This window comes from Nannobrachium achirus, assembly GCF_963921795.1.
Source record: "Nannobrachium achirus genome assembly, chromosome: 2".
Taxonomy (NCBI): Eukaryota; Metazoa; Chordata; class Actinopteri; order Myctophiformes; family Myctophidae; genus Nannobrachium; species Nannobrachium achirus.
This window is the reverse complement of record NC_137811.1, coordinates 60,272,884-60,417,062: the sequence shown is the minus strand read 5'-3', so window position 1 is coordinate 60,417,062 and position 144,179 is coordinate 60,272,884. Positions and strand designations below refer to the sequence as shown.

Below are 144,179 nucleotides of genomic sequence, written 5' to 3'. Positions count from 1 at the left end.
TCTTAATGTGTGTGTGTCATCATTAACACACTCAGAAGCATGTGCCAGGGGGGGGGGGGGGGGGGGGGGGGCGTCCAGTGATCAAGTGGTCCATGCATGGTTTCATCTTGACCAAAGGCTGAGCAACACACAGCTCTGCATGATTCACTGTGGTGTGGCACAGGCATGTGCACACAAAGACATCAAAGGGGGCTTGAGCCCCTGCCCTTTTATCTGCCTGTAAAAAGTGCCCTCTCCAGACAATGAATGCAGTTTTTACTGTGGTGAAAGAAATGCAGATGCCCTCTTTCCATGCCATACCTGAAGGCAGCATTCAAGAGAATTGCCTTGTCCAAACTCTCCTGAACTTGAATGCAGCATCTTATGTTGAAAGAATTGCCCTCTCTGTATATAAATCCATGCCGTTACGCCACATCTCCAGTATTCACTTGCTTATGCTTAGTTTAGTGTGGTATCAAGCACAGAAAATAGCCGACCTCCAAGCTCACAACGCATCGCGCTGCGACAAGTTGTGAGCTTGGAGGTCTGCTATTTTCGATATTTTCACCAAAAGGCCCTTTTAGAAATATCTCTCTAACATTCTCTGCACTTCCCTGCTGTGGCAGAGTTCAGCCAGGGCACAGTCTGAGGTCGAGCCGCCTTTCCCATCGCCACTAGTGTCCAGGCCAGGCTGAATGACAAGACGATAACGACGGCCATTAATTTGCCTTGTTTGTGATACTGCGTGTCAGATGGAAGTAGTAAGGACTGTGACAGTGGCAGCTGCCATCTCAAACATGACCCGCCGGAAGAGCAGAGCAGACCTGTGTCTTGATGCCGGAGAGCGCGGGGGGGGGGGGCAGCGCTGGAATGTCCCCTGTGGTTATGGTGCGGGATTAAGGCCACTGTGTCATTATGCCACGGCAAGCTGCACTCTGTGAGCCCTGCACACTATGGCCCAGATAATATACCGCCATACCATCAAACCTTATCAACTCTAAATAATATAGGGCACATACTCACACACACAATTTACAATTTAGGCATTTAGCAGAGCGACTTACAATACGCAAGGACAGCACAAGGTAATATACATGAATACATCAACGTCAATACGTCAAATGCATAGAAAGAGTAAACTAAAAAACGTAGGTAGACCAGGAACCTATTCAATAAAATCAATAAAATCTAAAAACAGTCAAAACAGTCGATCAATGATGTGTACAATATCGGACCAATACACACTATAGCTTTGATGGATGCCAAGTCGAAAATGGACTGACATGGTCTATACTGTATCACTGTGCGTAGTGACTTCGCATGGTATCAAAGTATCAAACATGACACATGTGCACGTGCATAATATATATCTCCTTGTATGGGCCGTTCTGTCCGCGACATCAGCTGTGGTGATGTCGGTGTACTTTCTATGACGTTAGTCTGGTGTGACGTTAGTCTCATGCTCATACAGACATAGGGACATATGGACCTACACACAGTAGGAGCGGCCAGCACCAGTTAAAATAATTTGATCTAAATGACATGTATGGTCATTGAGGGTACACACACGCACGCAGTGATGTTGCTAGGTTTTCAATGCAATGGGTCCCGGGACCCACAGGTGGTCATTCAAATGGGTCCCAGAATTATTTTATGGGTCCCGCGACGACACACACATTAAGTATCAATGGTGAAAACATCAAAAAGTACTTTAATTTAAACAAATAGTGGCAAATAGCTACTTGTACCGTATGTAGTTAATAAAGTACAGAAGCATGGATTTACAAGACGATCTCAGTCATCTTATCAATAATGCCAAAACGCACAGCTGTGGAGACTCCACCATAGCAGGAAGGATGGCGTTGTATACTCGCTGGGGATGCTGTGATGCTTAGTTTAATGCGTCCTTTATTAAAAATATGCGTAAGGGACACAGGATGCAGGGCTAGTAGCATCACTGCGCACACACGCATACACACACACACGCTATCACATGACAGCATGCACTCAGATACAGAGACTACACATCAGTCATGACCTTGACTACACATTTCAGCTCCTTCATTATATGTCTATTTATTTATTGATTGAAATCAAAAGGTCCTCTGTCATTTCACTCTACTTTTCAGGAGTCAGTTCTTAACAGGGTTATGGTTACAGGGGAAGAGTAAGGGTGAGAGACAGAGATGATTTGGGGATAATGGTGATTTTGATAGTGAAACTAATCATAGGGCTTTGAAACATAAATCCTAATGAAACTCAATATTATTGCCCCACACACTATCTGAGACTTGTATCTTCCATTACTTTTTAACACATCACTTAGACCACCAGATTAGAAACAGCTGCCAAAAGCAATATATCTGGTGTCATCGGAAATCATAGTTTAGCAGCACGAAAAAAAAAGAGAAGAAAAAAAAAATTACACACACATCACAATAAAAAGCACATGAATCTAAACTGCTTAACAGTTGCATTATGTCTTTCTCTGCGCTTGCCAAGGCAAAGAGGTACAGAAGCAAACTGTGTCAAATGCATTACCCTGGTTTAGGGGACTCTAGTTTATGATAACATAATCCTGCATTTTCAGCTAAGCCAGTGGTTCTCAAAGTGGGGTTCGGGGACTGCCAGGGGTCCTTGTGGTGGTTCGAGGGGGTTGCCAGCCAAAGTAGTAAATAACATCAGTTCGTGCCGCGGTGCAAGTGTTTACATTCGCTATTTTTGGAAAGATTCTTCTGGGGGTCCCTGTCACAAAGGCTTCCCCAGGGCTGTCACGATAATGACATTTTACATGACGATAAATTGTCACTCAATAATTGCGATTAACGATTTAATTACGTTTTTTGTCGTTGACAATTACATTTCTGTTTGGCTTGTAGGCTTTGAAGTTGCACAATGGTAGATATATGGCTCATAACCTAAATATACAAAGAAATTACTCACCTATTTGACAACTTTATAAAAGAACATTGATAAACATTGATAGTGGAAATAGCCGATCTACAAGCTCACAACGCGTCGGGATGCAACGCGTTGTGAGCTTGTAGATCTGCTATCTCCACTACTTTTTGAAAGTGTTTGAAACTATTATGAACATTTCTCAACATGGAAACGATTATGACGATTATGCAAAATAATTGCGATTACCTAAAATAATTGCGATTAGACGATTATGTAATAATTGTGACAGGCCTAGGTTCCCCGGCCAAATACATGTCAAATTGGGGGTACTTGACATGAAAAACGTTTAGAACCACTGAACCAAGCATTCCAAATCACACACAAGAAGCTCCCCATGCCACACAAAGCTGAGAAACACATCTGGCATGCCATGGACACACAAAAACACCGACCCACAGCAGAACATCTAACCATTTAAATTGAAGTCCTATCTTGTACTTGTACAATTTGCAAACAGCAGATCTACAGGCTAACAACGTGTCACAATGCAACACGCTGTGAGCTGGTCGATGTGCTCTTATGGGAAAAAGTACATCGTTTTTTTATTTAGTTTGTTTGGAAAATGTTTGCTAATAATGAAATGCTCCAAATAGGGAAACCATGGTTAATGTGGTTAATACAGTCAAATGCGCACAAGCAGATAATAATATAAGCACACGCGCACTCACGCATGCAGGCACGCACACACGCGCGCGTACACACACACACACACACACACACACACACGATTATGCCGTCACAGCCCTGTCATGATGCAATTTTGTGATTGAAAGCGGCATGGGTAAGCAGTATGCCACAACTAGCACTGGCATACCCCCCCCCCCCTCCTCCCGACACACACACACACACACACACACACACACACACACACACACACACACACACACACACACACACACACACACACACACACACACACTAATTCCTCTCCCTGATGTGCAGCTGAAACTATGCACTCCCACCCGTTAACTCTCCCACACAACCCCAACCGCACATCTAATTCCTTCCCCTGACTTGGCTGTCAGCGTGTTTCAAAAGCAATTACAAGCCAATAAGCTTGAGGGAGCAGACCACAACAACAGCCATAGCTGTGTGTGTCTCCTTCTGCGTCTGTCTCTCTCTGCGCTAGCGTTGGATTACACAGAGCCCTGCACCCTCGCAGGCTCCAGGCTGACATTTCAGATGGTCTCTGGGTATGTTTAGAAAGGAACACTCCCACCCAGGGGCGTGCTGGGCCCCTGATTCAGCCCGGGAAAAAGAGTTGGAGAGGCCCTCATTGCGCGCTATAGAGAGAGATCTCTCTCCATAGCGCTGCTGCTACTCAAAGATTTGCCATTTCAGATCATGACAAGTGACAAGCCAGTGGGCCAACTACATGAGTTATATTTCGTCGTTGTCGGGTGGAAACCGTGTATGTCCAAAACCGTTTGTTTTGTATTTATCATTTTAAAAATGATTTAAACTAGTGAAAACAGCCAATCTACAAGCACACAACGCCTCGCACCGCGAGGCGTTGTGTGCTTGTAGATCTGCTGTTTTCACTACTTTTGTGCAAACAGTTTAATTTTTACTTTTGTGCAAACAGTACATTTTTTTCCAAATGGCTGGCCTGGACCGGCCAGGAATTAACCGGCCGTTCGGGAGTTGTCCCGCTTTTCCCAATGACCAGCACGTCCCTGCTCCCACCCACCCACCCACCCAAAGCCAGTGGTGGAGAGTAACTAAGTAAGTTTACTCAAGTACTGTACTTGCACACAGTTTTGAGGTACTTTTACTTTACCGGAGCATGTCCAATGTTCAATACATTACTTCTACTCCACTACATCTCAGAGGCAAATATAGTATGTTTTATTCCGATACCATTACTTGAAAACTTCAAACTAGTTACTTTGTAGATTTGAATTATTATTACAAAACATACATTAACCACTATTAACCCTATTTAAACTTTGGCTATTTGAAATGTGGGACTTCCACTTGACAGAGTATACATTCTACGTTCTACATTGTAGTATTGATACTTTTACTGGAGTAAAAACATTTATTGCTTTCTTCACCCCCCCGCTCAAAGCAGAGGTCACACTGTAACATGGAGCAGACAAGAAAGCAGGAGGAGAATGCCATGCTGGGGCGGCTCTCTGCCCTTGACCAATAACACACCAGTTGGGTCAAAGGAGCCCCACTACTGCTTAACCCATTAACCCATTTAGGGTTAGAATTATTTAATGCTTTAACTATTGAAAAATAGCATACAAGCACACAGCGCACCACCGAGTGCCGCGCTGCAAGCTTGTAGATCTGCTATTTTTGAAAAATCTTGAAAAATGTGTGCAAATGTTAAAATTTATATTTTTCAAAGCAAACTTTTGTATCTCAAATCTCTGCTTCTGGGTGCTCCCTGGAACAACATATTTTGAGATGGGGGGTCCGTGGCCAAATAGCCGTAATTTTGGGGGTCCTTGACATGAAAAAGTTTGAGAACCACTGATTTAGAGGAAGGGTTTAGAAGTCGGGTCAAAGATCAGGTCAAAGATATTCAAAGACTTGCACAGATTTTTCAGATTTTTGAAAAATAGCAGATCTACAAGCACGCAGTGCTGTGAGCTTGTATATCTGCTATTTTTTTAATAGATAAAGCATAAAATAATGGTTAAAGTGGTTCAAATGTAAAATAAGACAGATTTAGGTTTAGGTCTAAATGGAAAATACCTTTATCTGTGGTGCTCAAAGTTTTTAATGTCAGGGACCCCTAGAATTATATGTATTTGACCGCAGACCCCCATGCCCTATCTCAAAATATTTTCTTTCCGGGAACCCCCCAGAAGCAAAGATTTGAGTTAAAAGATCTAGAAGCTCGCAGCTTGTAGATTTGCTATTTTTGAATATCCAAAGTATACAAATGTATCGTTGAAGTGGTTACGTGACACAGATCTTAATGGGTTAAAATGAGTTTTGAGAAAGCTTGGTGCCTTTAACAACTAAAACCTATACGGTGTACTGTACTTCATTGACTGGTCTAACACAGTGGTCTGTACTTTTTCTCTATGCCAAATCTCTTCCGCAAAAATAGCCGATCTACAAGCTCACAGTCACAACGCAGCTCAACACGACACATTACGATCTTGTAAATAGGCTATTTGCAGAATGTTCACCTAATATACGACGTGCCCAGAAAAGGAATGCTAGATAGATAGATAGATAGATAGATACCTTTATTATCCCAAGGGGGAGATTCAGTTGTCCAGTTGTAGCACAGCAGTATACAGTTATTTACAAAGTTACAGAGAAGTAAGAAAAAAGATAGATAAGATGAAAAAACAAGAGCACTACAGTACCAATAAAGAGAAGGTGCATCAATAGTAGTACAGTACCAATAAAGAGAAGGTGCATCAATAGAGGGGGCGAATAATATAGCTAGCGGGGTTCATAGTGGTTAAATAGCCTACTGTAGAATAGATCATCTGAGAGTAAACATGAAAATGGGATTGAACGCAGCAAAGAGGTTGACAGAGGATGATACATGTCAACAGTCAGTTCTATTTTCAAGGCAGCTTAAGAGGAAGTAGGCTAGCTAACACTAATGATAGAAACAGGCCGGCATGCCATGGATCCATCCAAAATGCTAGTGGTGAATTCCACTGTTCAGCACAGCTGAAGGAAAGTACAATTAGAAACAGTGTATACCAGACGTTCTGGTTAAAACATGTGATTGTGGAGTCACCTTCGGTTTAGATCAGTGGTTCTCAACCTTTTCAGGCTGCGAACCCCAAAATAATAATATTTTAACTGGGGACCCCCACCCTGACGAGCACTAAGAGTTGAGGCATAATATTTTGTATAACACGGTTCTATTGTGTGAAAATAGCAGATCTACATGCTCACAACGCCTCGCAACGCGAGGCGTTGTGAGCATGTAGATCTGCTATTTCAGCGTCTAATATTTGACAATTTGGCCAATGTTTCATTTGTAATTTTAGAGGTATTAAAAAGTCCTTAAATTGTCACTTTAGAAATGTGCATATACCCTCTATACAATTTAAACTTTATGTTGGTTTGTTTACTGTTGAGTGAGATAACAATGTTGCACATTAAGTTAATCATCTGGGGACCCCTCAAAATTATTTGGGGACCACCCTGGGGGTCCTGACCCACAGGTTGAGAACCACCGGTTTAGATAAACTGTATCTTGTTATTTTGCAATGGAGCCAAATGTGCGTAAAGAACTTTGTTGTGCAGAATGAATGCTCAAATTTAGCTACTTCATCAAAGAAAATCCATAGGTTCTGCAAAATACTTTGGGGCGGGCCCTGGCATATCGCATTGCGGGTCAACACAATTCCAGAACATTTTCCGTATCTTGGCAACAGCTGTCACCAGGCAACTGTTGTAAGTAGGGAGCCAAGACAGCCTACCAGCCTCATGAGTCAAAGTTCCGATATAAAAGCCAAGCTCGAGATCCCAAAACAGCCTTAATGAATAGCAGTGCCATGAGCAGTTCACATCATGGCAACACGGGCCCATTAGACCAGTTATAGTCCAGGCAAACTAGCTCATTTTGGACCCAAAACAGAAAGTAATTGTAACAGAATTTTTTTCTTCACAGACCTTTTCTATAAGGTCTCCAGAACAACATACTAAAAGTCCTAAGAAATCCCAGTTGCGGAAATATGTTTAATTGACATTAATCCAAGACTTACTATACACTACACTATAAAGGAAGAAATGACTCCCAAATAATCTGTTTTAAGTGGGAAGTGAGGGGTCAAACTAGGGGTTATTAATTATTCTGAATCCATTGCAAGCATTTGTTTGGCATGAAAAACATTCCTTGGGCAAGAAATGACCCCACAATACGATGGTTTAGTGATGAGTCATCAATTTTCACTGCCTTTTGGGGTCCGTTTTTTGCCCAAGGAATATTTTTCATGCAAAAAAAATGCTTGCAATGAATTCAGAATAATTAAAAAACCCTAGTTTGACCCCTCACATCCCACTTAAAGCAGATTTTTTGGGAGTCATTTTTGCCTTTATAGTGTAGTGTATAGCAAGTGAATGAGACTGAAAATTACCCTAGCTGTCAAACATATTTCCGCAACTGGGATTTCTTAGGACTTTTAGTATGTTGTTCTAGACACCTCATAGAACTGATGTGTGGTGAAAAAAATTCTGTTACAATTACTTTCTCGTAAAACGCTAGTTTGCCTGGACTATTAAGTTTCCATAATAAAATGCTAAACACCACTACACAGTCATGTTAAATCCTCTCTTGTCATTTCTGACACCTATATTATAACTAGGGTCAACGGTACTATCTACTGTGTTCTACACACTGGACAACTGACCATGTCTGCAATGAGACCCTAACCACTTGAGCCCTATTACATTGTACGATGAATAGCGGTAATAGCAGAGCTATACGCTCACGCATACAGTAGATACAAATAATTAAAGAATGGCAGCAATAGTAAGACAGGATAACAAAATGTGTGAGTTGGTCCAATAGCACACTTGAGGTATTGAAGGTGCTGTGTGCAAGGTTCCAGCTCCAGTATAAATATCTTTGTATATTTTTGGAGCGGTGAAAGCGCTCCCAATAGACAGGTATGTCCGTGGGTATGTCCCTGGCTGGGTGGCTGGGTGGCTGGGTGGCTGGCTGGCTGGCTGGCTGGCCGTGTCCGTAGCCTGGCAATACCTTGAGTGGCCACACACAACACACTAGTTAAAGGAGGGGCGCTGTTTTGTGCAGGCCAGGCACACTCACCACTCACTCACAGGCACAGTTTACAGTTTAGGCATTTAGCAACACACACAGGGTATAGCTGCTCAGATTCACCGCTCCACTTCGAACCGAGGTTTGATTTTTCATTTAGTTTGCCATTTTTGTAAAGATTAGAAGGTGGAAAACAAGTGAAAGAGATGCAAAGTTCATCATTTGGTCAATAATAGGGCCCGACTCCGCTCCCCAGGGGAACTGAAGTGACACATTTACTGCTGGGACACTCCTCCTTTGACCCTGTCCACTTGGTGGCTGTCACTTAAATGAATAGAAGCTGGGGTGGACAGGGGACAATACAAACCAGGAAGTAAGTCATCAATTACAAAAAACACCCTGATGAGGCTGCGTCTGGTGGTGCAACCATCACAAAATCATCGAAAATAGCCGACCTACACACTCACAACGTGGCCTTGTTGTGAGCTTGTAGATCGGCAATTTTTTAAAGAAAGTTGGATGTGGATACCTTGCTTAGAACTTAGAACTACAGACTCCCTCCCTAGCTTCCGCCGTGGACTGAAGACTCACCTATTCAGACTCCACCTAAACCCGTAGCACAACTGTAACACTCCCCTTCCCTCAATGACCATACATGAAGCTAGATAGCATTTTTTAAGTTTTCAGAAAAGTTTTTTTACTACTGATTAGGTGCGTGGTCTACCTATGTTATTGTTTTTCTAGATTGATATTCCTATGCATTTGTTATATTGTTGTTGATGTACTGACATATTATCTTGCTTATTATATTACCTGCTTATTGTAAGTCGCTTTGGATTAAAAGCGTTGTAAATTGTAAATTGCTTGTGTACGATGAATCCTAACGACCTAATGATGGCTTCCCAGACAGAGAGACAGATTGTAAGTAATTTGTAAAAACTTGTGTTGATGTCGCCTGGCTCCACTTCACCCCTCAGCCAGGCTGAAAGTGATGTAAACGCCAGCAATAAACATCTCCTTGCCATGAAATGAAATGTGTGTAAACACAAAGGGGCTGACTTCAAAAGAAATTAGGCATTTCGAGAAAATCACATGACGAGGAAAACCAAAGTCATTATGGCCTAAAACTCTGTAACAAATACAGAACAACAAGTGGAACAGCATTCCCATCGAGGTCCTGCAGAGCTAGAGAGGGGTGGGGGGGCGCCATCTTTCCTCATTTCCACACTGAGATGCAAACACAGTCCCGCCCCGCAGACAAACAGGGGGAAGCAGGCCTCTGGGGAATTCAATCATTTTATCAGCCTCGCACAGTACTTTCCGTTAATGGGAACACGCGCCTCGGTCCACGTCTTTGAGAAAAGGTTGCAACGTTGCCGAGCACGGTCCCAACTCTTGAGAACAACATCTTACTGAATGGAAAGGTTGATTATTTGTGCTCAGGACGGGGAGAGAAAATGGAAAAGACAAAGGGAACATTCCTGAGGGCAGCTGTTGGACAGAGCTGCATTGTCATTTTGGAGAAGGGTTTGTTTTTGGGAAGTTCAACTGCACTTGGTCGTCTGTGCGTCTCTAGATGAACGAGACCACCTCCCAAACACGACCGGTGCACAGCCACTGCAATTTTCACGTCTGCTCCAGGCCCACACCACCTTTATTTTGCAGAGGAAAGTTGAGTGAGTGTCCGTCTCCAGCACCTTTAAGTATCACCAGAGCGCACGCGCAAACAGAGGGCATTAGAGTGCAGTTGTAAAGAAAGACTTTTAAACAGCACATGTTGGCCATGTCGGTTTGGGCCACAGGCAGACAAGGAAGGCAAAAAACAGAACCCTACTGTTCTGCTCAGGAGGAGTGAAAACAACTCCGAACTGACTGCTGCTGCATTGTTGTCTTTGTTTAAACGTGTTGTATTTTCTTACATTTGTACGATAATGTATTGTGTTCTATGTGTATACATGTATTGGGCTTTGGATGGGGGAAAAAAATCTGGCTGTGGGATTTTCTTAGCAAACGATGAAAGAAATATGCTATGAAACCTAGAATTATAATCAGCTCAAATATATGGAAAATCAGACAGCATAATCTTCTAGGCATTAAAACATTTAGCTTCGCTGCTCAGGCAATTCATGTGCTGACTACATAACTGCAACGTCTTGGCTGATGACCTCTGATGTCATCTCTCTTGTGTTCTCCTCTCTGCTGTAGGTCATCTCTCCAGTCCATCATTGTGTTCTTCTCTCTGTCTCCCTTTACTTAAAACAAACCCCTCAATGATCTAAAACAGGGGTTCTCAAACCTTTTTAGGCTGTGACCCCCAAAATAAACATATTTGAACTGGGGACCCCCACACTGACAAGCACTTGGAATTGTAGGTATTACATTTAATGTGACTCGGTTACACAGATAAATATTGTGATATTTGAATAGCAGATCTACATGCTCACAACGCCTCGCAACGCAAGGCGTTGTGAGGATGTAGATTGGCTATTTTCACAATGGTCGCCTCTTGCTTACTTAATATTTGACAGTTTGGCCATTGATATTAAAACGGTCTTGCAAGTCCTTAAATTGTCACTTTATAAATGTGCAGATACCCTGTATACACTTATACTGTGTGTTGGTTTGTTTACCATTGACTGAGAAAAGAAAATGACATTAAGCTAAACATCTGGGGACCCCACAAAATAATTTGAGGACCCCACTTGGGGTCCCGTCCCCAAGTTTGAGAACTACTGATCTAAAAGATAAATTTGCAGTCCTAAAGTAGAAGTGGAAATGGCGTTCCCAACCCAGTTCAGGGCATGAATTCACACAGGCCAGAGGAGATAAATGTGTAATTTTTGGGGTCACACATCGGTGATAAGGAGGAGATTAAGGTGTAAATGACAAGCTTAGTTACAGCAAATTAGATATCATCAGATGGAGAAGTTATGCCACTGGCTAGCTTGCCATGTTGGACCACAGAAGACTGCCAGCAACAACTGTCGACTCTTTAGTCTTGACAGTGGCTCCTGAACTTCAACGTCAAACAAGCCAGCTGATCCGAGTTGGAGGTCGTCTGCAAGACAGTCCAGGCCTCTGTCACTACTGCAGTATACACCCTGTCGTGCTGGACCTCAAACATCCCATGACTCAGTGAATCATTCAGGATTTCAACGCCTTTCAACGCCTGATTACATCATCCATGATTTGCTGAAGTCTGCCGGACTTGTTGGATTCGTCATGGTACGATAGGGACTCGGGAGGCCATCAAACGCTACCAGCGAGACTGCACTGAAAGAGGTGTAAGAACCCAGAGATCCCCATGATGTAATCCTATATACATCATTGTATGCCTGTGGTCGACCGATATTTGGCTTTTTTTTATATATATATAATCTTCATTAATTATTTTTATAGTTATACAATTATTTTCCTTACAGTTGACGTAATAGATAAATCGGTAATGATTTATTGATATCGCTAGTCTGCCCACAGTAACCGACTACAGCTCTGCTCAGAGCGGACACAGGTTTCTTTCGCTTGCTGGTACTTGACGGTATCCAAGTCAATGACATGTACGTCATTTGTTCATATGTTACTGTTTCTCATTATTAATGTTTATTATTAGATTCTCCAAATATCATAAGCCTATTCCAAAAGCCTTTTCTCTAAATATCTGCATCGGCCACTGAAAACCCACAATCGGTCGTTCACTATTGTACGCGTAATAGCCAAAATAGGCGATCTACAAGCTCACAACACACTGCATTGTGACACGTTCTGAGCTTGAATGATTTGCACACGCACGCACGCACGCACGCACGCGCACACACACGCACACACACACGCACACGCACACACACACACTCGTTCCATCTGAAAATAGCTGTCATAGTGTTATAGTTTTGCAGGTGTTAACTTGCTAAAGATGTCACGTTCACAGAGCCTCTAGTCTGAAAACGGTTTTGAGTGACAAACATGAGCCACTCACTACAAAAGTTAAATGATTCGGCTTCATCTTTCCATCCCTCCCTGGTGTGATTTGGCTTCACTTTTGTCCAGAAGGGCCAGACAACAGCACAAGTGCTGTTTGGAAATACACATTCGAAACAAATTACCCAAATTAACCCTAGCGTCCCCTCTATACAGGGCATGCAGGAGACAGGCAGATATTCTGCCAACATAGTAGATAATATACAAGCTCATGCAACGCATTGTGAGCTATTTGGTGTAGAGAGAAAAAAGGAGGTGACTGGGACCAAAAGACCCCTGGGGGACCTCGGTCCACAAAGTATATAGGGTTTAAGTGGTTAACAAGTAAAGGCTAACATAACAAATGGGCAACACCCTACGTTTTGCTATTTGACCCTAGGGTCCAGACGCATACCACCTGACAGCATGTTGTGGGTCGAGTCCTGATCCCGATGACCTTTGCTGCGTGTCACTCCCCATTTCCTGTTAGTCTACTGTCCTATCAATAAAAAAAGGCATAAAAGCTCCCCCCCCCCCAGAGAAACTTACACCAAATGTAATGTCCACCTTGAAATTAGAGTGTACCCACTTCCTAGGGCTGTGAAAATGTGCCAAAAATAGCATTCGAATATTCGGCCGAAAATCCACCGTTGATTCGAATAAATTCGAATATTCGAAAATATCGAATAATTCGAAGCATTCGCAATTCGAAGCTGTTTATTCTAATCTTTTTTTTTTCTTTTTTTTTTTAAGAAACCTTTTTCTTTAATTATTTATTTTATTTGCATTGTTATATTGCTGTTGGTGTACTGACATATTAACGTGTTTATTATTGTGATGTGTTATCTGCTTATTGTAAATCGCTTTGGATTAAAAGCATCTGCTAAAATGCCTAAACTGTAAACTGTAGAGACAGTCGCGGTCGTGCAGCCAAGTCCGCGTTGGTCAGGGACGTGCCGTGCAAAGAATGTTAAGAGAGGCAGGGGCTGACATTTCTAAAAGGGCATTTTGGCGGACAATTCTCTCTTAAAAGGGCAGGGGCTCAAGCCCCGTTTGATGTCTGTGTGCACGCAGCTGCCAGCATAGCATCGTCGTTGCGAAGCGTCACACTCACAGCAGCAGCCTGTGATGGAGTTGGAACAGCCACGACATGAAACGAGCAATTATAATCACACCAATGGAGTATGTTTTGGTTTGAACCAAATTAGGTAGTCTACAACTTCTACAAGAGTGTGACGGAGGGAGTTTTACCGTGGCTGCGTGCGGGGAGAATAACTCGTGAGAGAAGAAATCCATGCTTTGTGTTTTTCGGTGGAGAAGTCTCGTTGTCCGGCTTCCCGTCACTACCAAATGCGTCGCCCGTTTCAGATAGACTCGTTAATCATTCTGAATCAAGTTTAAAAGCACTGCAAGGCGAGTGCATCTCTCCACCGTCGGAATGGAGAGAGCTCCCCTCCCCTGCGCGGAGCGGACGACGGCCATGCAGTGACAGTGTGAATGGAAAGTTAAGCAGCTGGAGGTTTATTCTTCGCCGTATGACGGTGTTGCTAAATAGGCACCCTTAATGTACAAGCCCACAGCGTATTGGATCAGCGACGCATTGTGGACTTGTAGATCAGCCCACTTTTGCAGCAGCTAATGGAGACTTCTGCCTTGCGAGACCAGGGACCTTTTAACGTTCCATGCGCCCAGAATCTCGCGAGAAGTGCGGTAGATTTTTTTTAATTAAATATAAATTAATTCGAAGCTCAAGATTTTACTTTCGAATATTCTTTTATTGTTAACATTCGAACGAATATTCGAATAAAGAATATTCTTTCACACCCCTACCACTTCCCCAGACAAGGGGCGTCAATTGGGTATGGCAGGGGTATGCAGCTGCCATACCAGGGGGTCCAGGGGGGAAAATAAAAGTTACTTTTAAATATAAATCCATGAATGTCTCTTTGTCTATCTGTGCCGGTTATTATGTTGTTAAATTACAGTAAAATAACTACAAATGCAAAATTTTACAAAATGGTCACGTTTACTAACATTTTGCCGTTTAGCTGCACTTGAACAACAGTTCCAGGCTGCCATATCCAGCCCAAGAAACTGTAGAAACTGGGGGGAAAATAGAATGTACTTCTTAAAATAAATGTATCATGCCTGTTGCTGAGGTATGGCAACATGACTGGTGTCATACCTTAGCTATTTCTGACCTGACCCCACTGCCCCAGACACCAGTACAACACAGATTACAGCCATTATGTTTGGATGAGCGAAATTCACTGCATTAATTTTGTTTATAATATGGACTTGGATGTCTCTGAATTCTGCAGGGAAAAATTTCACCAGCAATGAATTCCACCTCTTAGTCTTGACAGCTACTCTATTCGTTCTATTACCGGCCTGCCTACTTGCCTTTTCTCACCCGGTGCTCCAGATATCCAAAGACGCTAAATTCTGAGCCGGGCGGCTGGCAAGACATTAGTGAGAACAAACCATCTTTTGTTACGTCTGATTACTATTCTTGTTGTAAAACAAAAGAGAGAGCAGCTGTTTATGTTTTTAAAGTTTCAGACTGAGGAAGTAACATGAAGGGATTGAAGCCATGGGGTGAATGGAACTCAAATCAAAAGTTAAAATAATATGTTTTTATAATACAATTAAAATTAAATGTAAGTGGAGTAAATTAATCAACCTTTATGCATTTGTTGGTTAAAAGTATTAAATAAATATTATGCTAAATAGTTTATGAAGACTTCATTGTTCATTCCTGGACTGTAACTCAAACTTTCATCATATTCAACTGAAACTGGCCTACAAAAAAATAAAAATAAGGGTTAGGGTTAGATTAAATAAAAAAAGTGTGCTCTTGCATTAAACAATGTTAAAATGAAAGGCAATGCACATCTTATTACATGCAATTTTATATGAACATGAACTCAAATAAATGCTTTTAAACCCTTAATGTCAACCCCTGACATTAATACATTACATTATTTCCTACAGTATTAAAACCCTGGGCATGAGGAAACGGTAGTTTCAACTCAACTAAACACGTATTTTATTAGCATTCCATCGTTGTGTATAAAGCAGTGCTCATTAGCCAGTTTGCCTCAGTAAAACAGACGATTACAGAACAATATAGTTTGTCTACATCGATGTCTAGTACAAGGCAAACGAAACACAAGCTAACTGCCGAACATCCCTCTGTCTCCTTGAAAGCTTTCAGTTGTTTTGTTGTTCCAATCATCAGCGATGCTTGTAAAAACAAATCACAGTTGCAGTGACATCTGCAACGTAGGTATAATGAAGACACACACGCACGCACGCACGCCCGCACGCACGCACGCCCGCACGCACGCACGCACGCACGCCCGCACGCACGCACGCACGCACGCACGCACGCACGCACGCACGCACGCACGCACGCACGCACGCACGCACACACACACACACTACTAGGGCATTCACCACATATTCGAATATCAAAGTCACTATTCGACGTTGCTCACCGAAGTCGACTATTTGCTTATTCTTTTTTATTTTTATTGTTTTCTCTTTAAAAAATATATAGTTTATAAAGCTTGGCGAGATAGGAAGTCATAAGAATGAGTTGTTAATGCCCCTGGTGGATGAATTTGTCAATGCTCTATACCAGGGGTTCTCAAACCTTTTTAGGCCGTGACCCCCAAAATAAACATATTTGAACTGGGGACTCCCACCCTGACAAGCACTTGGAATTGTAGTTATTACATTTAATGTGACTCGGTTCCACAGATAAATATTAAGGAAAATAGCCGATCTACATGCTCACAACGCCTCGCAACGCAAGGCATTGTGAGCATGTAGATCTGCTATTTTCACAATGTTCGCCTCTTGCTTACTTAATATTTGACAGTTGGGCCAGTCCTGTCAACTATTCGAATACTTTGAGGTCGAATAATTCGAATACTAAAAATCACTATTCGTGAATGCCCTAACACACACACACACACACACACACACACACACACACACACACACACACACACACACACACCACACCCACACCCACACACACACACACACACACACACACACACATCGAATACAGAGGACATTTTCACAGTCTTGATGGCCTTGAATTCAACCGTTGCTCATCTCATGGGGCCGACACGTCGGGACATGATAGATGTAATTCAGCCCCATTGTGTTGAAGGGGTTTTTCCCTCGTCACGCCGATGCCTCAGCCCTGATCCCCTCCTCTACAGACGGCAGCCTCAAGTATTTCGCCCTCCCCACCCGACCCGAGCCCCATTGTATCTAAACCTAGGAGGATTGAGTTGAGGCTGGCACTTGAAAAAAAATCGAACCTCTGTTCGAAGTGGAGCTGTGTGTGTGTGTGTGTGTGTGTGTGTGTGTGTGTGTGTGTGTGTGTGTGTGTGTGTGTGTGTGTGTGTGTGTGTGTGTGTGTGTGTGTGTGTATTGCAGTTGATGCTCAGGGCAGGCTAGACTCAACAGCACCTCTCTGGTCACCCAGGGTACTACATACAGGCTACATACAGACCCACCCACCCACAAACATACCTACAAACATACCTACACACACGGCCACGTATAGGGAGCTTGTGTTCCACACAGCTCCAAAAAAAACAACGCTTTCCCAGATTCACGTTTCAGAATGTGCCATTCCTGCCAGCTCGCCACACAGGTAAGAAGAGACGAGAGAAATGTGGCTGTGTGAATGAACATCACTCGAGGAGGGCTCGAGGGCGAAAGGAAACTCAAACCTGCGGTCACCCTGCAGTCACCTTCACTGGCTCACCACACACCTCCACCCCATCCATGAGATTACAGTTGAGGGGAGGGGGAGGGGGAGGGGGTGCAAGTCACCAGACAATGACACATGGTGTAAAGATCAAGGGTAATATTCCTAATCCTTCAAAGGAAAGCCCATACACTTTCTTAACATTCTTTACATTTCTCACATGTTCACACGGGACTGTGTGGTCTGTGCAAAACCTCAGAAGCAGTACGGATAGTCGGATACAAAGTCTTGAGTCAACTCAAGACTGCAGCAATGTTTTATTCTTCATGCAATCAATGATTTGATTGTTAACAGCATTTAACTAGAATTGGAGACCTATTTTTCCCACTCCTGCCCAGACTGAGCTGTTAATGAAAGTGCTGATGAAATTATCTTTCAAAGCTTAAATGTACTGTATGTATAACAGTATGTATGATTTATTAAATGCTATGTCCAAAATGAATGGTGGTGTTGATTTGTGATTTGAGTAAGATGATGTCTATAGTACAGTCTACTGTAGAAACCACTACTATAATCAGCCAAAACATATATTTCTAAAGATTTATTTTAAGGCATGCTTTATTTTGACTGAACAGCGGGAGGAGACAAGACGGAGAGGGTCCAGGTGAGGTGGATTCAAACCAATCACAGTCACAGTTTTGTGACCAGCCCATTCACCGACTTGATCCCAGAGAAGGAGTCACAACACAAAAACAGCTTTAACGGCCTTCCCCCTTCTAAGCATTCCCATGAGAAACACAGTTCTCATGACTCTAGCCCCGTGGCCATATTTGGCACGCTGTTATAAGCCACTAAACCCGACATATTTTTCAGCCACATTTGAACAGGTGTCCTCCAAACATCAGGCTTAGGCCTTAGGGATCAGGGTATCCCCCTCCTGTGGTTCCACAAACTGAAAAGAGGTCTGAGGAAAATTACATGGTTTAGAATAACTGTGGCAATTTCCACTCACAGGCTCTCGCTGGCTTCCCCAAGATCATCTCAATTTGTTTTTTTTAATAAACAATGTCTCGATTAATTTCCAGAAATGGCTAGTGACATGACAGTAATCAAACACATCAAAGCAATACTGGTGTAAAACGCTGAACGAATGAACAAAATATAAATCGTGCAATCCTGGGAGAGCAAGACGAGTTTCCAGTCATAAAGAAGATGTAAGATCATAGATGCCACTATGCATTGACTTGTGAATTGTAACAACGGAATAGGAAAGCCGCTGAAACCGTTTTAGCTATGCAAAGTTATGGCGGCACTAAAAAGACAAAGTATCCGACCTGATCTTGGATAAAGCCCAGCCAAGAGATGGGGAACCTCAGGGCCAATACAGCAGTTAAATCTTCACTGTATGAGGAGCCAATTCCTGTTGCATCCATTAAAGAGTGCATCAATGCATACAACAATAATCTCTGTACAACACAACGCTAGAAAGACAAGTTGTTACAATCTTTCATTCAAATGTGGAAACTTCCACTGCAACAAACCATGACTTGAGGAATTTGTGTTGCTGCGTATGACGCACTAGGAAGCAAGAGAGAATATAGAAATGAAAAGAGCTAAAATCAAGTTCCAAACACCAGCTTGAGACTCAACCGTTCTGTCCTTGTACACTTGGCAGTCATTGTCATTTTGTTGACCTCTCACCCACAATGGCCTTTTTGTTACATTGTTCTCTATCTTGTTCTGTGAATGTTAGCTTTAAGTGTGATTTGCTTAATTGCCTGGAACAGAGCTGGTGTGTGGCAATTCCCGCTCCGATGGTTAATGTGTGTGCCTGTCCGCTTGAGCTGCAAGCTCATTACCACTTAATGTTGCCTGCTGATTACAAGTAGCTATGCAGACGTATTGTTACAGATTAACGAAGACTGGCTTTGGGCCATGAGAAAATACCTGACATGTATCTGGTCTCTCATATGTCTTATAGGGCTGGCCGATATCAAACATCACAATATTTTTGACCAAATACCATCGACAATATTGACGATAATCATATTGTGAATTCTTTCTTATAGCCACTCTACAAGATCACAATGAGTTATGACAAGATGCGACGCAATACTTTGTGATCTTACTTACACATTGGCTAAATTCACTATTTTGAAGTGTAAAATAAGGCTTAGTAAGTAATTATCAGGAAAAGACAATACTTATGCCATATCACAATATTACAATATCCAATATCTAGGATTCATATCCTGATATCAATATAATATCGATATATTGCCCAGCCCTACTTAAAGTCACTCAGTAGGTTCTGGTCACTGCGAGGACATTCAATTGAAGCCATCAGGAGAGCATCTCAGCCATATGAAAATAATTAAATACTTAACAGCACGGGTACAACCGAGAGCACGAGGACAATGGGAACAATCCTGGATGCCTTTGCAAACTGAGCATCCTTGAAGATTGCATTTGCATCCATGGGTAATCAGGTCAGCTGTCTAATCATGGGTGACAAAATGTGACAGCAGAGGAGAGCACCAAACCATGTGCAATGCTGTCTAACACTCTGTATAGACGTTGTTGGGTGAAATATGAAAACACAATGTAGTATTAACAACTTGAACCCGGGCTGGCACCCCTATTTTGGGCATGTCGAACATTTTCCAAAACTTTGAAAACGGTTTCAAAAGTATCTAGAAACTCAAATAACAACACATTGTAAGCTCGACTTCTACATTGCCTAATTTCTAAATCTTAAAAAAATGAATAATAATAGAGCACATGGTTCAGCTGAGGTGTCATGGTAGACAGTTCATCCTTCCCTGGCTGGCTGCAGTGTGAAAGCACATAGCAGGTATAGCGCACATAGCCAGCAGAAGGGCATTTAGCTGACCTGCACACTTCCATTGTTCCCCCCACTGTGTATCTTTATGACTGTTCACTCCATAAAGGATCAGGCCCTTTTCAACACCAACAGCAGTGTGAAACATTAGATGATGCTTAGCCTCCCTCATCCAGCAAGCCACATGGTGCAGCACACGCACGTGCACGAACGCACGCACGCACCTGTCTGTCTATGCACCGCCAACATCATACTGTGACAACCAATCAAAAAAACGACTACATTTCTCCGACACTGCCTGGCATTGAAATCAAATGTAGTACAAACACTTTTATGATGCAGTAATACTAATAGTTCAGCTTGTTAAGAGGCATTCTGGTCTGACAGGGTGTGTAGTATTGCACACAACACATCTGCATGGCTGTGGTGGCCCCCAGTGCACACGCGTGCGTGCGTGCGCGCGCACACACACACACACACACACACACACACACACACACGCACACGCACACGCACACGCACACGCACACACACACACACACACACTACTTAATGTCACAAGGTCAATTAATAATCCCTTGCACTGATATTCGAGGGGGACAAAAACATACGTTTTTGATCAATGAAGACAACTGATGTGTCGAGCATACAACCATACAACTCCCTCCCTACATTCAAATGATGAGCTCAGCAAGTGGAAATCAATGCTTATTAAATCAATCAACTCCACAGCACAGGCCTAAATAATCACACTTAAGTTTAATCAACACTCACCATTATGATAATAAAAAAAAGCCCAACCAACCATGCAGACTAGTCTGCATAGCTAGAGCAGGGGTTCTCATTTAGGCCGTGACCCCCAAAATAAACATAGGCCTATATGAACTGGGGACCCCCACCCTGAAGCACTTGTAATTGTAGGTATTACATTTAATGTGACTCGGTTCCACAGATAAATATTGTGAAAATAGCAGATCTACATGCTCACAATGTTCGCCTCTTGCTTACTTAATATTTGACAGTTTGTCCAGTTTGGTATTAAAATGGTCTCGAGCCAAATCCTTAAATTGTCACTTTATAAATGTGCAGATACCCTGCACTTATCTTGGTTTATTTACCATTGAATGAAACCCTTTTTTTTTACATTAAGCTAATCATCTGGTGACCCCACACAATAATTTGGGGACCCCACTTGGGGTCCCGACCCCAAGTTTGAGAACCAATGAGCTAGAGAAACGTTCTTCATAAAAGACAAGTCCATCACAACATCTCTCTAGTCTCCACATGTCAATCAGACCCGCTGTCTAATCATCACAAAGTTGAAACGACGACGTTATGACAAAGTAACAACATTCTACCCATTCTGGTGGTTACATAGGCCTCTCTGTATAGCCCCTTTTCGACTGCAGTTTTAGCACCACACCACACCACACCACACCGCACCATATACAAATATCTACATTTTCCATTACAAAAAAGTACCCCTATCGGTAAGAAACAAATTGACCCTTTTAACTGTGATTATAATACAATATAAATTTGTATTACAACTATCCTAATTATAATGCACTGTAATGGATTATAACTGTGATTATAATACATTATAAAGTATTCATGTATTACTATGATAATTAAAATACACTATAATAGATTATAATAGTGGTTATAACACAATAGAATCTATTATCATGTATTACAACTATATCCTGGTGGTCTAAATGAAAAGTCAGTGAGTGATCAGTCATTATGAAGTGTTTGGCCCTGTTTGGCCTAGCTCAGACCTACTCTAGAGTGGATACTTTTTAGTACCCTGTTTAGTACCACTTTCACACCACTCTACCCAGGTCCTTGTAGTGGAAAACCTGGCACAAGTGGGCGGTGTGGTGTGGAGTGGTGTGGAGTTGGGCCAGTGGAAAATGGGCTTATGTAGCAAACAAATAGATGGCAAAAAAATGTGTGATGTTTTCACACTGTTTACCTGTTTTCTCCTTTTGTGTTTGAAGGTGGAGGGTGCAGCACTGTCTGGTTGTCCTCCATATCCACGACACATTTTGTATTCAATTCGATCTCTGTGGGAGACAAGTTTGTTTTAAAAGTTAAGCATTGCCGAGATCGTACGTAAAATAAATCTCCCATTAAAACGCCTGTATAAGTACAGACGTACCGCTCTAAACTTTTATCTGTGGCCCATATTTCATGTCGCGGACTGAGATGATGTCTTTGAAAACTCCCCGAACAGGCAACGACAATGCAGGATAGCCTCTTATATAGTCTAACCAAAGGCCCATCATCAATCGAAACTTGCAAGCATCATTGATGATGATCAGTCACTGTGCACTTACCTCTGCGGTTCATAGGCCGAACTCTCACTGCAACTTTTACCTTGGTATCCGACATTTTTCGTCCACTTTAATGACTCCTGTCTGTCCGTCTATGCAAGCAAGCGAGCTATCAATATATAGCTGTAGTCTGTAGTCTGCGAAAACCCCCCCGAAAGAGAAGACCCAGATTTATGCCGGATCAAAAGGCAGAACGCCCTAAACGAAACAACCCCGAACAACACGTCCGGGCCTCGAGGATAAACGGTACGAATGCGTTCATTGTCAGTATATCCATCCAAACGGGCTTCTTCTCGTGCAGCAGACCATCCAACTGTGTTTAGTTCCAGCCCCAGACAGCATCCCAACCGCCATCTTCCACTGGGAGCAGCTCCACTGTGTGTGCTAGAGTCCTCTCTCTCTCTCTCTCTCCCCCCGACTGGACGCCTGTGCCAAAGGGAGAAAAAATTCTCCCGATGCGAACCGTAGCCTACATGAGGAGGGGAAACCCGTGTGGACGAATTAAGACAGCCCAGCCTGCAACACGTTCATGTATGTAATGTTGTTGCCATAATGTTGCCTACATGCTGTTTATGCTCGATGTCGAGTGTGCCAAAGAAGAGTTGAGAAGTCAAACGATTTGTGCCAGGAGAGAGAGGTATACAGTATAAACCAGTGAGTGGAACTTTTAATTAAGACTCATGCACCAATCATCCACCATCCATTCAATCTCTCTCTCTCTCTCTCTCTCTCTCTCTCTCTCTCACACACACACACACACACACACACACACACACACACACACACACACACACACACACACACACACACACACACACACACACACACACACACACACACAAACACACACACACACACACACACACACACACTTTTACACATTTATTTACACATTCATTATACTGTGTTGAATTATACATTATTTTCATATACATGACACGAGCAGCGTTGTAGACAAATTCACTCATTTTGAAACCACAAAAGTTGGCCAGCAGACAATTGTTTACACAGCCTATGATTATGCTTAATACCACCAGTAGGCTATAAACCACAATTACTGTAGAGATAAATATAGCTCTATTTTATATGAAACATAACTTAACCATTGATACCATAGATTTCACACACTCTCCTGTGCCAAGTCATGTAGACTCGTCTTTCCTTGTCACATGATCCATAGGTCTACTCATATGTCAAATTATGTCACGTTATTATGCCATAGGTAGGCCTATAGCATTGAATTTAGCTGAGTAAGTCCGGATGTATGCCTCGTGGGCGTCGCACAAACCTGTTGTGCGCTGAAAACAGCAGAGCCAGATGACAAAGCATAAATCAATATTTTTTTTAAATACATTTTTATTTTGTCACATGCACAATCATTCACAGGGTCAACATTTTACATCATTATCATCATATTATTGTCCATAATTATCCTTTCTCTGTGGTGTCATTCTTCCGGGTCGTGTAATCAGTCAATTTCTCAAATTTTTCAAGAAACAACTCCTCTTGTCTATGTCTAACCCTAATGTCTATGTGTGAATCTCTCCATCACATACATTTCCTCCACAATGCACAGCCACTGCTCACAAGTTGGGGAGTCACTTCTCAGGCATAAGTCTTGACTGCATGATCACCACCGTCTAAAATGGTGAGTGTGCCGCCTTGTGCTGTTGCCAACGCCACCAACCCAACTGGACGGACCAATGTCTCTCTTAGGAGGGGAACGAGTACCAGGTCACTTGAGATCTTCCCCAGACTCCAAACCATCCCCTGCTGGGAGTCGATCACAATCACATCTCCCTCCCTGTCGAAAGCGACTGCCGACACACACAACCACACCTTTGACCTCAGGCTCAGGCTAAAGCTGTCAGTCTGGCAAAGCGGGCGGAAGTCTTTGTCAAACACCGTCAGCCTGGTGGGCTGTAGATGCTGCCCTGATGGAGGATGTGTGGCAGCATCCAGATGTTCCACTACCACCACGTGGCCTGTCACCCGGCAGCAGGCCACCGCTCTGGGACGCTGCAGCCCTGTGAGGACAGCTTTGCTCATCAGCGTCTCACCACGAGCGTAGTCCACTGTGACCTGCCACAGGGAGCCAGCCTGGGTGTCTGTGACCAGGATGTGCCCACAGAGATCTGTGTCCACGCCCCATGGCACCTGGAAAGAGTCATTGACCGTCAACACGTGGCTCCCCCTAGAGGTGAAGACCTTCACTGCGCTGTCCCCTGCATCGGTCACCACCACGTAACCGCTGGTGGTCACTGCCACGTCCACAGGGTAGCAGATCTCTCCAACGCCTCGTCCCCTCTGCCCAAAACTGTGCAGCTTCCTGCCCTGAGGACCAAAGACAGCCAGCCTGCGTTCTCCATCGTGCACCACCACGACCGTTCCCGATGAGCCAAACGTGGCTATACCGGTTGGGTTGATCAGCGTCCCCCAGCCGCCAAACGCAGAGCATAGACGCAGAGCCCTGGAGCCCAGGCCCCCGGCCCAGCCGCTGCCAGCCTTCGCCCTGTGGGGGACAGGAGATCTGGGGCAGCACTTGGACAGCAGCAGCTCCTGGAGGTCAGAGAGAGCCCGGCACGGGGAGGTGGCATCAACATCGCACAGCTGTCGACAGAACGGGCACTCCAGCTTCCTCAGGAGAGGGTGGGACAGGGCCCGGACGCATTCCAGACAGAGCACATGGCCGCAAGAAAGGTTCTGGGGCCTGCGCTCACTCTGCTGAGAGCTGAACTTCTCAAAGCAGACCTTACACTCCAGCAGGTTGACCTGGACTTCTCTGAGTGTCACTTCTTCTCTTGGAGGGCCATGAGTTGTGGATCCAGCAGAGACAGCCATGATAGACATATCCTTCACTTTACTATGACATGAAGTGCTGCTGTGTCAGCTGAGAAAGACAGGGGAAAAGATACGGAGAGAGAGAGAGAGAGAGAGACAGAGAGGGGAAAGCACTGCACTTGTAACAGTGTATGACAGTGCCTCCTCCAGTAGGCCCCATGACAGTCATGTGACAGGAATAGTTTGCATAAATATACTCCCAAGGATCTTTGCTGCCCTCCCTTGGAAAGAAATATGATGCACACATTGAAGCAGCAACTAACCTTTTACCCCCATGACAAAACAGTAGCCCTTTTGCCATGCAATCATGCAGAATAATTCTCAGTATGTAAACTTCATCTGCATGGAAACTACATTACATTCTCATCTATAGTTCTATGTCACACTCATGACACATGATCATATTAAATGCCCCCCCCCCCTCCCCCTCCAGAGAACATCAATTAACAGGTTCCTGAAATCAATCCTGTCTTAGGTCAGTGCCAGGCAGCTATTTTAGTCTGTCATTTCCCTGGTGTGCAGACTGAGTGAAATGTGATGCCTCTGAATCGTAAGGGCAGCTCCAGAATCAGCGAGTCCACGTGGCTTTGCTGCTGCAGCACGCTCTGCAGAGGTCAAACAAGGTGACTTGAGAGACTTTCAATTGTAATGTCTGCAAAACACAGAGAATAACAGACTATAAAGGTAATTGTGTAAATGCAATAACAGCATATACTGTACATGTAATGGTGTTTTATTCAATGTGTTTAATTGGAAACAGACCAGGCCTATATCAAGCATGTGCACCAAAATTATGTAAACAATGTTACAACTGTGTGTGATGCCACATGAGGTCTTTCCATACCAGTTGTCTAGTGTCATTAGTCAGACACATGGAAAGATTAAGGTAACAGTGTCCCATTTAAACTGAGTGGACAAACTGAGGACATACGTCAGTCATCAGATACTTGACATCTGTCCCATGTAAAATAAAAATTGGGGTCCGCTTATTGTTCCGCGTAATGTACAACTGATTGAGCAATCAAATCCACTTTAATGGCGCTAAACTGGTGACTCCCTTTCATGTGTCGCACTAAAACATAGGACACACTACCATTTGTCTGGAGCCATTCTTGTAAACCGCTGGAGCGATAAAAGTGCCAAAAATCATTACTTCCACTAGTATTTAGTTTTTCAAAAACATTTGTTATACTTAATACTGAAATATTCAACTTTAATGTCATCATGGAACTTGGAAGTCAATAGGACTGTGATCAGGCTGTAACCTTGCACACGCTTGGAGTTCATACATCATACTGAACTGTAGATAAATCATAAGACAATAGTCATGGATTATTGAGATCACAGGCTGGCTACATCTGAGATCTACATTGGAATGGATCCCCAGATGTTATTAGTGTGGTTGCCAGTTGGGAAACCAGACTATTGTTCTAGCCCATTGTTCATGGTATTCCGGATACACAATCTGATGTCATCATCAGTGATGTCATTGATTCTGAGTGCACTTGAGTTCAATGGGGGAGTGGTGCTAGTGAGGAGTCCAGTGATGTCATCAGTGATGTCACTGATTCTGACTGGTGCAGTTAGTGTAGTTGAGTTCTATGGGAGAGTGGATAGGCAACCACACTTGCAATTTCCAATTAATATTTTCTAGTTAGTGTGGTTGCCCAACAGGGCAACACATTATAGTCCTGGGGAGGCTTTATTTCTAGGGTAACTTTTCCCGCTGCCATTGGAAATTGACAGACAGACATCTGTCTGACAGGGACAGGGAATCAATAGGGAATCAATGGGAGAGGGAATCAATAGGGAATCAATGGGAATCAATAAGGAATCAATGGGTCAAGCTTCACATGACAGTTAGCTTACAGTCACGTCAGCAAGCGTCAGCAACCACACTTGCAATTTCCGATTGCATCTTTCTAGTGATTACTTGCGCCAGCAGAAAGCGCAGGTACTGTGTTCGGTGCCGTTTGTATCCGACTGACAGTACAAAGGCAGAGCCTTTAGCCAATGAGGGAGCAGTGTTCTCGATGACGTCACTACCAACCCACGGGACGTGATTATAAATAACAGGCGCAAATTGGCACCTCGATAGAGTTCCAAATTTGCCACATACAGTACATACATCAATCACCCTACTTGCTGGTCGCACTGCTCGTTTCCTTAGGAAAGTGACTGAGTGCACAAGACACAAGTTGGCACCTGAGTCTTCGACAGAGTGCAGTCTAGTTCTTGCTTTATTTAGACAGCATAGTGTAGAGAGACAGAACGTTAAGGGTAGACTGTGTGTGCTGCAGAAATTCAACCCCAGTCTCTGGCCATGTGAGTGATGCATCTAGTCATCCTCTGGTGTGTTTCAGTACAGAATATTTTATAATGTCTAATTATAATTATATGTATAATCACTAATAAATAATAAAGACATGACAAAAGATATGAAGAGAAGGTGTAAAACATTGTAATATGTTTTGTTAATTAATTTCACAGTGAATAAAAACCACAAATTCATATTTTTTTCCAACAGCATTGTTTTGGCAAATGAAATCCAGCGACAATGTACCATGACATAGTATGAAAGCACAGAGTCTTGGTCCATTCGACAGAGGAAGACACCGATCTGGATTGTCGGGGATCATGAGGGGCATTTGTGCCGAGATGATGATGACGACAACGACAAACCAGAGAAACAAGCGCTAAAATATTTCGATTAATCACTGAGATCACAAGAATGAAAACACACAACTCTAGATTTGGTTGAACACAACCAAAGAAACAAACAAAAAATTATAATTATGAATACAAAACAGGGGGAGCAGCACATGCATACAGGCACAAAGGGTGAAATTAAAACCATGCGACTGAAGAACATAAGAGTCGCAATACTGGCTTCCTGGTGTGAAGTGAGAGACATTTGATTTATGGTAACAAGTAGCCTAGCATCCTAGCAAATAAAACCACTAGTGGGTGATTTGACACAAACTGTAGGCATGCAAACTCCATGTGAGCATCAACGAGAACAGTTAAAAAAACAAGAAAAAATGAACCTGAAGCCAAGCTGTGCTGCCAGGCGATGCTTGAAGACATGCAGGCATCACTACTTACAGCAGTGGTTCTCAACCTTTTCAGGCTGTGACCCCCAAAATAATCATATTTTAACTGGGGACCCCCCACCCTGACGATCACCAAGAGTTGAGGCATTACATTTTGTATAACACGGTTCTAAAGCGAGGCGTTGTGAGCATGTAGATCGGCTATTTTCACAATTTCTGCCCCTAATATTTGACAATTTGGCCAATGTTTAATTTGTCATTTTAGAGTTACTAAAAAGTCCTTAAATTGTCACATTAGAAATGCGCATATACCCTCTTATATGCACTTAAACTTTATGTTGGTTTGTATACAGTTGAGTGAGAAAACAATTTTGCACATTAAGTTAATCATCTGGGGACCCCCCAAAATAATTTGGGGACCCCCCTGGGTCCCACAGGTTGAGAACCACTGACTTACAGTACATAGTGTCCACTTGTAATTTAGGTCCTGCAACATACTGATGGCGTGGAATGAATTACTGATACCATCATGCATAATGTAAGCGTTATAATGCAGACCTTTAATTAGTTCCCCCTCAATCATTTCTCAAACTCAAAATGGTTGCTCTTTGGGCAGAAACCCTGCATGTCCGTATGTGATCTTTTTATGTTTTTTAAATTTTTACCACCCATAAATGAATGCCCTATTTTATACTTCACCATGACAGTGTCGCGCAAAGGTAGTGAACACATTGTGATGCGATGCATTGTTAGCTTGTTCCTCTGTTAATTATTTAAGATTTTGAAAAAGTGGATAACTTGGCCAAAATAGAGACGCCAGATTAAAAGTGGTTAAGTCTACCTTAACGGCTTTAATCAATGAAAAGTATTAACAAGAGCTTGTGAGTAAATAATTACTAAATTGAAACCATTTTTCCATTATACAAAAAAGGATTTGGACCTACATAGGTTTCCGCCCAGACTACGATGATATTACAGAGGGGGACAAAGCAGATTGGACGTGTCTCGATTATCTCACCCGTGTCCCGTGTCTCGTGTCTGTGACACCCTCAACAGACCCTTTCTGTTTTTACACTCTCTAGAGTTAAATCAACACCCAGGACTTCTGCTGTGTACGAATGATTGCCCTCAGGTGTTTAGATAGTTTAAAAACAAACAAACAAAAAATGATAGCAGCCACAGGTGTACAAACAAGGAGTAAAAATCACTCAATGTCACAATGACACACAAAATAATCACAAACATTACAAATGTACAGTATCTCTGATAAAACGCAACTCGACAGCTTGTACAGTGACGAGCAGCTGTAGGAGATTTTACAAAAAAAAAAAAAAGTGCATCGACTGTGTGCTTGCTTTGATCCAGGTCAAAATTCAAACCTCTCCGGACCATCTGGCCTTCCTTACTGAAGAGGGTTTGCATTTAATCCCCGTTCACATTCCTCTTTATTCAAGTCATAAAAACAAATACGGTGAACACTAACACCTGTGATGAATGTAAATAGATGAGTGATGATAAACAATAGATTATCTATCTAGTTAGAGGGAGCATCAGCCTTCCCCTGCTTATAAAGACTTATTATACTGCGTAGGTTCCTGTGATATAAGATCTGTGATATGCTGTACATAATGTCTCTTCATATTGAAATGGAGTACATACAGTAGTTTGACGCCAGGACCTTCAGGCTAGTTTGAGCCAGATTCACGTTTTCAATAAATGATATACTGTATCGTACGATAATTGTAATTTGTAATTTACAGTTAACCAGCGACAATGAACACTGAACAGACATCCAAATCTCTGGTGAGCAATACTGCATTGCCCTTTTTGCTCTATCATTCATGTGTGCACGCACGCACGCACACGCACGCACACACACACACACACACACACACACACACACAAATAGCTGTGGGTCTCAGAAGTCAAAAGCCTCATCTATACTTAGTCGTACAACGGTGGGCCACTCTGAAAATAGCCGATCTACAAACTTAACACGTCGAAATGTAGATATGCTATTTCCGGCACGGGACACCGACGTACGATGGAGTATAAAATAGGCATGACAGTACCCCCTTGAATACTCCATGATAACACTGCATGAACCTGATTCCATCCCAAGTCCCAAGTTCAAGTCTCACCGTCCTCGTCTGTAGTCCCTCTGCTATAGGAGTGTTTTTCTCTAACAGTTAAAATCCACCAGGATTCTGCTCCCTCCTCCCTTTCTGCCAGCTCCTTGCTGGAAGCACAGGAGAGAGCCTGGTAGCCTTGGGCTCCGGCTCCTACTGGCTGTCCATGCCGTTGGATTTACTCCTCTCTGACGCAGCCCCTCGCCGTCGGACCACCAGGCCGTCATCGTCTTCATCTTCCAGGTCTCCTGAAAGAACACAACGTAAACGGTTACACATCGGCACTCCGAAACATCGCTATTCCAACCACCACCTGAACCTAACCTTAACCTCAGTAAAACTATCGCTGGTGAATGCTAACCCGGTGAGAGTAGCTAACCTGCCGACGCTGGTGAATGCTAAGCTGGTGATCGGAATGGGGATGTGTCGGAATGGAGACCCGCCCCCATGTAAACCGGTGTTTCTCAAACTTTTGCATTTCAAGGTCTTCCCTTAACTCTGACAGTATACAAATGGAACCAAATCCATTTGTTTCCATTTGTATACTGTTACAGTTACAGACTTGTAAGGGTCAATTTAGAGTCCCGCCCCAAAGGAACCTAGAGAGTCCATGGAATCCACTTTGAGAACCACTGATGTAAACTACTGTAGACATGTATATTTTGCAGTGGTGGAAAAAGTGCTCAAATGTTTTACTTAAAGGTCCGCTGTCAGCCCCAAAATTATAATAGTATGATACAGTAGTTCATGTGGTCTCTCTCCTGGATCTCTCTGTGGATCCTCAAACAGTCTGAAACTGTCTCAAGTGTAATCTGCCCAACAACAGCTGACCAGTACAGCAAGTAGTCATACAGTCAGGCTATACAGACAATTAATTTGATTGGCTTATAATTGCGCATCCCCACAATGACATCATAAAAATATTAACTTGTTAAGATGATTCTTAAAGTGACAGTAACCCTTTAGGTGACAGGCCCCCTTTAAGTAAAAGTATCAATACAGCAATGAAAAAGTCTGGAATTCAAAAGTAGGACATCAAAACGTAGGAGGCTAGTGGGCCAACTGATATGGAAACAAAACACATGTATTCATTCAAACCATTTATTCTCGAAAGACATTGAGGTTGCCCTAATTTGCAGTGTCGTCGAGATACATCAAAGTACAATCAATATTCACAAAACAAGTTTAAAAACAGTTGCAGACACTAGTGGGTAGATCTGCAATCAAAGTTAAAATGCCCATATGTTATGGGAGAACATGAATTTAAGCTGTAGGTTGGGGCATTAAAGCAAAAGGCTGTTTTCCCCAGTTCAGTGTTTGCTTTGGGGACCTTTAGTGTGACATACATAAAAGCAAAGCCAACCACTAGGGGTCAGGCAAGACAGGCATTGAAAAGATAATGGTGGTTGAATAAAGAATTGCCCACAAAAAAAAAAAAAAAAAGGATTATGGCAGATGAACGTGTTCTTTCACAAGGCTATTTTTTCCACTGTAGATGATTTGCAGCCGGGGAAGATAAAAATGTAACTGTACCTTTAAATCCTTCGGACATGTAGTCACCAGACTCTGCGTAATTACTGTCCTCACATTCTGAGAGTCTCTGTGAAAGAAGACACCACACACAACCCATTAGGATCTTACTGCATTAGAATCACGCACAATACCTCGCTTGGTCCTTATAATGCATCCATTGATACAATTATCTAAGTCAAGGGTCTTCAACAGGGGGTCCGGGACCCCTAGGGGGTCCTCAGAGTTACTACAGGGGGTCCTCCAAATCTTTGAGTGATTTTTCTCTTTTTTATATTAACCAATTGTACCCTAGTGTCCATATACTGAGAACTTTAGCCGAAAATAGCCAATCTACAAGCTCCCAACACCGCGTTGTGAGCTTGTAGATCGGCTATTTTCGGCAAAGAGGTTTGGTGTAGAGGTGAAAAAGAGCAGACTAAGTACAGAGTGAAAGGTCAAGTTTATTCTAAGTATTGATGGATCAAGTGGTTAAATATCTGAAAACACAAATTGTCATTAATCCAAAATACACTGATGATTGTGCTGTTAAACAGTGAATAGAATCTCTGAAAAGGTTTTTCCCTGCTTCATCTCTCTCTCAACTAAGGGGTCCATGGCCTGAAAACGTTGAAGACCCCTGATCTAAGTATTTGCATTGCCAATATGCCGCCACCCCCTCCAAAAAAAAAAATAGTTATAAGTATAACATGTTCTTTTTGTAGTACAGCACATGCTTGGTAGGACTAGTATCTGTTATGCATGTAGTAAGTGTGTCAGTGTATCAGTGGTTCATTCTCATTTAAGAAGTGAATGTTTTCTAAATCAAGAAAAAGACCCATAACCCGCCCACATCTGTCAGTCACTGAGATATGAGCCATTATGTCATTTTGACCTTGACCTTGATTGTGACCTTGACATAAACCATTTAAACCCAGTATACTCTGTGGACTGTGGACCCATGGGTATATCCTTCGCCCCTTACCTTTTTCCCTTTACACCAAAACTCTTGCCCGAAAATAGCCAATCTACAGGATAGTCTAGTGATCATTCCCTCAAGGTTTCCTTAAAATTCAGCCATCTGTTCTCAAGTCCATTCTCACAGACATTAGTGATCATAACTTTGGCGGAATTTAGGTTAATAAGTACCATCAACAGAGTTAATATGTACAGTATATAGATAAGTATCTCTTGCAGGAAAAGCCCCTTTGAGTGTATATTGACTGAGCCACACCCATCATGGGTGAAGTCGGTTGGGCTCTTATTTTAACTCTAAACACTGGCCCAGGTGTGTAAGCTAGCATTAACTTTCAAGCCAGTTTTTATGACCCATATATGGTGTTTTGTGTATGGGCATACACAGAACACCAATAGTTTGACGTCATGTCACCGGTTCGACCCTTGAGTCTCCCACCGTATGTGTCACAGTTTCCCTGAGCAAGACACTTAAATGTCCCCCCGTGCTCATCAGAGCAACCATCAGCTGGGTGAAATTGTAAAAGAAATATCCCCTCCCCGAGGACCAGAAAGTTATTAATTCTGTCAAAGGACACAACATCAGTCTAAAGCAGTGGTTCCCAAACAGTGGGTCAGGGGGACATTTGAAAACAAATGTTGAAGAAAATAGCCGATATACAAGCTCACAACACGTCGCATTGGAAACCACTGGTCTAAAGTCACAGTTACTCATACCTTCCCTCTTGGACCATAGTTTTCTGCACACCACACCATTCCATACAGGCATAGGAATGTGATGAATGCCTGAAATGAAGCAAAAGACAGGTTCTCAATTAGTCAAGGATCAACAAAGGGACGACACACACACACACAAAGCAGTGTTTTATGTTTGTAAAAGCATATCGTCGCTGTCTGGCAGAAACCAGCTATCTTTTTTCCCCCTTTTCATAAATCAGTGCTATTGAACACCCGTTACGTCTGTGTGTTGGTTAAAATATATTGAAACGTTATGTTTAATGTTTCAATATATATTAACAAAATGTTAAAATTTCATAATGGTGACAGCCCCTACATATTGCGCAATGATGGTACCGTGACACCCCTACTTGTGACTAAATATTAACTACAGTGGATCCATTAGAACAGTGGTTCTTGTGTCCAGTTCCTGAAAGTAACTGTTCTGGACATAGAAGGTTTCCACAGGACAGCGGTTGGTACATTACTTACCACGCACACCAGCCACAGAACCACATACAGTATCTGAGTCTTGGAGAACAGATCGTGTCCAAACTTCACACACGCCAAGGCCTCCAGGAAAGCAATGGCCCTGCACAACACAAGGAGAAAAACACACCAAGGTCACCCATGCACGCACGCACGCAATCCCTAACCACTACACGAGTAACCCTGACCCTTTCTCACGCACGCACGCACGCACGCACGCACACACACACACACACACACACACACACACACACACACACACACACACACACACACACACACACACACACACACACACACACACACACACACACACACACACACACACACACACACACACACACACACACACACACACACACACACACACACACACACACACACACACACACACACAGGGTATTCTGGGCTCTCTTAACTCACCTCCCATGGAGGTGGTGACACCAGTGAGGGAATGTGAGAAGACACATATGTGTGACCTTGAGGGTACAGTAATATCTAATGTACACACAGCGGAGGCAGCCTGGCATGGCACTATCTACAGAACATAACACTGTCGAGCCTGAATTATACTTAATGGTACAGTGGTGTCCCACGCCGAAAACAGCCGATCTATAAGCTCACAAGGTCATCAGGACGTGGCGCTTTGTGATGCTGTATATCGGCTATTTTTGCACGACTCATGGCCGTTGCAGTTGAGCACTCTACCTGACCTTCAGCGATATGCACATTGAGTCAACATTGAACTACAGATAGCTTTTGTGGATAAATAAAGTAAAACCAACAAGTGGCCCAGACTGGCACCTAAGCTCTGAAGTAGCCTGTGCGCGCAATGCGAGTTCGAGTCCCCTTTCCCATTCAATAGAATTATTGAATGCTTTAACCAGTGAAAAATAGCAGATCTACAAGCTCACGAGCTTGTAGATCTGCTATTTTTGAAAAAAAAAAAAGAATTTTGACCCGATTCTATAAGTGTCTTTTGAATCCTTCTAAGATTTATTTTTTTGTTTCTATGTCAGCAGTCTGGCTAGCCATCGTCAAAGAAAAGGTCCTTTTCACTTAACTGGATTCTTGAGAGACTACTATGTCAGTGGTTCTCAAACCTTTTTCATGTGAAGGACCCCCAAAATTATATGTATTTGGCCACGGACCCCCATCTCAAAATGCACTGTGAGCTTGTATATCTGCTATTTTTCACTGGTTAAAGCATTCAATAATTCTAGGCCCATTTAATGCCTGTCCATCTCTACTTTCCACTATAAATAAAGGTGAGAGGGAGTTAAAACGCCTGGCCTGACGTTGCAGATCGGTTGACAACCACTATACAGCAAAGCCCCTGTGCACTCTCACTTACACCATCACCAGGTTTTATGCAAATACAGCAGAGATGAGGTGCAACTGTTAATCAATTATAAAACATAATCAATAATCAGTAATATAATAAAATAATTGATTAATAAGCAGCTGATAAATTTTTTGGGCATGTAATAGGTGAAAAGTCTCAAAATAGTAAAAATAAGGGGGCTGGTGTGTGTGTGTGTGTGTGTGTGTGTGTGTGTGTGTGTGTGTGTGTGTGTGTGTGTGTGTGTGTGTGTGTGTGTGTGTGCATGCGTGCGTGCGTGCGTGCGTGAGTGTGCAGGGGTTGACACTAAGGTCTCAGAGGCACTTGCCCATCGGGCAAGTACAGATCATGTTCTACTTGCCCAAAGGTCATGCCCACTTGCCCGAAAAGTAAATCGTCCATTTAAAAATGATAGGTAAGATTTTAAAACGCTGAATTTAACACATATTTCTTTACTTTCTGGGTCTGTGCGATAAAAAAAAGTCATACTGTACCTCAATACTTCCAAATCCAAATATCTACATAGCTATAATTGAATATGTCTATGGTTTCACACTAGTTATTTATTTTACATTTTAAGTGTATCAACAGTAAAAACAGCACATTATAGGTAATTATTATTTTACATTCCACAGACCAGAAGACAGAGCGCTCTGGCCACGTTCAGGTGTTTAGACAGATATCTGGCGTTGTGTTTATAGACTGTTGTGTCCGCTCTCAAATGAGCACTTGTCCGGTCGGGCAACCTGAAAGCAAACTTCACCTGCCCGAAAGTTTTATTTACCTGCCGGGGGCAGGTGGGCAAGCCTTAGTGTCAATCCCTGGTGTGTGAGTGAGTGAGTGAGTGAGTGAGTGAGTGTGAAAATAGGCAATGATATCATTATCATTGATATAATTGATTTTAAGAAATAATAATCGCTATGACAATAATGGGCAGTCACAGCCCTACAGCAGAGTACAACTGTGGAGGTCATCAAATGACAGGATAGAAGTCAGAACTTACCCAAACACCCAGCACTGTGTGCCAACCCTCTTACACTGGGTGTCTGTAAGGTATGCATAATACTGCCTAGAGCAACAACAAAAAGACACAGAGTATGCAAATGTTAGCAGATGTCAGTTGTTTTCAATACAAAGTAAGATTATTGATTTGGCAGCATGTACACAGTAACAAGTGTGTAGGCTAAAACATAATGGTGAAAATAAAACATACAATAAATACAAAATTGTGTTAAATTAAAAAAGAAAAAAAGTTCACTAAAATTAGACCATGTTTAAAGGAAAGACTTCCAACCATTTTGAGAAGATTATTATTTTGTAAGCTTTTCCATCTGCTTTCTTCAAGAGGCATATTGAGTATCTAACACTGTTGTCATCTACAACAGGGGTCTTCAACGTTTTCAGCCCAAGGGCCCCTTAGTTTAGAGAGAGATGAAGCAGGGACCCCCACAACCTTTTCATAGATTCATCGTTTGACGGCACAATCATCAGTGTATTTTGGATTCATGTCAATTTGTGTTTTCAGATATTTAACCATTAACTTGACCCTTTACTCTGTACTTAGTCCACTCTTTTTCCCCCTCTACACCAAACCTATTTGCCTGAAAATATCCGATCTACAAGCTCAGCGCGAGGTGTTGAGAGCTTGTAGATCTGCTATTTTTGGCTACAGTTCTCAGAATATGGACACTAGGGTTCAAGTTGTCAATATAAAAAGCATTGGAAGGTGTGGAGGACCCTCTGTAGTAAATCTGAGGACCCCCTAGGGGTCCCGGACCCCCTGTTGAAGACCCCTGATCTACAACATGGAGCCATTTTACAACACGTCTGCTACACAAACGGCATGCGTCTTCTAGTTGGCGGCTCCTGTACCTGACTGTGGGAGCTGTGATGATTCCAATGAACAGGATGCGACAACAGGTGAGAGCGTGGCACGCAGGGAACACAAAGATGTGCTTCAGGAAGAACGTGTTCAACTCTGTGAGCTAGGAGAAGAGAGAGGCAGACATAAAGGTAAGAGGTGTGTGTGTGTGTGTGTGTGTGTGTGTGTGTGTGTGTGTGTGTGTGTGTGTGTGTGTGTGTGTGTGTGTGTGTGTGTGTGTGTGTGAGAGAGAGAGTGATAGTCGGGGCCTTAGGGAGATAGAATGGTAATTTCACTCTAATCAGTCTAAAAGCGCAAAATTTTGCACAGATGTAGCCAAGGGCATGCTCTAATGATTTAGCTAGGGCGCCCGAGTTTGCGACCTTCAGGGTCGCCACAGCGGCCAAATGAAGTTGGGCTACCATCGACTTTCTATACAGGAGGAAAATAGTAATACACAGAAAAACTTTTTTTTCTGGGTATTTAAATAGGATGTGAGGGGTCTAATTAGAAAACAATGGTTTAGTGATGAAAAGTGAGGAGTCATCACTTTTCACAGTTTTGTGGGTGTTTCCTGGGGCCATTTATAGCCCAAGGAATGTTTTTTGTGCAAAACAAATGCTTGCAATGGATTCAGCATCATGACAAACCCCTAGTTAGACCCCGAAGGTCGCCGACTCGGGCGCCCTAGCTTAATCATTAAAGCGTACCCTGGGCTACATCTCTGCAAAATGTGGCGTTTTTAGACTGATTAGCGCGAAAAAACCCTAAGGCCTCTGACTATGAGAGAGAGCCAATGATAGTCTACAGCAGTGATACTCAAACTCCGGCCCGCAGGCCACTTCAGGCCAATTCTAACTGGCCCACCAGCTCAATGTCCTCGAAGTCACTCATCTAACAACAAGCTTTAAACTGAGCAGATTGGACCTTCCATTCCAGAGATAATCGGCCATTGAAATCGCTGATTCTTTTTTTTTTTTTTACCAGTGGCTCTGCCCGACTAATTGGCATACCCAAAACGACATTGAGATGTACTGTAGCTCTACTTAACAACTGCATCATTAGCCATTTGGTAGCTAATCAGTCTGGGTGATCTATTTTAAGTAGATTGTTTGATTTTATTTTCCTTATGCATAACTATCTATTTTCACAAGTTTATTTTCTGTAAAAAGCCAATTGTGTTGAATGTGAGCCAAGTCATAAATAACATTGTGATACAATTGAAAGAAAGATGTGCTCAGCTATACTTTAGCGTTATCCCACTTGATAGCAGGCAGACAGATAAGACAACAACCCAGACAAATAGCAGACAAATGTACATTAGTTTTAGTGTTTGTGTGGAATGTGCTAATAGCACAGAATTATTAAAAAGAGACAAAATGGAACAAATTGCTTTGATTACGAATTGTGTCATTGACAGAATATGAAAGGAATTTTAAGGCATAAAATAATGCACACTGCACTTGTCTTACGTTATGTGGAAATAAAGCAAATAAAAGAGAGAAGTTATCAAGTAATGTCATTATATCAACTGGCCCGTGGCCCCTTCACATTTTTGGAGCTGTGTGCAGCTCCCTATACGTGGCTGTGTGGGTCTGTGTGTGTGTCTGTGTGTGTGTATGTAGCCTGACTTCGGCGCGTAACTAGTGCCGCACCATTTACGCCACTCGCGCAATATATACATCAAAGTGTGCGGCTCGGCCGGGAATGGTGTTCTATTACCTTTCGTTCCGATCCGCCTTACCATGCCGACGTAATCGGCAAAAAACGACGCTTAATTGTCCCCATTGACTTATAATGGGACAATGCAAGAAATCACTTTCAAGTATTTTTCTCTCGTAAACCATAGGAGCTACAGTTTCAAACCTCGGAGAGGAGATTGATAATGATTTTAAGAATGAATCGAAAAATAATTACATCACTCGGCCTCATGGTGGCGCTATAACGGCCCACTTTACGTTTTGCCCCGTAACTCTTGAACCGTAGATCGGAAAATTAAAATTCTTTTTTCCCTGGATTCCTTGGGTCAAGACGCATCTCCCCATATAGGCCACGCCCATTTGCGCCAGGATAGATTTTCCGCCATCTTGAATTTTCTCCAAAACACACTTTTTGCTCCTTTTCCTACATATTTTCTTCAAATGTCACAAAAATCGGTACACATGATCTACACACACACACACACACACACACACACACACACACACACACACACACACACACACACACACACACACACACACACACACACACACACACACACACACACACACACACACACACACACACACACACACACACAGCTCCACTTCACACGGGTGTGATTTTTGTAATGTGGCCCACAAGTTCCTAAGTTTGAGTATCCCTGGTCTACAGTAGATACCCCTGGAAAGATTCTCAAATAAATTAAAGGCCTGAAAAGCTTTCTTGGAGAAGTAATTAACAGAGTCTTCAGTATTAAGCAATCTCTGAACCCTTTTCGGTACAGTAACAGGAACTTGGTTTGGCTCCTCCCCTTTCTTAGTCCACTTCCTCCCAGGTGCTTCTGTGTTTATTCCTACGAACAACACTACATGTTTAATGCAGTGGAGTGGAGATTAGCATTAAGTTCGTTCCAGGTAAGTCAAAATCAACACACACAGAGAGTCCCAGTTCCTGTCATCAGCATTGGATAATGGATAGAATGGATAAGGAGGCAGAGCAGCTTGCTGCCTTCTTACTGCCTCATTTGGCCTTAAGCCTGGGAGAGGAGCTAAATGTTGCTCACACTGAGAGCTCCCCACTATTCTCCTCCTGCTCACACCCACACAGGTTTGTATTACTATAGTTGTGACGATAATAACATCATCTTAGCTGAAAATAACCAAACATTTGCAAATCTACAAGCTCACAACGTGACTCAAAACACCTCTCCCCTTCTCTTCTGAGGACTGGGAAAATTGTCCTCACATTTCTCAAATTGTACTACTTTTGGGGACATTCATATAGTAAAAGTAGACATAATAAAAGTAGACATAATAAAAGTAGACATAATAAAAGTAGACATAATACGAGTACACACATCACACACACACTCCAACTCCAATTACTCGCAAAGACTAATAATTACTATTTAGCCTCTCCAGAGTGTTGGAGCGAGGGGAGAGGATGTTTCTATTTCATCACTGCACAAAAGCGGGGCCAGGGAGGAAGAAGGTCTGCATTGATCGCCATGGCAGCCAGTATGGTGGACAGATAGGGAGGTGGGGTCTGGGAGGTTTGGCAGCCCTAGCAAGCTAGGAGAGCAGTGGGAAAGCTGACTCAAACATGTCCGTGGTTTCGCCTCGGCCAGAGAGTGGGCCAGGGGGGGCACTCACTTGGGGATTTTAAGACACCTAGAGAAGGCAGCTTTCTCATCCTCACCTGCCAGATGATCATGAACAGATAGACTCCCATCATGCGCTGCAGGGAAGACTTGGGATCGAACCATCGCACGTATGTCCAGCTGGCCGGGGTGAACTGCAGTGCCGCTCTCTTGATCTTCCCCGTCGTGGTGTGGATGTCCCTAGATGAGATCACATTCTTTATTGACCCCATATTACTATTTGTGTCATCTAACTGTGCGTATGTAGACAATAGTATGTGGTAGTGTAAAAATACATGTACGTACTGCATTGGTTCTTGTTCCAGGGATAACAAGAACTATGTTATTAGTTAATATAGCATGGCAATCATTTTAATCACTTTATCCATTTATATGCTGGCTATGAAAAAAGAGCAGATCTACAAGCTCACAGCGCGTCAAGGCGTACGGCGGTGCGACCTTGTACATCTGCTATTTTTGAAAAAAGAAAAAAAAAAGATCTTCTCTTCTGGGGGTCCCTGGCACAAAACATTTTCAGATGGGGGTCCACGGCCAAATACATAGCAATTTGGGGGTCCTTGACATGAAAAAGTTCGAGAACCACCGACACAGTACACACACACACACACACACACACACACACACACACACACACACACACACACACACACACACACACACACACACACACACACACACACACACACACACACACACACACACACACACACACACACACACACACACACACACACACACACACACACACACTAAACAGGACAGTGGCGGTAGAAGAGAGGGACATGGGAGAGGCTATTACAGACGGGAACACAATACGTGTTAGGCTGGTACAAAGGGTGAAACATGAACAGAAAATAATACCAAAACATAAATCATTAAATGCACTCCACCCTGTCCCTGAGCACCACCTTGGATTAGGTTTCAAAATGGCATTGACCTCTTTGGCTGGAGCCAAAAGAGGACTATTTTTCCATTGATAAAATAATAAATAAACTCCTATTTCAGCGACATTGTACATCTGCTATTTTTTAATTTAAAAAAAGCAACAAAAAAAAGTCAGATAGGGGTCCACAGCCAAATAACATATCAATTTGGGGGTCCTTGTCATGAAAAGGTTTAAGAACCACTTGATTCAGAGGGAGACCATCACAGGCCATATTCAATTATACTGAATCACATTCAATGACACCAAGTAGTGTCCAAGGGATCCAAAATGTTTCCATACCAAGGACTCTCAAATAGTTTGATAATGCAAATTGTACTTGAAAATACGGACACCAGGATACCCGACGACCTTTGCTGCGTGTCACTCCCCATCTCTCGCTCCCGTTTCCTGTCTACCTACTGTATGTCGAATAAAGGCAGAAAATCCCCCCAAATAAAATATATATATCTTAAAAATCTAGTGTGTTATCTATTTCGTTTTCATTCCAATTAGACATTAGAAAAACGTCATGGCAGAGGCACAGTGGCGCAGTCGGTAGCTCTGTCGCCTCATAGCTAGAAAGTCCTGGTTTCGATTCCGGCTCTCCCCAGGTTGGCAAAGAAAAAACACACAGAAAAGCTGTGTTGGTGGTTTAAAATCCTTTTGTTCAGAAGATGGGCATTTGGGGAAATGTAATACAGTACATCCCAACAACACTTTTCTTGGCTAATCCTTATGAAACATTGCCTGGTTTCTCTTGGATGTTTCCACAAATGAATCCAATTTAAGCAGGGATAACAGTTATATCTGCTAAAACACAACATCTCTAAAACATCTGTGATGCACATTGCACAGTATCTATCAAGCCTAGGCAGAATAAAACATGCACTTCTTGAAATCAACAGAGATTAGCAAGCCGGTTAAAGGACTGACATACATTGAATGAGATTTTTTATTATTATGAGGTATAGCGGCCACATAATATCCAAGCTGGATTATTCACAATAAATACAGATGTAATCCCTGTAATGTAATTCATTATTTTCCATTTAATTTTGTTTGTTTTTCTGGGGTGGGATTTGAGCAAGCCTCCTCTAATAGATTGCATGCCCTTTATTCATATATGCAAATTACAAGCTCAGGGTTTGAGAAAGGAAAAATCTATCAGGCAACGCTCAACACGGCGACTCGCTCACTTTAGCTCGCTCGGCGGTGACTCACTTGGCTCAAGTCTGCGCTTGAGACGGCGCGCCTCCGTCATCTCCACCCAAAACAAGCACTTAACACTCCCTTACGAGTATTGTGTACGAAAACAATAATCGTGTACTGTTGAATGGAGAAGTACAGACACAGGCTGCGGTCTCTCAAGGCTGAATTCCTCCCAGCCAGGGGTGTCGCAAGGGGGGGGGGGGGGGGGGGCTTAATTATGTAATACTTCAACTATTGAAAAATAGCAGATATACAAGCTCACAGCAAGCTTGTAGATCTACTATTTTTGAAAAGTTGTGAAAATGTGCAAATCTTTGAATATATGTATTTTTTAAGTAAACATTTGTAACTCAAAGGCCTAGTCCACACCAAGACGAATCACATACGAATTCCACCTCCCGGGTGGACCTCTATGCCTCCACACGGCCCCGTGTAGAAAAAAATCTCTGCCCACATGACACGACAAAACGCGATAAAATGTATAGGCTAGTCATGTCTGTCAAATATTGTTTTAGTTCAAGCCAGGCAATAAAAAGCTGCGTCAATAGCCTATACTCTGCCTACACAATAAAAAGCCATAGGCTATGCTACAGTATACCAAGTCGGGTCAGACTTTCTTTTTTTTTTTTAACAGACTGTAACCCATGACATTTGTGATTTGTCCCGAAATCCTTTTATTTCCGAGGTTCCGAGAGAACCGACCATTGATTATTAAAGCCCATGCATGCCTCTGCCTCGATCCACGCAGACGTTATACAGCTCTCAGTCTGTTCATTCTCCTCATCAGAATGCACACATTGATTGATTCATTGCTTTATAGTTCCTAGTGGTTATTTTCACTGACGTACAAAAATAGCCAAAACTGAGCACATTTCGATCTGTTAGGGCAAAGCTCATTTGAAAAATGTATCAAGAGTATATAAAAGCCTTTTAAAATGTTATATAATATTGGAATGCTCAAATAATCAATTACATCATGCTGCAAACTAAATCTAGGTCAGATCAATTAACTCCCGCGCACAGCTGGTAAGACTGGAGTCCACTGACCATGATGCACTAATGCTCTCATCAAACCATAATTTATCCTATTGTATTATCAGCCAACATATTATTACGGTAAGCCTACTCTGCATGCTCCATCCATGCTCTCACCTCAAAATGGATTTAATTCTTCAAATGACCGGAGGAAGGCAGCGGGCAGTAACGAGGTAAAGAGTGAATAAAAGTTAATAAAACTTAGCTGCGAGTGCGACCACACTGACCACTATGCCACAATGTGACAGTCAGGCTTCCCAATCAACGCAATTTGCTTATTTTACTTGTTAAAAGCAGCATGTGACAGTAATAGTATGGGTGAAACATTTAACATTTTTATAAAGTTAATATCTCAATAATTAAAAATATATTTAATAGAATAACCAAATGGTATTTTCAAAACGAATAGTGGTTTACAAACCGTTAGGATACCTGAATATTCACGCACATCCCTATTCCTTTATTAACAGTTTTAAAATTCAGCACAAGTTCACAACAATGCCTGCATGGCTATAATGCAGTGAAATGAATTCTCCGCCTCCACGCTTTATTATGCTTATATCCTTTGACACAGAGAGAATAAAATCATACAGAAAATTAAAACAGACTTCTCTTGGGGCGCCCGCTGGCCTAGTGGTCAAGGCGAATACCACATACTGGGCTATGATGCCTGCTGGCGTCGCTGGTTCGATTCCCGAACCGGACGACCTTTGCCACATGTCATTCCCTATCTCTCTCCCCATTTCCTGTCAGCCTACCTGTCCTATCAAATAAAGGCATAAAAAGCCCCCCCCCCCCCCAAATTAGCCTAATTTGAATTATAACAATCGCTGACTTATAATGCAAGTGCTGCCAGCCTGTCAGTGCTCTTTTCATAGCCATAATTTGACCAAGAGAAGAGGTAGTCGCCTCGCAACAATAAGGGATGGAGCTCGTTATTTTTTATTGATAATGAGCACCTAATTGCTCTTCATAATATGGATATTCTACAGAGACCACGGGATTCTCTCATAGTAGCAAGGAGGAGCACAAGGTGACGTAACCAGGCAAAGAACTTCTCCGTTTATGCTGTCCACATGGTAAAAGAAATACGCCCAGGTAACAAAAATGCACTGCAGCCGGAGTTTTGGAAACTATTCGTCTAGTCCTCCGTTTTCATGCGTTTGCATGTGGACACTCATGGGTAATCGTGGCTTTACCTCCCCGGTCAAATGAAATTCGTCTTTGTGTGGACAGCCCCAAATTTTGCTTCTGGGGGGTCCCTGGAACTAAATATTTTGAGATGGGGGTCCATGGCCAAATACATATCATTTTGGGGGTCCTTCACATGAAAAGGTTTGAACAACACATAGAACACGACATAGAAACAAAAGGATTTGAAATATTCAAAGACTTTTTCAAAAATAGCAGATCTACAAGCTCGCATCGTGGCACGCTGTGAGCTTGTAGGCCTATATCTGCTATTTTTCAATAGTTAAAGCACAAACAAATGCGCTCCAAGTGTAAATGGGTTAAATCCCCTCCCCCTATGAAGAACATTCATGGGGGGCCTGCAGTGAATCCTTGTACCGAGGGCCCAGAATTTGGTGTACACACTTGTATATTGTGTGTGTGTGTGTGTGTGTGTGTGTGTGTGTGTGTGTGTGTGTGTGTGTGTGTGTGTGTGTGTGTGTGTGTGTGTGTGTGTGTGTGTGTGTGTGTGTGTGTGTGTGTGTGTGTATTCGGTTTTGGCCAAGAGTATTCCTTTCAGAACATCCCTAGTTGTAAAGAACAGTGTAAAGGTACATACTTGATACTGGCCCAGTGGTAGGTCCTCATCTCCAGGAAGCGGCAGACGGTCATACCCATCCAGATGCCTCCACCATTACACAACAGGATGTCCAGGATCACCTGGTCCCACCAGCACTCGGCGAAGTTTGGCAGCAGATGCATGAAGAAAAGCTAAGGATAGAAGGAAGGACAATTCACAGGTATGTGGTTTTCAGCTCCGAAGTAGCCTCCCCCAACACCAGCGGAAACACTTTAAAAGACTATAGAAGGAGTTTTTAATTCTAGGAAGAGAATCTGTTTCAGTCCAGGCACTATGAGGACCTGTGTTCCAGCACTTTAATTACAGTGCCACGTTACTTTAATTCTTCTGGGGAAGAATGAACGGCCCACCAGTTGATTACATATTACATATTACCTAGCCTCGGAAACCCAGGCTTTTATTACCTCCTAATTTCACTTGAGCTGGTGTGTGTGTGTGTGTGTGTGTGTGTGTGTGTGTGTGTGTGTGTGTGTGTGTGTGTGTGTGTGTGTGTGTGTGTGTGTGTGTGTGTGCGCGCGCGCAAGAGATTCATTATGACCACCAATGAATTAATTACTGAATGCTTTGATAATACAAATAGTTATTTTGCCATGGAAATATGTATATTGAATGCTAAATAAATTGTCCTAATAACAATATATGAAAGTTATAATATATATATATATATATATATATATATATATATATATATAACACAGAGACTAGATTACACACATTTACATGCTCATATAGGTCTTAACTGAGCCAGATCAATTATCTAGGTCTGAATGACAGTGGTTATGCTCACATCCACAAATCCATGCATTGAATACCAAGGACCTCCGTAAAAGGACTTATTTGGGATGCTCCTTTTAGGCAGGGTGTTTAACTGTACTTGTACTGTACAACATTTGTATTGTATTGACTATACTTGTACTGTTCTCCATTTTTGTCAAATAAAATATTCAATCAATCAAACGTAACGACGGATTGATTTTTGTTCACACAAACTGTGGACATGATGAATGAGGGCCATTGTTGAGCTTGGACACCCAGTTTGAAACTAGGACAATAACCGGTCCAAACCGTGATGTCTTGTCACTGTGTGTGACCAGACGTGTGCGTGTGTGTTTACCTCAGTCATCTCCCAAGTAATACTGATGGTCCAGCAGAGTCCATAGCTGCGGATAAGGAGGGCCTTCATACCCCAGCCCCAGAAGTGACTGAACGCGAAGATGTCGAAGTGGCTCAGGATTCTCTCCCACGTGATCACGTGGCAGTTCACCGCATACTCCTGCACGGGGTGTGGTAGAAATATTTAAAAACATAAACCCTAGCGTGAACAATTCTGGGGGGCGAACATTCAGCAAAAGCAACCAATCTACAAGCTGTTGTGTTGTGAGCTTGCAGATTTGTTATTTTCTGCGAATGTGTTTAGTGTAAAGGAAAGAAAGGAGGGGGTCTACCGTTAACGAAGTACAGATCGATCTCAGAAAATTCGAATATTTTGTAAAAGTAAATATTCTTGAAACATTCATATATTTCTTGAAACTTTCATATATTCTAGATACATTGCATGTTCAGTGAATTGTTGAAATGTTGAATTGTTATGGCATACAGCTCATGAATATCAAAAGTCCATATTTCTAAATATTACAATATTACACAAGACCACTCAAAACAAGGATTTATATCAGAGAAATTTCAACCTTCTGAAGTCAGAGTTGCTTGAAGTCCAGTGGGAAGTTTCTACAGCCAGTTTGATTTGTGGTTAGAGTTTTTTTAACAAAATATTCTAATTTTCTGAGATTGATCTGTATATATTGTTTAAGTGGTTAAATGGCAATACTGAATATTATTGCTTTCTTTATTATAACAAATACAACATGAGGCAACATGTGTCACTCATTTTGCATCATGTGACCTCTAAAGATAGACCTGTGGGCTAGCATGTTCATACAACTGGTCAAGACCTAATAAAAGGCACCATGGTAGAGTCAGAACAAAATAAACCACACCTAAACGTAACTCTTTTTATTTATAATAATTTTTATCCCACGATTTTGTAACCCATTTTTCAGTGGGGAGTTTCCCCGCGTGGAACACATTATTCCAACCAGTTCCTTTCCCCTCCATCAGGCGCCCCGGCTGGCCAGGGGGAGGCAGAATAGAGGATTAATAGAGGATACCAGGATTACTGCATGTTTTTTGTGAGGGTACCTACCCTAGGAGACACGGGGAGAACATGCAAACTCCACACGGAAAGGCCCTTATGCCAACCCCACCTAGGGTATGGGCACTGATGACGCGGAAGAGAGAACACACCCCCAACGCCCAAAACATCCCCGGCGTGAATTGAACCCAGGTCCAAGGACTTTCTAGCTGTGAGGCGACAGCACTACTGACAGTGCCACCGAGCCCCCTCTAAAGGTAACTCTTTACCGCACAAAGGATTCTGATACGATTTGCCGCCGGAAACGGAAAGCGTCTTCTGCCGACAAAGCTGCCGTCGGCAGGTTGTCGGCAGCGGATCTGGTCTTATATCAACGGTCTTATGGGCAACTGGACTTTCTCAGTTTTGATGAGTCGTCCTTGACCCGTCTGGAGGGAAGAGGGGTTTTGTTTTGGTGAGAGGAAAGACTGGAGAGGAAACTCCGGTTCCTAGATTCTGTCCATGAAACAAGCAACCATGTCTATGAAAACAAGCCCAAAAGAAGCGACCCTTTTCACCACTTGAGCTCTATTACATCAGCTATTATCTAAAAGAATCTTGAAAGCAAGGCAAAATAAGCAACTACACTTCAGAAACAGCCCAAACTAAAGCAACCCTCAACTAGCGACTTTACATGAAAACAAGACCAACATCACTTATAATGAGCAGACCTGTCAACACTGCAAACCAGCGTTGCAAGCTACCGAGGTGTCATCTGTATGCGATGTTCCGTCGCCCGACTTTTAAATGCCAAGATTGCCAACTAATGCCAACAGACTACAACAGACTAGCAATTTGAAGTAGTATATTTGGTGTGGAGACACCTTTAGCCAGAGGGAAAGGCAGATACATTTCAGATCAAAATTATCACATCTTCAAATGGTTACTGGACTGGTGCATCCACCACAATGAGAGAAGCTTTGTATTGGGTAGGTGTGGGGGGATGGGTGTCCTCGTGGGACAGCCTGTTAGTAATCAAAGCAAATACATGTAGGCATAGACGGAGTCACACAGTCATCATGAGTCATGGGTTTGACTCCAGTTTATGACCTCTGTCACATGTCAACAGCATGTCTTGTCCTTCCCCCACTGTTTTGTCTCATAACAACTTGAACCCTAGCATCCCTAACACACTAACAATACCGGATCTACAAGTTCACGGTGCACAGCAACGCAACGTGTTATGAGATTGAGGATCAGCACTTCAGCAGTTTTCGTCGTATAGAGATTTTCCATATAGGGGAGAGCGGATCAAGTACAGAGATGACCCTGTTCAAGTTGGCCACTTAATGTGGTTAAAGTTGACCTACAAAAAGGATTATGATTTATAAATGTACAATGTTATAAATTGATCAGCACATTACACAATGCTAAAACTTATAAACGTTATAAAACCTGTGACAAAAGATCTCCATGAATTCAAAGCTTCATGGGGTGTGTAATTCATAGAAAATACGTTTCAAACAAACAATTTAACACAAGGGTCTTCAACAGGGGGTCCGGGACCCCTAGCGGGTCCTTAGAGTTACTTAAGGAGGTCCTCCATATCTTTGTGTGATAGAAACTTTGTTTCTCCTTTTTACAGTAGATTAATCACTTGAACCCTCGCGTCCATATTCTGAGAACTTGAGGCGTTGTAAACTTGTAGATCGGCTATTTTAGGCAAAGTGGTTTGGTGTAGAGGGGAAAATGAGCACACCAAGTACAGAGTGAAAGGTCCAGTTTATTAACTATTGATGGTTCAAGTGGTTAAATATCTGAAAACACAAATTGACATGAATTCAACATACACTGTGACTGATGATTGTGCTGTCAAACAATTAAACGACATGGAATCTATGGAAATGTTGTGAGGGTCCCTGCTTCATCCCTCTCTCAACTAAGGGGTCCTTGGCCTGAAAACGTTGAAGACCCCTGATTTAACATTGAGGTGAGGTGCCCATTGGACCAGTATGTATCCCTACTCACCATGACATCTGCTTCCCGTTTGGCGTAGCGCAGGTTGGGGTCCATCCAGTACATGACATTCATGACTTGCTCCCAGTTCAGGAAGATGATGAAAACCAGGAAGAGGAAGTAGAGAACACTTAACCCTGCAACAGGCACAAGGAAAAGTGGTCACATTTACGGTTTCGGTTGATTTTGAGAGGATGACGTTTTCCCCTTTTATTTTTATTTTTAGTGTGGTTGCCCCTCAGGGCAACCAGATAGTAATTGTCCGACTTTATTGCATCCTCCATCGTCTCCTAAGTAAACTTTTTTTTGCCGTGCAACTCCCCCCAACAGTTTTGGTGGCACGTTATAATAGTTTAATTTATATATACATTTATTCAGGAATTCATTTTCTCTGTTGACTTTAATTTAAGTTTTAACTTTAAACGTGAAGATGCCTCACATGAGACTGACACAGTATGTCAAAAAATGGGCTTTCCAAGACATGGGCTTAATATTGATGACATCAGGGATCTCCATAAATGGGCATAAAAGGGACCAGGGTTGACACAGAGATCTCAGGGTTAACCCAATCTGGCTAGCCATCTTCAAAGAAAAGGTCCTTTTCATTTTAGTCTGTTCTTGAGAGATGAGGGTTAACCTAACCCTCATCTTTCAAGTTTCTATTGTTAGAGCAGGTGTCTTCAACAGGGGGTCCGGGACCCCTATGGGGTCCTCCTCAAGAGTGACTACAGGGGGGTCCTCAAATCCAATCTTTTATATATTAACAACATGAACCATAGTGTCCATATTCTGAGAACTTCAGCCAAAAATAGCAGATCTACAAGCTCACAACGCCTTGGGAGCTTGTAGATCGGCTATTTTAGGCAAAGAGCTTTGTTGTAGAGGGGAAAAGAGTAGACTAAGTACAGAGCGAAAGGTCAAGTATATTAATTATTGACAGTTTAAGTGGTTAAATATCTGAAAACACAAATTGACATGAATCAAAAATACACTGATGATTGTGCTGTCAAACAATGAAACTATTATGGAATCTATGAAAAGGTTGTGGGAGTCCCTGCTTCATCTCTCTCTCTCTCTCTCTCTCTCAACTAAGGGGTCCTTGGCCTGAAAACGTTGAAAACCCCTGTGTTAGAGCATGTTTTGTTGCTGTAATAATACAACACAGTATGATGAGTACATTAAAACACCTGAGGCATGAACGCACAACCTGTCTTTTAACCACTCAAACCCTATACACTTAATTGTGTCAAAGTGTGAAAATGAGATTGTGGATTGTCTATTTTCTCAGAATGTTTGCCTGTCCTTCTGTCAAACGTTGTATGACATACCCAGAAGGGGGACACAAAGGTTCAAGTGGTTAACAGACCTGTGGCAACAACACTCACCAAAAACGATCCGCCATATTGCTGGATGAGGTCTTGTGAAGGGACCTAGGGGGATGAAGTCAGAATTGAGTGCATGGCTGTACACTGTTGTTACACATAATGTTAAACCCCAACTCATTTCTCATCATTTACCCTGACACATACAAGCAAACATGGACACATCTTCATGTCAAGCACCCAATGATGTACAGTATATGGCCAGATTGGCCACAGACAACAGTATATGGCCGCAGACAATCTTTTGAGAATAAATTGTGCCAGACAAGAGGAGGAAGAAAGCCATGGCGAGAATCTAGTTTTAACCTGATGAATCTAGGGTTGTTTTTGCCATCTGATTGTATTAAACAACATCAAACTCACCAATATTGCGGCTCTATGGGAAGCTTGAATTATGCTCTTTCTATCTGCAAAGTGTTTGTTTCAGAAAAATCCACCATAGACATGTTATGAGCTACTTTCTGTCAAGAAATTCAGTTCAGGTGATTTTTGAGCGGTGGTTACACCGTCTCCTATACGTGGCCGTGTGTGTATGCGTGCGTGCGTGTGTGTCTGTCTGTATGTAGCCTGCAGGCCTGCAGTACCTTTTATGACCACACATGTTAAGGGAGGGGCGCTGTTGTTCAGGCCAGGCCAGACCAGGCACACACACACACACACACACACACACGCACACACACACACACACACACACACAGGGGGGAAGGGGGGGGGGGTAAACCACCGCTCAGTTCACACGGGTGTGATTTTTCTAAGTATTGGAGTTTGGAAGTGCTTGTGGGAAGTCACTTAACGGTCCTGTGTACCACCTGGTTCTAAATGTTACATTGCGGTATTGAAGAAAAGCGCTTCCAAAGTTTAACACTTAGAAAAAATCACACCCGTGTGAAGTGGAGCTGTGTGTGTGTGTGTGTGTGTGTGTGTGTGTGTGTGTGTGTGTGTGTGTGTGTGTGTGTGTGTGTGTGGATCATGTGTACCGATTTTTGTGACATTTGAAGAAAATATGTAGGAAAAGGAGCAAAAAGTGTGTTTTGGAGAAAATTCAAGATGGCGGAAAATCTATCATGGCGCAAATGGGCGTGGCCTATATGGGGAGATGCGTCATGACCCAAGGAATCCAGGGAAAAAATATTTTTAATTTTCCGACCTACGGTTCAAGAGTTACAGGCCAAAAACGTAAAGTGGGGTGTTATGGCGCCACCATGCGGCCAAATGACACAATTATTTTTTATTTAATCCTTGAAATCATTATGAACCTCCTCTCCAAGTCTTGAAACTCTAGCCCCTATGGTTTGCGAGAGACAAATAATTGAATGTGAGTTTTTGCGATTCCCATTATAAGTCAATGGGGAAAATTAATTCACTAATAAATTAATATCAATTAAACTATAGAACCTTTCTCTTAGAAAAGTAATAGCCCACGATTCCCGAGTAAGCCGTTCGATTTGACATATGGCGCGAGTGTGTGGTGGCAAAACTGTGGGACTAGTGGCGTGCCGAAGTTTAGGAAGTTCAGGCTACATACAGACACACACACAGACAGACAGACACACAGACAGACAGACCCACACGGCCACGTATAGGGAGCCTGTGCTTCACACAGCTCCAAAAAACATGTCTGCCTGGATTTTTTGACAGAAAGTAGCTCATAACATGTCTATGGTGGATTTCTCTGAAACAAACACTTTGCAGATAGAAAGAGCATAATTCAAGATTCCCATAGAGTCGCAATATTGGTGACTTTGGCGTTGTTTAATACAATCAGATGAAGTTGCAACCCTAGATTCATCAGATAAAAATCAAACCTCGGTTCGAAGTGGAGCGGTGAATCTGAGTAGCTATACCCTGTGTGTGTGTGTGTGTGTGTGTGTGTGTGTGTGTGTGTGTGTGTGTGTGTGTGTGAGAGTGAGTGGTGAGTGTGCCTGGCCTGCACAAAACAGCGCCCCTCCTTTAACTAGTGTGTTGTGTGTGGCCACTCAAGGTATTGCCAGACTACGGACGGACGGACACGGCCAGCCAGCCAGCCACCCACATACCCACGGACATACCTGTCTATTGGGAGCGCTTTCACCGCTCCAAAAAGAATCTAGTGTTGCAATTTGTGGCTACCTGGAAAGCAGACTTTAAACCGATGATGATGATAATGTGCCAGACAAGATTGTGAGCTTGTAGATTGACTATTTTTGAACATCCAAAATATAAAATATGCCTTTTAAGTGTTTACACTTAAAACAGTGCCTTAAGTTGTGCATGCTTTCATTTTTCAAAGTCATACGCATTAATGCATTTTCCCTGAAATGTGACATAATGCTACTCATATATGATTTGGATATTATGGCTTTGTTTCTACCCACCGTTGGGAAATGCCAGGACACTTATAACCAGGAAGAAGGAGACGACGAGGATGAGACCCACCCACAGGTTGTTGTCAGGATTCCCATCGTCTCTGCACAAAATGACAGGTTGAAAAAGACATCACATTTTCATATGATAGTCGTGAAAATAGAAATATACATTTCCACAACAATATAATTTATACACTTTCGCATTTCAGAACTAGGTATACTGAAGCAATCATGGAAAAAAATTGTTTGAATTGAACAGGCTGCAAAGCATGCATAACCTTGGTTACTAGTTAATCCAGCTCGCCAAAGTAAGCAGCACAAATTAGTCCATATTTGGACCATAAGGCAACATCACTAAGCAAGCTCATCTTCAATATTACAACTGAAAGGGAGTTCTTTTAATATCCTATAGTGAAGAAGGTCTATGACCGAAAGCTTTATATAACTGAAAATAAAGAACTTGATTTTGCACAGTTTTGAGTGTGCGGAGACTCCCTTTCATTTTTCATCAATATCCGATAGTGACAAATTCCAATTATTCTTGTGTTCTACTACAGCATTACTGTCATTTCCTCCAGTTTAAGTAAGGTAAATTACATAATTTAGGAAAACACCAGAGTTTAAAACTAGTCAAATCCCCACCCACCTACTCCCTACTGAGGACTTATGAACCCTCCTCCTCAACACAGTCATCTACTTCCTCTGGTGTAACATCCACAATGTTAAGAAACATTTTTGGTTGCATCAGCAATGACTATAATCTCATCTCAGAGACTCTTTCCCACACACAGTTAACAAACCATGTCCAGAAATAACACATCCCTAACCTTGTTATCCATACTGTCCTTTTGCCAACTTGACAAGCCTATCTCATTTCCTGTGGTCGTCAACAGTAACAATAACTGCACATTGCATGTGTTGTTCATGTGTGTCGTCTGTGAGGCTAGTGGAGACTGGAGACCACCAGATGTCTAGATCAAGGGGTTCTAAAAGTGGGGTCCAGGGGCCCACGGGGTCCTCTTTGAGGGAGGGGGCTAAAAAGAAATGTGTCCTTGAATCGAAAAAGTTGGACAACCACTGCCTGGTCTAGCAGGCCATCACGATCCGACCAGCTTGGACACGGCGTTGTTTTGATTGATTGAGGTATTTATTAGAAGCAATGCATAGTAAACGGCACAGTTCACTGATACAAGGTCAACTAAAAGGAAACTCGGATAAAGGCAAAGCTTATTTCCGTTGAGATCCTTCTCTTTAACTGACATAACATTGAATGACAGACGGATAGAACACAGTACTACTATGCAGATATCTTAAGCAAAAAAGGAAAACAGTGCAAAAATAAAAGTAAAATTGGGGGTCAATAGGGGAGGCCGGGAGTGTTTGTTGTTGTCCAAAAACCAGGCAGGCAGCATCCTCTTTCTGCTGCTGCCCCGTTAGCTCAACGCTAGCCTTCCCTGCTGGGTTTGTTATCATGATGATGTCCGGGGATCTTTGATCTTTCTTACCGTGTAAACGCAAAATACATCAAGCTGAGCACCGTGCATGTGAGCAGCGTGATGGTGTGCGGCTTGTAGAAGAAGTCCAGCGTGATGTCCTCGACCTGCTGCTCGTTCACCATTCGGAAATGCATCCTGTAGTTGACATCATCTTTGCTCAGGGTACGGGATCCGCTGTAAACGGACGCCATCGTTGCCCCGGAGTGTTGCGCCGCTCCTCCCTGCCTCCTCCCTGCCTCCTCCCCCTCCCTGCGCGGAGCGTCAAGCTGCACGCCGCCGGCCGCAAAGTAAGCGGAAAGTGTCCTGGTTTATCCAAATAAGAGTCGTCTTGGGGAAGGTAGCGATCGCGATGTCTGTCTGGCTCTCAAACTTTCAGATGACAAGGTCCTTAATTAACTCTGTCTTAATCCACTTTGAAAACCACTGGTCTACATACGGTCACTCACATTCATACACTGCAGTGGTTTAACCAACATAGGCCTAGTATCAGTATGTGCCAATTCTGCCAAAACTCTTATGAAATATCTGGCACTATCTGCACATTCAATTTAAAGACATTTTAATATAGAATTGGTCAAATTGTCAAATATTAGGCCTACAAGGTGGCAAACATTGTGAAAATGGAAATAGCCAATCTAAAAGCTCACAACAAAATGTAATGCCTCAACAACTTTAGGGGGTCCCACTCCCACCCCAGTTCAAATATGATTATTTTGGAGGGTCCGGCGTCGTGGTCTGAAAGGTTTGGGACTGAATCTAATCATTGAGTGTAACTGACTATAAAAGTGAAACAGTAGCAAAGTAACATATAACAGTAAAACCAGACCTAGACATTCGATTTGTTTAGCAGAGATATATAATAATACAACATGTGAAACATTTACGGTAGGCCTACATTGATTGATTGAAGAAGACTTTATTAGATGTTTTCATAAAAAAAGTACAGTTTCATGACGGAGAGACACATCAAAACCTAATGCGAATCATGTCTGCAGTGGGAAAATACAGACTGGGAAAGAAAGCAACATATTATGTCATTTTAACTTCTACAGCGTTTTAAACATCGTCAGACATATTTTATTTTGAAACGGAAGACGCATTGTTTTGATTGTGTGCGTTTCGGTACCGCTGACACCTCCTCCTCCAGTCTACTTGCGTTACATTAAAGCAACCGAAGACGACCAGAAGAAATGGACATGTTCACTTTGAGGAGTGATAATAATCTGCACAAAGTAAACACTGGGCTGTGCTGTGCCAATGAGTGTGAAAATAAAACTGTGTGTGTGTGTGTGTGTGTGTGTGTGTGTGTGTGTGTGTGTGTGTGTGTGTGTGTGTGTGTGTGTGTGTGTGCGCGTGCGTGCGCGCGCGCGTGCGTGCGTGGGTACGCAGTGGAGCCCATCCTCCATCCTCTTCATCTAACATATAATTTTCCGAATGTCTGTCTGTCTGTCTGAGGGGGTCTTTATACCAGGACGATTGGAAACGCTGCTGGTCTCGTTTTGGATTTATTACCCAAAAAACGTCGCGTTTACACCTTGTTGTTGGTTCGTTTTTCTGTGTTTATACTACAAGTTGACAACGCATGAATTCAAGCAAAATGTGTCATGTTCCCAGCCTACATAGGCCTATACTGTGTATTTACCCTTCAACTATAAAATATAGGCCTATATTGTTTTTAATGAGACATGCTTTGTAATTAGGCTATGCTCCCAAATCCATATTATTATCATCTGTTCGCATATTCAATGAGTCCCGCAAAAGGAGGTTTTTAGCGAGGTGAAGTGAAACACCAACAAAAGTCACCTGGAAGATGAAGGTCGGAACATTTATAGCCTATGGAGCATATTTCTGGACATTATCTACGGGGATGGGCTATATTAAGTGAGTTCTGTCTTCTAGCTGCAACACAGAAGTATAACGCACCATGCGAGGCAACTAACGGAGTAGGCTAGCCTACAGAGGCACATATGGGTATGGTAGTCTACCATACCTTGATTACAAGGGGAAATAATAAAATGTACTTCTTAAAATAAATTCATCATGCCTGTTGCTAAGTATTGGCAACATGACTGTCTTGCATGCGTGCCTTGCACGTGCAAGACCAGACAACAGTCATGTTGCCATACCTTAGCTCTTACTGAACTGACGCACTGCACTGGGATGCGGCGCAATGGAGGATGATGTGCCGTCGCCGTTGCAAAATAAACTAACGGAATAAATTAATGAACTGACGCCATACGCCACTGGCAGTCTGTTATTTCACTGGAAGTCACAATCATAGCCTTCCGTTATGGCTTTAAGTAAATTGCCTAGTTTGGAAGCAACATGCGTGCCTTAAGAGGAGGCTAGACGCACTGGAGAGAAAAAGCGACATGATTTCTTTGACTGGAGGAGAGGGAGCGAGGATATGGAGGAAGTTTTTGTGATGGTCTCTGACTGACTGGACAGTTATGTTTATTCTGTCTGTCTGTCTGTCTGTCTGTCTGTCTGTCTGTCTGTCTGTCTGTCTGTCTGTCTGTCTGTGTCTGTCTGTCTGTCTGTCTGTCTGTCTGTCTGTCAGCAAGACTCAGCATATTACAATAACTCACTCATTACCTGAAGTCCGCTGCGTCTGTGATGTGGCGCGGTGCATGAAGAATTAATCCAGTATTTTTGGAGCGGTGAAAGCGCTCCCAATGAACAGGTATGTCTGTGGGTATGTCTCTGGGTGGCTGGCTGGCCGTGTCCGTAGTCTGGCAATACCTTGAGTGGCCACACACAAAACACTAGTTAAAGGAGGGGCGCTGTTTTGTGCAGGCCAGGCACACTCACCACTCACTCACAGGCACAGTTTACACTCACTCACTCACTCACTCACATAGGGTACAGCTGCTCAAATTCACCGCTCCACTTCGAACGGAGGTTTGATTTTTTGGTGAGAAGTTGAAAAAGGGGGACGCAAAATAGTCATTAATCATAGCTTTGCTTAGAATGGAATACCATAGCCTAATGGTTTAATTTAACTTTGCGGAGAGGAGAGCTGTTGCAACTCCGACAGGCCAGCTAGGGTACCAGCCCAGGTGCGACGACTTGTGCGTAATTAGACATTTTTAAAAGGCTTTCATATAGACTACTCCTGACATTTTTCAAATGAGGTTTGTGCTAATAGATCACTGGGCTATTTTCTGGGTTTTAATTAGGCCTACAACAACACAAATAATAATAATACATTTTCGGTTAGTCTGACAGACTGACACTTATATGCAGCAGGGGAAGGGGAGCAGAGGAGGGGGTGCTATGACATCATCGCACTCTCCCTCACGGCCGAATTCCGATATTACACCGTTGCGAAACTGATGCGAAACCGCAGAAATGCACTTTCAGAGCCGAATTCGGAAAAGTATCGGTTAGGGTCATGAAACCGCGTCTCCGTGTGTCAAAATGGCCGAATCAATAGTAAAAACTATCGTCTACAAAAAAATCGACCTCATGTAATGACCCCCTAATTGCATTTTTATGGTGTATCTATATCTATTTAGCCTACAGTACCTTTTGTGACCACACATGTTAAGGGAGGGGCGCTGTTGTTCAGGCCATGCACAATCACACACAAACCCACACACACACACACACACACACACACACACACACACACGGGGGGGGGGGGGGGGGAGTGTGTGTGTGTGCAGGCGGGCAGGCGGGCGGGCGGGCGCGGGGGGGGGTGGTTCTGGCCCTGTTACACCTCAGCGTTTTGCCATAGCAATATGTGTGTGTGCGTAGCCATATTACATCACATTACATCACCAATTATATGTAGCCACTATCTGTAGCCACCTTTCCTCAGCGTTTTACCATAGCAATGTTTTCCTCAGCGTTTTGCCATAGCAATATGTGTGTGTATGTAGCCATATTAAATCACATTACATTACCAATTATCTGTAGCCACTATCTATTCTGTAGCCACCTTTCCTCAGCGTTTTGCCATAGCAATGTGTTTTCCTCAGCGTTTTGCCATAGCAATATGTGTGTGTGTGTGTAGCCATATTACATCACCAATTACATCCTAGACCTATATCATAGTCTTTTTCCTCAGCGTTTTGCCATAGCAATGTGTGTGTGTAGCCTGTATTACTTCACCAATTACCAATTGAAGACGATATGCAAGCACGACCCACACACACGGGGGGGGGGGGGGGGGGGGGAGTGTGTGTGTGTGCAGGCGGGCAGGCGGGCGGGCGGGCGCGGGGGGGGGTGGTTCTGGCCCTGTTACAGATGTTGTCCAAAATCATGCAGATCGGTACACAGTATCTCTGTAGCCGTTAAATGGAACGGGTATTTCTTACATTGATGCTCCTACATATTAGCATGCAAGCACCAGTTAAAGTTACTTTCCATCCCTCATATACTGTGTGCACAGTGCACATCCCATAATCCACACACTGCACATCATTTCGGAGCTCATATCTTTGAACGGGTAAGGGCTAGTTCAAACTGATGCAGATTGCAGACATGATTCGCATTAGGTTTTGATCGTTTTGATGTCTCTCCAGCTCCCTCGTGTGGTAGCTCGGATAAATGTCTCACACATGACACCACTGATATGATATTATGTTCATTGACAACATCACTCGTTTTTATATGATTTGGTAACTATATACAGTAGGCCTAAATCCACATACAAAATCCTTAGTAATTATGTGTGGTGTCAAACTTATGAGTTGGGCAATCATCAGTGAAACTTAAATCTGATAGGATATTGGGTAACGGTACAAAGTAATACACTTAGTTATTGCTTAACTAATACTTTATTCCTGATTAACTAATACATCGGTTAATCATGAATTAATCATGAGAAATCATCAAGTAATGTTGGAATAGCTATTACTTAACTAACTTAATCTAAACAGATCTACAAACCATCCATAATATGGTTGATGTTAACTAACTATTAACTAACATAATCTTAACTACTGATAGATTAAGTTAGTTAAGTAATAGCTATTCCAACATTACTTGATGATTTCTCATGATTAATTCATGATTAACCGATGTATTAGTTAATCAGGAATAAAGTGTTAGTTAAGCATTAACTAAGTGTATTACTTTGTACCTTATAGTAAAGTGTTACTGGATAGGGTATAACCCATACAATACAGGCTATGTATGTCACAGAGACAGTCAAATAAAACAAAATCTAATCTTACAATGAAATAACATGCAGGGAAAAACAAACATGAGATGACAACATAATAATAGTTTTAGGTATTAAAATAAGACAAGGATGGAGGGGGGGGGGGGGGGGGGGCTTAAAGGAGTAACTTTTTTTCTATTGATTACTCTCGCCATGGAGACTTGAGTTCAATAATATATACATACAGTAGATAGTTGTATTTTGATTTGTATGTAATTACTGTATGTGTTTCATGTGTTTCTTAGAAACCTATATGAAATGTTACAAATTCATACATAAAGTGTATTTATTTATACTGCTATTTTTGTTTGCTGGCATGTAAGAATGTTATAAAGAAAACAAAGAGAGCATCATACACTTCACATATAAAACATATCATAGATTATACTTAATATTATAAAATATTAATTGGCTGACATATAACAATGTTATATTATTAACTTATACTATATGTAAAAGAAGCATACTTTTCTTGTAAATGAGATGCATGCAAACATACAAAATACATATAATGGTATTTATATATGAAAAGGATATATAATATGATTAAGAATTACAAACATTATATGGAACATGCAAGGAAAAGACAGTTGTACCTCAGTTGTTCCATCTACTTACCTCATATCACATACATGTTGTTTACCTGATTCATACATAAATCACTGTATTATATATAATATAAACCTTATATGAGGTTTATATGAAAGGGGTCACTTTCAAGAGTTCACATATAAGACACATACACTATCATACACTTCACATACAAAAACCTATTTATGGTTATAGTAAAATGTAAAAATGTGTATGTTTTTTATACTTATATAAGAATCTTCTAAGAATCATATAAAAGAAGCCTCCTTTTCTTATAAACTAGTAAGACGCCTCAGGGCGACATCGTGCCAATTCTTGGCCATCTGGCCAGTGATGTATTGGACCAGGCAGTTACCCATATATGGAGACCCCTGGTACTCATATATGGAGATCCATGTACTGTATATGGAGATATGCTGTGAGAGCCCAAACATGCTTACTGAGTTATTTGTTATGTGAAAGTCCTATGATGTCTATGACATCTGACATCATACCCTTTTATGCCATATGGAGATACCAGCCGTTAGTGTGGTATGTGTCCCATATGAAGTCCTGTTAGATATGGGCTTAATATTGATGACATCAGGGAACTCCATACTGTATATGGGCATAAAATGGATTCTGTTAGTGTGACATCACAGTGAAGCCAGAGCTTCACATGACAGTTTTGCTGCAGTGTCTAGACACGTCTGCAACCACACTTGCAATTTCCAATTGCATCATTCTAGTACTTTTATATGGTGCCACTTTCAAATTTGAATATAAGACATACAATACAATACAAAATGTAATGTGTAGGCTACATTACATGACATACATGTAAAGGCAACAGGACATCATATATATTTCTTATAATTGTTTTTCCATATATGCATATATGTTTCTTCTACTTTTTGAAGCGGTGAAAGCTGCTTCCAATGAGTGGCTTTGTGTGTCCCATGTCCATATATGGTCATTTCAGTCCAGAATGAACAGGTTTTATCTGTCCCGTACGTCCAAAATAATTATGTGTAGTGTCCGTCCCGGTCTGATGATTGGATACTTTGAGGATTGGTCAAGCTTCACATGACAATTCGGCCCTCCAGATAAAATCATTCATTCATTCATTCATTCATTCAGAATATATAAAGAATGTACAGGTCACAGAGTTCATAACTCTGGAACACATAGAATAACAGTTCACCGCTTCACTTCGAACCGAGGTTTGATTTTTTTATTTTTTGAGCGGCTCCTAAGAGTGGCTGTGCGTGTGTCTGTAGCCACTTTTCCTCAGCGTTTTGCCATAGCAATGTGTTTTCCTCAGCGTTTTGCCATAGCAATATGTGTGTGTGCGTAGCCATATTACATCACATTACATCACCAATTATATGTAGCCACTATCTGTAGCCACCTTTCCTCAGCGTTTTACCATAGCAATGTTTTCCTCAGCGTTTTGCCATAGCAATATGTGTGTGTATGTAGCCATATTAAATCACATTACATTACCAATTATCTGTAGCCACTATCTATTCTGTAGCCACCTTTCCTCAGCGTTTTGCCATAGCAATGTGTTTTCCTCAGCGTTTTGCCATAGCAATATGTGTGTGTGTGTGTAGCCATATTACATCACCAATTACATCCTAGACCTATATCATAGCCTTTTTCCTCAGCGTTTTGCCATAGCAATGTGTGTGTGTAGCCTGTATTACATCACCAATTACCAATTGAAGACGATATGCAAGCACGACCACCGCTCACTTCACATTGGGTGTGATTTTTTACTATATACATTAATACCAGGTCCTTTAAGTGTGCAGTTGGAGTGACGTGGTGTTGGGCCATGTCAGTGGAAAAGGAGCTTAATTGCACAACAGCACTTTATTAACTATTTAAGTATTGCACCACAGCATAATTAGTGTGGTTGCCCAACAGGGCAACACAGTATCGTCCTGGGGAAACTTAATTTATTACTAGGGTAACTTTTCCGCTGCCAGTGGAAATTGACAGACAGACAGACTTCTGTCTGACAGGGATAAGGAATCAACATTTTTTTTTTTTTATGCTGTTTTTTTTTGGTCTGTCTATGTTTCTTAGATAGGCTTGATGTTTTTTATGTTGCACTGCAAGTGATTAGGGGGAACGTTATTTCATCTTCTGTATGTATGTACACATGTAAGTACATGGAGAATGTGTTTCTTGATTGTAAACGGTGATCTTGAAGCCCAGGTGACTGATGCACTCATACAGACCCGACCGGAGGGCCTTCATGATCCGCCACCGTCCTCTTATGGACCAAGATATTGGCGCTATTGATGTTGTCCTTGTAGAAGTCGTTGTTGAAGTTGTAGAGTTCATATAACATGTGTTATCCAGATATTTTAGCCCTGTCATTGATGCACCTTTGCCTCCATATACAGGATTTAGGTTGTGGATTTTGGCATGTGGTGGCTGGGCAATTCTCAAATTGGGGAGTGCTGGCAGGTTTGCTTTCTCTGTTGATGGTGGGTATGGTAGCTGTGGTGGTGATAGGTTCCTTCCTCTGCACCTCCTCCCTCAGATATGGTTGGTGTCGGGCGGGGGCATTGTGGGCCTTTGGAGGTTAAAAAACCTGTCAGTGAACGAATTCATTTCTTCCACAATGTGATTGGGAGCAGGTGAGGTCTGAGCTCTGCTCTTTCACTCTACCCCTTCTCCCTTCTGCCACATAATCCTCTTCCTTCCCTGGTGTGTCTCATTCACACCTTTCGCATCCTTCTGGAACCGCCCCTTCTCTCCCCTCTCCTCTTGCCTGGCCTTCTCCATCACAGCGGCTGTTTCTGTTTCACTGAGTGGTGTGGATGTGGTGTCAACAGGAGGGAAGAGGTAGTAGCGGTATGATACCGCTACTACCTCTTCCCTCGGTATGTACCCGTCTCTTCATCCACCAGGAACTTAATCCAACCTGGAGGGAAAACTGGAGCACGCATAGCTTTACCCACAATGTGGTTGGGAGCAGGTGAGGTCAGTGGCATGCCTGAGCTCTGCTCGTTCACTCCACTTCCCTTCTCCTCAGCTTTCTGCCACATAAGCCTCTTCCTTTCCTGGTGTGTCATGGTTGGAGTCTGGCTCCCACGTTCAATGCTCCATATATAGTTTTGCTGCTCCTCAGACAGGGTCGTGCTGAAAATTGGCAGCGGGAGCGAGCACACAGGAATGACAGGGCCCTTCTGGGTCAGGTTCTTCACTGAGCCATTCTGGTGTGGTTTACTCTCATTCAATGGCTTAGTGGTACGGTCAACCAGTGGGGATGCCTTGGCTGTGATGACTGACAGGCTGGGTGTATTTTCAGGTAGTATGGATTGGGCGTCAGATAGTATTCGCAGATCGTCTGTTCCAATGAATGTTTCAGAGGATGGCTGTTCTGTTGCAGCAACTCCATTCACCTGCACAGGGACTGGAGAGGCCTGAATGTGGGACTCCTCGAAGTCATTCGTGTTACGGGCATCCATGACGGGAACAGTCTGGTCCCTCTGTTTCTCAGCAGTGATCCCTCCTTCAGGTGCATTCTTAAACTCTGTCAGCTCTCCCTTCTTAACCTTGTCCTTTGTGTGCGCTGAGGGTCCTTCTTTCTTCGACAGCTCCTCCCACTTTTTCTGTTCCTCTTGTCCCTCCTCCACAAGCTTCCTCCTAACCTCAGCCTCCTCATACCTGAGTTTGAGGCTTATACGGAGCTCCTCTGCCTCTTGGATGGCTTTCCGACAATGTGTTGGACCCAGCAGGGACTGATAATAGTCCTTGTGTTCCTCATAGTCTGGTCTCTTTTTAAGGATGTCAAATACAATATTTAAGTATCTCAAAAACATAACATACGCTTTCTCCTCATCTCTATCCGAGATATACTTCTCTGCCATCTGGAATACTTTAACAGCACACTGGACATGGACATTGGTGGTTTTGCTCTGGTCTAGTTTGACCTCAGCCAGATTGTTGAGGTCTCGCAGAGATGTACGTAGATAAAGCTCTTTGGCCCCAAGCATGATCAGGCTTAGCTCACATGCAAACACTCTGATGCTTCGATGTTCACATCAACAAATGAGCATATATGTCCCAATGGCACATAATGTAGACTGAGATATCAGAGGACGTCTGACGTCATTAAGACATCACTGATGACACAATTGATGGTGTAGCTAACCGCTCCTACATTTGGCTTTGTGTGTATACAGCAGGGTTTCCCCAAAGTGGGTGCTGTGATAATAATTTGATAATCTATGCGAGAAGTCTCTGTCTGTTTGTAATCCGCGTATCTCGAGAACCGTTCGTCCCACAGGCTTCAGATTCGGCACGCGCGTTCCCCGCCGCCGCACGGAGTGCAGTGCCGGGCCTCGACCCGACCCGACTCGCGGTTTTCCGAAACCGCCGCAAAACGTTCGGAATCTCCTTATGCAGCGCTGATTGTTGACATCACCGAAACCGGCGCAAAACGTTCGGAATCTCCTTATGCGGAGCTGATTATTGACGTCAGGCTGTTGCGGAGGAAATCGGCGCAAGCGCTGACTCATTGTGACATCACATCTGAGATCACGTACGCCACATGAGTCAACAAAAAATGCCATGGTTACGTATTCTGATGTTCCTATATGGGCATAAAAGGACACAGGCAAACATATGGTCAAAACGGCTCTCATGACAACAGGTATAATGGGGTTTGCATTAAAGGGTGGGGCATTCATTCCCTATTTCAAATTCGGCACGCGCGTTCCCCGCCGCAGCAGGTAGTGCAGTGCCTGGCCTCGATCCGATCCGATACGCGATTTTCTGGAACCAGCACGAAAGGTTCGGATTCTGATTTCTGACATCAGGGTTTTCCGGAACCGGCACTGTGTCTGCATAGATCTCCATTTATGGGCATAAAATGGATGCAGACAGACAGATACGGATATCTCCATATATGAGCATAAATGGACGCAAAAAGACAGATACTGATATCTCCATATGGGCATAAATGCATGGACACAGGTAAACAGATGGTCAAAACGGGTCCTATGACAACAGGTATAATGGGGTTTGCATTAAAGGGGGAACCAGCACTATGTCTGCAACACAGTCGGAGGCACAGACAGATAAAGAGATCTCCATAATGGGCATAAAGGGACACAGACAAACAGATACAGAGATCTCCATATATGGGCATGAAATGGATGCAGACAGACAGATACAGATATCTCCATATATGAGCATAAATGGACACAGGCAAACAGATGGTCAATACAGGTCCTACAGAGATCTCCATATATGGGCATAAAATGGACGCAGACAGACAGATAACTCCATATATGGGCATAAATGGACACAGGCAAACAGATGGTCAAAACGGGTCCTACAGCGATCTCCATATATGGACATAAAATGGACGTAGACAGACAGATATCCCCATATATGGGCATAAATGGACACACGCAAACAGATGGTCAAAACAGATCCTATGACAACAAGTATAATGGGGTTTGCATTAAAGGGCGGGGCGAATCTACAAGGTCACAACGTGTCAATTCTGACACGTTTTGAGCTTGTATTTTCAGAATAGGGATGCCGTGGTTCATGTGGTTAAACATCAAGTATAGAGTTATTTTCAGTAGGTTCTGATGGAAACAGATATTTCTCCATGACATGGCGTATCTCAGGTGGAAAGATGTGCATATTTACGTAATGTAATATGACATAATATTCAAAAAAGTAATATAATAGTATAATTCAGGGGTGCAGTGGAAGAAGATGTTATTTACAGGGGTGCCCAGAGTAAAAAATGTTTGAAATCCCTAGTATATGGCCGTCTTGCAGAGCTCGACATTGGCCAAGCTTCGCGGGACGCTTAATGAAATGAACTCATAAAAGGCACCACTCATTTCACACTGGTGTGATTTTTGAGTGGTGCTAACCGCTCCTACATCTGGCTTTGTCTGTTTGTCCACATTGGCCGAGCTTCACGAGAAGCCTAATGAAACTAGAAATGCAGTCCATGAGGAAACTGTGTGGGCTCGCTGAAAACACACACAAAGTATATTATGGGCAGTATAAAACACCTGATTCAAATGTTATCATCCGATACCATCGGAGATTATCACGTCTTATCAGCCGATATTATCCAGGTAGTAGGGCCATGCTCTGCCGACCGAAGTGCTTATCAGCCGAGTGTATCGACATGCTTTACAGACAAAAAAACTGCTTCTGCCTCCAAATTCAGCTGAAAGGGACTGTACTGCGTTAGTATCCACGTTATCAAAGATAACACAAAAAAGGGGGTTTGGCCAGCCACTCGGTAGCTCAAGTAGAGTAAGCTGGCTACCATAACTATGGTCCGGGTTCGCCTGAGGGGAGATAACGGGTGCGTTCGGAAATGCGCACTCAACGCACTGGTGTGCCATGTTGTCGTTTGTTTATTCGGTGCACTTGGTGCGTTGTCGTTCGGAAATCCAGTGCGCGGCGCACTGGTGTGTTGAGTGCACGCACTCACCAACCCTACTCAGAAGATGGGATTTGGGGGTGTGGTGGTGTGGTGCGGTGTTCTGATTGGTTGGTTTTCATGGCTGCGTCTCGAATGCTTCTCAGCTGTGAACAATGGAGGAAATAACCGCAAAATACAGCACTTGCAGCTTAATTGGTCGTTTGGGCTTGATAGTTTCACACACATCAACATGTAAATTAACAGCAGGTATGCCAATGTTGTGAATTAGACCTACATCTCCTAATAGCAACGTTAAGTTAGCATACTCAGCAACTGCTGCTTTTCAGAAAGTTTACCTTCAGAGTTCAGAGTGAAAAAGCACACAGCTGCCTGTTAAAACTGGTCGTTCGTAAATAAGCCACACTGAACGCACTCTGTATTACATCACCAATTACCAATTGATTGAAGACGTTATGCAAGCACGACCACCGCTCACTTCACATTGGGTGTGATTTCTTACTATACATTAAACCCAGGTCCTTGAAGTGTGCAGTTGGAGTGACGTGGTGTTGGGCCATGTCAGTGGAAAAGGAGCTTAATTGCACAACAGCACTTTATTAACTATTTAAGTATTGCACCACAGCATAATTAGTGTGGTTGCCCAACAGGGCAACACAGTATCGTCCTGGGGAAACTTTATTTATTACTAGGGTAACTTTTCCGCTGCCAGTGGAAATTGACAGACAGACAGACTTCTGTCTGACAGGGATAAGGAATCAACATTTTCTTTCTTTTTTTTTTTTTTTTTTTTTTCTTTTTTTGTTTGTTTATGCTGTTTTTATTTTTTGGTCTGTCTATGTTTCTTAGATAGGCTTGATGTTTTTGGAGCTGTGTGGAACACAAGCTCCCTATACGTGGCCGTGTGTGTGGGTCTCCGTCCGTCCGTCCGTGTCTGTAGCCTCAAAGTTTGGCACGCTACTCCTCCCACAGTTTTTGCACCACACACTCGCGCCATATGTCAAATCGACCGGCTTACTCGGGAATCGTGTGCTAGTAACTTGCTAAGAGAAAGGTTCTATAGTTTAATTGATATTAATTTATTAGTGAATTAATTTTCCCCATTGACTTATAATGGGAATTGCAAAAACTCACATTCAAGTATTTTTCTCTCGTAAACCATAGGAGCTACAGTTTCAAACCTCGGAGAGGAGATTCATAATGATTTTAAGAAAGAATCCAAAAATAATTACATCACTCGGCCTCATGGTGGCGCTATAACGGGCCACTTTGCGTTTTGCCCCGTAACTCTTGAACCGTAGATCGGAAAATTAAAATTCTTTTTTCCCTGGATTCCTTGGGTCAAGACGCATCTCCCCATATAGGCCACGCCCATTTGCGCCAGGATAGATTTTCCGCCATCTTGAATTTTCTCCAAAACACACTTTTTGCACCTTTTCCTACATATTTTCTTCAAATGTCACAAAAATCGGTACACATGATCCTGGGTGACCAGAGAGGTGCTACACACACACACACACACAAACACACACACACACACACACACACACACACAGCTCCACTTCGAACAGAGGTTCGATTTTTTTATGTTGCACTGCAAGTGATTAGGGGGAACGTTATTTCATCTTCTGTATGTATGTACGTACATGTAAGTACATGGAGAATGTGTTTCTTGATTGTAAACACTGAACATGTCATTTATCTTGCCTACGGTGATCTTGAAGCCCAGGTGACTGATGCACTCATACAGACCCGACCGGAGGGCCTTCTTGATCCGCCACCGCCCTCTTATGGACCAAGATATTGGCGCTGTTGATGTTGTCCTTGTAGAAGTCGTTGTTGAAGTTGTAGAGTTCATATAACATATGTTATCCAGATATTTTAGCCCTATCATTGATGCACCTTTGCCTCCATATACAGGAATTAGGTTGTGGATTTTGGCATGTGGTGGCTGGGCAATTTTCAAATTGGGGAGTGCTGGCAGGTTTGCTTTCTCTGTTGATGGTGGGTATGGTAGCTGTGGTGGTGATAGGTTCCTTCCTCTGCACCTCCTCCCTCAGATATGGTTGGTGTCGGGCGGGGGCATTGTGGGCCTTTGGAGGTTAAAAAACCTGTCAGTGAACGAATTCATTTCTTCCACAATGTGGTTGGGAGCAGGTGAGGTCTGAGCTCTGCTCTTTCACTCTACCCCTTCTCCCTTCTGCCACATAATCCTCTTCCTTCCCTGGTGTGTCTCATTCACACCTTTCGCATCCTTCTGGAACCGCCCCTTCTCTCCCCTCTCCTCTTGCCTGGCCTTCTCCATCACAGCGGCTGTTTCTGTTTCACTGAGTGGTGTGGATGTGGTATCAACAGGAGGGAAGAGGTAGTAGCGGTATGTACCCGTCTCTTCATCCACCAGGTACCCGTCTCTTCATCCATCCAACCTCGAGGGAAACCTGGAGCACGCATAGCTTTACCCACAATGTGGTTGGGAGCAGGTGAGGTCAGTGGCATGCCTGAGCTCTGCTCGTTCACTCCACTTCCCTTCTCCTCAGCTTTCTGCCACATAAGCCTCTTCCTTTCCTGGTGTGTCATGGTTGGAGTCTGGCTCCCACGTTCAATGCTCCATATATAGTTTTGCTGCTCCTCAGACAGGGTCGTGCTGAAAATTGGCAGCGGGAGCGAGCACACAGGAATGACAGGGCCCTTCTGGGTCAGGTTCTTCACTGAGCCATTCTGGTGTGGTTTACTCTCATTCAATGGCTTAGTGGTACGGTCAACCAGTGGGGATGCCTTGGCTGTGATGACTGACAGGCTGGGTGTATTTTCAGGTACTATGGATTGGGCGTCAGATAGTATTCGCAGATCGTCTGTTCCCATGGATGTTTCAGAGGATGGCTGTTCTGTTGCAGCAACTCCATTCACCTGCACAGGGACTGGAGAGGCCTGAATGTGGGACTCCTCGAAGTCATTCGTGTTACGGGCATCCATGACGGGAACAGTCTGGTCCCTCTGTTTCTCAGCAGTGATCCCTCCTTCAGGTGCATTCTTAAACTCTGTCAGCTCTCCCTTCTTAACCTTGGCCTTTGTGTGCGCTGAGGGTCCTTCATTCTCCGACAGCTCCTCCCACTTTTTCTGTTCCTCTTGTCTCTCCTCCACAAGCTTCCTCCTAACCTCAGCCTCCTCATACCTGAGTTTGAGGCTTACATGGAGCTTCTCTGCCTCTTCGATGGCTTTCCAACAATTTGTTGGACCCAGCAGGGACTGATAATAGTCCTTTTGTTCCTTATAGTCTGGTCTCTTTTGAAGGATATCACATACAATAATTAAGTATCTCAAAAACATAATATACGCTTTCTCCTCATCTCTATCCAAGATATACGTCTCTGCTATCTGGAATACTTTAACAGCACACCGGACAAGGACATTGGTGGTTTTGCTCTGGTCTAGTTTGACCTCAAGCATTTTTTTGAGGTCTCGCAGAGATGTACGTAGATAAAGCTCTTTGGCCCTAAGCATGATCAGGCTTAGCTCACATGCAAACACTCTGATGCTTCGATGTTCACATCAACAAATGAGCATATATGTCCTAATGGCACATAATGTAGACTGAGATATCAGAAGACGTATGACGTCATTAATGGTGATTATGACATCATCATTAATGTCAACACAAGGCCACTGGCCTTGATAAAATTCCCTAGATTTCTCAGAGACTCAGCCGTCTCCATTTCCCCAATCATTACCTACATAATTAATCTATCCATCAAGCAGGGTCATGTCCCCCAGGACTTCTGTCCCCTCCCCCCCAGTAAGCTGTGGTGTTCCTCAAGGTAGCATACTGGTAGCCTGGCGGGGCCCGACGTTATATCTGTGTTCATTCCTTCCACAGTGGAATGAATGAACACAGATATAATGTCGGGCCCGCCAGGCTAGCATACTGGGCCTCTGTTGTTCCTACAGTATATGTAAATGACATGGTATCTGCTTGCGACTGCAACCTGTTCCTGTTCACGGATGACTCAGCTCTCCTACAGTAGTCTCGGGCAAGGACCACTTGCAGGTTGAAAAGACACTTAACTCTGAACTAGGTAAGATCTGCACATGGCTTAACGACAACAAATTATCAATTCGAAAAACTGAATCCATCCTCTTTGGATCAAATCATAACCTCAAAAAGGTCGATAACTTCATAATCAAAGTGGGTGACAAGGTCAAAGTTCTCATAACACGAAAAAACGAAAACTCCTACTAAGCTAATCTTTCCAGCGAAAAAATTACTTCAAAGGTAATAAATAAAAACAACCAACAAACTTGTTTCCTACAGAGGATCGCCCCGATGGTCAATTTCAACACAATGAAGATCATAGCTGGTGCAATAATTCAGCCCCTCTTTGACTACGGAGTCCACGTATGGTATCGTGACGCCCTTCAGACTCACCTCACCGCTACTCACCAGTTAAGAGTGGGGTGGCTCAGAGTAGATGACAGAGTACAGCAACATGCAATGGACCTGATGTACAAGATACACTACACCACTAAGATACCCATGTACCTGTCAAAATACTTTAAAAACTTTAAGGATGTGCACAATTACAACACCAGAGGCAGCGCCACAGATCACGTTCAACCCAGAGTCAATTCAATCAAAGGGTCAAACTCGTTCTTCTGCTATACCACCAGAATGTGGAACGCCTTACCAAAGGCCTTAAAGGAATGTGGATCCCTAGCATCCTTTAAAATCGCCCTGAAAAACCACTTACAGGCGGCAGCCATTCGTAACTGGAAAAAGCCCAGCCTTACCCTCCCCTGACCCACCTTACCGATCATCACCACGAAAGCGTGGGATGGCTCAAAGTAGCTGACAGAGTACAGCATCTTGCAATGGGCCTGGTGTACAAGATACACTACACCTCCAAGATTCCCATGTACCTGACAAACTACTTCTTAAAGGTCAAGGATGTTCACGACCACAACACCAGAGGCAGCTCCACTAATCATCATCAACGTAGATTTAACACTAAACAAGGCTCTAACTCGTTCTCCTGCTACACCATCAACATGTGGAACGCCCTTCCTCAAGCCCTAAAGGAGAGCAAATCCCTAGCCTCCTTCAAAATTGGTATGAAAAGTCACCTTCAGACAGCTGCTACCCGTGACTTGTAAATAGACTAAGCCCCCATGCCCCCCCCCCCCCTTTTTATTTTTATTTTTTCTGTCTTTGTATTTGATGTCATGCTTTTGAAACTGATATTATCCTAGATAAAGTACTATGTTCTATCCGTCTGTCTTTCAATGTTATATGAGATAGTTAAAGTGTGGTTCCTGTGGAAATAAGCCTCGGCTTTCTAGGATCTCCTTTTAGTTGACCTTGTACCAGTGATTTGTACTGTCATGAAACTGTACTTTTTTCTATTGCAAACTTCTAATAAATTCTTCAATCAATCAATCAAAAACCCTTCTTTGTATTTCCTACTGTATATATTTTTGGCACTGTTTATTTTATTACATTTTTATTTACCTTTTTTTCCTTACTATATCTACTGCATAGTACTGTGTTCTATCGGTCTGTCATTCAATGTTATATGAGATACTTCAATGGTTTCCTGTGTAAATAAGCCAAGTGCTTTTCTAGGATCTTCTTTTAGTTGACCTTGTACCAGTGAACTGTACCTTCATGAAGCTGTACGTACTCTTTCCTATGCAAACTTCTAATAAAGTCTTCAATCAATCAATTTATCTAGAAATGAAGAAGTCACACTCTGCTGGTGCAAGTACCGGTAATTAGTGTCCTAAATGCAGTGTCATGAACTACCTGGCTTAGTGCCACAATCTTTCTGTTGTAGGTTGTCATTTCTTTTTTCAGTTGCTGTTGGTAGGCATGGCTGTCAGTTCCCACCTGATGTTGTGTGGGAGTCCAGACAAGTCCAGACCGTACTGAATAACCGCTAGCTTACATAACGTCTTCAGGCTAGGACTCAAGTCTAAGACATACAGGACATCGGGTGTAGCCTAGATAACATTTCTATCTTAAGAATTCACAGTAAACACTATTTCTGTGTCCATAAAACTTCGAATGAGGTTTTACCATAGCGTTTTACACAACTTTATAGGTTTACTCAACCTACTCAACACCTCAAAGTAACCCCAACTGTCTATCCTCTCTCAAAGCTTGCCTAGCCGACCTCCAAAACTGGATGTCCACAAATTTGAAATTTCCTACAACTGAACACAGACATATCAGAAATCCCCCTGTTTGGCCCACTTACCTCTAGATCACAACTACTCAACTGTTGACTCTATGTCAGCAACTTTGACACCTGTAGCTAAGAACCTGGGTGTACTACTTGACTCTGACCTCTGCCTTGAGGCCCAAGTAAAAAAGTGTAGCCTAGTGCGTACCAGTTTTTTCCATATACGAAATATCTACAGAATCAGAACCATTCTTTCCACTCCCAACCTCCACTTAGTAGTCAATGCCCTGATTTAATCCCGCCTGGACTACAGTAACGCCCTCTACTTCAACATCAGTAAAGCCTGCAGTTGGTGCAGAACGCGGCTTGCAGGCTTATTACTGGCACTGAGCATATTAGGCCTACCCCAGTTTTGGCCGCATTGCACTGGCTGCCAGTAACCTTTAGAATTGATTTTAAGATTTTATTACTAACTTTTAAAGCTTAATGGCCTAGCACCCCAGTACTTAGCTGATCTATTGGAACCCTACGTGCCTGTCCGTCAACTGAGGTGCTCTGATCTGGCACTTCTAGAGGTTCCATGGTCAAACAGAGTGACCAAAGGCAGGGCCTTTGCGATCAGGGCCCCCACTCTCTGGACCTCAGATTTGCTAGTTCTGTAACCATTTTTAAATCTAAATTAAAGACTCATTTATATAGAAAGGCCTTTTTAACCTTTTAACCTCTTAACTGCATCTATTCTTATTGTAACTGTTGTGTGTTGTCTGCAATGTTATTTTATCATGTTGTTAAGCACTTTGTAACATTGTTTTGAAAGGTGCTATATAAATAAAGTTTATTATTATTATTATGTATTATTACTGGTGGCACTAAAAGAATCTCCCATTCGTTTTCCCCATAGACTTTTAAAAATATATATATATTTATACATTATTTAGAATTATCAAGCCATTCAGAATCCTGGTGAATCATTACCATAAAACCTTTGACTCTGTGAAATAATTATAATATTTAATGATAATGATATAAATACCCTTTGTTTAGTGATTATTTTTATTATTTTCTTTCTTTCTTTCTTTTTTCTTTTTAAGAGAAACACATGTGTTATGGTCATGATTCACCAGGATCCTGGATAGCTAGATTCTAGGCTTAAAATTGGCCACTGTAAACATCAATCAATATATCCGCGATGTGATTGACATGCGAGGCTAGCACTGCACTGCTAACAGTAGCCTATAAACTCGAGGGGCGTGCCTGAGTTGGATTTTCTGCTGCGTCACCTAGGCCAATATGTCAAATGTTGCATCAGCCTGGTGACGCGAGGTTATTGCATCATAAACACTTGTTGAGGGAGGAAGTCATATACCAGCAGCGGGTGTTTTGACATCCCAACGTAAGTATATAGGCCTGCATTCATTGATTACTGGACGAATTATATTCATGGTGTACTTGATAAATCACCCCTTAAACAAAAAAATATTAACTTGTACCCGTACTTCGACTTGTTACACGATGAAAACAATACACTCACAATTTCACAAAGTGTTGCAGTTACTTTTGCTTTGGTTGACCGGAGTTCTTCTTTACTAGTATAGCCCCTCTCGCTCCCCATAATTTTGTTACTTTTTTTTTGTATTATGAAGAGCCGTCAAAATAAATAAAAAAGGTAAATTCAGGAACGAAAGGGGCTATATTTACCTTACCTACCCCATAGTAAATATAATCTCTTCGTCCGTCGTCTATTTTCGACCGAGAGACACCGTGGTTCGTGTTGTAGTCTACGTACTTGTGTGCAAGTTGTGTCAGTTATTTAATAGTAAATGAGTCATGACTTTAACCTGCAATCTTATCCTTAGCCGCATTAAACCGTCCGAAATAACATAGGCCTATTAGTATGTAGGCCGATGTATCACAATAGTGATAAGCCTGAAGAAACAACAGCTACATCCTTGCAGCATGGGGTTCCACATCTTAATGAGTGATAGTTTGGAACCAAATGGACCATATGGTCTGTATAGAGCCGTTCCCGTTCACACCAAGCACTATAACTTGTAACTACAAAGATATAGGCCTACATCTGTTTATATGTCAAGTGGATGGAAGAGTCACACTGAAACTATAACACAGACACTACACCTCCAAGATACCCGTGTACCTGACAAACGACTTCCTAAAGGTCAAAGATGTCCATCAATGATCATAACACCAGAGGCAGCTCCACTAATCATGTTCAACCTAGATTTAACACTATAAAAGGCTCTAATTCGTTCTCCAGCTATACCACCAATATGTGGAACACCCTTATGCAAGCCCTAAAGGAGTGCAAATCCCTAGCCTCCTTCACAATTGGTATGAAAGGTCACTTTCAGGTGGCTGCTACTCAAGACTTGTAAAAAGACTAAAAGCCCCCATCTTTGAACCCCGCCCCCCCCCCTTTCTCCCCTTTTTCTGCTTTTGTTGTTGATGTTATCCTATGTAAAGTACTGTTCTATCCGTCTGTCTTTCAATGAGATACATAAAGTGGTTCCTGTGTAATTAAGCCATAAAGCTTACTAGGATCTCCTTTTAGTTGACCTTGTACCAGTGATTTGCGCTGTCGTGAAACTGTAATTTATTCTATTGCAACCTGCTAATAAATTCTTCAATCAATCAATCAAAAACAGTCGTAAACGTTTAAAGCCCTATTTCAAATATAGTAGTCTGGAATGTAAACAAGTCCCCAGGACTTTTTTATGTTATACTTTTAGACAAAATGTGTAACTGTACCTCATGCTGTTACTATTTCTCTCTAATAACATATTAAATCAATCTGTTTTTCTGCAGCAACAAGCATGACAAATTATGGGGAATTCAAGAAGAAAGTCATAGAAAATCTGACTGCTCTAAAAAACTGTGAGTAAATTCAGCGAAATTACATTATTTCCCCATGACCTGTTTGTTCACAAAGAATATTCAATGTTGATCAATGATTATTGTAATCCAACCCCTGCCTCATTTTATTAGCTACTCAAGCTCAGACGTTTCTTGAAGAGCAGGCTGATGTGAATTATTGCCAAGTTCTTTTCGAACTATTGGAGTCAAGTGAAGCATCTGATTCTGAGTTGCACCATGTGGCTGTTGATTCTTTAGAATACTACATCAAGAATAAATGGATGGTAAGTATGCCACCTTGTATATATGTACAGTATACACACACACACACACACACACACACACACACACACACACACACACACACACACACACACACACACACACACACACACACACACATATTGGTTCATTCTTTATTGGTTCCTGAGTGGTTTTGAGTGTCCTGACCCTTTAATAGCAGCCTCTGTGATTCGGAAATAGCTGTAGTTAATATTGTCATTATATAACTGTATTATTAGCTTTGAAAGTGGTTTGAGTTCAGGGGGCACCTATTGTGTGACGTGCCAATTTACAAACTTTGGAGATCTGTAATATATTGTGGCAATCTGTCGTTTCACATTATTGGGCATACATTCCGTACCCTTGATAATGTGAAACGGTCCATTTCACATTATTGTTTTGATGCAACATCATTTTGCAGAGTAATACACTGATTTTTTAGTTCTTTTTCATTTTGCCATTCTCATTATTATAATCTATTCCCCAAAGGACTTGGACCAGAACCACAAGGAACAAACTGTGAAACGTTTGTTATTGTTATTCAACTCCAGGGATCTACCTAATCCAGAAAAGGTAAATCCTCCTGTGTTTGTCTTCTCCCAATCTCCCCAAACCCACCAGACAAGTACAGTACACGTTGCAAATGAGCTTCATTGTGTGTGGAGATTTCTGCACACAAGCTATGTGCAGAACTCTTCTCACAGCATCTTTTTCAGAGCACATTTTCCAGGTGTTGCTTGCAGAAAGCAGCCAAATACTGTAGACATTTTCATATTTACATCATACAACATTATCTTCATAACTATAATTACCTTGATCTATTTGTCTCAATGCCTGTATCAACAGAATATGTTATAGACAAGGTGATTCTTTTCCATTACTTATTCGCCCTTTAACTTGATTCATCCCTCAATGGTGATATTCTAGGTTGAAACACATTTGCGGTGATGATGCATATACTGTGCATGATACATGTATTTTTAATGAGAAACGTGCATGGGGACAACCCTTTTCTCTCCAACCGGAGTAAAAAAAAGAAAACGCTTCCTGTATAACAGAAGCTGAACCACTGCTCCCAGCTCAACTTGAGAGTGAAAAGTGTAAGCCTGGGTGTCTGATGGGTTTGAGCCATGACATAATCACGTCTTATTGTCCTTACTTTTGCTTCATATTTCCTACAGGTGATTGGTCTCTTCAGTGTTATTCTAGACTGTTGGAATCTGGTTTTAAAAGAAATGAAAGGTGGATTACAAAACGATGCCAACAACAGAAGACTGGAAGAGTTGATCAAGGGGTAAAAAATGATTTTCCTTTTACGAGAGTTTTGTGTCACAATTCCTGTACGATAGACATTCTGGAATTGAGCAGTAGGGGTTGATGTAAAATAATCTCTGTATGATAACCGTTATTGATGGTTATTTTTTAATTAAAATGTTCGAAACAGTCAAAGGTTTAGCTCTCTTGCTGTTTTCTACTTGTAATGTGTCTTTGACAGCTTGACTGTAAACTATCGTTTGATGTTAAGGTCATTACAGACCGGCGAATTAGCGAAGTGATGCGAATAAACAACCTAAAAATGCGAAATATTCTGACGGTGAATTGACAGTGTATAACATTCGTCAAATTGAATAAAGTTGTTTGGGGCTGGCATCACTCAACCCATCACAGCATCACTCAACCCACCTGAAGGGTTCCCCACTCCACTACATTTCAGATACAAATATTGTATTTTTACTACTATTTACTACTGTTTAATTTAAACCTAGTTACTTTGCAGATATAAATTATAATATTATAAAACATACATGCCATACTTTTACTCAAGTAAGAAATATTAGAAGCCTACTTCTTCCACCACTGGCGGCAGCAGGCAGCCACTCACAGACGAGACACGGACGAGTCACTTGACCATGTTCTCTCTCTCTCTTTTAATTGGGTAGAGTTAGCTTGGTTTGAGAGAGAGAGGGCTCCGCCTTCGAATGTCCGTAAAATTCGACACCAGAGCAAATAAATAACAGACGCTTTTTCGCTATGTGACTTCATGTTTAAATGAAAAAAGATTATTATTCGCTTTGCAAATTCACCCCCGGTGTGTAAAGACCTTTAGTCATGAAATAGACCATGTATTTGCACAGTGTAAGGTGTCATTAGTATTTGGTACGGTTTCAACAGAACCAGTATGTGTACAGTGATTGACAGCATTCCCGGATAGGTCATCACATGAATGAACACTTTTTTCCAGCGATCAAAATCACTGTGATGAAGTGACTTTAAAATGATATTTGTATATTTTTGTACGCACCTTAAGATTCTGAGTTTGTTTGAACCCCTGAATCACCACTGAGCAGCTATTTTTAGTATGTTTCGCGTTATCCTGAGATAACAGACCTTGTAATTTATTTCAGCATGAATTTAGTCGGGTCAGAGGCCTGGACTGGAGAGGAAAAGAACAAGCATTTTCAGGGACTGTGTGAACGTCTAAAACAACAGTTTGCAGGTACGTGTTCGGTCACTGCATGCAATGTTGTATCACAATAATGATAATGCTGCCAAGAGTATTCTAAGGCTGGTCTTACACTAGCAGATAATCATTTCATGTCCATCCATGGATAAACTCTGACATCCCCTCTCTCTCTCCACTGCGCTGTCAAGTGCTGCGTGCTTCTCACGGTGCATGATTTATGATTAGTCATATGACAGTGTAGCGCACAGAACATATCAGATCTCCAAGACCAAACTGTGTACCTCCGCGCCACGTTGTAGGCTTGTAGATCAAGCTGTCTTTGACTGACTGCAGTGACTGTCACTGCGGTTATTTCTGCTGTTTGTGTTTGATAGCGTCCTAAAACAAACCAGCTACCGTTGAGTTTTAATTCACATCCTAATCATGACACAACCTAGATAGATACCTAATGGACGGACGGACGGACGGACGGACGGACGGACGGACGGACGGACGGACGGACGGACGGACGGACGGACGGACTACATCTGTTTATATGTCAAGTGGATGGAAGAGTCACACTGAAACTATAACACAGACACTACACCTCCAAGATACCCGTGTACCTGACAAACGACTTCCTAAAGGTCAAAGATGTCCATCCATGATCATAACACCAGAGGCAGCTCCACTAATCATGTTCAACCTAGATTTAACACTATAAAAGGCTCTAATTCGTTCTCCAGCTATACCACCAATATGTGGAACACCCTTATGCAAGCCCTAAAGGAGTGCAAATCCCTAGCCTCCTTCACAATTGGTATGAAAGGTCACTTTCAGGTGGCTGCTACTCAAGACTTGTAAAAAGACTAAAAGCCCCCATCTTTGAACCCCCCCCCCCTTTCTCCCCTTTTTCTGCTTTTGTTGTTGATGTTATCCTATGTAAAGTACTGTTCTATCCGTCTGTCTTTCAATGAGATACATAAAGTGGTTCCTGTGTAATTAAGCCATAAAGCTTACTAGGATCTCCTTTTAGTTGACCTTGTACCAGTGATTTGCGCTGTCGTGAAACTGTAATTTATTCTATTGCAACCTGCTAATAAATTCTTCAATCAATCAATCAAAAACAGTCGTAAACGTTTAAAGCCCTATTTCAAATATAGTAGTCTGGAATGTAAACAAGTCCCCAGGACTTTTTTATGTTATACTTTTAGACAAAATGTGTAACTGTACCTCATGCTGTTACTATTTCTCTCTAATAACATATTAAATCAATCTGTTTTTCTGCAGCAACAAGCATGACAAATTATGGGGAATTCAAGAAGAAAGTCATAGAAAATCTGACTGCTCTAAAAAAACAAAACTGTGAGTAAATTCAGCGAAATTACATTATTTCCCCATGACCTGTTTGTTCACAAAGAATATTCAATGTTGATCAATGATTATTGTAATCCAACCCCTGCCTCATTTTATTAGCTACTCAAGCTCAGACGTTTCTTGAAGAGCAGGCTGATGTGAATTATTGCCAAGTTCTTTTCGAACTATTGGAGTCAAGTGAAGCATCTGATTCTGAGTTGCACCATGTGGCTGTTGATTCTTTAGAATACTACATCAAGAATAAATGGATGGTAAGTATGCCACCTTGTATATATGTACAGTATATATACACACACACACACACACACACACACACACACACACACACACACACACACACACACACACACACACACACACACACACACACACACACACACACACACACACACACACACACATATTGGTTCATTCTTTATTGGTTCCTGAGTGGTTTTGAGTGTCCTGACCCTTTAATTGCAGCCTCTGTGATTCGGAAATAGCTGTAGTTAATATTGTCATTATATAACTGTATTATTAGCTCTGTTTTAAAGTGGTTTGAGTTCAGGGGGCACCTATTGTGTGACGTGCCAATTTACAAACTTTGGAGATCTGTAATATATTGTGGCAATCTGTCGTTTCACATTATTGGGCATACATTCCGTACCCTTGATAATGTGAAACAGTCCATTTCACATTATTGTTTTGATGCAACATCATTTTGCAGAGTAATACACTGATTTTTTAGTTCTTTTTCATTTTGCCATTCTCATTATTATAATCTATTCCCCAAAGGACTTGGACCAGAACCACAAAGAACAAACTGTGAAACGTTTGTTATTGTTATTCAACTCCAGGGATCTACCTAATCCAGAAAAGGTAAATCCTCCTGTGTTTGTCTTCTCCCAATCTCCCCAAACCCACCAGACAAGTACAGTACACGTTGCAAATGAGCTTCATTGTGTGTGGAGATTTCTGCACACAAGCTATGTGCAGAACTCTTCTCACAGCATCTTTTTCAGAGCACATTTTCCAGGTGTTGCTTGCAGAAAGCAGCCAAATACTGTAGACATTTTCATATTTACATCATACAACATTATCTTCATAACTATAATTACCTTGATCTATTTGTCTCAATGCCTGTATCAACAGAATATGTTATAGACAAGGTGATTCTTTTCCATTACTTATTCGCCCTTTAACTTGATTCATCCCTCAATGGTGATATTCTAGGTTGAAACACATTTGCGGTGATGATGCATATACTGTGCATGATACATGTATTTTTAATGAGAAACGTGCATGGGGACAACCCTTTTCTCTCCAACCGGAGTAAAAAAAAGAAAACGCTTCCCGTATAACAGAAGCTGAACCACTGCTCCCAGCTCAACTTGAGAGTGAAAAGTGTAAGCTTGGGTGTCTGATGGGTTTGAGCCATGACATAATCACGTCTTATTGTCCTTACTTTTGCTTCATATTTCCTACAGGTGATTGGTCTCTTCAGTGTTATTCTAAAAGACAAAGACTGTTGGAATCTGGTTTTAAAAGAAATGAAAGGTGGATTACAAAACGATGCCAACAACAGAAGACTGGAAGAGTTGATCAAGGGGTAAAAAATGATTTTCCTTTTACGAGAGTTTTGTGTCACAATTCCTGTACGATAGACATTCTGGAATTGAGCAGTAGGGGTTGATGTAAAATAATCTCTGTATGATAACCGTTATTGATGGTTATTTTTTAATTAAAATGTTCGAAACAGTCAAAGGTTTAGCTCTCTTGCTGTTTTCTACTTGTAATGTGTCTTTGACAGCTTGACTGTAAACTATCGTTTGATGTTAAGGTCATTACAGACCGGCGAATTAGCGAAGTGATGCGAATAAACAACCTAAAAATGCGAAATATTCTGACGGTGAATTGACAGTGTATAACATTCGTCAAATTGAATAAAGTTGTTTGGGGCTGGCATCACTCAACCCATCACAGCATCACTCAACCCACCTGAAGGGTTCCCCACTCCACTACATTTCAGATACAAATATTGTATTTTTACTACTATTTACTACTGTTTAATTTAAACCTAGTTACTTTGCAGATATAAATTATAATATTATAAAACATACATGCCATACTTTTACTCAAGTAAGAAATATTAGAAGCCTACTTCTTCCACCACTGGCGGCAGCAGGCAGCCACTCACAGACGAGACATGGACGAGTCACTTGACCATGTTCTCTCTCTCTCTTTTAATTGGGTAGAGTTAGCTTGGTTTGAGAGAGAGAGGGCTCCGCCTTCGAATGTCCGTAAAATTCGACACCAGAGCAAATAAATAACAGATGCTTTTTCGCTATGTGACTTCATGTTTAAATGAAAAAAGATTATTATTCGCTTTGCAAATTCACCCCCGGTGTGTACAGACCTTTAGTCATGAAATAGACCATGTATTTGCACAGTGTAAGGTGTCATTAGTATTTGGTACGGTTTCAACAGAACCAGTATGTGTACAGTGATTGACAGCATTCCCGGATAGGTCATCACATGAATGAACACTTTTTTCCAGCGATCAAAATCACTGTGATGAAGTGACTTTAAAATGATATTTGTATATTTTTGTACGCACCTTAAGATTCTGAGTTTGTTTGAACCCCTGAATCACCACTGAGCAGCTATTTTTAGTATGTTTCGCGTTATCCTGAGATAACAGACCTTGTAATTTATTTCAGCATGAATTTAGTCGGGTCAGAGGCCTGGACTGGAGAGGAAAAGAACAAGCATTTTCAGGGACTGTGTGAACGTCTAAAACAACAGTTTGCAGGTACGTGTTCGGTCACTGCATGCAATGTTGTATCACAATAATGATAATGCTGCCAAGAGTATTCTAAGGCTGGTCTTACACTAGCAGATAATCATTTCATGTCCATCCATGGATAAACTCTGACATCCCCTCTCTCTCTCCACTGCGCTGTCAAGTGCTGCGTGCTTCTCACGGTGCATGATTTATGATTAGTCATATGACAGTGTAGCGCACAGAACATATCAGATCTCCAAGACCAAACTGTGTACCTCCACGCCACGTTGTAGGCTTGTAGATCAAGCTGTCTTTGACTGACTGCAGTGACTGTCACTGCGGTTATTTCTGCTGTTTGTGTTTGATAGCGTCCTAAAACAAACCAGCTACCGTTGAGTTTTAATTCACATCCTAATCATGACACAACCTAGATAGATACCTAATGGACGGACGGACGGACGGACGGACGGACGGACGGACGGACTACATCTGTTTATATGTCAAGTGGATGGAAGAGTCACACTGAAACTATAACACAGACACTACACCTCCAAGATACCCGTGTACCTGACAAACGACTTCCTAAAGGTCAAAGATGTCCATCCATGATCATAACACCAGAGGCAGCTCCACTAATCATGTTCAACCTAGATTTAACACTATAAAAGGCTCTAATTCGTTCTCCAGCTATACCACCAATATGTGGAACACCCTTATGCAAGCCCTAAAGGAGTGCAAATCCCTAGCCTCCTTCACAATTGGTATGAAAGGTCACTTTCAGGTGGCTGCTACTCAAGACTTGTAAAAAGACTAAAAGCCCCCATCTTTGAACCCCCCCCCCCCCTTTCTCCCCTTTTTCTGCTTTTGTTGTTGATGTTATCCTATGTAAAGTACTGTTCTATCCGTCTGTCTTTCAATGAGATACATAAAGTGGTTCCTGTGTAATTAAGCCATAAAGCTTACTAGGATCTCCTTTTAGTTGACCTTGTACCAGTGATTTGCGCTGTCGTGAAACTGTAATTTATTCTATTGCAACCTGCTAATAAATTCTTCAATCAATCAATCAAAAACAGTCGTAAACGTTTAAAGCCCTATTTCAAATATAGTAGTCTGGAATGTAAACAAGTCCCCAGGACTTTTTTATGTTATACTTTTAGACAAAATGTGTAACTGTACCTCATGCTGTTACTATTTCTCTCTAATAACATATTAAATCAATCTGTTTTTCTGCAGCAACAAGCATGACAAATTATGGGGAATTCAAGAAGAAAGTCATAGAAAATCTGACTGCTCTAAAAAACTGTGAGTAAATTCAGCGAAATTACATTATTTCCCCATGACCTGTTTGTTCACAAAGAATATTCAATGTTGATCAATGATTATTGTAATCCAACCCCTGCCTCATTTTATTAGCTACTCAAGCTCAGACGTTTCTTGAAGAGCAGGCTGATGTGAATTATTGCCAAGTTCTTTTCGAACTATTGGAGTCAAGTGAAGCATCTGATTCTGAGTTGCACCATGTGGCTGTTGATTCTTTAGAATACTACATCAAGAATAAATGGATGGTAAGTATGCCACCTTGTATATATGTACAGTATACACACACACACACACACACACACACACACACACACACACACACACACACACACACACACACACACACACACACACACACACACACACACACATATTGGTTCATTCTTTATTGGTTCCTGAGTGGTTTTGAGTGTCCTGACCCTTTAATAGCAGCCTCTGTGATTCGGAAATAGCTGTAGTTAATATTGTCATTATATAACTGTATTATTAGCTTTGAAAGTGGTTTGAGTTCAGGGGGCACCTATTGTGTGACGTGCCAATTTACAAACTTTGGAGATCTGTAATATATTGTGGCAATCTGTCGTTTCACATTATTGGGCATACATTCCGTACCCTTGATAATGTGAAACGGTCCATTTCACATTATTGTTTTGATGCAACATCATTTTGCAGAGTAATACACTGATTTTTTAGTTCTTTTTCATTTTGCCATTCTCATTATTATAATCTATTCCCCAAAGGACTTGGACCAGAACCACAAGGAACAAACTGTGAAACGTTTGTTATTGTTATTCAACTCCAGGGATCTACCTAATCCAGAAAAGGTAAATCCTCCTGTGTTTGTCTTCTCCCAATCTCCCCAAACCCACCAGACAAGTACAGTACACGTTGCAAATGAGCTTCATTGTGTGTGGAGATTTCTGCACACAAGCTATGTGCAGAACTCTTCTCACAGCATCTTTTTCAGAGCACATTTTCCAGGTGTTGCTTGCAGAAAGCAGCCAAATACTGTAGACATTTTCATATTTACATCATACAACATTATCTTCATAACTATAATTACCTTGATCTATTTGTCTCAATGCCTGTATCAACAGAATATGTTATAGACAAGGTGATTCTTTTCCATTACTTATTCGCCCTTTAACTTGATTCATCCCTCAATGGTGATATTCTAGGTTGAAACACATTTGCGGTGATGATGCATATACTGTGCATGATACATGTATTTTTAATGAGAAACGTGCATGGGGACAACCCTTTTCTCTCCAACCGGAGTAAAAAAAAGAAAACGCTTCCCGTATAACAGAAGCTGAACCACTGCTCCCAGCTCAACTTGAGAGTGAAAAGTGTAAGCTTGGGTGTCTGATGGGTTTGAGCCATGACATAATCACGTCTTATTGTCCTTACTTTTGCTTCATATTTCCTACAGGTGATTGGTCTCTTCAGTGTTATTCTAAAAGACAAAGACTGTTGGAATCTGGTTTTAAAAGAAATGAAAGGTGGATTACAAAACGATGCCAACAACAGAAGACTGGAAGAGTTGATCAAGGGGTAAAAAATGATTTTCCTTTTACGAGAGTGTTGTGTCACAATTCCTGTACGATAGACATTCTGGAATTGAGCAGTAGGGGTTGATGTAAAATAATCTCTGTATGATAACCGTTATTGATGGTTATTTTTTAATTAAAATGTTCGAAACAGTCAAAGGTTTAGCTCTCTTGCTGTTTTCTACTTGTAATGTGTCTTTGACAGCTTGACTGTAAACTATCGTTTGATGTTAAGGTCATTACAGACCGGCGAATTAGCGAAGTGATGCGAATAAACAACCTAAAAATGCGAAATATTCTGACGGTGAATTGACAGTGTATAACATTCGTCAAATTGAATAAAGTTGTTTGGGGCTGGCATCACTCAACCCATCACAGCATCACTCAACCCACCTGAAGGGTTCCCCACTCCACTACATTTCAGATACAAATATTGTATTTTTACTACTATTTACTACTGTTTAATTTAAACCTAGTTACTTTGCAGATATAAATTATAATATTATAAAACATACATGCCATACTTTTACTCAAGTAAGAAATATTAGAAGCCTACTTCTTCCACCACTGGCGGCAGCAGGCAGCCACTCACAGACGAGACACGGACGAGTCACTTGACCATGTTCTCTCTCTCTCTTTTAATTGGGTAGAGTTAGCTTGGTTTGAGAGAGAGAGGGCTCCGCCTTCGAATGTCCGTAAAATTCGACACCAGAGCAAATAAATAACAGACGCTTTTTCGCTATGTGACTTCATGTTTAAATGAAAAAAGATTATTATTCGCTTTGCAAATTCACCCCCGGTGTGTAAAGACCTTTAGTCATGAAATAGACCATGTATTTGCACAGTGTAAGGTGTCATTAGTATTTGGTACGGTTTCAACAGAACCAGTATGTGTACAGTGATTGACAGCATTCCCGGATAGGTCATCACATGAATGAACACTTTTTTCCAGCGATCAAAATCACTGTGATGAAGTGACTTTAAAATGATATTTGTATATTTTTGTACGCACCTTAAGATTCTGAGTTTGTTTGAACCCCTCACCACTGAGCAGCTATTTTTAGTATGTTTCGCGTTATCCTGAGATAACAGACCTTGTAATTTATTTCAGCATGAATTTAGTCGGGTCAGAGGCCTGGACTGGAGAGGAAAAGAACAAGCATTTTCAGGGACTGTGTGAACGTCTAAAACAACAGTTTGCAGGTACGTGTTCGGTCACTGCATGCAATGTTGTATCACAATAATGATAATGCTGCCAAGAGTATTCTAAGGCTGGTCTTACACTAGCAGATAATCATTTCATGTCCATCCATGGATAAACTCTGACATCCCCTCTCTCTCTCCACTGCGCTGTCAAGTGCTGCGTGCTTCTCACGGTGCATGATTTATGATTAGTCATATGACAGTGTAGCGCACAGAACATATCAGATCTCCAAGACCAAACTGTGTACCTCCGCGCCACGTTGTAGGATTGTAGATCAAGCTGTCTTTGACTGACTGCAGTGACTGTCACTGCGGTTATTTCTGCTGTTTGTGTTTGATAGCGTCCTAAAACAAACCAGCTACCGTTGAGTTTTAATTCACATCCTAATCATGACACAACCTAGATAGATACCTAATGGACGGACGGACGGACGGACGGACGGACGGACGGACGGACGGTATGACTATGAAAAGTGTGTCTGTGTGCACAGACTGCGCACGTGTGTGTGTGTGTGTGTGTTAGTGAGTGAGAGTCAGAGAGAGGGAGAGAGAAATTGTGTGTGAAGATTTCTGCACACAAGCTATGTGCAGAACTCTTCTCACAGCATCTTTTTCAGAGCACATTTTCCAAGTGTTGCTTGCAGAAAACAGCCAAATACTGTAGCTATTACATTTTCATATTTACATCATACATTATCTTCATAACTATAATTAGGCTACCTTTCTCTATGTGTCTCAATGCCTGTAATGTATCAACAGAATATGTTATAGACAAGGGAAAATATAGTTAATCTGATTGTTTTCCATTACTTATTCTCACTCTTTAACTTGATTCATCCCACAATTGTGGTATTCTAAGTTGAAACACATTTGTGGTGATGATGCATAATTTGCATATACTGTGTATAATAAATGTATTTCAACCCTTTTTGTTTCTCCAACCGGAGCTTAAAAAAACCTTATGCCTGGTGGGTTTTAGCCATGATGTAATCACGTCCTATTGTCCTTATGTGTACTTTTGCTTTATTTTGAAGGGTCAGAGTCCTTGACTGAAGAGGAAGAAGAGTTAAAGAATCTTCAGAAACGTCTAAACAAACTGCTTGAAGGTACGTGTTTGGTCACTGCATACAATGTTTGTTGTATCAAAATAGTGATAATGCTGCCAAGAGTATCCTAATAATTACAGAAACCTGAAGAAACGATAGTCAAATCACTTGTTCTCTATTACATGAGGGGTCCACAGCTTAATGAGTGATAGTTCGGAATCAAATGGACACTTATTGTCTGTATATGGCTGTTCACACCACAGCACTATCACTTGTAACTTTGATTGATTGAAGGATTTATTAGAAGATTGCTTAGGGAAAGGTAAAGTTTCATGATGGTACAGTTCACTGGTACAAGGTCAACTAAAAGGAAACTCAGGTAAGTCTTACTACTTATTTCCAAGGGGATCCTTCTATTTAACTCGTATAACATTGAATGACAGAGAGACATTACACAGTACTATGCAGTAAATATTAAAAAAGAAGTTGTAAACAAAAACTACAATGAAAAATAAAAGGTATTTACAAAGAAGGGTCAGGGGGAGAGTAAGGTTAGGTTAAGTTTATTGTTACTAGTTTCGAGTGGCAGCTGGCTGCAAGTGGTTTTTCAGGCCGGTTTTATAGGAAGTTTGGGATTTACACTCCTTTAAGGCCCTCGGTAGGGCGTTCCACATTTTAGTGGTATAGTAGAAGAACAAATTTGACCTTTTGTTTGAGTCGACTCTGGGTTGAACATGGTTTCTGGCGCTGGCTCTGGTGTAATTGTGGACATCCTTGACATTTTCGAAGTATTTTGACAGGTACAAGGGTATCTTGGTGCTGTATTGTATCTTGTACACCAGGCCCATTGCAATATGCTGTACTCTGTCATCTACTTTAAGCCACCCCATGCTAGACTGGTGAGTAGGGGTGAGGTGAGTCCGAGGAGGAAGGTTAAGCAGGACCCTAATTACGTTGACTCAATAGTCATAGAGGAACACAATGATTGCACCCGCTAGATTCTTCTGTGTGTTGTTATTGACCATCGGAGCGATCCTCTATATGAAACGGTTTCGTTGGTTGATATTTTTGATTACCTTTGTACCTTTGTCATCTTTTCACTGGATCGATTAGCCTAAAAAGATGCAACCAAAATAGGTAATTTAGTTTTTTCGTGTTATTACATTGTCACCCACTTTGACTGTGAAGTTATGGTCCTGGCTGAGGTTATGATTTAATAGATTCAAAGAGGATGAATTTGGTTTTGCCCAGATGTATTGATAATTTGTTGTCATTGAGCCAGGTGCAGATCTTATTTAGTTCAGAGCTAAGCGTCTTTTCAACCTGCAAGCTATCCTTGTCCTCTCTCTCTCTCTCTCTCTCTCGGTCGTCCTCAGACGAGCTTCCATCGGAGTCTCCAGTCGAGCCGAGTCATCCGCAAACAGGTAGCAGTCGCAAGCAGATACCATGTAGTTTACATACATTACAAAGATATACATTTGTTTTATGTCAAGTGGATGGTCTGTTCTCACTAAAACTTTAACACAGACGGTGAACTGAACATACCGGTAGTAAACCTTTAAAGCCCAATTTCAATTGGAGTAGTCTGGAATGGAAACAAGTGCCCAGGACTTTTTATGTTACACTTTTAGCTCAAATATGTAGCTGTACCCTCTGCTGTTTGCATTTATTTCTAATAAAGCATTAAATCAATCAAAATGATGCCCCACTAAACTCACCCTGTTTCCGCAGCAACAAGCATGACGTATGATGAATTCAAGGGGAAAGTCAAAGAAGCTCTGTTTGCTCAAACACAAGAGCAGGGTGAGTGAATTCAGTGAAATGACATTGTTTCCCCATGACCTGTTTGTTCACAAAAAATATTAAATGTTGATCAATGATTATTGTAATAATTACCAACGTAATTGTATTATTTCATCTAGCTTCGCCTTTTCTTGACTCTGAAGAAGTCCAGGATGATGTGAATTATTGCAAAGTTCTTTTCGAACTATTGGAGTCAAGTGAAACACCTGAGTTGCACCGTGTGGCTGTTGATTCTTTAGAATACTACATCAAGAATAAATGGATGGTAAGTATGCCACCTTGTATATAGGTACAGTATACACACACACACACACACACACACACACACACACACACACACACATGGGGGTCCCCAGATGACAGTGAAGTGACAATTGAAGGCCTTTTAAGACTTTGAAATCTCAAGAAAAAGAATCAAGAAAAGATAAACACTGTTATTGCATCAAAGATAATCAACAGGGTATTCTATAAAAACTGGTCAAACATATTGGCTAAATTGTCAAATAATATAAGATAGAGGTGTTGCGAGGAGTTGTGAGCTTGTACGTCGGTTATTTTCACAATATTTATCTGTGGAACTGAATCAAACTAAATGTAATGCCTCTTCTCCTACAATTCCAAGTACGTGTAGGGTGGGGGGTCCCCAGATCAAATATGATTCTTTTGGGGGGTTGTGGCCTGAAAAGATTCAGAACCACTGATATAGAGCACCAAAGTCTGACATCACTACGGCTAGAGGGCGATATCCCCCAGGGTTCACAGCATAATTTTTTCTCTTGAAAATCCCATAGGGGGATTTTTATCCCTGGAACAGAAGTACAGATTTACTACCAGAAATAGCAGCAAGCTACCAATGCACATACTATCTTATATTATTGTTCCCTGTCATAAGAAACTAATTTATATGAAGTTATTTATACCAGTAAGACGCCTCAGGGCGACAAGCCATACCTTGGACATCTATCTGGCCAGTGATGTATATCGGACCAGTTACCCATATATGGAGACTCCTGGGACCCATATATGGAGATCAATGTACTGTATATGGAGATATGCTGTGAGACCCCAAACATGCTTACTCAGTTATTCGTTATGTGAAAGTCCTATGACGTCTATGACATCTGACATCATCCATACAATCCTTTTTATGCCCATACATGTGGTTAACCCTAACCCATTTTTGTATTTTAAAATAAAAATTGGTGACGACAAATCTGTCGTTTCACGTCATTGGGCATACAATCCGTACTATTGATGAGGTGAAACTGCCATTTCAAGTTATCATTTTGCAGAGTAATACACTGATTTTTATTTATTTATTTATTTTGCCATTCTCATTATTATAATCTATTCCCCAAAGGACTTGGACCAGAACCACAAAAAACACATTGTGAAACGTTTGTTATTGTTATTCAGCTCCAGGGATCTACCTCGTCCAGAAAAGGTAAATCTTCCTGTGTTTGTCTTCTCCCATCTCCCCAAACCCACCAGACAAGTACAGTACACGTTGCACATGAGCTTCATTGTGTGTGGAGATTTCTGCACACAAGCTATGTGCAGAACTCTTCTCACAGCATCTTTTTCAGAGCACATTTTCCAGGTGTTGTTTGCAGAAAGCAGCCAAATACTGTAGACATTGAAACATTTTCATCATAAGTTATTACCTTTCTCTTTTTGTCTCAATGCCTGTATCAACAGAATATGTTATAGACACGGCAAAATAAAGTTAAACTGGTTATTTTCCATTACTTATTCACCCTTTAACTTGATTCATCCCACAATGGTGATATTCTATTTGTGGTGATGATGCATTTACTGTGTATAATAAATGTATTTCTAATGAGAACATGCCTGCGGGCAACCCTTTTTTCCAACTGGAGTAAAAATAAAAGAGCGAGAGAGGGGAAAAAAAGGATAACAGTAGCTGCTCCCAGCGAAACGTGAGAGCGAAAAGTGTAAGCTTGCGTGTCTGGTGGGTTTAAGCCATGAGAAACGTAATCATGTCCTATTGTCCTTACCTGTACTTTTGCTTTCTATTTTCTACAGGTGATTGGTCTCTTCAGTGTTATTATAACAGACAAAGACAGTTGGAATCTGGTATTAACAGAAATTGAACCTCGATTACAAAATGATCCCAACAACGGAAGACTGCACAAGTTGAACAACTCCCTCCGCAAGGGGTAGAAATTTATTTTCCTTCTACAGCAGTTTTGTGTCACAGTTCCTGTGAGATAGAAATTCTGCAATTGAACAGTATGGGTTCATGTAAATGAATGTCTGTATGATAACCTGATGGTCTTTCAATTCAAATATTGGAAACAGTCAAAGGTTTAGCTCCCTTGCCGTGGAAAATGCAAATAGCATCTAGTGCAAAATTAGTATTTGGTACGGATTCAACATTACCGGTATTTGCAGTGATTGACAGCATGCTGAGTAGGTGATCACATGAATGAACACATTTTTTTCCAGCAATCAAAATCAGTGTAATGAAGTGACTTGACAATTATCTTCGCCCTCTCTGTGAACTGACCTTAAGATTCTTATTTTATTTCAGCGTGAACTTAGAAGTGTCAGGGTCCTGGACTGAAGAGGAAAAGAACAAGAATCTTAAGGAACTGTCTAAATGTCTAAAGGAACTAGTTGCAGGTACGTGTTTGGTCACTGCATGCAATGTATGTTGTATCACAATAGTGATAATGCTGCCAAGAGTATCCTGAAACCTGAAGAAACAACAGTGACTTGTTCTCTTTTACATGAGGGGTCCTTGCAGTTCCATGTGGGTCCACAACTATATGAGTGATAGTTTGGAACCAAATGGACCCTTAGGGTCTGTAGGGTTGTTCACACCAAGTAATATTACTTGTATCTATAAAGAATAAGATATAAATGTTTATGTCAAGTGGATGGTAGTCACACTACATTTCTAACAGACAATGGGGAACATTGTAGTAAACTGTTCAATTCCTATTTCAAATACAGTGAAAATAGCTGTACTTCTTTGTGGGTTAAAGGGCCCCACCATGAATTTCACATTTTTATTTTTTTTCTTGTTTTTTGGTCTTCCCAGTGTCTCTTCCAGTCCCAAAAAAACCCCATTCATTAACTCTAAGCATTGCCTTTCATTTCAATGATTTTCTGAATGGGCGTGTCTGAACGGTACTCTTTTGAAATCGGGCACTTGTTTATGTCTCAAAGGGGCTCATTTCCTATTGGGCCCCCTCGAGAAGGGGGCGGTACTTTTTGGGAGGCTATATTCTATTGAGACTAATATATGAGGTGGAACCATGAAGTAAAGTAGTACGAAAATTGGATTGACTCTACATGGTTCTCATCGTGGCACCACCAGGGGCGTTGTTGGCTGGATTATTCATGAAGCTTTCCCGCTAGTTGCACTGTTTTCCCCCCGCAAGGTACCAAAAAGATTTCTTCTCCACTGGACCCCATTCATTTTCCTATTTGATTTTCTAACCTTAATAAACATCGTCATAAATACTTTATGGTTCCTGTCGCTAGTGAAAAACTGCCTTTCAATTACCATGATATGCGTTAAAATTAAAATTGTTAAAATTGATGATAAAGTTGCGGGGGCGTGGCCAACTAAACTGATACCAGCCGGCTGTGTTCTTTTTCGTGTGCTTTATTTTGGGAGGCTCCGACCACATTCTCCCATGTATCCCTGCGGGTGCACGTGACCATTGGCAGCCAATAGCATTCCTTATGATTCCTGGGGTACCATTCAAACAATGATGGCGACACCCATACAAGGGACAAAAAAACGTCATTTTCGCCGCATAGAAACCAATGGCTTCGCGTCGTCCATGTATTTTTTACAGTCTATGGGTACCACGCTAATCTTCTCTAAATCTTAATTTTTTTATCCCAAAGACAGCGCCCCGTTGCCAACAAAGGGCATTTTGGTATTGCAGCTGAAACGGCTTGGAATTAAATATCCGAGACTGTGGTTGTTTAGGTTAAAACCTTTATAAAACCATATTATGGACCAATATTTATATAAAATATATATTTTGAAAAGCATGGTGAGGCCCCTTTAAATTTGTAGTGAGCCCATCAACATGAAGTGGAATGATTGGTGGTAGACATCCAGATTAATACATTTTCCTCTTTTCTCCAGGAGTTCTTTGTATTATATGTTTAGCCCAAATGTGTACCGGTAACTCTACCTCGTGCTGTTTGCATATTTGTGTAATATAGTGTTACACTTTATTACAGTCAATCCAAAACATCTTTTCTCACTCTGTTTCTGCAGAAGCATGCAGTGATACGTATGAGGATTTCTTAATCAAATTCGAAGCATCTCTGTCTACTGTAGCAGCGGCAGGATCATACAGTGAGTAAATTCAGCTAAATAACTAAACTAAATTATTTTCACAGGACCTGTTAGTTCACAAAGAATATTCAATGTTGATCAAATGATTATTGTAATCCAACCCCTGTCTCATTTTATTATTTCTTGAATCTAAAGCTGACCAGGAATGCAGATGTTATTGCAAAGATATTTTCGAACTATAAAGATATACATGTTTATATCAATGGTAGAGTCACATTGCAACTGTAACAGACAATGGCGAACATTGTAGTGAACTTTTAAATTCCTATTTTAAATATAGTGAAAATACCTTAAAACCGATCTACATTGTGATTTTTATGCGATAAATTTGTAGGTAGACCACCAGGTGGAACAGATATGGGAGAGAAGATGTTTCATGAAAATACAGAGGTGCGACTGACACACTGTGAGTAAATTCAGCAAAATTACATTATTTTCCCCATTACCAGTTAGTTCACAAAGAATATTCAATGTTGATCAAATGATTATTGTAATCCAACCCCTGTGCCATTTTATTATTTCTTCTAGCTCTGACCTTTCTTGAAACAACTAAAATTGCCGAGGGTGACAGACGTTATTGCAAAGCTCTTATCGAAATATTGAAGTCTCAACAAGTGCATTTGCACCCTTTGGCTTTTCAGTATTTAGAAGACTACATCAATACATGGACGGTAAGTATGCCACTACAGTACATCAACAAATGGACAGTAAGAATGCCACTACAGTACATCAATAAATGGACAGTAAGTATGCCACCTTGAGATAGATTATGACTGAATGATTAAAGGACCATACCAGAGTTATTGCATGTTTAGCCCATTGCATTGACTACTAGTCAGGAATACTCTGTGAATTACAGCTGACAATGCAGCTGACAATTGTCTAAAAAACATAATACAAAAATCAATAACGCATGTACCTTGCCCAACATCAACTTTATCACCTTCAAATGTGTCTCTACTTCTCATAATCCCCAAATGTTTAAAATATTTTCCCAAATTTTGGCCTGTAGGCGGCTTTGTCCTGTGATGCGATTTACATCACAAATGGGCGTCAACAAGCAGCGCACACCCAGCTTCACACCACGGGGGGAGGGCTAGTTATATTATATAGAGAAGCGACATTTGACATCATTGCATCTAGAGTGTGCTATCCAACTGGTTCACAGCATTCATGCGAAACATTATTGTTTTGGTGCACCATTTTACAGAGTAATACACAGAATAAGAAGTGTATTGTTTTTGCCATAGTATATTTATTATTGATTGTCTCACATCAGAACTTGTTTGAAAACAGTGACGTCTCTCATTATCATAATCTATTCCCCAAAGGTGAATACATTGAAGAACAAGAAAAAAACCATTGTGAAAAAATTGTTATTGTTAAGCATCAACAAAGATGACTTTCGTGCAAAGGTAAATCTTTTTGTGTTCTGTCTTCTCCCTCTCTCCCCAAACCCACCAGACAAGTACACATCACACATGAGCTTCTTTGATTCGCGCGAAAACTCTTCTCACAGGATGTTTTTCTGAGCACATTTTACCAGGTGTTAATTTTCAAGTGTGTCTCGTTCCATCTTGATAAACTTTTTTTTAATTTTCTCAATCAATCAATCAATCAATCAATCAATCAATCAATCTAGAGCTCTGGGGCCGCCACCGCAAAAGCACGGTCACCACCGCTACTCCAAGTTTTTCCTGAATAAATTTTCTCCATTGACTTTAATTCAAATTGTAACTTTTCCCAAATATGCAGCATATCTCCATATACAGTACATGGATCTCCATATATGGGTACCAGGGGTCTCCATATATGGGTAACTGGTCCGATATACATCACTGGCCTGATGGCCAAGAATTGGCGTGACTCGCATGTCGCCCTGAGGCGTCTTAAGGGCCATTTATAGTTACGTATGGTTGATTTTGTGTACGTTTTGGGTGAGGAACTACGTACGGTAACTGCGTCGCCATTCATAGTAGACATGCACGTTATTTATGTGCCGACCCGCTCTCCGCTCCAATTCTGCTCCCATTTGCGTCCGCGCGCCACATGAAGGTGGTTCTCAGTTCTCACACGTGTAAAAACCGAAGCATTATTAGCCAAAATATGTAGAACCACAGATTTTTGACCCGCCGTGATGTTTGATACAGTATAAATACGTGGTAACAGTCTGGACTGGATCTGCTATCTTTCGGCAACATTATCGCGGTAAATGCAACTCCGCGAGAGTACAAATTTAACCACATGGATGCGGACCCGGAGTAGGCTAATTATAACAAAACATACGTACACACCCGCTCATATATTGAACATAATAATAATAATAATAAGTAATAAATGAGCCGCATCATCATCTCTTCTTGTGACTTGTGACTGTGAACACTGCTTTGTGAAACAAAAATACTACAAATACTACTGTACCGGAGCTATAAAGTTGCCAACAGGAGAACTGGAGTCTGGATTTTTCAAGGGGGCAACATTAATGTGATATACTGTACTGTCTCAGCCTAGTCTGCCGTTCTTTTTTTGAACGAAGTGACCGACTTGACTTGACTTGACTCTCTCCTTGACTGTGACACTATATCGTCTGATAATAGCCTACAGTAGCCTACTTAACACAAGGACACAAAGGAGCTTATATGCGCCCAGCCAGGGTGAATGGGTGATTAATATGTTAATTCACGCTGTTGACAAGATCGGTTTCGTAACGGTGTGAATATTTTTGATTGATATGCCAGCACACTCACGTAGTGGTGGAAAAAGTGCTCACATTTTTACTTAAGTAAAAGTATCAATACAGCAATAAAGAAATACTCGGAATCCCGGAATTCACAATGTACTTGAGTAAAAGTATTGTATAGTTAAAGTAGCCTACCAAAAGTAAAAGTAGGCTACTCATTATGCAGAATGTCCCATTTCACGTTTTCAAAAAGCTACAAACATCTTTTGAAAATAGCAGATGACTCATTATGAGCTTGTAGATCGTCTATTTTCAAATAGCCATAATTGATATATAGCAAAAGTATTTTGTTATAATAAAATATCTACAAAGTAACTAGTAGGCTAACTAAAGCTTTCAAATAAATGTAGACTATTTACAATATTACACAATATTTGAATCCGAGGAAAACTGTATTTAAGTACAGTACTTATATACTTAGTTACTTTACACCACTGCATGCACGCATGCATGCATGCATGCACACTAGGGATGCGAAGATATACCGGTACGGATCGTAATCGCGATACAAACGTGCGCGATACGAGTGAATCGGTTCATTCAGGGTGGATCGGTACAATTGACGGCTGGAATCGTGATGTATCGTATCGTGAGTGTTTGGATCGGTACATTCCACGGTTGGATCGGTTTTTGCATAATAGTATTTCATTCTATACTGTGTTTCCGAGGCGCATTGAATGCCCCATCAGCCCTCCCCCCAAAAAGCACTTGTAGCGACTTTACAGACAGCGTCTTTTACAGCAGCACTGGCTGCTCAGCGGAGCGCAGTGAACACCCGACCCGACGGAATGCAGACAGACTCAGACAGCACTCGTGAGCCCACTGGTTAAACATGCAAGATTAGTACCACGTTTAGCTTTATAACATCCCTGTCCAATGTTCGCTGATGTGATCCGTTGTTGTGTCACTGGACTGGAGCACGCTGCGTGATATTATGATCCACATTCCACACCCGTTTGTTCTTCTTGTCGAGTCTGCGACGGAATTGATTTAAACAAAGCAGAAGCTTCCACGCTTTAACTACACACACGTATGAACTACAACAACGATACTGGGCGTGCAGCTAGCGATTAAAACAAAGTATTTGACACTGTTTCACAACTTGTTACTGTAGCAGGCAGAACACTCTTCTGCTGCTGCTGTTCCCTCTGCAAAGAGAGGCTGGAGCCTGATTTATACTTGGCAGCTCGACGGTGTCGCGCACGCACCTAAATAGCAGACCTACAAGCTCACAACGCGACGCGTTGTGACTCAAATATCTACGTTTTGAAACATTTTGGCTAGAAATGGCAAAATCCTAGATTATATTCATACAATATAATAATAATACAGGTCAAGGATCCTTAACTGAGAAGAGAGAGATCAAGCAGGGACCCCCACTGTAGGCTATTTTAGACTACTGTAGGCTATTATATAAAACTGTTGCAGATTAAAACTTGTCAGAGACTTGTTTGACAGCACTATTTCATCAGTGACATTAATACATTACTATGTTGTGTTTATTTGTTCACACATTATCTTTTCTATTAATATGATGGATTTATGTTATTCATTATAATTCATGAATTATTATCTCTTAAACCCTCAATAAGTGTTAATGTATTGGCTAATGTTCCCCCATAGGGTTGCTACTTGCTAGGGTTCAATTGGTTACTGTAAAAACAAACTATTATTTTTTTGCCGCCTCACATAACTCTGAGGACCCTAGGGGTCCCTGACCACCTGTTGAGGATGTAATGATATATAATAATGATATAATGATATAGTATTAATCAAACAATTCTACCAGCCAGCAAGGAGTGTTCTCCCAGATTTCAATAAGTTGGATTGTTAGACAGAGCCTAGTACTACAGTGAAACAATAAATTGTTTGGAAATTAAATGTAATGCATTTTTAGTAATTTTTTTGGGGGGAAATTTACATGGGCTTTAATATAAATCCTTTGCATTGTGTTGAATCGCACCGAATCGTGAATCGTATCGCATCGTAAGCACCAGGGGTGTATCGCAAAATATCGTGAATCATATCGCATCGTATCGGGGTCAGGGGTGTATCGTGATGTATCGTATCGGCAAGATTTCAATGTATCGCAATTATATCGTATCGCTGGGAGTGTATCGTGATGCGTATCGTATCGCCTCAGTGGTCGAGATTCACATTCCTAATGCACACACACACACACACACACACACACACACACACACACACACACACACACACACACACACACACACACACACACACACACACACACACACACACTCACACACACACACACACACAGACAGACAGGCAGTCCCTGTATGACCAGTAAGACTCCCTAATCGGGAGATAAGCGACCGTTGGTCGCTTATCTCCACAAATATCACAGCCTCCACCTCTCACGTCATACGGGCAGCCATAGTTACACCTGGAATGTTGAATCTCCATATATGGAGATAACCTACCCATCACACAAAGTCTGACCTCACCAGCCCATACCTGGGCATGGACGACTTATATCTCCATATACGGAGATGGCCATATATGGAGATACGATGACATCACAGAGTCCACAGCTGATGATGTGGCGTGATGTCATACAATACACAAACAAGCCCTATATAAAGGGGCAATTCTCACCAGGGAAGAGAGCATTCCCCACTAGCTGAGTATCTTAAGATGGTTGGATGTGATGATAAGCCACAAATAGGCCAAAAGTTTGTTTTACCAATTATCAAGACATACGGGCAGTTGACAGTTTGCCATTGTTACTCATTGAAGTTGAATCTCCATCTGAATCCCTTTTATGCCCATATATGGAGATCCCTGCTCTGAGTATCTGACATCACTAATCCCTTTTATGCCCATATATGGAGATCCCTGCTCTGAGTATCTGACATCACTAATCCCTTTTATGCACATATACAGTATGGAGATCCCTAACAGAATCCATTTTATGCCCATATATGGAGATACCTGCTCTGAGTATCTGACATCACTGTGATGTCACCTGTTTATGCCTAAATATGGAGATCCCTGCTCTGAGTATCTGACATCACTGCGATCTCACCTGTGATGTCACAGTGACACATCACCTCAGTATCTGTGATGTCACAGTGACACATCACCTCAGTATCAGGCGTTACACGTATACATTGAGCAGGGCAAAGGTGTGACGTGTGTGACGGACGGACGGACGGACGGCCGGTGGAGGTTTTCATACTAAACTGCGACCTTACGGTCGCAACTATCTAGCATTATTTGGCTGCAGTTACTTTAGGTAAACTAAAGTAAAGTATAGCATACATGATCAGAATCTGACAGAACATTCTACGATGTAATCACTAATTATCGTTCACTTGATAGAGGCAGTCTTCTCTGACAGAAACCGGCAGAGGAGATTAGTGAGTGTCTGTTTGACTGACTGATTGACTGAGAACTAAACTGGAAAGGGAGTGTGACGATATCCTAGGTTAAAACATTTATTATGCTGTGCATAATAAATGTATTTCTATGGAATGTGCAAAAAAAACATATGTAACAGAAGATGAACCACTGCGCCCAAGCAAAACGTGAAAGCGAAAAGTGTAAGCTTGCGTGTCTGGTGGGTTTGAGCCACGTTGAGAAGTTTAATCACGTCATATTGTCCTTACCTGTACTTTTGCTTTATATTTCTATAGGTGACTCATCTCTTCAAAGTTATTCTAAAAGACAAGAATACTTGGCCATGGTTTGCAAGAGAACTGAAATCTCAACTATCAAAATCAAAACATCAGTATAACCCAGGACTGCTCAAGTGGGCGAAACAAAGCTTCGGCAGGTAGCAACTGATTTTCACATTTTTGGCAAATTCCTGAAATTGTGGAGACAATACATTTGGACCAATGATTGGAAGTTGTTTGCATTACTTACATTTTACACCAATAGGCTCTATGCATGACTGTCTTCCTTTAAACTGACAATATCCTATCCTATATTAAAGGACAACTTAGATTTTTTACAACAAGGGTTCATATATTACATTGTAATTAGAAAGGTGCAGTGATCGGGATTGGCCGATGAGATTCATCGGCTCGTATCCCCGTCCTTCTGGGTTATAGAACGTCCGTGCTCGGCCAGCTTATGAATTGTGTGACTTTGCGTATTTTTGCAAACATCTAAAGGGGGCAACAAAACATTCAAGTTTAACATTCACAACGGAACACAAATCCAGCATGGACCCCATCAGTTAACTATCTGTCGTGCCTTGAACGTCTACTTGGTGAGGGACGAAGTATGGCAGGTAGGCTGCATTGAGGTCCAAGGCCTCAGGTCCTGTATGCCTTTTCAAGCACTGCCATTTGCTCCCCCTGTCTGCCCATGTCACAGGGGAAGCGGGTGGTGCTGTTGCCGGGTATAGTATTTATTTTGCACACATCTAAATGGGGGCAATAAAGTATAACTAGAAAATATTGTTCCTTCGAAACAATTGTGGGCTCGCTTCAAGCCAGAAAACAATGGCTATAAAAGTACAAAATGTCAAGATCGCAGGCAGTGCTCTCTTTGACGTTACTGACGTCAAAGATTGGTCCATTTTGTTCCAAAAATGTGTTGTGCAAAAGTTGACCCGCTGGTGGCGCTATAACAGGCCAATGTAAGAAGGGTGGTATCTGTTCCTTGACCTATTGGGAATGTGCTTGCAAGATTTCACGCACATTGCAGGCTGTGTTCATGATTTGAGGTGTTTTTGGCTTTGGCCACTTTATCACTGCTTGCAGCTATATTCATTCTTTTTTTTTGTGTGTGTGTGTGTGTGTGCAGACTGTGCACTTCATAGGCATATTAGATAAAGGTCCTTAGATTGTGTGTAGAATGTTTCATGCAAATTGCAAAAAAAAATCCTAACGGGTTTAAGCGTTTCACAAACTGCTCAAAATGATATAGCGCCCCCCTTTGGCCAATTGGGGTAAGATTGGTTTTAGTGATATTTGGACTAACACTCTACATCTTTGCCAAATGCCAAGAACATGTTACTTTGCATGTATGATTTAGAGGCAGAAGAATAATTTGCATAAAACTGCAATATTCATTGAATTTATTTAAAAAAGCATGTTTCAATTTTAAAGAAATCCGATCTGACAGATCTTTAGATATTGGTCCAAAGTTCACGTAAAAAAGTTTTGTGCACGTGGAGCGAAAATTCCAGAATAAAAGCGAGTTTACGCGTTTTACAAACTGCTCAAAATGGCGGAAAATCGAAGGGCGGAGCTTACTTAACAACGACACAGATGTCTTCCGCTTGAGTCAACGACACAAGCATGCAACTTGTTACACGCAAGACATGCAACTTGCGTGTAACAAGTTGCATGGCTTCAAACGAAACGAGTCATGACTTATGCCCGTTTGAAGTTTGAATTTTCAAACGCTTCGTATAGCGCCCCCCTTTGGCCGATTGGAATAAAATTGGTTTCAGTGATACTTTGACTAACCCTCCACATCTTTGCCAAATGCCATGAACGTGTAACTTTGCATGTATGATTTAGAGGCCGAAGAATAATTTGCATAAAACCGCAATATTGATTGAATTATTAAAAAAAAAAAAAATTCACTTTAAAATAAATCCGACCAGACAGTTTGACCGTATTGGTCCAAAGTTCATGTGAAAAATGTTTTGTGCGCGTTATGCAAAAATCCCAGGAGGAGATAGATTTTTACTGTTTTTCATATGATTCAAAATTCGGGGGGATCTAAAGGTCAGAGGTCAAAAGTCAGAGCGTAAAAGTTGTTCGGCATGAGGAGACGCATACGTGTATACAGGTTTCATGGCTGTACCTAAAACACAGCATGAGCTATACCTGTTCAAAGTTCGCACTTTCGAAGGCTTCCTAGGTTGCAGTGTTACTCTGTACAAAGACTTGCTACAGTATGCAGACTAGTGCTTGCTCTGCCATCATAATAGATTTTTGCATATTAATCAGAAACAATCTAACAACAAATAGTTAATATGATAGTGGAGCAAGCACTGCACAGATATAGTAAGTCTTTGTACACAGTAAGGTTGCAACCTAACTACCATGAATATTGTGGATGTACCCTTCTATTTAATCCTTTTGGGGATGTTGATGTTGTCATCTGCCCATTTGTCAATTTGGTAAAAAGAAATTGGTTGAATAGAACTCATATTTTGGGACCATCGCTCCATTGTTCTCAATGGTTTGTAATGCAGGCTGCTACTGCAGGAAGTCATGTGATCCAAGATGGCCACGGTGTGAATATGGTCTATTGAGGCCAGGCAGACTCAACACACTCTCTCTCTCTCTCTCTCTCTCTCTCTCTCTCTCTCTCTCTCTCTCTCTCTCTCTCTCTCACACACACACACACACAGACACACACACACACACACACACACACACACTGTAGACACACACACACACACACACACACGTAGTAGCAAGGAGGGCACGCGTGCGCGGCTCACAATGCATGCGTCCGTCTGTGTGTGTCCGCCACTGTTGAGCATGAGCAACCTTGCAATCCATGTATTTGACTCTTTTTATTTGACTATTTTTATTTGACCACCGCTCAGTTCACAATGTGTGATTTTTTTTTCAGCATGTATCACTGGGATTTGGACTCCTCAAATGATGCTGATGCCCTTGTGATCAAGAATGATCTCCGAAGTTTTATAGAAACAACAAGGAAACAGTTCCAGGTTTGTCAACAGTGGTTTAAACAATTCTTTTCACAATGGTTTGGTTTTCATGGCTGAAAATGTATACCGGTGCATTCTAAGAAATTATTTTACTGATTAGATTAGACTACTTAAACAGTTTTGAACTATATTTGAGTTTTTAGGGGAGCGAAGAAATCATCACTTGATGAAATGGAGTGATACAGTAACCATTCTCCAAACATAATCTAGTGCTGTCACTAAACAATGATTTCAGCTCAACCCATAATAATTTATCTTTATATCGGGGCCTTAACACAAGATGCACAGGCAAATTGGCAGGCATCTTTGTTGCGACCGTTGCCCTTTAGGGCGAGGTCGCTTTTCGCCCTTAGGCGTCTGACTGGTTTATATAGTATTGCAATGACTGTTGCAATGACTGTCACCCTAAATTTCTTTGCATGTTTCTTTTTTTTGTTTGTTGTTTTAACTACGATATTGCGCGTCTATCGCTATTGTAATAATAAACTAATAGGGCTTTACATAATGATCACATTACATTCAACTGGTAATGTTGAATTGGACATGCTTATAATATTATCTAATGATTTCTTTATTTATTTTTATTCTCACACAGAGAACCTGTGCAGATCTTAAAACCTCTTCAGGGTTTGAAGAGTCTTCGTCTAGCCTTGCAGATATCGCGGATACCATTTCTGCAATGTCTTGCTGCAGGGTTAGTTTACATGTGGTTTACTTAAATAGGTGGTGCCATAGTTTTGTACTTTTTCTGTTTTGTATGTGTCTATAGAGTTACTTTAATAGACCCCCAGGTGTGGTTATAATATGCAAATATGTCTGAAATACACTGATTTAATAACATCATAAAATCGTCCCCTCCCTTTTTCACAATCCAGCAACAGCTGTGGTTATGGATAACTTCAGCTGGGTCACCTCCCACCTGGCTACCGGGCATACATGATGAACAGGTTAGTGTGGTCACAAAAACTAAATTTTAACACTTTCTGTATACTTTTTTTGAAAAAGATATTCTCCAAGTATAATCATAATACCTGATGTTTATGTTGGGGGGGTTATATTGCTTCAGTTTTACTTTTGTGACGGGCATCCGTAAATACTTTTAACTATCCATCATCTCTTCATCCTAATAAAGAATGAAGCCATGAACATTCCAATGGATCTCATGAGAGATTGTGGCGACCTGCTGAAGGCCATTTCAGAGGTTTTAAAGTGTTTTTCACTCGAATATGCTTTTTCAATGATTCTGTTGTTAGATGATGATGATGACTGGTGTTTATTTCCATTCCATAGAAAGATGCTGCTGAAAAACAGCTGTCTCTAATCTGTCAAAGGTTATGTCGGAAGGCCTTTGCATTCATGAACATTCCAGTGAACCAAATATCTTCTTTCATGGAAGATTGTGGCTGGCTACTGGAACAGGTTTTAAAATGTATTTCACACAAGTATGTTTTTTCAATGATTCTGTTGTTTAATGATGATGACAGTGGAGTTTGTTTCCATTCCAAAGAATAACCTGGGACTAGAGGTGGCGTCTCGAATCATTAGAAGATTATTGCTGGATGTCATTTCAATAAATCTGAAAAACTGTCCAGGTAAGATTACATCTAATGAACAAATCTGGAACTGACTTAACCTTGAGCTGTTGATAGATCTGATTCTATGACATGCTTAACCTGGATTTTAAACTTGAGTCCAATGTTTTGACTATTCGCTTCTCTTAATGTTGGTGTATTTTAAAGTGTGATCCTAAAGCTTTAAATACCATAAAGTCCTACCCATCAATGATCTGTTATCTACACTAGTAGTACATATTATATAAATGATCAGATTAAGGTGACACGTTCTGCACTGTCTGGCAGATAATTTATCTTGTTTATAGTTGATTTCCTCATATATATATATATATATATATATATATATAGTGTGTAAAGATCTTTAGAGACCATGGCCTGATTACCAGTTCTTATGCCGGGACTGCTGGATTGGTTTACATTCACAATCTACTAGATATGCCGCTTTGCTTTTGTTATATATATATATATATATATTATTATTATTATTTTTTTGCACAGACTCTTTATTATGGAAGCAGTATCTCCACCATTACATCTGCTACTTTGGACATAAGGTATGGATTCCTACTCCCTCCTATAGCTTGGTATAGAGAGTATCCTCCTTAGTATGATGGTGTTTGCTTGAAAGAAAATCAATCTGTAAAAATGGGTGAAAAGTCTTACTTTTTTGGGGTGGAGTCATGAGTCATGATGTTCACTACATATAGCAAATAGTTGCCGATTCCGAGACAGACAGTCATGACGTTCACTGTCAGTTTTGGTTGTAGCTCCGTAGAGTTGGCTGTATAAAAATGTAGAATGTAATTAACTGAATCTAAGCATCCATGATCACACATGCCATACACATGTCATTTTTTCACCCAGTGTCAATTGTCTAATGTAATCCTGGGTGCTACACTCCCTCTGCCAACCTGGGGAGAGCAATGGACTGACCTCATGCTTCCTTCTATGCATGAAGAGTCCAAGTTGCTTCTTTTCACCCGACAGGGGAGTTTCCCCAGTTAGATGTAGAGCAACCAGTTCCTTTCCCCCCCATCACAGTTGCCTGCTAGAATCAGAAGATTAACCCCATTGAATAGACCCATCCTCCACAGACCGCTGGAAGAACAGACGTATGTTTTCCGAGAGGAATAACACATATATTCTCAAAGAGGTCTAGGAGAATAGCATATTCTCAAGTCATGACAGACACAAGACCAGGCCTTACAACCCTGAATCTCAACTATAGAAAAATGTAGGGCTACCTCATCCTTCTATCTTGGTTTAAGAGTGAACTCTGGCCCTCCCTATTCTACCACTGTTATTGAAGGTTAAAGTGATGCGAGAGGCATGCAAGCATGAAGCCAATACGCAATTCACGGTGAACCCGTGGTGTGTCTCTGCTGTGATCTGATAGGTTGTGTGATGCCATGCAGCCTCAGACAATTCGCACAACAGATAACATTATTCAATTTGGCATATTCGCATATTTGCGTCGCACTTTGGTGTGTATGGGAAAGGCGTAAGTGAATACTTTGCATTTTGGGTCGCTTTTTCGCGACGCTTCGCTAATACGCCAGTGTGTAAAGATCTTTAGAGACCATGGCCTGATTACCAGTTCTTATGCCGGGACTGCTGGATTGGTTTACATTCACAATCTACTAGATATGCCGCTTTGCTTTTGTTATTTTTTTTGTTTTTTTTTGCTTTTGTTGTTAGTATTACATAATTGTTTCTGTCCTCAGGCTGCAAGCTGTTTGAATGTCATTGTCAAATGACTCATGAGACCATTTGTGCCTATTTAGGCACAGATGTGCCTACCTCCGCAAACACATAATACACGCGAATGCTCCCAGCTGGCTACTTTTTCACCGAACTCGACATTGTCTACATTAGTGGAATATTATGCCATGTGACTTCAACATCCCTAGTAGTTTGTTGTTTTTGGCAAGTGTCATTCTACTGAGTATAACTTAGGGGTAGAGTAGTTCCATTTTGAAAGTACAGGTGATTTTTTATTTTTGCAGCTGGAGAAAGAACAGCCAAAACAAGTCATATATCTACTAAACAACTGCATAGATCCAGTTTCTGCTGTGATGGCAGGATCATACAATGAAGAGTGCATGAAAGGTACATTTTTTAACCTGACTGAAAGGTAAAATGCTCTGTTCTGTATTCACTACATTGGTAAGCGATTTACAAACCCTGACTTATTTATTTTGACAGCATTGATTTGCACCTTGAAGCAGATCAAAAGATTGCAGTGGACTGGTGTGAACCTGACAGACCTGATTTCTCACCTCTCTGCGATGATCATCAAAATCTTTGCAAGCTAATTTTGATTATGAAGCTGTTTAAAATTGTCCAGATAATCCTAGAGAAGAGGTTCTCAAACTATGGGTCGGCACCCTAAGTGTTTTTCTTTTATCCTTACCATTTAACTATAGCCTGTGGATTTTTTTAACCCATTAAGACCTAAGGCCGATTCTACAAAGCCTTCTAAATCAGTAGTTCTCACACTTTCAAGATTTGTCAATTAAAAAAGTGACATGTGAGCTTCCATAGCCTACCTGCTATTTTTGAATAGCCAACCCAAAAACCAATTTGAATGGGTTAGTTACAGTACATTTATTGGCTCTCTCTTTCCAGTGCAGAAATGAGTATTTATTAACTGTTAAGCCGATGAATAGCTAACCAGATAAACCACTGACGGCACCCCCGATTTCAGAGTTTGAGAACCCATGTCCCTGAGGATATTCAAGTACACCTTGATACAAATACATTAACTGTGATTATACAACAGGTAATTCTGATGAAGCTATTAGATTGGTTGAAATTGCTTTTACCCGTGCGAATAATGGGCAATACCACACGGGTCAAATCAAATGTAAACATCAGCTGTGCCAACTCCTGTCCCAGCACTATGCCAAGCGGCTACGCTTGTAGTTTTCATGTGAAGTTCAGGGACATAGTGGCGAAATACAATGAAATTAAGTTGAGGTGTTTTTATTTTTAGGGTAATGTTGTATGATCTTAATATTACACTTGAGGGTCATGTTTTATCTTGGTTATTGGCACTTCAGCCCTGTCAACGGAACTCAGCTGTCGGCTCGTTCCTGCAGCAACACTGGCGTGCCAATAACCACAATAATGCACACCCTCTCGTGTAATATTGCTTAATTATTCTGTATCCAAGATCTGTTTTGTATACAAACTGTTTTAACATCTCAAACCCTCTTTCAGGATGATGGTGAACGTATTATATATAAAGACAAAGATGGCAACTTAGAGGCAAGCTAACATTGAACTTTGATTATCATTAAGCTGTTGATACATAGAAGATAAAACTATTCTGATCACCTTAAAGGGCTTAGACCTTCGCAGTGTGTTTCCACAACTCCCATTCATTTTCTCTGTGGAGAATGGTATTATCTGCTGTAACAATCTAATGTAGATTTACCCCCCGGCTTATGTTATGCTCCTGTGGAAGCCACACGTCCGTCCGTCCGTCCGTCCGTCCGTCTGTCTGTCTGTCTGTCTGTCTGTCTGTCTGTCTGTCTGTCTGTCTGTCTGTCTGTCTGTCTGTATGCAATCAATCTAGTTTTAAGGAAAACACATTTAATCTGTGACGTCACTGCCCACAACGATAAAGTGTAACATCTGGTAATGTTAACGTCTCTGATTGGTGTAGCTTGAGGGCCTTTAGCTACTATGGAAATTAAGAGAATCAAGTGTTTTATGGTCATGCTTAACCCTTAATTAGACTGCACTCTGTCGAGGTGCGAATTTGCGCCTTGTGCACTCGTGGCCATAAATGGCCTACTTGTGCGCCAACAGAACGCACAAGTACTACTTTCGGTGCTTCTTCTTCCTTCGTATATCATCGTCCTTGATGATTGGTTGGCGACGTTTTATTTCACAAGATTTCTTGTTTAGGGGAGGCCGTCGTCTTCTCCCCCTTGTCAGCCTAGGCAGGGTTTGAACCACTCAACCTTCCGCATGAAGGGCATATAACCACTACACTAATGTTGCACCCACTTTCGGGTGCTGTTCCGTGCTGTCTGTATGTATGTGGGTGGGCAAGTTGGCACTCTGTCAAGGTGCCAACTTGCGATTTGTTATTCATATCAGGTCGGACATTTTGGTGGGGACGTCACAGAGTACACTGCTCCTTCATTAGCTAAAGGCCCTGCATTTGTACTATCGGCCGGAAACAGACTGTTGGAAACAGACGGCACAAAATGTAGTACTTGCACGCTCTGCTAATAACATCTATGGAGAAATGAATGGGATTTTTATCTGTGGAAACTAAGTTGGTAGAAAAACCTGGCCACCGCTCCAACAGATCTATTCATATTATACACCTTGATACAAATTGATCGAATCCAAGATCTCACATCTTAAACCCTCTTTCAGTGTACCTACGTAACCGACCTGTGTGAGGCCCTGCTGCTATCGATCGAGATACATGGATCCCATTTCGAGATAGATGCAGATGCAGTCCAAGGGTTGCTCAAGTGTTTCGCTGACAGCTACGATAAGGAAGGCAGCTGTAAGTAAATTCTCTGGTCAAAATGACTTATTCTCCCCACATTCATTATCAGCCCTCTGGGTGAACTAAAACATTAACCCATTATTTAAGACTGGGAAATCTTATACGTTGTTATACCTTTAAAACCAGGAGTGTGTCATCTGAAAGCATCTGTGTCATTTTAGACGTTGCTATACAGTATATATATATATATATATATATATATATATATATATATATATATATATATATAGAATACAAAATAGAATATGTTCTTAAATCTTACATCAGGTTAGGATTTAGATGGCTTTTTAAAATCGGCCTCAAGTCTAAATGGGTTAAAGGAATAGTTCACCCAAGAAATGTCTTGAACACACTGAGAATGTTCACTTGTAAAATATTCTTTAATGGTGGCTGAAGAATCCAAAAATGAAGAAAATACTTGATAAATTGAAGTAATTCAGAAACAGATAAAAAGAAAAGTGTATTAACTCCAAAACACTGCTCTTGTGGTCTTCTATCCATTTGTATAATGCTACAGTCAAAACACCACTTCATCTTGGAGAAAATAAACAAACACTTCAGGTTCAAACTGTGATATGTATCACGATTAATTTTCACTCAAATAATAGCGATTAGCGATTTAATCGAGTTTTTGTCGGTGACATTTACATTTCTGTTTATCTTTTAGGCTTTGGAGTTGCACATGACACATAACCTAAATATACAAAAATTGGCTGACATAATATTTGACAACTTTATACTTTATAAAGAACTTTGATAGTGGAAATAGCCTATCTACAAGCTCACAACGCGATACGATGCGTTGTGAGTTTGTAGATCTGCTATTTTCTAACCCTAACCCCGATTATAGCAAAGATAATTGCGATCATGTCAGATAATTGCGATCATGTCAAATAATTGCGATTAGACGAATATGTAATAATTGTGACAGGCCTAGTGACATGTACAAGTAAAGAACGCGCATGGACGACGTGCCAGTGTGGTTCAGCCGTAGCCTGGAATCAGACCAATCTGCCTTTGCAAAAGAATTGCCCTTGGAGGATTTGGGTCTGGCCCTGCTCAATTCATTTCCTCGCCCGAAGAGTTGGGTGACCAATCAGGGCCCAGTATTGGTCTGGTCAAACTGATTGTGTTCAGATTCCATATAGAAGTACCAGACTCATATCCACGCAGTGATATAGTCTGGCTATGCAAGGCTAGCTCAACCGGAGCTCATTCGCACGCACTCTGCCAGGCGTGTGTCTTTCGTGATGAAAACGTTTAGCTTCTTTAAAAAGTTTATTATCCACAATGGTTATATTTTGAAATAAATGCTGTGAATGGATAAAATACATCCAATTTATATAGCGCTTTTCTTGGTACTCAAAGTCGCTTTACATCAGAACAAATAAAAGTTAAAATAACTAGTTAAAGATAAAAACAAAGCAAAGAAAAATGTAAAGACAAAAAGGGGCTTTTAATTAGGTTGGGAACACAAGTCTGAACAGTGGGTTTTGAGGGAGGTGTGAAACAGGGCAAGGGCTGGCAGCTATGATGTGAGGTGGGGGTGAGTTCCAAAGGGAGGGGGCTGCACTGAGAAAGCCCTTTTACTCCTGGTTCGTTTCTTAGTTTTTGGGATGTCAAGGAGGTTTCCATCACCAGACCTGAGGGAGCGGAAAGGGTATGGTGTTTTTGGAGGTCAGAGGTAGCGGGGAGTTTGGTTGTTGAGGGCCTTGTAGGTGGTGATCAGTCTTTTGAAATCTATTCAGTGTAAATACTCGCTGGACTACAGTACATTATGATCTGTGTTTTGGAGTTTATGAACAGATTTGTCTGCTGTTAATCTCTGAGTCTGTTTCAATTGAGAAAGTCTATTCTTTGTTTTTGGATTCTTCTTAAGTCAACTATTCCTTTAATCTGTTATTGGATCCTCAAATCTCCTTTTTAGGCATATTTGCATTCATGCAAAGGGTGATGATTGCTTGCTTGGAGCGAGATCCAGGCAACAAACTAGTCCCCCTCAAATACCTGTTACAACCCAAGCTGTGGGCCAGCACAAGAGAGTATCTGACCTCACGTCATATGGTCAGTTTGATCCAACAACTTTATCTGGAGAGGCGCCTTGAAGAAGTTGATATGGTAAGTGATCACATTGTTGTCCACAGCAAACTATACATGTTAGGCAAGCAGTGTTGGGCTTGTTACTAAAAAGAGGGATTTATTGCAACCGAAGGTCGCAGTTTACCATGAGAAACGTCACAGCTTGTCTCCGTGTAAAAATGTCAGGGGAACCCTACCAGAATGGGTTTGCCGCTCCGACATCACGCTCTGGCTGCACTGTGATGTCACACTAACATAATCCCTTTTATGCCCATATAGAGTTCCCTTATATCATTAAAAGGATCCCTGGCTAATGTGACAAATATGCCTTAAAACATTATAATTGTCCTCTATAACTACAATGTAAAATTAAAAACACCTTAAATATTTAATTTCTTCTAGAAATGGCAGATCTTTCACTCCATAGGGGAAATGCCTGTCACAAGCTGATGATGTCATAAATGTCATGTGTGATCTATCCCTATGGAATTTATGGCATGCATGTGCAAAAACACATTTGAAATATTGATATTAACCATAGGAAGTATTACATTTGTTTGTATTTGCACATGCACAGCATGAATTCCATAGGGATAGATTACACTTGACATTTATGACATCATCAACTTGCGACAGGCGTTTCCCCTATTGAGTGAAAGATTAGCTATTTCTAGAAGAAGAAAAATATTTAGGTGTATTTAATTTTACATTGTAGTTATAGAGGACAATTATAATTAGAGAAATCCCTGTGATGCCAGGGGGAACAAATCCCTTTTATGCCCATATATGGAGATCCCTGTGATGCCAGGGGAACATCAGAGGCATCTTACTAGTTAGTTGTTAATATTTTCGAAATGTATATTAATACTTATTACTCCCTGCCAACCAAAGTTGCTTTTCCGTTACTTTAAATATGTAACCTCATCAAAGTAAAATTAATACTATCTTGACTTGCCTCAAGCTTTTCTGAAATTATCGGATGCCGTAGGGGCCCTAGGTGGGATCACACTGGTTAATCGTAATAGAAAACAAACTTTCCCCAGACATGTAGCCCATTTGGACACTTCAGTGGAATTTGAGCGAAAGTGATCCCACCCTAATTTACAGTACAGAATAATACAGAATAAAGCCATAATAAGAAACCAGTAAGACTCCCTAATAGGGATATAAGCGACCGTCACGTCGCATACACAAACTTTTGAAGGCAATCGTAGCCAATCAGGAGGGAATATAGGAAATGGGACAGATAAGATGTTGATGATATGTCTTTAGAGATACTGTGTACCGCTTTGTGTGATTTTAGGCCAAAATCTGTAGGAGCAGTGTCCAAAAATGTGTTTTGCATAAAAACGCCTGATAGTGGCGCTAGAAGAAGGCCATGTGAGAAATCAGGGGCGGAGGTTGTGATTTGCCAGCCAAGGAGTGTGTGTGCAAAGTTTGGCATCGATAGGGCCAACGGTGCCAGAGATAAGAGTAAAAGTATGACTTTGCGTGACGGACGGACGGACAGACAGACAGAGGTGGAGCTTTTCATAGTAACTTGCAATTATTATTATTATTATAATTACTAGAAGCTCGAGGGGCGGCCGAGCGTCTAGTCGGTGACCTGGCCAACTCGGGAACAATGTAAATAGGGAATGAATGCCACGCCCTTTAATGCAAACCCCATTATACCCACCCTGTAGACAATATGCCTTCCGGTGTGTTCCAAGATTTCTAGCGGAAGTCTGCGTTTAACGGACGTTACGTCATGCGATGCGGGTCTGTTTACATTCCCCAGCGAAAAAACTAAAATAGATTGTAGCTCTTAACTCACTCTTAATAGGTGTAACATTGCTTGAATCAATGTTTTTGTTTGTATATTGTTTATTGCGAGCGCAACCGACGGAGCAGGAGACGTAGACCAGAGTTCATTTCGTGCAGGGAATACGTTTGCAGGAACACCGCACCGTGAAAAAAACAGCTTCCGGTGAAATTCCTACGGCGGAAGTTGAACGCTTTCTGCCTTCTATTGTCACCAGGCTTTTCTCTTCGGAGATGAGTAAGCCTGGCTACGCGAGGCTACATTATACCTGTTGTCATAGGATCTGTTTTGACCATCTGTTTGCGTGTGTCCATTTATGCCCATATATGGAGATATCTGTCTGTCTACGTCCGTTTTATGCCCATATATGGAGATCTCTGTAGGACCCGTTTTGACCATCTGTTTGCCTGTGTCCATTTATGCCCATATATGGAGTTATCTGTCTGTCTGCGTCCATTTTATGCCCATATGAAGATCTCTGTAGGACCCGTATTGACCATCTGTTTGCCTGTGTCCATTTATGCTCATATGGAGGTATCTGTATCTGTCAGTCTGCATCCATTTTATGCCCATATATGGAGATCTCTGTATCTGTTTGTCTGTGTCCCTTTATGCCCATTATGGAGATCTCTGTATCTGTCTGTGCCTCCGACTGTGTTGCAGACTTTAATGCAAACCCCATTATACCTGTTGTCATAGGATCAGTTTTGACCATCTGTATGCCTGTGTCCATTTATGCCCATTGACTCATGTGGCGTACGTGATGTCAGAGCCTCTTATGAAGTGATATCAATGAGTCAGCGATTGCGCCTATTTCCTCCGGAACAGCCTGATGTCAACAATCAGCTCCGCATAAGGAGATTCCGAACGTGGGGCCGGTGGGACGAACGGTTCTCGAGATACGTGGATTACATACACACACACGCAGACAGAGATTTCTCGCATTTATAGTAAGATTATTATGCCTAATGTTAATGTTCTACTTACTTAGTAACATTGCATTCAATTACCATGACCCCAAAACTACTCACTACAAGCTGTGAGGCTATAGCCTACTGTAAGGACTTTTTTAGAACTAATGTGTTTTTTATTTTGAACGCCACCAGCAGGTTGACTTTTGCAAAACACTTTTTTAGGACAAAATGGCTCAAATCTTTTTCTTTTTTTTTTTACTTTCTTAACATAAATTTGACATTGTTTTTCATATAAATAAATATATTTTAACCACTTGAACCATAGTATCCCTATTCTTGGGAGAAAATGGTGAACATAGCAGGTCTACATGCTCACAATGTGACACAAAATGAGCTTGTGTATTGACTATTTTTACCAATGTTGTTTATAGCAAAAAGGGGGTGGCTAGTATAAAGCCTGTTTAAAGGGATAAGAAACCCCGCCTCTTCATTTGTTTTATCAGACTTGAGAATATGAAAAGATTTCTAGGCATGGTTATCTGCCGTTGTGGGGGGAGTGGGCAGAGTAATGCGCATATCATTGTGTTCTATCAGAGAGCGACGGAGAGAAGCTGTCGGCAGTGGGCACTTGTTGCTGTTTGCATTTCGGAAACACATTTTAAAACCAGCCATTGGAGGTGTAAAAAGTATAAAGATTCGGCAACTCCATGTTCTATAACCAGTTAAAATGTGCAAGTATTTTACAAAAAAGCTGTTTGAGCTTTTATCCATGGACAAACTTTCTCCAGCTCTGGACTGTTTACCGCGGAACCAGAACAGAATGGACGCTGCGCTGTTTGCTATGTTCTGTGCAGTGTGTGTGTGTGCGTGCGTGCGTGTGTGTCGTGACAGTGCACGCACACACACAGCGTCCACATTCACGAAAAATGTATATCGGCTATCTAGCTATGTAGCCGAGCTATAGCCGTAGCAACAGCTTCTCTCATGTAAACACGGTGGTTTCGGCTCTGAACCACACAACGAGACAACAAGCCATGACTAAAATACTCTCTATATAAAACAAACGTTAAAGACAGGGTGAAATCAAAAACATATTTTTCACACTTTTAGAGCATATCTGTAGTGATAATATGTCCATACCTAACACTAGATGCCAAAAAATAGAAAATAAACAATGTTTGTGTATATTTATGTAGCCCCCACAGTTAGTACCAGCCATGAACCAGCGACAACAGCCCTGCTAATCGGGCTCAGCCCTATTAGCACGACTGGTTGTGCGTTGGACTGGCGAGTGGGAGTCCCGGGTTCAATCCCCGCTTCCGCGTATCACTACAATCTGGCGTTGTCGGCAGGATGAGGAGCGTGGTGTCCTCGCGTGAGGGACAGGTCCACGTCGTGTGCGGAGGTCTGCGTTGTGAAGTGTGAAGCGCGAGGGCGCGCTCCAAAGATCAGGGGGGTGATTGTAGCCCCCACAGTTAGTACCAGCCACGAACCAGCGACAACAGCCCTGCTAATCGGGCTCAGCCCTATTAGCACAACTGGTTGTGCGCTTCCGCGTATCACTACATTTACATCAAAGGTCCCTAAATAGGCGATTCTTAATTACTTCCTGTGAACAGAAATTCAAAAAGTAATGACATAGACAGGTCCGCTTGCATATAAATGAACTCTTGATTACATTCACCTGTTTGTTTCCCATTGCTGGCTCCCATTACTCCCACTACTCAGATTTTAGAAGCTAATCTTTCCAGTGAAAAGATGACTTCTAAAATAATAAATAAAATCAACCAACGAACTCGTTTCCTACAGAGGATCGCCCCGATGGTCAATTTCAAAACACTGAAGACCATAGCTGGTGCAATAATCCAGCCCCTCTTTGACTACGGAGTCCACGTATGGTATCGTGACGCCCCACAAGCCCTGAAAACTAAACTCCAAACAGCCCAAAATAAACTAATTAGGGTCCTGCTTAACCTTCCCTATCAGACTCACCTCACCGCTACTCACCAGTTAAGAGTGGGGTGGCTCAGAGTAGATGACAGAGTACAGCAACTTGCAATGGGCCTGGTGTACAATATACACTACACCACTATGATACCCAAGTACCTGTCAAAATACTTAATAAACATTAAGGATGTCCATAATTACAACACCAGAGGCAGCGCCACAGATCACTTTCAACCCAGAGTCAAAACCAACAAAGGGTCAAACTCTTTTTAAATCTGTGGAACAGATTTCATTAAAGACGTGCGATTGTGCTGAGACATTCAGGCGACCAAGGCGACCTATTTGCCGATTGGCTGTCGCATGTCACATGGTAACCAAGCTAGTTTCATGATTGGGAGCGGCCAGAGCAGTATAATCAGAGAGTGGTGTCACCGCGGACACGCAACTCTCCATTCTAGGGCTCTGGGAGCGGCCTTGCGCTGTTCTTCTTCTCGAGTTTGGAAAAAAAGGATCCGGGACCGCTCCGTTTCCTGCCTGAGCCAGATGCGAGCAGTCCTTTGTTGTCCCTGCTTAGCATTGACTTAACATTGTCATGATCGTAAAACTATCTAGTTTTAACGTTCAGAACGTTTTCTTTTTGGACAATAAAAACATTGACAGCCAGGGGGAAAAACATCCATGAAGGACACGGAATGCAATCGTTCACTCGCCGTTGGAAAATTGAGTTAGACTATTCTGGATGTGTGGCTAACGGCTAACGCTAACGTTAGCTAGCGCTAGCTGCAGGCTAACGCAGGCATGTTATACACAATTACTCATGGAATAAAACGGCGACCCAACTCTATTTTTGCTCTTCTACAAGCTCACAACGCGAGGAGGTTAAGTCTGTCAGACTCAGAACCGTCAGATTATCTTCTGACTGAAGTTACACAAACACTGATTATGCTACATTTAGCACTGTTAGCCCGACCAATTTAGAGTCACGTTGTTGCGCACATTCACTTCAACCTCGTGTTGAGCAGTTAAACCTATTTGCTACGTACGTCTACAAAAACGTTCTTATTTCAAAGATAAAGTGCTTACTGAAGTCTCACAGATGTCACAGTATGGTACGCTCAAGCAGAATTACCCGTATCTTTCGTATTGTTTAATAAACAGCATTTTAATCCGATCAGACGTCATTTTCTGTTGTTTTTCAGCCATGCGACCCCATCGGTTGCGAGGTGTACTGCACTTAGATACATTAATACCTTTTTAAGGAAACGACGACCGATCGGATTAAAATGCTCCTCTTTAAATAATACGATCATTACGGGACATTCTGCTGGAGCGTACCCTATGGTGACATCCGTGAGCCTTCACTAAGCAATTTATCTTTGTAATCTGACCGTTTGTGTAGACGTACGTAGCAAATTTGTTAAACTGCTCAACAGCAGATTGTGTTGAATTCACGGTTGGCGCAGCGTAGCGTCTTTACATTTAGCCCAATAATGCTAATCTACAAAGCAATAACTGATTGATTGATTGAAGAATTTATTAGAAGTTTGCAATAGAAAAAAGTACAGTTTCATGACAGTACAAATCACTGGTACAAGGTCAACTAGAGATCCTAGAAAGCCGAGGCTTATTTCCACAGGAACCACACTTTAAGTATCTCATATAACATTGAAAGACAGACGGATAGAACATAGTACTTTATCTAACTTTAACTAAAGTTTAAAACATACATAAACCACTTTAGCCCTATGTTATACCAAGGCTTTTTGAAAATAGCCGATCTACAAGCTCACAACGCATTGCGGTGCGACGCGTTGTGAGCTTGTAGATCTGCTATTTTCAAACATTTTGTACTTTTACTTTTGGTACTTTAAGTACATTTGGATACCAATACTTTTGTACTTTTACTCAAGTACATTTTTAATTCTGGACTTTTACTTGTAACAGAGTGATTCTACATTGCAGAATTGATACTTTTACTTAATTATAAAAATGTAGGTACTTTTTCCACCACTGTGTAAACGTTTGTGTTCTCATGCCAATAAAGCTTCTTTGAATTGAAGATTGAATTGAAGATTGCTCCCCATGTGGCGGAGTACACAATAATGGTAAATAAAGTAGCTTACTCTAAAATAATCCATCCATCCATCCATCCATCTTCAACCGCTTATCCAGCATCGGGTCACTGGGGTAACAGTTCCAACTGAGATTTCTAGAGTTCCTTAATAATAATAATTAAAATAAACAATACTAATGATTATAATTGCGACCGTCAGGTCGCAGTTACTATGAAAACCTCCACCGCCTGTCTGTCCGTCAGTCTGTCTGTCACGTCACATCACACTTTTTTGCCCCTATCCATGTGAAATTTTCCACACACAATCCTTGTCTGCCAATCCACAACCTCCACCCTTCCAGGGACCCCCGCAGCTCCAGGGACCCCCGCCAAATTTTTTAAAACACATTTTTGAATACTGTTCCTACAGTTTTTGCCCTAAAATCACACAAATCGCTACACAGTATGTCTACACTTATCTCATCGACATGGATCTGTCCCATATAGCGCCACCATCAGGTCGATTTTTTAACACATTTTTGGACCTAAACCTTTTTTTTCTAATTTTTTTTTTCAAACTTTTTTTTTTTCAAAAAAAAATGTTTTTCAAACTTTTTTTACACTAACGTCAACACACCAATCCACAGATTTTATATTGACTGTGTGTCAATTCTTGTTTCTGCTATACCACCAAAATGTGGAAAGCCTTACCGAAGGCCATAAAGGAGTGTGGATCACTAGCATCCTTTAAAATTGCCCTGAAAAACCACTTACAGGCAGCAGCCGTTCGCAACTGGTAAAAAAACTAACCTAGCCCACCCCTACCCTCCCCTGCCCCTTCTTTGTATATACTTACTGTTTGTTTAGACTCTTTTTTTTGTTCTCTCATTTTTCTTTCATTTTTCTTACATATCTACTGCATAGTACTGTGTTCTATTCGTCTGTCATTCAATGTTATATGAGATACTTAAATGGTTTCCTGTGGAAATAAGCTTAGTCTTTTCATGGATCTCCTTTTAGTAGACCTTGTACCAGTGAACTGTACCGTCATGAAACTGTACCTTTTTCTATGCAAACTTCTAATAAAGTCTTCAATCAATCAATCAATTAAATCCCATCGCCTGAAGGGCTGGTCCCCTCGGATTGGTTCAGAAACACACAGGCTTCCTTTTCAAACTGAAACTTCAAAATAAGATACCCAAAATGAAATGACTATCATTGGGTCTTTAATATTAATTAGATAAGCCACGTCACGTCGCAGAAATAAAATAGCTTGAGCTAATATTTAATGAGTGGCGCCAAATATTTATTTTCTACCCTGAAACTGGAAGAACACAGAAATAGCTACAGAGACAGCAGAAAGCTCTGAATCCACAAGCCTATGGGCAAATTGAACCATATCATTGCCCCCATCACAAGTGACTCATTTATATAATATATATTTATAGAAAAGGTGATTTTGTGTTTCATGACTCTTTAAGTTAAAAAATAAATAAATGAACGCATTTTCAAATATGTGGTTAAATCATAGTACTATACAGTAAAAGTAATGTGTAAATTGTACATTAGATAGTATTTTAAGAAGTAACCTTAAAGCCTCAATTCAAGGATTGTAACCTATTTTACCAATAATCCGGTTGCTTTTATTTTAAGTTACTCTCAGTAATGTGTTCAGGGATTAACTAAATTTTTCATTGTTTGTTGACCAGTAATTTTACATTTGCATTACCTTGCTTCTACTCTTCTTTTCACAGAATTGTTTGCTGGGGATCTGCCGCCATCTCTTTGTCAGCAATTCGACTGTCCGTCAAGGTTTTCAGCTCCTCTGCAGCATTGTGCAGCATGATGATGATGATCAATTTAAATTGCACTTGAAATGGGCCTTGATATTGATCTGGAAAAAGCTACAAACTGACAATATCCCCACCGTCATTGAGGGTGAGTCAGTTATACAAATTAGAATGCACTTTCACTTACCAGTCCAGAATTTAGTGTTTAAAGGAGATTTCCTGTCTAGAAGGTTATTTTACCTTTATACTGCGTCCCAAAAACAGTAGTCCAGGTGGCCCTTTTTTTCTGTAGATATCTGTCATACATAATGACTCTGGTCAATGCACGGTCTTGTTTCGCACAGGGCGCCACCATTACTTATTTACAAGAGCAGCTGCGCAGATCTGAGTGTGCATCACGCCGCATTGACTCCAATAAAATTCTGATTTCTCGCAAGACGAGATTTCAAACGCAAGTTCAAAGATCTGCATTTTATAAACAACAATGGCTGCACCCTGTGAATATTACAGTGTGGAGGGAATACTATCAGTATGTACGGCTTACATGTACCAAAAATATATATTTTCGAGCGAGAGAAATAAGCAGATTAACATTATAACCAATTGCTCTGGTTGGAAGCCGTGGTCGGGTAGGATGAAAGGACAAGATTGCCTGAAGAAAAAAAGAGATGATTATCCATTTTCCATATTTTTATGTTAACATTTTCCTTATACACAGTTCTACTGCTCACCATGCTTGTTTTCATAGATAATTGTCTTCTTCCCCTTCAGGTTTCCAGATGTTTTTTAATTTTTGTGTTAGAAAATACGGAGCACACCACCTTGACAGTACTTGTAACGAGATTGAAGCCGGGTAAGTGTATTTTCAGTATAACATAGACTGCCTGAAAGTTAAATGGCATGAACACACACACACACACACACACACACACACACACACACACACACACACACACACACACACACACACACAGAAAAGCTGTTAATGTGTTGCTTGGTATCCACAAATGTACATCCAAGCCTATATTAATATCTCCACACAAAAGATATCAAAGTTAAAAGTAGTTTGAGCCCTCCTTTTGCTTTAATTGGGTAACAGGTAAATTACACATCATTTTCTTGTTGCAACCTTTCTTTGTCCTTATTACAAGGTTGGTTGCAGGTGCGGTGGTCTCAAAAACGAAGGCTCACTTTACACAACAACAACAGAAAACTGCAAAGTGCAGTTGCGTTGTCACTTTTTATTCTGCATTTACACAGAGATGCATTAGTGATTGAAAACGCTGTGTGCCATGTGGCTAGGTGGCAGTGATGTACTGTCAGATAGATCAATGACACACTTCTGTTGTACAGGGTTCCCACGGTCATGAAATTCCTGGAAATATTTTGAAATTAGATTATTATTATTATTAGGACGGACGGCCGGTGGAGGTTGGTCACACGTCACACCTTTGCCCTGCTCATATCTCCGCATCAGTATGACATCACACCACATGTGTACACAAACCTTTGTGTACGTTGCTGTGGCAACAGTCTGTTGTTGCTGGTCTGTTAGTGTACGTTAGCAACCACCTTAGCAACCATGGTTTTACCCTAGCAACCAACTGTTTACCCTAGCAACCAACTGTTTACCATAGCAACCATGTTTTTTTACCCTAGCAACCAACTGTTTACCATAGCAACCATTTTTTTTACCCTAGTCTCAATATATTGAATCCACTTTCACGATGTAAAGTCCAGTTCAACATTTCAAACACCAAAAATGGTAAAATACCAAACAATACAGGTTCTCAGGGTTCTTGAAGATCAAGAGTCTTGGTCAAATACTTCTGTTGGTTTCTGCACTGATCATTTATACAATTCAGCTGTGTTTGCTCGTGTCATCATGATGAGGTCATAAATCAGCCATGCCCAAATATAGATTTTACGGGTTTACATGCTTACTCAGTTATTCGTTATGTGAAAGTCCTATGACGTCTATGATATCTGACATCATCATACATACATTCCCTTTTATGCCCATAAATGGAGATCCCCTCTGTGGAACCAGCCACTGACATCACTGTAATGTCAGGGGAACCAAATCCCTTTTATGCCCATATATGGAGATCCCTGTGATGCCAGGGGAACCAAATCCCTTTTATGCCCATATATGGAGATATGGAGATCCCCGTGTTGCCAGGGTAACCAAATCCATTTTATGCCCATATATGGAGATCCCTGTGATGCCAGGGGAACCAAATCCCTTTTACGCCCATATATGGAGATCCCTTATGTCATCAATATTAAGCCCATATCTGTGAATATCTATGGGTACCAGATGTCTCCATATATGGTTAAATGGTCCGATATACATCACTGGCCAGAAGACCAAGAAATGGTGCAACCTCGCCCTGGAGTTTAATGAGGAATGCAGTATGGTGGTAGGTAGGTAGTTATGGCCTTTGATGTAAGATTTTCACTTTCTAGGATAACTATATTTGCTATTCCCAGATGATGCCCTTTTAGGGTACCCCTCATGCCCATATATGGAGATCCCCAGGCGTTACTAATTAACATAAGTTTTATGCCCATATATGGAGATCATTGTCCCAATGTCATCAGATATATGGGCATAAAAGGACACAGGCAAACTAGATGGGCTGTATGGATATCCAGATGTGTGATGTAAGTTTTATTCCAAATGTGGCACCCCACATACATATTTCCAGAAACAAAATCCCTTTCATGCCCATATATGGAGATTTCTGATGTCATCAATCCCAGGCCCTGTAAAAAACATGGTTGCTATGGTAAACAGTTGGTTGCTAGGGTAAACAGTTGGTTGCTAGGGTAAGAAAACATGGTTGCTATGGTAAACAATTGGTTGCTAGGGTAAACAGTTGGTTGCTAGGGTAAAAAAACATGGTTGCTGTGGTAAACAGTTGGTTGCTAGGGTAAACAGTTGGTTGCTAAGGTAAAAAACATGGTTGCTATGGTAAACAGTTGGTTAGTAGGGTAAACCTTCAATGATTTTGACATCTTGTTACTAATCTGTCGGTAGATAATGCCGGTCTTATATAAGGGTCATTTGTGTACGGTGTGATGTCATACTGATGTCAGCAGTGTGACAGGAGATAAGCGACCAACGGTCGCTTATCTCCCGATTAGGGAGTCTTACTGGTTATTGTTATTGTTATTTTTAGTTTAGTTTTTTCCAGTACTGGAAAAGTTTTGGAATTGATCAAGGGTCCTGGAAGGTCCTGGCAAAAATATTTGTGTATGCATTGTTTTTGGCTATTAAGTGACATCGCACAAGAATAAGATATGTAACATAAGTAGTTCTTCGCCGAACTGCGAATGGGTGTGATTGCAGCCTAAATGTATGTGACAAAAAACAGATCTACAATCTCATTCTATCACCATTCTATACTTTATTTTTGCTCCACTGCCTGTCTTTGGGCTTTGCACATAGGAGTAACAGACTCATTATTGCGCTGAATGGTTATATGGGCCTGGACATTTTCTGGAAAGGTTTTGGAAATTCAGTTAAAATGTGTGGGAACCCTGGTTGTTCTTCCTTCCCTTCACCAACGTCATTTGTCTACCCTGCAATTCCAGTCTGCAGATTCGTCGCACACTCAGTGGCGAACTCACACCGGAAGTTCGGTGAATAACATTGGAGTCTATGAGAGCCGGCTGGACAGCTTATGAACAAACATTATATTTGGACGATAGAGATCTTTATAAATAATAAAAGAAAACAAGTCACAAATTATTTTCTACTGTGCTGCTTTTCGGTGTGTACACTGTATCGTTTTATAGAGGTATCTAGAGAGCACAAAGTACGTTTCTGAACTAGCTAGTATCACAAGACTATCCACCATTTCCTGTCTGGAAACTAAATCTTGCAATACCTCAGAGACAGAAACGGTCCCTGCCACTGTTTAGATCCCTCAATAAAATGATGTGCTGTGCACATCGCAAAGCAAGTGATTGTAAAAATACCTGTGATATGTCTTTTATATTCCTGAACCGATTATATGACAAAGGTCTCAGCCGTTCATAAATCGTGTTTGTTCATGAGCTGATCCTGCTGGCTCCATTCGCTGTAATGTATTTCATACAACTTCCGGTGCGAGTTTTGCCACAGAGAGCGTCATGGCGCACTTTTCCTGGTAGACGTTCCTTGGTTTACATTCACCAATTCAGCTTAACTCCACAGCTCTAGTCTGCACGGTGAGCCATGACATCACACGTTTTGCGATTCCCGGTCTTTCTCTTTTACATGGAAACGCGAGGTGGAGCACCGTCAAAGATTTCCACTCTGACAGGTGGTTTCACTTTGTTGTGGATTCAACGCCCCGAAAACACAGTTGTCCTCTAAACTGATGGCATATCTGACATTTTATTTTGACGTTTTCTCTAGAAACCGTCTCTGTCTAAGCAACGCATAAGACAAACTAGAGTGGTGTAAGACTTGTACACAACAAGCATTTTTGCTCACTGGCACAGCCAGGGAGCCTAGGAAGAGTCGTCCAAAGTGTCAATCAGTAGGCACTTTCCCGTGACCTTTTGATCATCAGTCCGAAGGACAGCATATTAGATGCTTTTCCCATGGTCCGCAATTCGTTCCTATGCTCTGGACGTCCAGAAAAGTTATGGTTACATAATTTGATAGGTCCCCACATTTGGCACAGCACTTGGAAACTTTTTGCATCCTTGGAAGGAGGATGCATGAATGTTAATATGTTTACTCTGAGGGTTTTGTATGGATAGCCTTTTACTACTTTTGTACAGCCTGCCCAGGGACTACAGTTGAAAACTAGCCTATGGCTATCTCTGGCTCATTTACATAGAAGTGAAAACTGGCATGTCGATTAATGAGTACTGTCCCTGTCAAATAAATAAATAAATAGGTTTACGCACAGGAAAAATAAATAGGCCAAGCTTATGTGTTTACTTTGCACCCTTTAGTCTATATGGTTTGTACACAAAGTAATGAAGTATCTCATATAACATTGAAAGACAGACGGATAGAACACAGTACTATGCAGTAGATATAGTCAGGAGAAAAAATTTAAAAAATAAACAGAGACAGGATGTCGAAAATGGTCATCAAGGGTGGGCAAGTGCTACGGTAAGTACCAAGGGGTAAGGTGGAGTCTAGGTGAGTCTGAAGAGGCCGAAGCTAGGGGAGTGAGTCTGCAGTTCTAATTGCAATAATTTCACAGTTTGGGGACTAGGAGGGCGAAGAGTCTGGGACAAATGGAATATTGACCTAGGGATTTTAGCGATGGTTCTGGTGTGCACAGGGTTCAATCAGGGGGTGCCATACTTTTGCTGCTTTGAAGGCTAACATCAGTGTTTTGTACTCTGTGCGGGCAGCAACTGGGAGTAGAGGGAGCGGAGAAGGGTTGAGACATGACATTTTTGGCTAGTTGAAGACCAATCGTGCTGCAGCATTCTAGACCATTTGGAGAGGCTTCCACTTAAAACAAAAACAATAATAAAAAAAAAGTTTGGTCATTTTATCGTCTACTCTGGTTATTAGACAGATCAGTCTTGCTCACATGACTATAGAGCTACTGTGTACTGATTTGCGTGATTTTTATCAAAAAAAATGTTTTACATTAGTCGGCCTCCTGGTGGCGCTATAAAAAGCAGATCTGAATTTCTGGAGATCCGGAGATTAGCTGTCCACAAACACGTAGACACTCACGCACACGGACGGACAGACAGGGGCGAAATCATAGTCTCGGCCATGCCTTCCGGCCTGGTGTAGACAATAAATGAAAAAAGTTATAAAAAAAACACGGCCAGCTCACGTATTAGGAGGGTAGTATGAGTCACTAGAAAAAAGGATGGGTGTTTTTGATCAATCGATCATGGTTAAAATTGAGTTTGTAGTTACAATGGGTTTGCCCTGTGCACTGCCCCGCCACCGGGAGATGTTCTGGGTTAAGGGGCGAAACATCAGTGAGCGGTGGTCCCCAGCTGAAGACCCTGCAGCACAACTCCTTTTATGGTATGCGGTCAGGTTTAGGCTAGGCTCAGGGAAGTGGACGCCCCTGCCATGCACAGTCCTCCATCGGCACCGTTGGAGGTGCGTCAGGCCTAAGGCCCAGCAGGTATAACATCATCCTGTAAGAAATAATTGCATAGGAATGGGCCCTGGATAGGGAGTGTCTGATTAAATTAATATCAATATCTAAATATTAAATCAAGCAAATTAAAAACTGTCCAGGGTGTTCACAAAAACCTGAGTAGACGATGACCACGTTTTTTTTTAAGTGGAATATCCCTTTAAAAATTGGGTGCACTGATTTTTTTCCCCCTCTAAAACATGAGTATGAGCTATTATGATTATACTAGGAGGAAGATTTCTTCCAAAAAAAAGTGTACATAAAGAGTTTTTATGTGGCCACACCCACCAGTTCATTAAGTATGCCTGGTTGTCATGGTGGGTGGTGACCCAGCTGAAGTTTCCACCCACAGTGTTGGGTGAATGGTAAAAGGGGAGGGGTTGATTCTATGATGTAATTGTATCAGTGTTTTTGGATTGGCACTTTTGACCCACAAGGTGGCAGCCTCCAGGAAAAAACCCAAATACAAAAGGAATACATAATTGCTCATAACAACCACACCAGGGGGTCTTATGAAGTACTGTTAACCTCTTAGACACATGAAAAACAGAAAAAGTACAAATCTATGGCACCGCCTCTTTAAGTGCACAAGTTGGGCTCACCCCCTAGTGGTCTGTTTGCAATGAATCCAATATTAAATAGGTCAGTACTACTGGAAATGCATACTTTTCAAGATGGCACATATTCCCTCCCAATTTATATGCATTTTAAGCTCCCATGGACGCCATCGTGAAGATTATGCCTTTTCAGTGGTTTGTTTGTCTTAAGCTTTTAGGATGTTATTTAGCATACCTAATAGTAACAGAATCAATTGAAAAATCTCTTCCATCAATTATTTGGGGTTTCAACCATGTATAGACCTATTTAATAATAGATTAATTTCAAACAGACCACTAGGGGGCTAGACCAAATTGTTGCCGATGGTTTTTGAAAACCATATCATATGTACCCAACACCATGCCAAAAGTCAAAAACGTGTCACCAAGTGCATAATTGTTATGATTTTTTACATATTAAATCCTAGTTGCGACCGTAGGTCGCATTTACTATCAAACCCTGCACAAAGTGTAAGTCAGTCCGTCAGTCTGTCTGTCAGTCTGTCTGTCACACCTCACACGTCACACTCTTGCCCTGCTCATATCTCCGCAACCGTTGCCCCGATCCATGCCAAATTTTGCACACACCTTCCTTACCTGCCAAACTACAACCTCCAAGGACCCCCGGAGCTCCAGGGACCCCCAGGTCCCTGGGGGACCCCCAGATGTAAAAAATGACCAAATGTGCTAAACTGACCAAATGACCACCCCCACGGGGCTGCTCACGGGGAATTCCCGGGGACCACCCACTCCTGGTGCTCCAGAACGTATGCAAAAGTGGTGGCGCCCCCAGTGGAGGACCCCCTACACTGCAGCTCACATAAAATGCCGTAACTCCGGCTAGGAGCGACCGGGACAGCCGGGGCCGGTACCTATTCGTCCGCCTTGCCGGCGCGGAGACCCCACCCCTCATTTCTCACATGGCCCTCTTCTAGCGCCACCATGAGGCCGATTCTTGCAACACACATTTTTGGACACTGCTCCTACAATTTTTGCCCTAAAATCACGCAAATCGGTACACAGTATGTCTACACTCATCCCATCAACATGAATCTCTCCCATATAGCGCCACCTCCAGGCTGATTTTTAAAAACACATTTTTGGGCACTGCTCCTACAGATTTTGCCCTAAAATCACGAAAATCACTACACAGTATGTCTACACTCATGTCATCAACATGGATCAGGAAGATTTTGGCAAAACACATTTTTGCCCTATTTGTGGAGATAAGTGACCTACGGTCGCTTATCTCCCGATTAGGGAGTGTTACTGGTTTATAGGCATTTAAAGCTTCTGCAGCCATCGTGGACGCCAGTCACGCACCATCTTGAAAATGAAGCCTTTCTGAAAGGAATATTTTCCTCTATTTTTAGTATGCTCTAAAGAATGTCCAGAGGTACCAGAATCAGTTGACAAAATATTAGGAAAATCTTTTCTATTCGAGATATAGCCATTTTAAGCTCCCCATAGTCAACTTGAACGCCATCTTGAAAATGGCGGCTTTCGGGGAGGTAGATTTTGGTAGATTTTGAGTATGTTATTTAGCACACCCAATACTACCATTGAAAACCCTTTTGTATCAATTTTTTGGGGGTTAAACCTTATATTGACTCACCTACTGTACAATATCTGACATCACTAACACAGCAAAAATTAAGATTTTGGAATGAAAACTTCCTATCTATGTATCTATCTATCTATCTATCTATCTATCTATCTATCTATCTAAAGACAGATTTGAATGGATATTGTGTTGCAGATTGTTTCTCAAAATGGCGAGGAAAGTGGTCCAAGAGAAGAAGATCCCTGCTGACTCAGTGGATGAGAACTATTATTATTCTGGCCTTCTCTCTATCTACAAGCACGTCCAGGAGCACGCAGAATACAGGGAGATTGTGTAAGTTGCAGAGTTGATTTTGACAGCAGATTTAGATTTTGTTTTAATCATAGTCTTTTGAATAAAATTCCATTTAGTTAGTTTTAGTCACATTTTTGTCATCTGTAATGTTTTAGCATTCCAGATGACATAGTGATTTGCATGGATTTCAGATGCAACCAAACATAAAATGATGTCTTTTAGTTCAACTCGATCTCTTCGCCACTAGTCCCTCCCTAACATTTAAATTAGTCTACTTTTTATTTGTTGGTGAGCAGTTAGAGAAAGTCCTGCTGGCAGCTCCCAGGCTAAAAACGGGTTTAAGCGTTTTACAAACTGCTCAAAATTATATAGCGCCCCCCTTTGGCCATTTGGGGTAAGATTGGTTTCAGTGATATTAAACTAACCCTCTACACTATTTCGTCATGAAAATGTGACTTTGTGTGTGTTTTAGAGGCAGAAGAATAATTTGCATAAAACTGCAATATTCATTGAATTAATAAAAGAGAATGTTTCAATTTAAAAGAAATCCAATCAGACAGATCTTTAGATATTGGTCCAAAGTTCATGTAAAAAAAGTTCTGTGCACGTGACGCGAAAATCCCAGAATAAAAACGTGTTTAAGCGTTTTACAAACTGCTCAAAATGGCGGAAAATATAAGGGCGGAGCTTACTTGACAGAGCTTTACTTGTGTTCCTCTTGAGTCAAGGCAAAACGAGGCATGACTTATGCCCGTTTAAAGTTTGAATTTTCAAACGCTTCGTATAGCACCCCCCTTTGGCCAATTGTAATAAGATTGGTTTCAGTGATATTTGGACTAACCGTCTACATATTTTTCCAAATGTTATGAACATGTGACTTTGCATGTATGATTTAGAGGCAGAAGAATAATTTGCATAAAACTCAATATTCATTGAATTATTAAAAAATAATTATTTAACGTACAAACTTCTCACCCCATAGCCTGTGTAGATATAAGTCCAAATTTCATGTGAAAAAGGTTTCGTGCGTGTAACGGAAAAATCCCAGGAGGTGATAGATTTTTACTGTTTTTCATATATTTCAAAATGGTGGGAGATCTACAGAGCATGAGCTATACCTGTATACCAAAGTTTGCACTTTCAAAGGCTTCCTACAGTGCCACCCTTTGGCCGATTGTTATAAAAAGTAATAGCACATGTCACCACAGTAAGCTGAACACATTGATGTTTGAATATTGATTTTCGGTGTAAATATGTGGGAGTAGAAAGGTGCCAAAGTTTTGAGGAGAACTTATATGTGTGACTGCCTGCCTGCCTGTCTGATAGATAAATAATGAGGATAACATACGTGTGCTCGCTTTCATCGAGCCCATAATTACCGTAATTGCTGGACTATAAGCCGCACCTGAATATAAGCCGCACCAGCTAAAGTTAGAACGAAAAACAAATGTTTACATATATAAGCCGCACCTGACTAAGCCGCAGATGTCCTTCCTGCTTCCCGCTAGAGAGCCCCTGGTGGCCGTTAGCTGGAAAATCTATTTTTAAATCCTTGTTAAAGACCATTATAAAACGAACTAACTGGCCGTTAGCCGGAAAATCTATATATAAATCCTTGTTAAAGACCATTATAAAACAAACTGGCCATTAGCTGTAAAAATCTCTATATAAGCTGCACCTTTGTATAAGCCGCAGGGTTCAAAACATGGGGAAAAAGCCGCAGCTTATAGTCCAGCAATTACAGTTTTAACTCAAAGGTTGATCGTTTTGTTTATGTTTCTTCTCAGCGACTACATTAGTGTGGCCTTCAATGGACTGACATCACTCACTCCATACAAACTAAGTCAGCTACCCAGAGCATTCACCTACCGGGCCTCCGTCCTTGGGGGGCTTTCAGATCAGAAGAGATCTGATATCTTAAAAGAGTATAATGCTGAGAAGAGTAAATATAAGAAGTCTACTGATCCTCCTACACTGGAGTTGGATAGTGAACCCAACTCCGATGAAGTCAAAAGTTTCAATGCAGAAGTCGAAATGGATTCAAGTTGGGACAATGCATTCAATGAAGAAAAGGAGGTTGCCTTAAAAGTTTGTATAAGAAAATGTCTCCTTTCTCTGTGGTCAAGTCTGTGTTGGTTACAAATACACGTTAGCAAAACAAGCTGAACTTGCCTTTTCATGAACAAACCCATAAACAGGGATGGATATCATTCAAAAGATGATGGTATAGGGCATGGGCCAGGATGGTGACACGTACATGATACAGAGGAAGACAGAGAGACGTCTGCGTTGTCTTTAACCACTTAGACCCAAGATTCCAATTGTTAATTAATTATTATTATTACTTTCGCTCATTCGACTAAACGCTGGAAAAGATTCCCGAATGGCCGAATATTCGGTTCATCTCTAGAAATTAGTTTTGTAACTTTAGAAGATCAGAGTCAATTACACAACTTTAACATACTTTTCTTCGTTGGATAATGGCCTTTACGATGCTACAGTCGCTTGCCGTGTGAAGGATTCTTTTTTTTTTGGGGGGGGGGGATTCGATATTTCAGGTCAACTTCACTTTTTTTGTAAATTAATTTATTCTGAAATGTCTTTCTCACTGTTTCTCTGCAGACAACTGCCAATGTACTGCAACAGGTGAGTCAGTAGCAATGTTGTTTTTACTACTATGTCATGAACAGTGTTGTAAAAAGTACTCACATTTTATACTTAAGTAAAAGTGTCAATACAGCAGATATGTAGAAATATTCGGTTAGGGTGCCCACACCAAAATACCTATGTGAGTGGAATCCGCGTTCCGCCAATGCATTTCAATGAGAAGGGGGCGGTTTCATGTCAGTGGAGGATTTCTGCAAAATCCGCACCATTCTCATTGAAATGCATTTTGGTGTGGGACCAGCCTTACAAGTAAAAGTCCAGAATTCAAAATGTACTTGAGCAAAAGTATTAAAGTATTGGCGTAAAAACTTACTTAAAGTACCAAATGTAAAAGTACAAAATGTTTGAAAATAGCAGATCTACAAGCTCACAATGCGACGCGTTGTGAGCTTGTAGATCAGCTATTTTCAAATAGCCCCGGTATAAAATAGGGAAATAGTGGATTAATGTATGTTTTACAATATAATCATTTATATCTGCAAAGCAGCTGGTAACTAAAGTTTTAGTAGTGGAGTAAACGTACAATATTTGCCTCTGAGATGTAATAGAGTAGAAGTAAAAGTACTGAAAACTGGAAATACTCAAGTAAAGTACAAATACCTAAAAACTGTACTTAAGTACAGTACTTAAGTAAATGTACTTAGTTACTTTACACCACTGGTCATGAAATGAAAATCCCTTTTTCTGTCAATTTTTTATGGGTAAAAGGCACTACCTATCTAACATGCTAACCCGGTTTAATTGCTAAAAAAAATTGCTAAAACGGTTTAATTTTATTTGGACTGTTCTTTTTTAATCCTTCTGTATTAACAGGTGCTTCGCTTGCTTCGGGAAAATAAGGCTTATGAGGCTTATAACCTCCTCATGGGCCTGAAACCAGATAGACGTATTGAGGTGATAACATTTATATGTCTGTTGCATTTTCCAACAGTTGTATCACAGTCAAGCACCCAAGCAAATCCTGTTTTTTCCTTTGCTTCTTTACCTATTCTTCCAGCTGATGATGACCAGGGAAATTAGTGAACATATTATCCAGCTGCTGAACCCAGAAAATGGCATCTTCCGTAAAATGATATTAACGTCTAATCCCTTATTCTTCAAGGACAAGGCATGGATCAGGTAAGAAATCGAGAAATCCCTCCCAGCACTGAACACAACCTGGTCTTTAGAGAGAAACTGGTTACGGGCATCTTATGATTCAATATTATGATGTCACCCCTTTTCCCTCTCTGATTGGCATAAACAGTGTTTGTGTTTACGTCTTCACCCAGTTGGTGACGTCACTCTGTGTTATTTCAAGAGTTTTCCTTGTAAAGTGGTTCTCAACCTTTTCAGGCCGTAACCCCCCAAATAATCATATTTTAACTGGGGACCCCCACCCTGACGAGCACTATGAGTTGAGGAGTACATTTTGTATAACACGGTCCTATTGTGAAAATAGCAGATCTACATGCTCACAACGTCCCGTGTTGCGAAGCGTTGTGAGCATTTTAGTGTTTAATTTGTCATTTTAGAGACATATAGTCCTTAAATTGTCACTTTAGAAATGTGCATACTCTGAGTCTAGACTTAAACTTTATGTTGGTTTGTTTACTTTTGAGTGAGAAAACAATGTTGCACATTAAAGCTATACTCAACTAGTGGTCAGTAGCGGTATAGCACACCGCGGTCATCTGGAGGACCCCCCCCCAATATAATTTGGGGGGGTCCCGTTGTCGCTTTGGTGTCGTTACCAAAACATGTATCGCGTTTACACCTCGCATTGGCTCGTATTGTCCGTAGGGTTGGTGTGTTTACATGACAACGCATGAATTCACGCAACATGCTGTAGTGTCATGTGCCTGGCCTACATAAAGTATACTGTGTATTTACCCTTCAAATATAAAATATATATTGTTTTTAATGACATGCGTTGTAATTACGGTCCCAAACAATAGAGTATTATCGTCTGTTTTTGCATATTGAATGAGTCCCACTCACGCAGCGCAGGTATGGCAGCATTGGCAGCTACCATGCCTTGGCTACAGGGGGAAATAATAAAATGTACTTCTTAAAATAAATTCATCATGCCTGTTGCTAAGGATTGGCAACATGACTGGTGTCTTGCATGCGTGTCTTCGCGCTTGCAAGACACCAGTCATGTTGCCATACCTTAGCTTTTGCTGAACTGACGCCACTGGCGGAGTCAGTCTGTGATTACTCTGGTGGAGGGGGAGCGAGCGAACTAGGAGGATATGAACTGTGGAGTCGTGGACTCTGACTGAACAGTAACAGTGGACTGTCACTGGACAGGTTTGAGTTTATTGTGGATGTCACGGTGATTGTTGACTGAGCTGAAAATGCAACTGTCCTGCATGACGCACACAAGCAACCCTCCGCAATAGCTCTCGCCTCTCGGAGAGGCGCTCTTGTCTACGACGACCAGTCTCAAAGTAATGGTGAAAAATACGCGAAATATAGCATCAGACACAGTTCGGGCCAAAGACCCAGCCAGATCCATTTTCCCAGGCTCCATTTTAGGGAGTTGGTCAAGTTGATTTTGTATTTACTATTTGGTATTTCAATTCCCCCCGTTCTCCACGGGTGTCACTGTGGAGGGGGTGTATGTCATTTATTTGAGGAGAACCTTGGTCTATAAAGTTTTGGTATAACATACTGATATAACATACTGGTCTCGAGCCCACGTGTTGTTATTTACAGTATATCAGGTTGCACTTGTTGGTGGTCACCAAGAACGCTGCTCCTCATTGGCTAAGAGCCCTGCCTTTGTACTGTCTGTAATTTCTTTAGGAGAATAACCTTGGTCTATAAGGTTTTGGTATAACATACTGGTCTCTGCATGGGTTCTGGTTTCTTCAAGCATCAACACTGGTGGAAAGATGCCATGTTTGTCCCTTCAGGATAGGGTCCTGATGGCATTCACCTTTGTTGCTTGGAGCATTGAAGATTCCGGTCTTCTTGGGGTGCCTTGGGGCCACTTTTTGGTTTGTCTTTGACTTCACCAGTCTCACACAACTTGGTCTTACGTTTGGAAATGGTACCAGGGCTGACACCAAAATAATAATGCTGCCACTCTGAATGCTGGAACGCCAGCCTCGAGTTGCTCTATTGCACAGGCCCTACCCTGAAGGGACAAACGTTGCATCTTTCCACCAGTGTTGCTGCTTGAAGAAACCACAAATTCAACAAGATGCAGAACCCATGCTCAGGTGCTAGGCACACATCTGTGACTGTCACACACCTGTGACTGACTATAACACTCAATTGCCAGCACTTGAAGCACAAAACGAGAGTGAATGTCAGCAGAACAGTATTACAGGCCATTTGGCAAATTTCTGGTTGGCGCTACCCACACGTTTGGCTGTGTAGCTCATGCCTCGAATGCCCGATGCTTAGTTTCCTTTCTTTGTGTGCTTAGTTTATATTGGATCTTTCCAAACATGCTGTACATGTGCAGTAAACACACACACACAAACCCAATTCCATGACAGACATACACCGTTCCTCTACCATTTAGAAGAAATTTGATCATTGTTTACATTTGGAACTGTTTATTTTGGAAAACAGTAACGTGTACAATTTTTTAAAAAGCCATTCAATTTAAATCTTTTGTTAAAATAAATAATGAAAAAGAAAATCCATTTTTAGAATCGACAGAAGCAACGAGTTGGAAATCGAGTCGAAATTCAACTTTTTGTCCCATCCCTATTGCAAGTCTTATCTATAGCAATGAACATGTTTTCAATGCTATTTTTTTTACTAAAGGATGCACACCTAAAATGTTAATGACAGGTGCCAAGAATAAAAAGAAGGCACACTGTCAAAACATCTCATTATTGTCATTTCATGAAGACGTTTCTGTTCTCAGACCTTGATCAGGACAAACATGTTTGTGTAGTTTCAAAGACAAAGTTTGATCATTATTTATGTTTGATGGCACCATGAGACGAATCATGGCATGTAAAGTACAGGAATTAAGCACTGATAGCAATACGTATTTTTATTTTGTATACTTAATTACATTTTTGTTGGGATCACAGGTGTATATCATGATGGATAACGATGGCTGCCAGTTAAGTGTAAAATCACAAGCGCTGCTTCCATACTTATGGTAGGAGCGCACACTACCATAGATGGTAGAAAACATGACTCAGCACTTTGTAGTCTGCACTGGGAAGTGGGAAGCTTCCCAGTGCAGACTACCCAGTGCTGACTGCAAGCTATGCAGTCAGGCTTAGTCCTTGGCTGCTCCACAGCATGGCAGGCGTTGTTGTTGCTGTGAGAAGGACAATTGGCTCTAATTGATTCATTTTGTTAAAAAAAAAAATGTCTGGAGCAGCCTGCAATCAACATGATCCAACTTTACATGGCATTATCGAAACTGGACAATTTTTCCTGATTCTATGACATCATGTGCACCTTAGTGCACCATCGATGGACAGATTTAATCGATTTTATTCTATAATTTGTCAAAGGTAATGGAAAAACCTGTCAGAGAGAGATAACTAAATAAATAAATCTGAAAGTAAATGAGTTAAAGGACAACTTTTTTTTTTCAAGGATTCATATTTTAGATAGTCATTACTTTTTTCTATCATTTTAGTGATTTTAACGATTTTGATTAAATGCATGCATGCATCCCAGGTTGGGGGCATGCATGCAAGTGGCTAAATATGTATTTTTAGACACAATAAGCCCATTCCCAAGATGCACCACAATATTTCATGGGCAGATGTGACTTATGGGGGCTGGTGTAAACAGTAACATAGAAATTGTCAAAAAAAATACATATTTAGCCACGCATGCCCCCAACCATTGAAATCTAAATACTAAAATGGCTAAAACTATTGAAACAGTAAATGAAAACATTTTAATGCTCATCTTTTCTTTTCTCTAATTACAATCTAAAATATGAACCTTTGTTGTAAAAAACTAAAGTTGTCCTTTAAACTTCAATGTGGCTGTGCTGTTGAACTTACAGATCGGCATCGCATTGCCTTGGCAACGTGTAGGATACAACCAGTAAGACGCTTTAAAGGGCGAGGTTGCGCACATGGGCACGTGTACGCATCCGCCTGAGTGACAGCAGACTGCTGGGCGAGCGCTGGCGTTTTGGCATGGGATCAACTTTACCTCTGCATCCTAAAATAAATATTGGCATTTTGGCTACAAAAATGCCACTTCTATGTCTTTTAAAGACTATTAGTGCACCAACAAAATGCACAGACCTGGTTGGTTGTTTAAGTTGAACAAATGTGGCCATATTTTTCCAAATATGGAAATGACTGACGTCTGACATCATAGATGTTTGATGTCATAGACCACTTGAGACTGACATAATATTTACAGTATACCGCTAGTGTGACTTGCATTGCGGATTAATAAATATATCCCATCACTGTACACATGTAATCCAAATGGATCCATGCGGGTCCATTTGGTTTTATTTTGCGCTCTCAAGAGTTAAAGATCTATAAGGGTCCATTTGGTTACCAACTCTGCATCATTTAGCTGGAGACCACCTGTAGCCCCCGCAAGGGCCACTGGTGGTCCCCGGACCACTGGTTGAAAAACACAGGCACATCACAGCTCTAGGCAAACCCTGCCCACGGAAGCTTTTGATTGGCTGAACCGGAGATAGGGAGCGCTCCTTTTGCACCGTGCACCCCTAACCTCAGTAAAACTATGCCTAAACCTAACCTCAGTAAAACTATGCCTGAACCTAACCCTACCCCTAACCTCAGTAAAACTATGCCTAAACCTAACCCTAACCTCAGTAAAACTATGCCTAGACCTAACCCTACCCCTAACCTCAGTAAAACTATGCCTAAACCTACCCCTAACCTCAGTAAAACTATGCCTAACTAACCCTAACCCTAACCCTAACGTGTTGGCAAATGTTGGGAAGAAATGGGCACAAACTTTTATTTGATGTTTGGCACAATTGAAATTGATTTTGCATGAAGAATAAAGCATTCTAATGACATTGGCAAGCTTTGCACCCTGGTAAGACAGCCTCGGAGCTGGCGTATTTCCAGATGCTTGTCCCTGGAATGTCTCAAGACGCCCATAACAATAACTAGCCTACAGCCCCCTGCGGGGGCCTGGCCCCTTTGTGTGTGTGCCTGTTAGTCCCCCTTGGTGTGAAGCAGACAGACTGTGATTTTGCTCTCTCTGGAAGTGCCCCCGGACTGGGAGTGCGCTGCTTGTCGACGCCCATTTGTGATGTAAATCGCATCACAGGACAAAGCCGCCTACAGGCCAAAATTTGGCAAAATATTTTAAACATTTGGGGATTATGAGAAGTAGAGACACATCTGAAGGTGATAAAGTTGATGTTGGGCAAGGTACATGCGTTATTGATTTTTGTATTATGTTTTTTAGACAATTGAACAACTGCTGAACGTGGAGTTACAGATGGAAACACACACACACACACACACACGGGGCGATTCTAATTAAGGTTGTGGGATAAGTAATGGTACTTGTCTTATACAGTGATGCACTTCACATTTGAAACAAATCTCATAGTGCTACTGACGGTAAAACATTTGTATCTAAACATCCCAAAACATAAAAGATAAATATAAATAAAAAATCGAATAATCAGCAAATCCATCTGTGAAATGTCTTACTTTTGTCTGTGTTTGTCCTTTCCAGGCACATGGTGCATATGGGTTTCATCGAGTCCCTGTTTCATCTCCTGACAAAAACCAGTGAAAAGCGTGTCCAGTTCCTTGTATTAGATCACCTGGCTAAAATCTATTCCCTTGGATTATTGGAGGAGGAGAATCCATACCACAGCCGGATAATGACGTTATACGGTAAATGAAAAATAATGTAACCCCAGTATGAATACCGTACTTACCGGGGGTGACACAGGCTCATGGAGGTACATTATATAGTAGTTGTTGCTTGCTGGTGTGGTCTGCTGTTTTTTTCTAAAAGATACTATGACATCAAACTCAATGTTGCCGCAAGTAATTTTTAGGTAGCTGTCATATTTCATATTTTCTTCCCCACGCGGGAAAAGGGGAGGGAATTTAACTTTGCCCCTTGTGTACCGTATCTTGCACAAGGGGCATAAACTTAATTTGGGGTCCAATTAAATATTTGTATTGGATTTTTATTGAACATTTATGTCCCATTTATTTAAAGCTGCCTTCCAATATTAATCTGAGGTTATGATTGTTATGTATTTTTTTTTAAATCTCAAGTCCTCTGCAGCTGCGACTGTGAGCGATGGATTTTACGCTAAATTGCTTATTTGTATTGCTCGAAGATTCCTTTTTCTTGTTTACATGTACTCCATAGGCGAAGATGTGTCCATGGAGTCCAATAATGGACTGCCGTAAATAGGCGAACTGCCGTTAAAGAACAACTTTTTTTTTTACAACAAGGGTTCATATTTTAGATTGTAATTTGAGAAAAGAAAAGATGAGTGTTAAAATATTTTCATTGAATGCTTTCTATTGTTTTATCAATTTCAACGATTTGATTTCAGTGGGTGGGGGCATGCATACAAGTGGCTAAATATGTCTTTTTAGACACAATAACATCAATAACATCACGCTCCGGCTTCACTGTGATGACACATTAACAGAATCCCTTTTATGCCCTTATATGGAGTTCCCTGATGTCATCAATATTAAGCCCATATCTGACAGGACTTCTTATGGGAATGCCCATATATGGAGGCCACATCGGCCACATACCACACTTACAGAATCCACATAAGGCCCATATCTGTGTGGCTGGTTCTACAGACCGGGATCTCCATGTATGGGCATAAAAGGGTGTGATGTCAGATGTCATAGACATCATAGGAGTAGGACTTTCACATAACGAATAACTGAGTAAGGATGTTTGGGCTCTCACAGCATATCTCCCCTGATAGCCATATATGGGTAGGGTAACTGGTCTGATACACATCACTGGCCAGCTTGGCCATAGTTGCAGTATTCAAGTCTACTGAAGATGAATGCATGGACATGTTTTTCTAGATCCTGTTGAGACACAAGTCCTTTAAAGGGGAATACCACTCATTTTCAACGTTGAACAATGTCATTAATATACCTTAAAGAGGTGTTGCCATAGTTTTGTACTTTTTCTGTTTTTCATGTGTCTAGGAGGTTGACAGTACTTCATTAGACCCCCTGGTGCGGTTGTTATGAGCAATTATGTATTCCCTTTCTATTTGGGTTTTTTGCTGGAGGCTTCCACCTTGTGTGTCAAAAGTGCCCGTCCAAAAACACAGATACAATTACATCATAGAATCAACCCCTCCCCTAATTACCATTCACCCAACACACATAGGTGTGGCTAACTTCAGCTGGGTCACTACCCACCATGACAACCAGGCATACTAATGAACTGGTGGGTGTGGCCACATAATAACCTAATTGTAACTCTTTCTGTACACTTTTTTGGAAAAAATCTTCCTCCTAGTATAATCATAATACCTGGTAATCATGTTTTAGAAGGGAATAAATCATGGCACCCCATCTTTAAGCCCCTTTTCTACTGACAATGCCCAACACCGCCCACTCCACACCACCCACACCGCCCACTACAAGGACCTGGGTAGAGTGGTGTGATAGTGGTACTAAACATGGTACTAAAAGGTATCTAATCCAGAGTAGGTCTGAGCTAGGCCCAACACTTCATGACTGATCACTCATTGACCTTTCATTTAGACCACCAGGATATAGTTGTAATACATGATAATATATTCTATTGTGTTATAATCACTGTTATAATCTATTATATTGTATTATAATTATCATCATAGTTACTATCAAAACCTCCACCGGCTGTCAGTCTGTCAGTCACATCACGTCACACTTTTGCCCTACTCATATTTCCGCCACCGTTGCCCCTATCCATGCCAGACTTTGCACACACACTCCTTGGCTGCCAAACCACAACCTCCACCTCAACCTCATTTCTCACATGCCCCTCCTCTAGCCATGAGGCAGATTCTAGCAAAACACATTTTTGGACACTGCTCCTACAGATTTTGGCCTAAAATCATGCATAGCATTACACAGTATCTCTAAAGTCATGTCATCAACATGGATCTGTCCCATTTACCATATTCCCTCCTGATTGGCTATGACTGCCTTCTAAAGTTTATGTATGCGACCTGATGTTTGCTTATCTCCCGATTAGGGAGTCTTACTGGTAATATATTAATACTGCAGCATTAATTGTTTCAGAATCCTTAATTGTTTCAGAATACACATTACTTTCGCCACAGCATATATAGTTCCAGATTGCAGCTAAAAGAGTTCAGGTCTGATTACAAGTACCAAGGATCCATTAGCACGCAATATACTATTCTATAATGCCATTCAACTGTCAATCTTCTGATTTATGGTTTTGTCTATTCTCAATATTGATGAGACATTTGATCTACATTCTATAAATGCAAACTTGTGAGGTGATCAATGTTTCTATTTTTATAATGACCATTTAATATTATGCCTTTATAGAAAATTAATGGTTACATGCATCTGCTCTTGCACAGGTGAGAACCCTTTTCTTTGGGACGAAGGCACTTTCAACAACGATCCCACGATTCCATCTACCGAGTCTACCGAGATGAAACTTCTCAGAGCAGTGTTTGCTGTGCAGAGAGATTTGCTCCGCCAGATTTGAAAATAAAGAAATACTTTCTTGTTCACCTTATAGCCTAATTCTTGAGTGTTTACTTCTCAGAGCAATGTTTGCTGTGTAGAGAGATTTGCTCCTCCAGATTTGAAAATAAAGAAATACTTTCTTGTTCACCTTATAGCCTAATTCTTGAGTGTTTACTTTTTCTAAGTGTTTTGAGTTCCATCAGATTTTTATGTATTCTTGCATGCATATATGCACAGCAGCCATATTGTAAAGAACTTCCTTTGTGTTGCCAATGATACTAGAGTCTCTGTTCCACTTAGGGTGCCGATTGTGCACCACTGGAAACACTCCTTTACACCTGTGGGTCTCAAAGTGTGGTCCAGGTACCCTCATGGTTCCTTGGGGTGCTTAAGGCCTCTATCAAAGCAAATCGAGACCAAGTACTGAGTGCATAAATTAACTCATTTACCCCCATTTTAAGACCCCTTCTGAGGGTCCACACCGCCAGGATTTTGCCTACCTTTAACGTGGGCGCGCGCGCGAATCCATTGCGCGATGGTTCACCGATTCCATTCACAATACGATCCAGTCAGTGTAAGCTACAAAACCCAACAGCCTGCCATTTCCCAAAGCGAAACCTATCGAGTCCAGCGTGGCCGTTGCATAACATTAAACAGGATGGGATTTCGGCAGACAGGATACAGGCGTCGTTGTCCCGCCCCCCCCATTTCCGTTCTGGAAGATCTGGATCCGTTTTTTGTGAATAGGGCCGTTCCATAGAGCGCTATGGACGGTGAATCGGAGATCATACTTTTTTGTTTTATAGTAATTAAAGCTAATTGATAACTCGTCATACTCGTCATAAGCAGAGTGGACCCATAACTATGGGGCTTTTAAGCCGTGACATCATTTTGTAGGCAGAGGAGAATCTGCCCCCAGAGCATTTTCTGTCCCTCGCTATTTCAAAAAACAACTACTAAAAAATAACGACTAAAGTATCATTCTAACACTTTCCTTTCAATAACAAAGAGAAGAAAAATGTGTAAATAGTAAAAATAGTAAAAAGATTCACGGAAACTGGGGGCAGAAATTCTCCTCTGCCTACAAAATGATGTCATACTTAACAGCCCCATAGCTCGTCAAACTCGTCATATGCAGTGGATGAGTTAACATAATGTTTCAGAAGTTTGACATTTCTGTATTATAAATCCTTCTTTTGAGTGGTCACGTGGAATATTCTAATATTTTGAGATATGGATTTTTGATTTTCATGTGCTGTATGCCATAAGAATCTAAATTAAAACAAAAAAAGCTTTTGAATATTTCACTGCATGCACAATGAATCTAAAATATATGAACGTTTAAAAAAATCTATTATGTTACAGAAGAAAATGAACTTTTACACAATATTCTAATTTTTTGAGAAGGATCTGTATATATATATAATATATATATATATATATATATATATATATATATATATATATATATATAATGAAGAGGAGTACAAGAATTCCTGTACAAAGGACAAACAATATCAGTGCAGTCAGATAATTCAGGAAAACAGCCAGGCATATTTGTTAAACACAGCAGACAACAATCATGGGTATAGCAAACAGCGCCTCCTCCAAATTGAGCGGCTTCCTATAATAGCTGAAACCGAGCAGTACCTTGCTAACTGTTTGGCCCTTTTTTTGGAGAGGCTGGCCATTTGAAGGCCCCTCACAACCAACTTGTGCACGTGCCCGAGGCTACCAAAGATAAAAACCAAAGGTTTACATTTGCAGCCTAGCTGCGAGATGGTCTGCTCCAGCTGATGATATTTTAACACTTTGGTTAAGAAGGCTTCCTCTGCTGTAATCAAAGGTACAGCCGACCTCGAGAATGAACACTTCTCTAAGGGTTTAATTTACAACAATGACATCAGGGGTGTTAGCTGAAATGTTAGAGAACACAGAATCATCCTTACACAGGCTAAACATGCTCTGCTTCACAGTAGAATGCTTATAATAGTATGATGGAGGACCTGAAGATGGAGGAGATATCTTTTGATATCAAATCCACAATTCTGTCATCATGCCTACATACTGTATGTAGAGTCCCCAGTATACATGGCACCCATTTAAGATGTGGGACATGGTTTTAGGGAGACATGCAATCTTCCCTTGCAGTCTCAGCTCAGTCTAATGCTGCCGCTGCCTTTGCTGTTGTGCCAATGGGAGGCGACCTCAGGCATTAGTCAGTGGAAGTTGGTGTTCTGTTCCACAGCCATCACCTCAGAGTTAGACCCTACCTACTCCAAGTTAACATCAGCCCAGCAACACAGATCGTTTAAGTCCGGCCAGTCTGACCACACACCTAAGCGCACACGCACGCACGCACGCGTGCACACACACACACACACACACACACACACACACACACACACACACACACACACACACACACACACTATATTTACATTGGGAGTCATTACCGATATGAGAACCAGGTAGGAAGAATCCAATAGAAAATGGTTTACAACATTTTTAATACTCTGTACAGGTTTACAAGACTGGCAACAGTACAAGACAGAAAGACATGTCAATAATGTTGCTGGTACTTTGTTTGTCTACAGTAGACCCCCGTAAAATACATACTGTACACATACTGTACATACAAATCTCATCTACAATATAAACATGTCTGAA

The 144,179-nt window shown here is 41.5% G+C and overlaps 4 protein-coding genes across 4 annotated transcripts in view; 1 reads left to right on the top strand and 3 right to left on the bottom strand.

Moving 5' to 3' along the window:
* Nucleotides 1–22,578, bottom strand: part of kif13a (kinesin family member 13A) — a gene marked incomplete at both ends in the record, with an annotated part of 101,287 nt that extends 78,709 nt beyond the window's left edge. The window contains 2 exons of the mRNA XM_080743165.1: nucleotides 22,160–22,250; nucleotides 22,524–22,578. Of these exons, the coding sequence (XP_080599291.1) occupies nucleotides 22,160–22,250; nucleotides 22,524–22,578 (146 nt within the window). The remainder of the gene's footprint in view (nucleotides 1–22,159; nucleotides 22,251–22,523) is intronic.
* Nucleotides 22,579–24,125: 1,547 nt separating this feature from the next.
* LOC308299381 (E3 ubiquitin-protein ligase NHLRC1-like) lies at nucleotides 24,126–25,361 on the bottom strand (the record flags this gene model as incomplete). The annotated part of the gene is made up of 1 exon (XM_080743153.1): nucleotides 24,126–25,361. One exon carries the CDS (start codon nucleotides 25,359–25,361, stop codon nucleotides 24,126–24,128), a length of 1,236 nt encoding a protein of 411 aa, XP_080599279.1.
* A 2,506-nt stretch (nucleotides 25,362–27,867) lies between these two features.
* Nucleotides 27,868–55,340, bottom strand: ptdss1a (phosphatidylserine synthase 1a; the record flags this gene model as incomplete). Its single annotated transcript, XM_080737912.1, has 13 exons — nucleotides 27,868–30,791; nucleotides 32,077–32,143; nucleotides 33,745–33,813; nucleotides 34,237–34,336; nucleotides 36,579–36,644; nucleotides 37,448–37,560; nucleotides 40,839–40,980; nucleotides 45,759–45,910; nucleotides 46,894–47,052; nucleotides 49,939–50,063; nucleotides 51,312–51,356; nucleotides 53,663–53,754; nucleotides 55,159–55,340. The coding sequence occupies 13 exons, from the start codon at nucleotides 55,338–55,340 to the stop codon at nucleotides 30,697–30,699; spliced, it is 1,407 nt and encodes a 468-aa protein (XP_080594038.1). The 3' UTR covers nucleotides 27,868–30,696.
* Nucleotides 55,341–74,852: 19,512 nt separating this feature from the next.
* LOC308294965 (uncharacterized protein) lies at nucleotides 74,853–141,605 on the top strand. Its single transcript, XM_080737901.1, has 49 exons — nucleotides 74,853–74,900; nucleotides 76,331–76,399; nucleotides 76,511–76,662; nucleotides 77,150–77,233; nucleotides 77,842–77,954; nucleotides 79,066–79,157; nucleotides 80,394–80,468; nucleotides 80,580–80,731; nucleotides 81,255–81,338; nucleotides 81,947–82,068; nucleotides 83,180–83,271; nucleotides 84,478–84,546; nucleotides 84,658–84,809; nucleotides 85,305–85,388; nucleotides 85,997–86,118; nucleotides 87,226–87,317; nucleotides 88,352–88,423; nucleotides 89,740–89,787; nucleotides 90,095–90,166; nucleotides 90,286–90,431; nucleotides 91,527–91,610; nucleotides 92,213–92,346; nucleotides 92,721–92,812; nucleotides 94,434–94,514; nucleotides 94,849–94,920; nucleotides 95,043–95,185; nucleotides 95,846–95,929; nucleotides 100,917–101,056; nucleotides 103,828–103,927; nucleotides 104,523–104,621; nucleotides 104,803–104,874; nucleotides 105,060–105,128; nucleotides 105,218–105,346; nucleotides 105,435–105,519; nucleotides 106,000–106,055; nucleotides 107,508–107,610; nucleotides 107,707–107,807; nucleotides 108,724–108,771; nucleotides 109,897–110,032; nucleotides 111,963–112,153; nucleotides 120,587–120,770; nucleotides 121,394–121,475; nucleotides 129,103–129,240; nucleotides 130,989–131,289; nucleotides 131,824–131,847; nucleotides 132,682–132,762; nucleotides 132,866–132,987; nucleotides 138,529–138,692; nucleotides 141,398–141,605. Exons 2-49 carry the CDS (start codon nucleotides 76,339–76,341, stop codon nucleotides 141,526–141,528), a joined length of 5,130 nt encoding a protein of 1,709 aa, XP_080594027.1. The 5' UTR covers nucleotides 74,853–74,900; nucleotides 76,331–76,338; the 3' UTR covers nucleotides 141,529–141,605.
* Nucleotides 141,606–144,179: the final 2,574 nt, after the last annotated feature.

Coding starts and splice junctions, on each gene's coding strand:
- LOC308294965 (XM_080737901.1), top strand. CDS start 76,339: ATGACAAATTATGGGGAATTCAAGAAGAAAGTCATAGAAAATCTGACT. Junction 108,772..109,896: donor ACAAAGATGGCAACTTAGAG/GCAAGCTAACAT, acceptor ACCCTCTTTCAG/TGTACCTACGTAACCGACCT. Junction 132,763..132,865: donor AACCAGATAGACGTATTGAG/GTGATAACATTT, acceptor CTATTCTTCCAG/CTGATGATGACCAGGGAAAT.